A 114328-nucleotide genomic window follows, 5' to 3' on the forward strand; every position below is an offset into this window, starting at 1 on the left:
GCACCTAAGACCCGGCGCAGCCAAATATAAATAAATAAATTAAATAAAACAGTACCCTCTACATAGGGTTGTTCTGAGGCAGAGTGTTCATTGCTAGGCTCCAGGTTGGTTGACAGGAGTGTAACCGAAAGTGGGGTCCAGCTGCTTGCCGCTCAAAAGCCAATAAAGAGGCCAGGTTGGTGGAAAGGAAAGTTTGCTTTATTTTGGATGCTGGCAACCGGGGACGAGGGCGGATGCCTGTCCAAAGGCCAACCCCCCGCCCTGACAATCAGGGGGCAAGAGCTTTTATAGACAGAGGGAGGGGGCTACACGTGGAAACAGTACAGTCAGCTCCGACAGTCATCTTGAAATTGGTCATCAGTGGTCTTACCAGTGTCATCTTGATTGTTTTAGATACAGTTAATCTTCAGTTCCAGGTGCAGTTTGTTCCCATTTCTTTGAGGCCAGTTCTCGGAATTGTGGCAGCTTATGTCATGGCTACAGCCTGGTCATCATGTAGTTAACTTCATGCTATTATAGGCTGAACGTTGTTCCCCCCCAGATTCATATGTTGAAGCTCTAACTCCGCAACGTGATGGTATTTGGAGCTGAGGCCTTTGGGAGGTAATTAGGTTTAATGAAATCATGAGGGAGGGGGCCCCCATGATGGGATTAGTGCCCTTGCAAGAAGAGAAAGAGAGACCAGAGCTCTCTCTCCCTCTCTGTCCACCATGTGAGGACACCAGAGAGAAAGCAGCCATCTGCAGTCCAGGAAACCCAGGTTCCCCCACCAGGGAACCAAATGAGCCAGTGCCTTGACCTTGGACTCCCCAGAACTGTGCACAATACATTTCTGTTGTTTAAGCCACCCAGTCTATGGTATTTTGTTATGGCAACTCAAGCTGACTAAGATACATGCCTTCTGGAAGGAGTGGTCAGGGAAGGGGTCCAAGAGTGGGAAACACTTGTGCTGAGCCTACAAAGAAAGAGATGAGTCGGCCTTGACTTGGGGATGAGAGAGGACATACGCGGAGGGCACTCTGAGTCTTCACAGGTGCAGATAAGAAAGGGCACCAAGAACTGACCAATCTGGAACAGGAGAAGTTGAGAGAGGCAAGGCCAGAAAGGCAGGCTGGGATCACATCATGGTGGGGCTTGAGAACAGGCTGGGGGGTCCGGGCTGTAGCCCCTGGGTCGTGGGGAGCCATGAGGGTTTTGGCACACAGGAATCACAGGAATGAAGCAATCACATTTAAGTTATAGGCAGCTAACAGGTAGCCAGTGGAGGAAGGTAGGGGAAGGAGAGCCTGGGGTGAGGATCCAGTGAGAAAGGCTGCAGAGGTCCAAGCGAGGGATACTGGTGGCCAAGGGCAGGGGCTGTGGGGCTGCAAGTGAAGGGCTGGATTCAAATGCTGGTAGTGACCGGACAGGCAAGGGGAGGGGGAGGGAAGAGAGACACCTGGTTCTAGGTGGTAGCTGCCCCCCAGCCTGCATTTGTTGCTGCCCCTGCCAGCCCCTGCCCCACGCCAGTCAGTCTCAGCGGCCCCACTTCCTCTGGCCTTTCCCAACCCTGACTGGCTAAATAGTCCAGACCTGTGTGCTCCTCTCACCCTCCATCCTTCCCTTTGGGGACCCCAGACACTGGTCCATGGCTTCTCTCCTCGCCAAACCCCCTGCTTGCTCTTTCCTGCCCTTGAAACACCAGGGAATTGTTGCTGGTCAAGTGCCGGTCAAGGAGTGAATCACGTGTAAAGCATTTAGCACAATGCCAGGTACACAGTAAGTACTCAACAAATGTTGACTCATTTTTGTATAACAGGTCCTGTGCCAGACACCAGGGAGGACAGACACTTATACATATAAGGAGGGGCCCCTGCTTTCAGAGCTAACAGGATATTCAAAGAAATGAATTCCTTTTGATTTGGAGAAAAGGTAAAAGACATAGAAGACACTCCCACACCCTTAGGGTAACCCCATCTTGGGGGAGGTGCCCAGGGGATCAGTCTCTGCCTTTCAAAAGCTTAGAGTCTGATGTGAGAGACCCAGACCCCCGCCACCTACCCAGGGAGCTTCCAATCTGCTGGGGACGGTGGGCCTTTGCACATCGAGGGCTTTCCTCCCAGGCTGTCCTTTCCGTCTGAGCACTCACTTCACTCTCTGCGCCGAAGGAGAGTGTGTGTGTGTGTGTGTGTGTGTGTGTGTCTGCGCCGAAGGAGACTCTGTGTGTGTGTGTGTGTGTGTGTGTGTGTGTGTGTGTGTGTGTGTGTGTGTGTGTGTGTGTGTGTGTGTGTGTGGTGTCTGACTCCAGGTCACCTGCCCTTGGCCCACAAAGCCCCACACCTGTGAAGGTGGAGAGACCAGGGCTGTCTCTGCAGTAAGCATCCTGGCACACAGCTGATGCTGAACGAGTACGTGATGGCTAAGTGAATGCATGGATGGACTGGCTGATGGTGAGAGAGACAATCTGGAGACATTGGTCTGCTGGGGAAGACGGACACTGGGTCAAGCCATGTCCCTTTGACACAGAAGAAGGATGATGATAACCTCCCCAGGGCCTCCAAGAAAATCCAGGGCGCCAAGAGCAGTGGAGATTCCGGGAGCACCCCTGCCTGCCCTGCCATACATGCCCACCTACCCTCCGTGACCCACTCCAGATAATCAGCAGCAGTGCCCTCTGGGCACTGTGTTCCCAGGACTGGCTGTCTTCCCCACCTGGGCAGCATGCCCTGGAAAAACCACGACAGATATATGTCCATTACCAAACAAAAGAGCAGGAGCACGTAGCCAGAAAATCACAAAGTGTGTCCCAAAGCCCTCTGGAAGCAAGTCGGGGCCTCTCTGCCCATCCTTGGGGTGGTTCACACAGGCAGACCAAGAGCAAAGTAGGACTTCAAAACAAGTTACACAAGTCAGGGTCTGAGAGTCCAGAGGATGGAGAACTGGCTCTGCTCACTTCCTCCTAAAGAGGCTCCACCCAAGAGCCCCAAGGGCAGCCCATGGCAGTGCTGGATTCACATCTCGCCAGCTGCGTGATCTTGGATAAGACATTTGGCCTCTTTGAGCCTTAGCTTCCTCATCTATAAAATGGGTAGGATGGCAAATAGGCGAAGGGCTGTGGTGAGCATAAATATGAGCTTTCATTTGGAAGAGTTTTGTGAGGGGCACAAACAAACAAGAGGCTTAGACCCTGTGAATTGTTTTAGTGCTACTGATATTAGAGCAGAACAGCAGAGACTCAAACCAGGACCCCGAGGCCAGCGCTGTGACCCCACCAAGGAGTCCCCGGCATCTTCTCTGAGCTGGATTTTCTGAAACCAGGTCCAGCCAAGGCATAGAACAACTGTGGAGAGGAGAGAGAGAAGGGCATGTGTGTGCAAGTGTGTGCATACATCTGTCTGCCCCTGGTAGGGACGGGAGGGGATGGAGGGGAGAAAGGGAGAATCGAGAAGAAAAGAAGAAAAGCAGAAAAGCACAGGGAAGAGGAGGACTGAGGTATTCGGTTACATGATCTAAATTCTAATCAAACATCATTTAAAGCGTGTTTTATTTCAGCCTCGGGAGAGCCGGTCCCTCCTGGCTGCTCACCATGGCAACGGGCCACTCATTTCAGAAGTGTCATGCCACATTATCGTCCTGCCGCCTCACACGCTCTCGCCGCCTGACAACTTCTCTCTGCCCCTTGCGACAACCATCCCCGCTCAGCTGGTTTATTTTTGGTGTCAGCCAGCCCCCTCCCCGCCCCCTCCCCATCGTCAGCGGATTGAAAGACAACCTCGGCCCTCCAACCAGTGAGCATCGCAGCCTGCTTGGTGATAAGAGATCATTTGAGGAGATATTTCCTTACATGTGTACGAACAATTTGCTGCATTAAGACAATTCCACCTGGTGCGTGGACGGGGATGGGGGCGGGTAGCCAGTGCTCAAGCTGACAACACCCCAGGAAAGAGGAGGGAGGGGGCACCCCTGGCTTCCCGGGGCCCCTCCAAACTGGGGGCCCTAGGAGAGTCTCCTCTGGCTCCCTTCCCCAGCATCATCCAGAGACGGCAGGCCTGCCACAAACTCGCTGTGTGACCTTGTGCAGGTCACTCCCTTTCTCTGTGCTTCCCTTTCCTTATCTGTCAAAAGGTGGGGTTGGACAAGCTGGAATCGGGGATCCCTGCCCAGGACCAGGGTGGGGGCAGTAGAGGGCCAAGGACCCAGAAAGAGGACAGACCCCTGGTCTGGTCACCACTATGAAGGTAGATGACAGGAAAAGAGGTTAGCCTGGGGACATCCCTGGTGGTGAAGTGCTTAAGAATCCGCCTGCCAATGCAGGGGACACGGGTTCCATCCCTGGTCTGGGAAGACCCCACATGCCGCGGAGCAACTAAGCCCGTGCACCGCAACTACTGAGCCTGCGCTCTAGAGTCCGCGAGCCACAACTGCTGAGCCCACGTGCCACAACTACTGAAGCCCATGCACCCCAGAGCCCGTGCTCCACAAGAGAAGCCACTGCAATGAGAAGCCCGCGCACCGCAACGAAGAGTAGCCCCCGTTCGCCACAACTAGAGAAAGCCCGTGCACAGCAACGAAGACCCAACACAGCCAATAAATAAGTAAATAAATAAATAAACAAATAAATTTAAAGAAAAACAGAGGTTAGCCTGACGCAGCCCACCTCCATCCAGGTGACTGACTCAGAAATGGGGATCCTGAAGCTCCCCACTCTGGCGGAGGCTGGGGAAATTCCAGACCCAGGATCAGACCCTGTTCTGGGAAGGACCTTTCTGGGACACCCTTCCCTGCTCTCCACCTGGCCTTCTTCACAGGACAAGAGACATCTCTGAAGCCACCCACTCCCTTTCATCGCGTTCACACACACACATGCTCCCACGTGCATCTTCCCTAGATCAAGCGCCACATGGAGGTACAAGAGCAGACTCAGAAGTTGGGAGAGAGAGGTGTACCCTGAGACCCCGGGTAAGAAGACAGGACCCTGGCTCTCAGAGCCGAGCACAGAGTTAATGGGCTGACAGGCAAGGTGACCCCACCCAACACCCCCCACCCACCGAAAGCCAAGAGTAATAATAAGAGCTGCTTCTATTGAGGGCTTCCAGGAGCCAGGCCCTGTGCTGGGATGACAAGGGTTTGGAGCCCCCTCTCCATACGCCGTGCCCCCCTGCCCCAGCCCTATAGGGGTAGGAAGCAGGCCTGGGAGACAGTGTCAGCCCAGGGGAGACTGTGCCTCTGTTTACTCATCTGTCAGATGGGGTTAATAGAGTTCCTACAGAATACGGTGGCTGTCAGGATTAAGAGAAGGCTTAGCACAGTTCGGGGCACCTGGTCAGTGTTTAATAAATGACAGCTATTAGAAGTTGTCATAGTTAACTGGGGTCTGAGGAACTACGGCTCTCTGATAATGGGCCTCCCTTCCCCACCACCTGAACCTGTGTGCACCTGGGTCCCGTGGCTGGTTTTGCTCCCACCCGGGCCCCGTCCTAGGGAGGACGGACTCCCTGGAATGTCTACACCTGCCCCCTGGCCCCATGGAATTTGTCTACTTGGTTTCTTTGGCCCCTCCAGGAGTAATTCAGACCATGAAAGGTGATCTCTCTCCCACCCCAGGCCCCATCCAGGGTAGCTTCCTCTGGAACCTCAGGACCCACAGCCCCACACATACACACAGAGTGACGCTCTTCCGTCTGCCTTTGCCTCCTGTCTGCCCAAGGTTGAGGGAAACTGTCCGCTGAGAACTCAGACCTCCACTTACCGCACCTGACTACCCTCTGCCCTGACCTGGGGTCCGACCCAGACTCCTTAGGAGAACTGGCGCTAGGAAAAACACACTAGGGAGGTAAATGCCAGCCTCCTTTCCCATTGAGCTCTGGGTGGGCCCCCCTAGGCCTCTGCAATCCCCTCCCCAGTGACGTAGAGAGGCAGTGGACAGCAGGGAGAAGAATCTCTCTAGGGTCAACGGGACTCAGGTCCAATCCCAGCTCCACTACCTCTAGCTCTCAGCAGTGGAGTTTTAGATCAGGGGCTTAGCCTCAGTGTTCTTATCTATAAAATGGGGGTAACAATACATACTTCACGGGGTTGCTGGCATGATTAAAAGTAGAGTGAACACTTAGTAGGCATCCAGTAAAAAGCAGCTATGATGAATACAAGTGACCAAAGCCGCCCCAAGTGGAGCCAGGGAGCTGTTTGCTTCCCACCCTCTGGAGGCCTCCCTGACCCTGTGCCCTAGGCTTACTCTTCCCTCTCTGTGGCTCAAGCCTGGGCAGTGATGGGCTGGGGGCGATCTGCAATGTTATGCCCCCACTCAAGCAAGGCACACATGCCCCAGCCTGGCCCTCTTTCTTTTTCCCTCTTTTTCTCAGCAAAATAACAAAATGAATCAAATTACTCATCTCAACATTCCACTTACATGTGCTTGACTCAGAACCGGGAGGGTTCAAGGGGCTCAGTCCTGTGGGAGCGATGCAGGGGTCTCCGGGAAGGAAGATTTGCCCAGAGGGAGGGGTAGCGTGGTCAGGATGAAGGGTTATCTCATCACACCCACATTTCTGTATTTTTGGAATATGAAGAGCCTGTATTATTTTCATGTATTATCTTCAAAGCAGCAGGAGGTGGCTGGATGCCAACATTTCATGCACCCACAAGCTCCGCTCCCCACCCCTACCCGGACCCCAGAGCTCCTGGAAGCAATGTACTAGGGCCATAGGGGGCTGAACACAGGGTGGGGAGGTGGTCCCCACAGACCTGCGGCCCTGCCTCCTCATCCCTCCCCAGCCGGGTGGTCTCCAGCAGGTCACTTAACCTCCTGAGCCTCAGTTTCCACATCTGCACTGTGGGCATAAGGCAGATCCTGCCTCAGGACCCCTGTAAGGAGTTAAGGAGATGGTGCCTCCCACACCCCCTCCTGGCAAGCAGACAGTCCCGCAGGTCCTCGGGCTTTGGGCCTTGGCCTCTCAACTTCTCTCCTGAAGCAGCTTTGGGACCGGAGACAGGGGAGCCCTCCTCCGTGGTCCCAGAGCACTTAGCTTCCCCAAATAGCAACGGGTCGGGAAAGGAGGTGCTGGGCGTCTGGCATCCCTCCTCCGGCGCCGCAGGGAGTCAGGGATTTCGGCGGGGATCTAAGGAGGTGCCGGCGACAGCTCCCCACACCCACCCCCAGGGCTCTGGGGGAAGGGGAGAGGCGGGCACCTCCCGCGCACCTTCTGACGGTGAAATGTGGCCATTTACCTTCACGCTTCAATGCCAGCCCCTAAATCACTGTCTCCGCGCCCGCGCTCAAGGTTGCTCCCGGAGACGGCCGCCAACAAAGCCGCCGCCGCCGCCTAGGACCCGGGCTCAGAGCCCCGCACAGCCAAGAAGACCAGGAAGGGACGGCTCCCGGCCTCGTCTGCTGCGCCTCCTCTGCCTTCCTGTTTCCTGCTGTCTCCGTCTCTCTCTCTCTCAATTTTTATCCCAAGGACTCATCTCCGGGACCAGGCAGCCACAGGGTCCCGGCCCAAACTCACCAAGAACCTCAAGTTCACTTTTCTATGGCAGACGGAGGGAATAAGGAACACCGGCGAGGCGTTCATTATGTAGCTACAACCTGACATTTGGGCCCCTCTGCTCCGCTCTGTGCGGGGAGTCCACAGACGGACTAGTTTCGGATGCAGGACTGCCTTGTGGGTGTCACTGACGATGCAGGGAGAAGGTGCGCAAGTGCTCAGCGGCGGCGGTAAACATGTAACCCATCTCTGTGGCTCTGTTGTGACGTGGCTTCATGAGCCCCGCTCCCTTCTTTCCCCTCCTTGATCTTTCCCTCCCGGATCTTCCTTTCCTCTACCCCGGGGATCCCCATTTGTCCATCCGTGCGAAGACAAGGGAGGGGGAGACAGGAGAGACCCCAAGTCCTGGTCACGCAGGTCATGGGGGCCCTGTTTGGAAAAGGAGGAGCTGTCGGCGCAGAGAACCAGGACGGTGGCGAGGAGGAGGTCTCCGGACCTGCCCTGCCTGAGGTGCCCCCACCTGCCAGTCACGGGAGGGGTCAGTGCAGGGGGAAATGAACACAGAGGAAGGGAGAGGAGGTGCTGACCCCGCCCTTCACCGGGCCCGCGCTTAGGCCCCGCCCCAATCCGGAAGTGAGGCGCTGGGCACTACAGGGGTCGAAGTGCTGCCCTTTTGCTCCGAGCACACTGTTTGCAGTGTCCGTTCGCTGTGCCTCGAATTTCATTCACTTGCACCCTATTTCTGCTTCCTTTGTGTGGATCGGAGAGATTGGTGTCTCCCCCATGTGACTGAGGGTTCCTCCAGGACAGAAGCTGTGCTTTCTTCATCAGACCGGAGACATCCCCCCACCGCCAAGACAGCCCCATTTGATTGGGTGCTCCCCAGAACAGGGGCCGCATCCCCCATTTGCCTGAGAGCTTCCCCTTGGCAGCGGATCTGTCCCCCCATCAGAGTGGCGGCTCCCCAGAGTAGAGGTTTCTGTCCCCCCATCAGGCTGTGTCTCTCCCCTCCAGACCAGGAGTGTGTCCTCCGCACCCCCTATCCTGCTGACCACAGCTGAGCTACTATTCAAAACCCCGGGGTCCTGCCCTGTTCTCAGGCACTATGGCTCTAGGCGTGTTCAGGTCTGGATGCAAATCCAGCTTTGTTGTGGTTTTGCTCTGTGACCTTGAACAAGTCACATGACCTCTGGAGAGACTACTGCTGCTACTCAGGGTCTTACAAGGCTTCAAGGAGACAGCATTTGGTGAAAGGGCCAAGGCCAGGGCCTGGCATACAGCAGGTGTTCAATAAATGCTGTCTCATTCCCTCATGAGGCTGAGAAGTATGTTCCAAGCCTGCTCTGCCGGCTCCGGCTGAGAGGACAGAGGGGAACCACCGTTGGAAAAGAGTGCCCACAAAACACACACACACACACACAATCCCATCAAGCAACTGGGTAGTGGCCTCCTTCGTTAGGGGCTGGGGCGGTGGCAAGGAGTTAAATGTATTAAGCAATTTACAATTAATATAGAAGTCATTCCAGAGATAGCTACTAGAAAGAGTACAACAGGGCAATTAACCCACTAATACACTAGGCTATTACATCGCTATGTCTCTTATTTTAGCCCGAGGTGATTTGAAACGCATTGGATTAAAGGATATTACAGGAGATAGCATGAAAAATAGCTTAATGTAATGAGCCATCCCGTGATGTCTGCTATTAAAGATGATTTGCAGTTGAAAACTACAACATACAGAAGTTCAGCTATTTGAGGACCGAAGGGGTGGCGGTGGGGCAGTGCTATTAACCCTTCCCTCCTTCCAGCTGCCCCTACCCCCAACAGGCCGTCTACCACCTTCATGCCAAGATTATCAAGTGCATCTGATTAGGCAACAGTGGCTTCATTGGGAGATTGGAGATTGGGGCCTGAGGTTGATAAAGAACCAATAATCTGCTAATAACCTTTAAAAAATAGATTCCCCCAGGGAGCTGTACTAATGGGCTGAGGCTGGGGAGGGAGGTTGATTGGCAACCGGGTAGCTAATGCGGAAAAGGGTGAGGGATGAGTGTGGCGAGGGGAGGCTTCCCTGGGCAGGGGGACGATCAACACGGCCCCCAGCCCTGGCTCCCCTGATTGAGAAGACAGGGAGGTGTAGGGGTTATGGACTGCTGCTTAGAAGGTGTGCCCAGGTATATGTGTGCGAATAATTACAACACACAAAACTGATTTTTTTTCTGTTTAGCTGATCTTTGTAAGATGCATCACAACTTTTAAAGGGTATTTCACATGCATGAGTTCTCTGGACTTTACAGGTACCCAGAGAGGCAGGTAGTGGGTTACCTTCAGTGTACGAAGACATGTGAATCAGAGAAAGTGAAGACATGTGAGTCAGAGAAAGCAAGTAACTTACTAAAGTAAATGCAGCCAGTTATGTAACAAAACAGGAACCAAAGAGAGGTTTTATTTCAAAGCCTGTGCTACAAGCCACGCAACTCCAGGTTATGAGTGCTCTTCCTGAGAAATCTCTGCCTGCCCCAAGGTCATGAAGGTCTTCTCTTACATTTTTTTCCCAGAAATTTTGTTGTTTCCACATATTACATTTAGGTCAGTGATCCATTTTGAGTTAACCTCTGTGTGTGGTATGAGGTAAGGGTTGATGTTAATTTTTTTTCAGTGGACTATGAGTGCATTTGCACATCCACATGTGTGGATACATGTGTCTGGAGAGGAGTACACAGCCATGTGCTGGCTGCCACACAGAGAAAGCCACTTAATCTGGGAGCACACATGTAGGGGCCATCTAAGGCAGACACACGTAGAGACACACTGAAGGTCAAGGGTACGTGGGCACAATGGGCAGGAGAAGCCAGTAAGTGCCCCGGACGGGCATGTAATGCAGGCTTGTTTGGGGGAGCATACGTGTGCGAATCACGTGAGTATGTGCTGGCATGTGTCTGTGTCCATCACTGTACGTGTGTTGGTATATGTGTCCCTGGGCATAGATCAGACTCTGTGTATGCTCACAGCTGTGGGTGTCACTCAGCATATGTGTGTGTGGTCAGCATTTGTGGGCATGTCATTGTTGTAGCTGAATCTCTGTGTGTGTGTGTGCGTGTGTGTGTGAGGTTGTTGGCATGTCTGGCACTGTGTGTCTGTGTCTGCATCTGTGTGTGCACACCATTGTGCATGTGTGTTGGTGTGTCTGTGTGTGCGTGTCACTGTGCCCATGTGTTGCTGTCTGCACCTCCCCTGGTGCTGCCACCCCCGACAGCTGTAGGGCCAGCCGGGAACAGCCCCCATGCCCCCCCTCCTTGCTGTCTTTTATCATCATTTGCCACGAAACGGAGCCCAGGAGGACGGTGATAAATAAGGGCCACTTAAAATACGAGACGATCACTCTGACTTTGGGGAATATTTCTTCTGTGGAGCAGCTGGTGCCGCCTCTGTCCTCGTGGAAAGGGGTCCCAGGGGCCGCCAGCCCCTGCCCAGCTTCCTCAGGCTCCCTCCTATCTACTCCCTCCCCCGCCTCTGCCCCAGCAGCTCTGGTCTTGGAGGGTTTGGGAAGCTTAGAAAGTGGGGTAGAGGGGGCCCACCCCAAAGGCCACTGCAGGCAAGGCAAGGTGGCCCTCAGTTTGCCCTTCTTGGGTGCTCTATGGAAGATTGGGTGTCAGACTGAGAGGGGATTGGAGGATACAGAGCCTCCACCTTGTGGGGTTCCCCTTCTAATTCCCTCTCCCTTCTAAGCTCAGGTGAGGAGACGGACAGTTGGGGTGGCTCCAGAGAACTGACACACGTGGACACACAACCCAGTCACACAATTTTCAACACCTACTATGTGCCAAGCCCTAAGACAAAGACACAGAGACACACATCCTGTGAAGAGAGAACAATGTACACACACTATACTTGCTACATAAAAACACAAGCAGAAGTGCAAAAACGCTTGCATATAAGACTTGTTCTGGGAAGAGATGAACTCTGGGAAGAGAAGGAGGAAGAGAAAGGAATTGAAGGAGCCCAGAAAAGGAAAGAAATATTTAAAAATACAAAAACATGGATGTGAAGGATGAGCACCGGTGCCTGGATAGATGGAGCCCCTAGGTGGGAGGGAGGGGTGGGGCTAGGGGTGGAGGACCGCCCCATATGGGAGTACAGGTTGTTCACTGCCCAAGGGGGCCGGCGACGGCTAAAGTCCAGCCTTCGTTCTACTTGCCAAGACACACCTGGTATGAGGCCGTGTCCACCAGGAGGAAGGAGGCCTTTGATTGTTCACAGCAAGCACCTTCCACCAGCCTTGCCCTGTACCCACAAGGCTGGGCCCTCCCGAGGGGTCACCTTTTCCTAATTCTTACAGAGGCATCTCATGGGCTAGCCAGGCCCTGAGGGAGGGGCTCTTCAACTGTGTCTAGGAGACATTATTTCCTTAAAAATGAAAAAAGAAAGGAAAAAGAGGAAGGGAAATAGAAATTGAGACAGAGGAGAAAAAGGAAGGGAAAGAGAAAGAGGGAGAGAAGGGAAGGAAAAAAGAAAGCAGAGGAAGAAGCGGGGGATCAAACCATGGAGGCTTTTCTAATCAAAGAACTTGTCACTGTCACTCTGCTAGTTGAGATGCCGGGACTGATCTGGGCCCGCCAGCAGTCAGGGTTGGGGGCGAGGGGTGAGTCAGGATTAACAGGTCACGCACACGCACACACACACACACACACACACATACACCCATCCCCTGCCCATCCTGTCTCCCTTCTCAGCCCATCCCAGGTGGCCAGGGACCTGTCATGTCTCATTTCCTTCTCCCAGAACTAGTGATGAGAGCTGGGGAGAGGTAGGGGGATCCCCCCGGAGCTGACCTTTTCACCTTCAATTTCCCTCCCAAGCTCCTCAGCCGTCGGCCACGGGCGCACTGACACCCTCATATCCATGATCCCCCAACACACACAAAGCTGTGTCAGCCCCCAACAGGGGCTGTCTGGGAGAAAGCAGGGCAGGGCAGAGCTGGCATCCTTTATCTGGGGTTTTCAACCCCCGAGCTTCCCCAGATGGGTGCTCTGGGGCCACCCACAGACCCCTCAGAGCTTCAGATCTTTGATCCCCCCCTCAACACCCCCCGACACCCCAATACCCTCCCCCCACCAGTCTTCCCAAACATTCTCCAAGTCCCTGAAACACCTTGCCGGCTTGCCCCCGCTGTGGAAGGGAAAGTGGAGGAGAGTCGACCTTTACTGAGTACCCACTGGGTGCCAGGGACCCTGAGCCCCGGCTGTATCATTTGATGCTCACAAGAGCCCTTTGAGTTTTAACTCAGAATCTCCAATTTAGAGATGGGAAAGCCTCACAGCTTCCCCAGGAAGCAGGACAAGCAACCCTGGTCTCTCGACTTAAATCCTGCTCTTTCCACTACAGCATCAAGACACTTTCCTTGAAATCTCTCTCTACCCGGTCTTCTCAGTTTGATCATTGAGGGCCTAACCTGTGCCAGGCACTGTCCTAAACAAGTTACCTCATTCAACCTCACACTCACCCCTAAGGAGGAGCTATCAGTATCCCCATTCCACAGATGAGGGAATCGAGGCTCAGAGAGGTTGAGTGACTTGCCCGAGGTTACACAGCATGGGAATGGCAGAGCCAGGACTCAAACTGGGTCTCCTGCCACCTAATGAATATGCTTTACCAAATATGATGATAACGTGTATTCTGCCACTACTGCCTGCAGCCTGGGGCCAGCAGCCGGGACTCCCAATACAGGTCCCTCCACTCCCCAGGGCCAGCAGAGAGAGATTAAAGAGTCGAGGGTGGGGTGCTCGGACCTCGGCAGACAAAGAGGAAGGAGGTATCAGGGTCGAGCACTATGCGTCCTCTATCTTCCCTGGAGCGCCGGCCCCATTGTCCCCACAAGTGCCCTCAGATTGTCAGAGCCAGAGCCTCATCTGGCCCTCAGAATATATGGCCGCAGAATAATATGACGGTTGGGGGAGGAGAGGTGGGAGGCTCGGGTGGAGGGGCACATGAAGAAGGATCCACACAGCCCCCAGAAGAAAACTTAATAGTCTGGGGGCTCCCTTGGGTCCTTCTCATTAAAAAAAAAAAAAATCTCTATTTAAATGCAAATTTGTGCTGGAGCTGGGATGGGTTGGCGGGAGGCAGAGAAGCATCCAGACGCTGAGACAGACCAGCCATTGGACCCGCTCCCCAAGCTCGCCTTGCACTCTGGGGCCCTGTGCCCAGAAGTTAGCTCCATCCCCAAAGACACCTCCCGGGGAAGCCTGCTTCAGCTTAACCCCTCACCACCTCGCTGTCTCTCTCTGTGTCTGTCTGTCTGTCTGACACACACACACACACACACACACACACACACTCCCTCTAAGCTCTGAATAGAAATGTGTCGCGCACAGGGAATTACACCCAATATCTTATAATAACCTAAAATGGAATATAATCGACAAAAAAACTGAATCCCTATGCTGGACTCCTGAAACGAACACAATATTGTGTATCAACTTCAATAAAAAAAAAAAAAAAGAAAGACGTGTCATGGGGGTGAGGGTGGCAAGCTGTCAGCCTAGATTACAGGTTTCCTCCTAAATCCAGGAATGGGGTAGGGGTCTTACACCCTTCCACCCCTCCTCCACACACTTTCCTCCAAGGAAAGAACTTCAGTGTGAAGAGAAGGAGGAGAACCTAACACAATACTCTTGTACCTAGTTTTGGCCCACTCCTCTATTTCTCCTATGGCTCCCCAAACTAGAAAGCCTTGAATCAATCTCTCTTTCTCTCTCTCTCTCTCTCTCTCTCTCTCTGTCTCACACACACACACACACACACACACACACACACACACACACACACACACACACACACACACACACACACACACAGGTTTCCGGCTAGACAATAGAAGACAAACCCAACCCTCAAATCCAATTCTTCTGGGACATGCAGACATGGGGTGGGGGATGGGGAGTTGGCAGCTGGGACCCACACCTGCCCAGCACCCACATCCTGTCCCCGTCCACCTCCCACGGAGAGGGAGATCCCTCTGTTCCCCCAGCTTCAACAAACCCCTCATCCTGAGCTCCACCCCCCACCCCCGCCGCTCCAAGCCCATTACCTCCAGGGATAATTATGTGGGTGATTCGCTGGCCATGGAGAGCTCTTCAGCGGCATTAACTCAGGATGAGGGAGGGAGAGGAGGGTTGCCCCTGGCTACCACCCTGCTCTCCCCTCTTCCTCCCCACTAACCACTGAGGGTATTAATTTAGGGGGAGATAAGGAGATGCTATGTAAATCCATCTAGAACACATATACCTGACTGCAAACTTTTTTACTTCCATTTCTGGCTTTGTCAGGGGAAACCGAGTCAAGAGCCTCGCCCTAGGCGAGGCACAGGTGTCCTTGGGGTAGAGAATCTCCAATATTCTCTACCAGCGTCGCCTCCTCCGCAGCCTCTCTCTTCCTCCTTCCTGCTTCTCCCCGTCTGCCGCCCCATCCCCTCAGCCTTTGCTCCGTTGCTGCTCCGAGTTGGCCGGGATGAGCTGTCCTTGCCATGACACTGCATGGAGATGCGCAGGGAAGAAAGGTTCAGGACTGGGGTGGGGGCACCCAGGAGACCCCTTACAGCTTCCCAGCCAGACCCAAATTTCAGGCTTATCTGGTCATGCCCTTGACAGTCAGCTATTGAGGGGAGAGCCATGGTCAGTCCACCCACTGCCTACTTTCCCGTGCTTGTGGCCCACACTGGGCTCTCCTCTGGACACCACGGGGCTCTTGATGTGGGGAGGAAAGGACTCTGGGACCAAGGGTGGTCAGAAGAAGTGTGGGTACCTTGAGTGCACGAGACAAGAGCAGGGGCTGGAGGTCAGGGATGGGGAGAGACCCCTCCTGCCTCCTTCTGAGAAAAAACCCTGAGTGAGAGATAAGCAAACAACCACGAGGAGAGGAAGACTTACAGTGAGCTAGGGCCGGTACATCTTCTACTGAGAGCAGGGCCCAGAGAGGGGAAGGAAGGAGTTGCCTTAAGTTACACAGAGTCACAGCTGGTCTCTTGACTCTGAAACCACAGGCTGACTTCAGTTTGATGGAAGGAGTTTTATATATAGTTTGCACACCCACGAGTGCCAGCTGTGCCCACCACGTGCAAAAGCCCGCATGCATTCGTTCACACAGTTGAGTTCGCGTCTGCATGGGGCGGTTTGTCTGCCTACACATTCGTGATGTTTGTGGCTGTGAGCATGTCTGCGCACGTGGGGCTGGCTCACATGCGCATGTGCGTGCACATGCCCGCGCCTGCGGGTTAAGGAGCAGCGGCTTCCCCGGTCCCACCGGCAGGGGTCCCTGTGCGCAGAGCTTCTCCCAGGGTTGTCCACGGGAGCCGGCTGGGCCTGGACAGGCCTGCCCCGACCTCTGCGGTTCAGCTGCTTCCTTCCAGAGGACCCTCCTGGAGGCCGGGCTGCTCTTCCGAGCTCATGATATGATGGTAGAAACAATTAAGTGAAAGAGATGGCTAATACCCAAAGGAAAACATTCCTAGATATGATATTACAGCCTCTACCTCAAAAATAGGACTTTACCATGAGGAAAGACAGTTTATTAGAGGACACATTTTTAAATTTAATTATATAATCTTTGGGGTTTTTCTTTAAAGTGGTATGGAGTGGGGGAGGGGCTGAGATGTTGAAATCAATTCTTTGCCTTTCCTGTGTGCACGCCGACCACCCGGACACAGCGCACGGGTGTAAGTGAGGAGGTGACTGTGGAAGTTCTGGGAACGGGGCGGACCCAAATGTATCCTAGAGCCCCCAGTAAAACACTGAGCGGGCTTCAGGAAACGCTGGGAAGTGAGGTCATAGGCCAAGTCCACCGCCACCTTGGGGGACAGCGAGAGCCCAGGCCTAACACAGGCGCTCCATCTCACTCGCCACAGGCCACGGCACACTCCTCCTGCCCTCTGCCTGACACGCACATACACACAGGTTCACACACGCACTCACACACACACAGAAACTTACTCACACCACGGAGGAAACAGGCAGGCCAGGCAGACACCCAAATCAGACCCCAACCCCTTAAATAGTCCCAGGAGAAGGAAAATAAAGCTCCTCCGCTTGACTGTCAACAGACTCATTGGCTTTGGGCAAGTTGCTAACCCCTCCCAGGCCTCAGTTTCCCCATCTCTGGGGAGGCAGTTTAGATGGTTTCTAAGAGTCTTCCCAGCTTTAACTCCCCTGCCTTAAATCACCATCCTTGGAACATGCCTCCTTCCTCCTGGGCTTTCCCAAGGGGTAAGTAGCAGGCTCTGGTGTCAGGCAGTCATCAGCTCCAATCTCCACCCACCACTTGCTCAATTTGTGACCCAAGGCAAGTGACCATGTGTCTCCATGGCACCATTCGCCCGATTGTAAAGTGGGGAGAGCAACTATGCCATAAGACGTCCGCCAAACCTTCTGCCTACGGTAAGTGTGGGACTCAGGGTCTCCGTCATGCTCATTAGTCCCCAGGGGAAACCATGAAAGGCCCATGAATGCTCCCTAGGGATGAATCCAGCAAATGCTGGCAGGAAGCAGACAAATGAACAGGGTCCCCCTCTTTGGGGACCTCATTCCCTCTTCATCCTACTGCCCAGCTGTGGCCTCTTCCACCCTCAACCCCATGACTGCTGACCTTCCCCCCCCACCCCCACCCCCCGCTTCGGCCAACCCTAACCACCCCCTCCATCGTCCATCCCCCTCCCCAGGTCCAGGGTCCTCAAGGCACAGAAACCCAGGTGCCTGTGTCTTCAGGCCAAAGGGCCGGGTGCTGCCCAGATGGGGCGGCCCCAGGCAGCAGGGCAGCTAGGACAGCAGCACATCTCCCCACTTAGGTACTAATGTAGGAAGTCCCATCAACACACAGTGAAACGGGGCGTAATTTTTGCAGAAAACAATGCAGGTGATGTATGCCCGAGACTGGCACACAATAAAACTGTAGTGGAACGCAGGAAAAATGCGCCTAGTCAATACAATAAAATCAGCACAAATACACCCGTGTAAAGCAAATAAATCTCCCAATCCAAACATTTTACAGCACGCGCACCACAAAGAGGAAGGTGGAGAAGTGTGTATGTCTGCGTGGTTCAAGTTTTTCCCAGAAATCTCTGGGGGAAATAAAACGACCAGCCCCTCCATAAAAAAAATAAATAAATAAATACACAGGACTTGGGGGCTGGTTTGCATTTCTGGCCTCAGATGACACGTCAACCGGCAAGGCGACTGGGAGATGGAGGCCCCCAAATTACCATTCATCTGGCCTTGTTGTGGAAATTTTCAAGGGATTTGCAGTAATTATATGACAAAATGCTTGCAAATCTCACTCATTGCTGAACAGAAACAGGCGGGTCAGGGATTGAACACTTTCAGCTGGGTAATTTGTAAATGTCAATCAGGCAACGGGGCACAGAGAGAGAGAGAGAGAGAGAGGAGAGAGAAAGGGGCCAGGAAAATACTGTAGCAGCCTCAGTGTAAGAGGCTTCTTCACCCTCCTGGAACCCGGGAATGGAAAGGCCCAGGCCAGAGGCAAGGCAGGAGGATTGGGGGAAGGGAACGGGGGAGGGGAGGAGGAGGAGAAAGAAGAAGATGGGAAAGGAAGGAGGAAAGCGACAGAGCTCAGAAACTGACACAAAAAAGAGGCTGGGATGAGAGGGGATGGGGGGCTGTGGATGGAGAGTGAAGCGAGTGAATCAGGAAAAACAGTTTAAATAAAACCAGGGGAGATTAAATTAACTGATACATACATTCCAAGAGGTAGGTCGCGGGAGCAGCCATAAATACCAGCTCCCTATCTCCCCTGCTCAAGACAGCGGGGAGAGCAAAATAAAATTAAAAGATATAACAATAAAAATTACAAATGCATCTTGAGGGCCCTGTACCCGAGGTCTGTAATGGAGCCCCTAGCAGGGTGAGCCTGGGGCACAGCCTTCACTCAAGCCAGGGGAACTTCAAGGTGGGAGCCGGAGGAACATTTTATTTTCTGTGTGGCTGGTCATTCTGTGTCTCTTATTTCATCTGGCACTTCAGGAGTGCCCACTGCATGCACGTTAAGGACCTGAAGGGTGGTGGTGACTGCCATGACAACGGATTTGGCACTTTATAAGGTTTTTCCTGGTCATTGCCACCCCTTGAGGGAACTGGGGTTTTATTCCACCTGTTTTACAGGTGAGGAAACTGAGGCTTGGAGAGGCTGTGATTTGGCTCAAGATGACTTGCTAGTTAATAAGCAGAGCATGGATTTGAACCCAGGCTCCCTGACTCCACACCCTTCCCACCACTGCCTTCAGGGAGCTTGTTCTGCCAGTTTTATTTGAGAAATTGAACACACTTTCTGAGCAGACACCTGTCACGCCACCACCATGCCATGTGAGTGGTAAACCTGACGGGTTGTAAACTGAACAAGATAGCATCCTCTGAAGCAGAAGTGTCCAACTCTCCAGATTCCAAGGATCTTTTTTAGCATCCCAAAGTTACTCGACACTCCACCACCCCAGGCACTCGCAAGCACACTAGTGGTTTCTACTTCTAAACATCTGTAAATTGAGAAAAGTGCCCAACGACCCAACGCTACGATAAATCCAAGCACACTTTTAAAGGAATTTAAATTTTCATCACCATATTCTTGGAAAACAATTAAAACACAGACAAGACAGAGTCGCTATTGGTGGCAATGGGAGGCACACGTGGGGGTCAGAAGAGCCCCTTGCAAGAACTACAGGGTTCCTTTCCAACCAAGGTCCACAGCCTCAAGGGTCCAGGAGCCTCTGAATGGGACGGGGCCTTTAAGCAACAGGGTCTGGAGGTTATGGGTTGGCAAGGTCAGCCCAGGAAGACTCCCTGCGCGGGGGCAGATCCTAAGAAGGGTGGGAAGGAAAGCAGTGTGGCAGCACCAAGGTGACATGGGGCAAGAGGTGGGAGGGAGGAGAGCAGGATGACCACACAACTCTGGCCCTACAGCCACCAAAGGCTGCAATTTACACTTTTGTTATGATCTCCAAATGGGGTTATGTTGACAGCCACAGGGCCACTCCAGCAGTGTTGAGAGGTGTTTCTCTTACAGCTTTAAACCGGAGTCTCGTCTGCCTGCACTGCCGGGAGTGCACCATTCACTCCTCAGAGGAGCAGCAAAGGCTCTCAGGCTCCTACCGTGTGCCAAGCACCGCTCTAGAGGCTGCAGCTACAGCAGGGAACAAAACTGGGGACAAAAAGCGTGCTGTGTGGAGCTTATCCTACATTCACAGTTTTCTCAGTCTTGAAATGATTTTGTGAGAGGCACAATTATACGCATTGTCTTTTGTGAGTTAAAAGTGTTAACTTGTGGAATGTAAATCAGATGACACTTCTTCGATCCTTTCTGGCATTTCTTCCTTTTTAAATGTATTAGAACCTCAGAAATAGAAGAGGCCAATAGGGAGAGTCTGAGCAGGGCAGGGGACTAGCACTCAAAGGCATCCATCTAACAAAGAGTAGCTGCTACCCTCCGGATGTCAGAGGTGGCCAGGGTGACACGGACACTTGGGGGAAGGCACTGGTACCCAGCAACCTCTCCACCCACAGCTGACCCACCTCTCCTTCTGCCTTCCCACCCCTTCCCTCAACCAAGATCAAGATCATGGTTCTGGAATTGAGAGCCCCTACTCTGACTGGTTCATCCTCCAGACTATTTGCTCTTCCTACCCACCACCTCCCAACAGAAAGGATTCCTGGAGACGGAAGGCATCAGGAAAATTTGCAAATAATCCACTTAGCTTTGACTGCATGGATGAGGTACTGCAAACTATAAAAGCCTTGAGTCTCTCCACCCCAGCAGCCACATATTGTGCAAACCTGAGCAAATGTTTTAATCTCATTGCGCCTCTGTTGCCTCGTCTGTAAAATGGAGATAAATACTAACAGCTGCTCTAGCAGGGCTGCTGTGAAGATTAAAGGACATAATGCATGTGCTCTGTAAATGTTAACTATTATGATTATTGTCTCCCTCTGAGGTTCTTAACAGGACATAAAATCTGGGGGCAGGAGGGAAATTGGGGGCAAAGCTAAAGAGTGTCCAAAGCTCTTGCTAGGAATCAGCAGAGAGCAGTAGAAAGAGGCCCCGATTGGGAGTAAGGAGATGTGGCTCTGCCTGTCCCCAGTTCTGTAACGGCCTCTCTCTGAGTCTCAGTTTCCCCATCCGTTCAATGAAGAGGTTGGACATCGGGGCTGGAAATGTCTCTGGCTCTAAGAATTAGTGCTGGAAAGAATGAGAGAGAGCCCAGGATAAGCCCACATCAGACGCAGTACATGACCAAAGGTGGGACGACTCTGGATGGGGCTTTGTCTCTCTGGCAGATTCTCTTGGAAATCTCAGGTCTCGGAGGAGTAAACTAAGCCAAGATGACCCCCCAGACCCGTCACCACGACCACCAGTCAGCAAAATGCTGACTGCCTGAGGGCAGCAGCGGATGGGGAGGGTGGCACCCTACCTGCTCACCTGCCATCTTGGAAGCTGGTACCTGCTCCTGTCATTAGCTCCACCCTCAGCTGGATTTAATGAATCTGAGAAAAATTATGAAGTCCCATAAAGCCACAAGTATCATAAAAAGTATAATAAAATTGAGAAAAGCTATTAAGTTATAAATACAACCAATGCATGCAACATCACTCAGTCGGGGAGGAAGTAGCTATAAAATAAAGTCATTCCACAAGTGACTAAATCTCTTAATTCACAAGGCACACGCTTCCCTTTATGGCACCCAGCTCGATCGTCCCCACCAGGAGTTTGTGTAACAGGAACTTTCCTTGGCAGAGAACGGTGAGTGGGAAAACAAAGAAAAAGAGACCGGATAACAGAATAACAGAGAGTGGGAGGGAAGGAGAGAACCGAGGCGGCCGGGAAGACCTAGGTGGAGTCCTGGGAAGTAGCAAGCCCTGCGGAGTCCGTACTGTGCGGTGCGGCCATCTCTAGATCCCAAATCCCCCACTAGAGATCAGTACTTCGCCAAGTAGCCAAGGTGAAAGAAAAGGAAAGGAAAGGAAAAGAAAAGAAACAGCACGGGAGGGAAGTTTGCAGCTGGTGTTTTGATTTGTGGGCTCCGAGGACCTCTTGATTCCGGCTGGGGGCCCCAATCCCACTCATCCTCCTGGTTCGGCGGTCCTCAGGACCAGCGCGGCACCCCGGGTCGCCCGGGACCAGTGCCCCCCCACCCCCGCCTCCCCCGGCGCATCTCCCCAAGGAGTCCCCCAGCCGAGAGCCGCCCCCGCTCTATGAATATTCATAGCTGTAATTAGAGAGCGCGCCCGGCGCCCATTATGGTTATTGTGCGTCCAATAAAAACAAACACGCTAATAAGCAGCTTTAATGCGGGGTGGGCAGCGCGAGTGGTGAGGACCCGAGCGCACCCTTCGTGGCCTGGAGTAGGAGCGGGGAGCAGGAAGAGGGCGCTGGGGGTGAGGGCAGCGACCCCCCCGAGAGGGGGCGGCAGGGGAAGGAGACGGGGAGCAAAGGAGACCGAAGGGCGAGGGGCGAGAGCCGAGGCACCCGGGCAGTGGAGCGCGCCGGTGGAGGCCGAGAGGGCGCCCTAGGGGGCGCCCCAAGGAACGTCGTCCCGGGCGGGACGCTGGCTGCTTTCACACAGCGGAGAGAATGGGACACTGACATTCGGCGAGGGAGTCTGGGCATCGAGCAGGGGCTCCTGAAACACCGGGCAGTTGGGGGTACACAGGATGTACCCCGCCCCAGGATGGGATGCGGACGCGGCGGGTACGCCCTGGGCCCGGCCTCACTGGACCCGTTGATTCCAAAAGACCTTGCTTTTTTTTTTTTTTTTTTCCTCATTTAGTCTTTTTTTCTTTGAATTTTATTTTATTTATTTTTTTATACAGCAGGTTCTTATTAGTTATCACTTTTATACATATTAGTGTATACATGTCAATCCCAATCTCCCAGTTCATCCCACCACCACTACCACCACCACCCCCACTTTCCCCCCTTGGTGTCCATCAAAAGACCTTGCATTTTTAAAGATTTTTGCGGATAGCCCAGGGCCTAAGACTCCCCAGGCCTGGTCCTCCTGGGAAGCGGGACCCACTCCTGAGAAGGGTGGGAAGGAAAGCCTGGAGCGCTCTGGGCCTTGGCCCGGACTGGGCGGTATTGGAGGTGGGCTGTGGAAGCAGTGGGGAAGAGGGGTCAGTGGGCTCCAGGAAGGGAAGGCAGCCCTGGTGAGGAGCCAGGGACAGGGCAGGATGTAGAAACGAGAGGGATCTAAAGTCGGCCGAGTCACCTACTGGGTGCCCTTAATCAGTAGAAAAGGGGCGGGGTAGAGGGTAGGGAGCCCTATTCACCGGGTGGATCCGCACCATCCAGTGATGCTCTGGGGATCCCTGAGGGCCAGCAATACAACCACTTTACCAGCCGAGAAAGTGAGAGGTTAAGGAAGGGTCCACGGTCACGCTCCCGGCAAGTAGCTTAGATGGGAAGGACGCTGAGAAGCACAAGTACTCTGACCTCTTGTGAGCCCTCGAGTCCACCATAACCTGGACATGGCACACACAGTATGTGCTGCGTTAATGTTTGTTCAAGGAATGAAAGAAGGTAGAGACTGGACGCACGGGGCTTGACGTGGGAAGATGGAGAGGGAGGGAACAATCGAGAAGAGAGATGGGGGAGGAAGCCCAGACCAGTGGTCCTCAAGTTTAGCACGATCAGATTCAAATAAGGATTTCTTATGTTCATGCACACAGAATTTTTTGAACAGAATTTTCATAGCATTATTATGATAGCCAAAAGGTGGCAACAACACAAATGTCCATCAAGTGGTGAATGGATAAACAAAATGTGGCATATCCATACAATGGAATACTATTCAGCAATAAAAGGACTGAACTGCTTTTACACTGCTACAACACGGATGAACCTTGAAAACATCATACTAAGTGAAAGAAGCCAATCACAAATGATCACATGTTATATGAGTCCATTATATGAAATGTCCGGAATAGGCAAATCTACTAGAGGCAGAAAGTAGATTAGTAGTTGCCCAGGGTTGGGGGGATAACGGAATTTGGAAGTGACAGCTAAGGGGTGCAGGGTTTCTTTCTGGGGTAATGAAAATGTTCTAAAATTGATTGTGGTGATGGTTGCATAACACTGTGAATATACTGAAAGCCATTGTACTGTACACTTTAAATGGGTAAACTGTATGGTATGTGAATTATATCTCGAGAAAGCTGTTAACAAAACAAAACATTATGCTAAGTAAAAGAAGGTAGACTCAAAAGATCATCCAGAATAAGCAAATCTATACAGCCAGAAAGTAGATTAGTAGTTGCCTAGGGCTTGGGGGTGGGGGTGGGGGGGAATTAACTGTAAACAGACATCATGGATCTTATTGGGGTGGTAGAAATGTTCTATAACTGGGTGTGGTGATGGTTGCACGACTCCATACATTTACTAAAAAAATCATTGAATAGCATGCTTTCAAAGGGTGGATTTGATGGTATGTGAATTATACCTCAATAAAGTTGTTTTTTAAAAACACAGATTGCTGAAGCCTACCCGAGAGTTTCTGATTCAGTAGTTCTGGGATGGCTGGAGAATCTGAATCTGTACTAAGTTCCTTGGCGACGCTGATGCTGCTGGTCCCGGGGACCACAGTGGGAGGACCACTGGCCTACAGGTGAAAGGCCAAAGCCAAGAAGGGGAGGGGCCTGTTAAAAAAAACCCAACAACACCACCACCTTGGGGACCACCTCTTCACGGCCATCCGTCCCCCCAGCACAACCCCAGCGGATAACCGGGAGGGGCTGTCATGGGCGGCAGGGAGCCTGCTGTTCTCCGTGCCTGACAGACGTTCCTCCGCAGCAGACAGCGGCAGAGTTAATTTCAAGGCAGCCTCTCCACCATCGGCCGAAATTGGCAGCGTAAATAGGAACCGCTGTTTATTTGCCACTTACCTCTGTCTTGTTCCGCTTAAATACTGAGGGGAAACCGGAGCCATTAGGGTCAGAAGAAAATTACAAACACGCAGCGTCGCTGTGGGTGGGTAAAAATGATATTAGAGATTGGGGGGGAGAAACAAATAAATAGAGGAAGGAAGGAGGGAGGGTGGGGAGAGGAGGGGAAGCTGCCTTGCACCAACAGAGCATGAAATAAAATAAAATTAAATAAAGATCTGTTTGGTGGGTGGGGAATCTTCGTCCCAGGAAATATGGGTGGAGTCTGGGGGAGGGGAGAATTCTGGAGTTGTGTGTAAAGCCAGACCAAGGAGACTAAATTCTGATTTCTGTTTTCTGGGCTGATTAGCCCAGTTCAGCGTAATTCTTTTTCTCTGGGTCTCCAGGAAACGGGCCCAGGGAGGGGACAAAAGCCAGAAGCAACCATCGCCTCCACCTTGGGGTAACCGCCCTCACCTCTGTGGATTCTACGCTTCCCTCCCCGGGGCTTCACAGCCTGAGGCGACCCCCTTCTCCCCCAGCGGCCCCCACCCCCCGGAGGCATTAATTGGAGGCCAGAGCAGCACCACATTTATTACCGCCCCTCCCGCTCCGCACTAAATCTTGTGGCAATGCTTCTGAAAGTCAATAAAACGAGAAGGAAGATGCGATAAAATTAAGGTGGAAAGTGTGATGGGGAGAGGAAATGGGAATCTTCTTTTTAATTTAGCTTTAATTTTAATTTTTTGTCACCTCTCCAAACAGCCTGCGTGCTGCCGAAGTGGGCTGGGGGCTGAGGGTTGGGGGAGGGGCTGGCCTGGCTTTTTAAGGCTGGGAGGAAGCTGCGTGCTAGGCTGGGTCTTGGTGGGGATGGGCTACATGTTGTAGGAGCCACAGCTGGAAGCAGGCAGGAGATGGGGTTGCGGGGAGCTCGCCAAAATCTTACCCAGGAGGCGCTCCCTTCTCTGTGCTCCCAGAGCACCCTGTCCAGACCTAAGGGCTTCCTGCAGCTGATTTTGTGCTCCCTGAGAGCAGGTCCTGGGTCTCAGTGATTTCAGTCATCCCTTTATCCGGTACCTAACACATAACAGGAGTCGTATAGTGATGGTGACGACGATGATGATGATGCTTATAGCTAAGAGTTCCTGAGCACTATGTTCCAGCATTGTTCTAAGCACAATTTACGTTTACAATTTCATCTTATTCCTCCCATCAACGTTATGAGATAGGGACCATTATAATAGCCCCATTTTACAGATAAGGAGATTGAGGACAGACAGGTGAAGCCCTTTATCCATGGTCACAAAGCGTGTTGGTAGCAGGAGTGTTATTCAGGAAACAGATGTGGATAATTCTCATTTATCAAGTGGATGAATAAATGAGTGAATGAAAATTTCAGAAAAATACTGACAAAGCCACAAGTATGGAAGTGCCAGTGGTCCTGTAGACCCCCCCACACACACTCAGCCAATGAACACTGGGTGTGCCGAGCAAGGCAGAGGCAGAGGCAGCTGGTCTCTGAGCTCTATGGAGCTGAGGCTTCTTGGGGCTCGTGGGAAAGCCCTTGAGCTCAGGTCAACACTCGCTATCATGTGGTTTCTTTCCCATTTTTAGGAAGGGTGAAATCACACTCGATCCCTCACCTCTATCAAACCAGAAGATGTTCTCTTCACAGATGTCCAACCATGAGACAGAGGGTCTATGGCTCCAGCTGTAAGCTCTTCCCAAGAACGGGGCCCTCGAGGCAGCAGCATCATTGACCCTCCTGTACCCTGGCACCAGCCAGGTGTCCAGAAGGTCCACAGCCGGACCCAGTGTAGCCTATCAGAGGAAGTTGGAGTGCAGAACTGAAGGCTCTAAGGATGCTAGAGACTGCCAGGTGCAGCTCGGCAATTTACACGTGAGGAAAGTCGGCCCCGAGGAGAGGACGGACTTCCCTCAGGTCACCCGGGTGCTCCCCTCTCTATACCCAGAGGTTTGCTCTGTGTCTTTCCATTCGATGGGAGCCCCGGGGTCAATATTCTTCCACATCCCAAGTGGGCTTGTGTCTCAGGCCTTGGTGATAGCCCTCCAGGAGGTGGGTGGAGGTAAGGGCTGTTTCCTCTACATGCAGATGGGGAAGCTGAGGCTCTGAGGGGCAAATGTCTCCAGGACCACATAATAACACTGGCATCAATACCCAATGGAGGATTCTGGCTGTTTTCTATCCTCAACTGAGTATGAAAGGAAAATATGTTTTCAGAAGATACTTTCCTCCATCAAGCTCAGGTTCTGAAGCAGCCCTGCCCCCACCTTGCCCCACTTCCCCATCCACTGGGCCCACTGAGTGACCCTGCCCCGCCCCTGTACCACCGTCCTGTAGCTCTGAAGAACCCCAGCCTCTCCAACTGGAGGAGGCTGGAAAGGATGGGCTTCTTGTCTAATGGGCTTCCCCTTGCCCAAAGTATTTTTCCCTCATGAAAAAAAGCATACTCTGAAAGACTATTTGACAGCATGGAAAGTTCAGGAGAAGTATTTGTAAGTTAAAAAAAAATCAAGTTATCAACTATTGTGCAGAGTATAATCCTATTTATGTTTTGTTTTACATGTAGCTTATGGTTAGATTTGTGCATACATAGAAAACTGGAAGGATGTACACCTAAATATGTAGTGTTTTTGTTTCCTTCCTTAATATTTCTGTATTTTCCAACTTTTCTGCTGAGAACGTGTTAAGTGCATTTTGAAATTTGCCTTATTAGCTTCAATTTTTTAAAATATTGATACCCCCTAAGCTTGCTGGCTCTGTGGTCTCATAAGCAGCAACAAAGAATAGATCACATGTGTGTGTGTGTGTGTGTGTGTGTGTGTGTGTTCGGGGGTCCCAACTCCCCCACCCTCTCCCAGTGACTGCTATTCATCATAACCAGGACAATTAACCATCCCTTATTATTCACACGTCATGATTACTAATCACCCTTATTAATATCCATGCTTTGCAAAACCAGGAGGCAGCTTGGCTCGGAGGCTAGAACTCCACGGGAGTCCAATCCGGACCCCAGGCACGTCCCCTCCTGCTCTGTGCCGTCACCTCCCCCTGAGTTGGGATGACCTGCTCCTTCCTCATCCCTCTGCAGTGACCAATGCCCTCTGCTTCCCTCCGTTGCCAGCTCATAAGAGCCGCACACCCTGGGAGGGCCACCTAAGTTCCCAAACCCATTCACCACCTGAACCACCGACCTCCCTTCCACTGGCACTGAAATAAGGGTCTCTTCCTGTAGCTGACTCCACTTTCTCATACTACCTACTTTGTTCATAAAATGTATGCTCTACGCCAAACGTGTAGACGTGTTACGGCTAAAGCCTGAACTTTATGGTTCTACCACCTACCCATGCTCAGGCTCTAAATCTCACTACCTGTTTGGGGAAATGCATTAGCAGTTCCGTGTTAACCCGGCTATTGATGACCTTGGCTATTTGGCTAACATTCAATTCCCCGGCCAATGTTTGAGGCAGATTTATTCTCCGGGTCACTTCAGCTCTTGGTTTTTGATGTGGTGGTGGCTATGTAGTGGTGAAGTAATCCAGACCGTGCCGTGTGTGCACATACGGAATTTACGCTGCACCAGTATACCGGCTCCCAAAGGGGTGGTGTAACCTCTTCTGGGTGGAGGTGAATCTAAATCCACCACAAGAGGTGCTTGGATCCTTCTCTGCATCGATCATGCTCTGAGTCAAGATACCAAGGACTGACAACGAGTGCGACCCCAGGTGCCCCACCTGAACCTAGTCATGGAACATACTGAGGATGAAGACGACAGTGCAAGTGATTTAAGCAAAATACTCACGGCAGCTGCATTTATTACAGTAAGAAATTAGACATCCCTCACATACCCAACAAACGAGGGAGTGACCAAACCAGGTGATGATCCATCAACAGGATGGGACACCATGTGGTCATGAAAATGACAAGACAGTGGGCTCTGCCACCCTGAAAATGTCTACATGAGTGGATGTTAGGTGAAAGCAGGAAATCCAGGACTGAGCCCTGCACCAGCGCAGGGGAGAACTGGGTTCAAATCCGACCTCATCGGTTAATGCTGTTCATAAGCCTCGGTTGTTCCATTTGTAAAAGGTGATCAGCGCCCCTGCTCGCGGTGTCGTGGGAGGGTTAAATCAGGTCCCAAACCTCCAGACCTTTCAGGTAACAAAAAACACCCCCGAAGGCAGTAAAAATCCAGAAAGAACTGACCAGAATGTGAATGTTTAGAAATTAAAGTTCTTGGAATTCCCTGGTGGTCCAGTGGTTAGGACTCCGCACTCTCACTGCCTAGGGCCCAGGTTCAATCCCTGGTCCCTGGCTGGGGAACTAAGATATCACAAGCCTCACAGCATAGCAAAAAAAATAAAGTTCTTTAGATCCTTTTTGGAGTAAGTCCATTTAAGAAAAAACACAGGAAAAAAAAAGAAAGAAAGAAAAAAAAGAAAAAAGACAGGACATGGTTTGGGAGGAGGGGCTCTGGAGCTCTGAAGATTCCCTGTGGGGGACTGGAGGCCCATGAAGGATAGGCTGGGTTCTGGAAGAAAGGAGGCAGAGAGAAGTGTGGGCTCCCTACCCACCCCCTGGGCCCCCAAAGAGGACCAAAGCCACACTCAGTGGCTGGGCATGAGAAATCCCAAGCTCCGTCTAAAATGAGAAGGAACAAAAAATCATCTCCACCCGGTGCAGCTCTCAGGAAGCACCAAGGAGCCTAAGGAGCCACCTGGGAGATGAGGGGGAGAGAGAGGGAGGGAGCTAGAGCCGGAAGCAGGGAGGGAAAAGGGCCCAGCGCATCCTCCGCTAGCCCGCGTCCTGCCTCCTGCCTGCTGTCCGTTAGGGACAGGCTCTGCCAGCCTGCTCCAGAACAAGAAATCAAAAAGCAGCTCTGGGCTTCCCTGGTGGCGCAGTGGTTGAGAGTCCGCCTGCCAATGCAGGGGACACGGGTTCGTGCCCCCAGTCCGGGAGGATCCCACAGGCCGCGGAGCGGCTGGGCCCGTGAGCCATGGCCGCTGAGCCTGCGCGTCCGGAGCCTGTGCTCCGCAACGGGAGAGGCCACAACAGTGAGAGGCCCACGTACCGCAAAAAAAAAAAAAAAAAAAAAAAAGCAGCTCTGCCAGCTGGCCACTGCTGTAGTGAGCCTGGTTTAAGGTAAATCACTCGACCTGAGTATTTCTGGTAGAGAAACAGGGTCCTCCCTGATGTGTATCTGCCCTGGTGGCCCAAGGAAGAAATGTGGCCCTGGCCATCTCCAATGCTAGGCTGTCCCTCCGTATTATCTGAGGACAGCTTGGGGACCACCTGTTCCTCCCCCCCATCTTCCTCCTGCACCACCTTCTTTCTTCAAGGACTGGGAATGGGGTTAAAGACACAATGTGAAGCTGAAGGAGAGGTGGACAAAGAAGGGAAACGGATGTTCTTTGGGAGACATATTCCTTCGCTGTTGTTTTTTAAGCCTCCATTCTGGAGGGAAAGGGAAAAAAAAAGAGGTGGGTCACCTTGACTGAGCAGATTCCTCAAATGCAGGCATTTGACAGAACAGTTTAGTAAGTATCCGAATAATTCAGCCTCCTAGTCTCCTCCCAAAGCATTCCACTTCTGTTTTAATAATCCAGGAACTGGGACAACGCCCTTTCAGCTTCATCTCACTAGCCCTCTGCCCTAGGAAAGCAGCCTAATTTGCAGTTGGGTGGATGTGTCCCCAGCTTTTCAACCTCTAGGCCTCTGCCCATGCTAATTCCCTCCGCCAGGCACCCCTTCCTTCTCCACCAGCTGGAGTTTCATAGCACTCCCTCCTTCACAAGGCCAGGTAAACTCCCAACCAGAAAAGCCCCTTTTTCTTCTCTGCCGTCTCAGAAAGGAAATACACTCTGGGGTTTTCTGCGGCTCACACCTGATCCCCCAACTGAATGGCATCTTGCTCATTCCCCATGATGCCTTTCACCTAATCGATCAATCAATGAGCTAAGAAAAGTAATTGGGGCAGGGGGATGGGAAGCCGTAACAATTGCCCAAACCCCAGTTAACTGACCCCATCAGCGAAGCTTGGATTCACAGTCTAAGGCATGTCACACAGGTTACCCCCTGAAAGTTGCATCTCCACCCTACGGAGTCAATGCTACTGCCATCCCACCTTGCCCAGCAGGTAAAGGATTGGAACCCGGACTGCCTGACCCCAACACCCATGTTCTTCCTACTCTACCACACTGCCTCTTACAGCTCATTTCCTGGGGGAGAGGGAGCTGCCCCCAATCCTAATTCTCTCAGATGGGAGACTCCTCTCCCAGTTCTTTGCTTCTTCGGCTCCATCCAAGCTGAACCCTGACCAACTCCAGCACTCAGCCAGCTGTTGGGCAGGCGGGGTGGGCGGGGGTTCGGGAGCCCCGAGCACTAACAGCACTAATGGAAGTGATCAGGCAGCTTCTCATCGGCACAAGGAGCTGGGAGGTGCAAACATCAAAACCCTCTGGGATAGGGCTTCCCTGGTGGCACAGTGGTTGAGAGTCCGCCTGCCGATGCAGGGGACACGGGTTCGTGCCCCGGTCCGGGAAGATCCCACATGCCGCGGAGCGGCTGGGCCCGTGAGCCATGGCCGCTAAGCCTGCACGTCCGGAGCCTGTGCTCCGCAACGGGAGAGGCCACAGCGGTGAGAGGCCCGCGTACCGCAAAAAAAAAAAAAAAAACCTCTGGGACAGATAGAGCCCCACTGTATTATTGATATGCACCCCTGGGTCATTCTATAGTTTGGCAGCAAGAATTAGGCCTGGAGTGAGAAGTTAGTGGGCAGAGGGGGAGGCTCACGCAGAAGAGGATGCTCACAGAGCAGGGAGAGGACCCCCTGACCTCGGCAGACAGGCCCGCCAGGCCCCAGCCCAGAGCTGGGGCGGGGAGAGGGGTTCATCCTAACTCAGTCTCTGGGATTTCTCTCTTGACTTCCCTAGGCCTCTGGAGAAACGCTGCAATTCTCAGCCTGGCCCTCATCTCCACATCTCCACCCACACCTCAGTCCCAGCCCCAAGGCTCCAGGAACAGATGTCCTGACACGAACTGCCAGGTACCACGCAGCCATCTGATGGCTTGCCTGAGCTCCGGTGGCCTGCAGGATAGACAGAGCACAAATGCTGGGGTCTCTGATACACCCACCCGCATACACACACACACAGTTTAAACGGACCCTTCCGGGCTTCCCTGGTGGCACAGTGGTTAAGAACCCGCCAGCCAATGCAGGGGAGACAGGTTCGAGCCCTGGTCCGGGAAGATCCCACACGCTGCGGAGGAACTAAGCCCGTGCGCCACAACTACTGAGCCTGCGCTCTAGAGCCCGCGAGCCACAACTACTGAAGCCCGCCCGCCTAGAGCCCGTGCTCCTCAGCAAGAGAAGCCACCGCAATGAGAAGCCCACGCACCACAACGAAGAGTAGCCTCTGTTCACCACAGCTAGAGAAAGCCCACGTGCAGCAACAAAGACCCAACACAGCAATAAATAAATAAACAAACAAACAAATAAATAAATAAACAAACTGACCCTTCCCCATGCATTATCTTAATTGGTTTAAACCTCACAACAGGGTCCTGGGAGGTGGGCAGAGCAGATGTTTTGAACCCATTTCTTAGATGAGGAATGTTCAGGGAAGGTAAGCAATTGAATCCAGGTCACACTCTCCAGAGCTAGTGACCATGATAATACTGACCACCCCACAGTCGTTCATATTCATTCAGTGTCCGGCCTGGTGCTCAGCTCTTTCCAGGCATTTGACGTTCACACAGTCCCATGGGGGAGATGTTATTATTGTCCCCATCTCCCCATTTCACAGATGTTAGGCATTGTGGGGAAGCCACTTGGAGCCAAGCCCCAAGCTGCCTAACTCCATGGACCCTTCCCGGGGTGGGTGCCCCGAATCCCTAGCACCTGTGACAGTGCGTGGCCCACTAAGGACCACTGAACATTTGCAGCATGTTTATTGACTGAATAAGTCTGCCCCCACTGCCCTTGCCCTTGGCTTCTCCTCCAGGACCGTTCCTGCCCTCTCTCCTGGCTCCTTGCACGGCTCCAGCCAGACTGTGACGCATCTCCCCCAGGAGGTTAGGGTCACAGAACCCACAGGCCCCCCAAGGCGGCTGGGAAGTTAATCCGCCACCTCCCTCTCCACACCTACCAGCTTTCAGGGATTTGTGGTTTGATCCAGTGGCTCCCCCTTGCCTCAGTTTCCCCACCTGTGCCAGAGCTGAGGAAAGGAGGCAGACTACCAGAAAGGAGGCCCCTTTACTGCCTTCTACCCCAAGGGGGTGCTGGGGATCCCCTTTCTCTCTAGATCCCACAGAGCCCCAGACACGCAGTGAGGGGCCTGCAAGGGGAGAGACACAGGACAGGTATGTGGAGCAGTCAGGCCCAGCTCTAACGTGTGCATTCCTAAACAGGCAAGACGCCAAAATCTGCGGGCAGGGGTCTCTCAGGGATGGTCCCCCGAGGGGTAAGGTTTGAAGGCCCCTTTGGAACACTGCCAACTCCAGCTGCCTCCAACCCCAGGCGTTAATCAACCAACATCACTGAGAATTTCCTGGGCCTTCAGACAAGGAAAGGATGCAAGATGCCACTCCTGCAAACCGACAGCCAAGAGGGACACTCACCCGGGCACACTGAGCGCCTCTGTGTGCACAGTCTCATTTAAGCTTCCTAACAACTCTGAGAATCATGCCCATTTCACAAAGAATGAAGCAGAGGTCTCAGTGGCCTGCCCCTAGTCCCATGGCTAGGACACAGCTAAACAGAGACCTTTGAATTCAAGGCCTTTGGTCTTGTGCCTGCATCTTGCCCTGGGAGCAAAGCTGTTCCCTTGCCAACATCTCTCAAGGCTTCCTTTTTTTTAAAAATGTAAAATTATTTATTTATTTATGGCTGTGTTGGGTCTTCGTTGCTGCTCACGGGCTTTCTCTAGTTGCAGAGACCAGGGGCTACTCTTCTTTGCAGTGTGTGGGCTTCTCATCGCAGTGGCTTCTCTTGCTGCAGAGCACGGGCTCTAGGCGCACAGGCTTCAGTAGTTGCAGCATGTGGGCTCAGTAGTTGTGGCGCACAGGCTTAGTTGCTCCGCGGCATATGGGATCTTCCCGGACCAGGGCTCGAACCCGTGTCCCCTGCATTGGTCGGCGGATTCTCAACCACTGCGCCACCAGGGGTGTCCCCTCAAGGGTTCCTTGCATAGAGGCTGGAGGCCTTAAACATACCGTTTCCTCCCCAGCATCTTACCTGCCCTGGGCTCCAACAGCAGGTAAGGTGGGCAAACCTCACCTCCAGGTGGGCCCTGGGTTTAGAACCCTGAGCTTTAGAGATCAATGACAGGACACCCAGCTCAGGGTCCCCCCTACTCGGCTGGGCTCCTCCGGCCTCACCCCCTGACCTCCATCCCCACACAGCACCTCTGGTCTCTCTGTCCCTCCCACTGCCACTGTTCCAGTCCGTACCACTTGGGGCCCCATGGATGACCAGGAGTCACGAGTGGGAGGGACAGTGCTCTGACCCCGAGCCTGGCTTCTGACTTCGCCAGTGCCCCTCGCCTAGCCCTAACGCCGGCGTCAGGTCCAGTGTGACCTGTTTCCCCCTCAAAGTCACTCCTGCCGGGCCCTCAGGCCACAGCACAGCCAGGAGCTCCGAGGATTGACCGATGTCAGAGCGCCACCTAGTGTGCTCGGCGGGCGCCCCGGCCTCGGCCTGGCCCTGCCCAGTCCATTCACTTTGTCTGGAGCCGGGCCTCTCACGGGGGCAGGGGTGAAGACCAGGAAGGGTCTCTAGCCTGGGACTCATTTCCCAAGGGCCTCAAATCCAGCCTGCTGACATTCTGTCCTGTGACTATTCCTCCAGTCACAGAGAGACCCCAGAATCTAGGGAGGATGGTCCCCCTCACAATTCGAAAGCTTTGCCCCATCACGGGACAGCACTGCCCACAAAGCCCTGAGCTAATAATTACTGTAAAGCTTTTTTTTTTTTTTTTTTTCCTGCGGTACGCGGGCCTCTCACTGCTGTGGCCTCTCCCGTTGCAGAGCACAGGCTCCGGATGCACAGGCTCAGCGGCCATGGCTCACGGGCCCAGCCGCTCCGCGGCATGTGGGATCTTCCCGGACCGGGGCACAAACCCGTGTCCCCTGCATCGGCAGGCGGACTCTCCACCACTGCGCCACCAGGGAAGCCCCCTGTAAAGCTTTAAGTGAGCTTTCCAATAGCCTAATCACGTGGCATTATTTTGTGTTCATTGGTGAAAAGTACTAGCCGCCATTTTGGTAACCCCTCTTTATTTTGAATAAGAGCCTCACATAATGAACAGTGTATGGAAACCGTGTTCCACCTCACCTCTCTCTCTCTCTCTCTCTCTGGCTGATAAAGTCGAACGAGCACTGAGCATGGGCAGTGAGGTCAGGCAAATCTGGATTTGAAGCCTTGCTCCATACCAGCTGTGTGACCTTGAAAAATTCACTTAAACTTTCTGAGCCTTACTCTTCTCACCTGTGAAATGGGGTTGTAATGAGCATCACGTGAGATGACAAACCTGAGGCATTCGGCAGCGTCAGCCACTTACCAGAGGCTCAATACTGGCCAGTCTCGTCTTCCTCATCTCCCACGGGGATTCACAGCACCTCGAGCTGGGTCCCCGCCATTTTCTTGGTCTCAGAGCACGTGTCACATGCATCTTGCATCTCTATTTTCTGTGGATGTGTCCATCTCTGCAGCCCGGTGGCAAGCCAATGGTGTGTATCGACCAGCAGCTGAACTGAATGTCCCCAGGCCAAATGGCCACACCTGTGAGGAGAGCCCATTCTCCAAGTCCAGGGGCAAGACCAACCCAGATTTCCAGCCCTGTCCAAACAAACATTTCCTCTCCCAGGGCCTGAGTCTTCTCCCCTGTGAAGCGGTACTGAAGCTCCTGACTTGATAGGGAATAAAGAGGACATATTTGGAGGTACTTGTAAAGCGTGTAACACCCAGCAGGCCCTCCATAAGTAGAATTTATTATGCTGATAGTTGGGAGGCCCGGTTGGTGTCCAAAGCTACGTCGAAGGAAAACAGGAAGAGCAGTGTCATCTCAATTCTGCAACAGAGACATCGGGGCAAGGAGGCTGAGGGCAAGCTAGGGAGGGTGAGAGATGCTTAAAACAGGAAAAATTAAAACCAAGTCAGGGTCTGGGCCAACAACTTATCTACAAATAAGGCGTCCCACAGGCCGGGGGTAGCTGGGTCTGGGAGGCCTCTCTTTCCCCCAGGCTGGGAATGGGGAATGGGCCAAAGCAGGGTGGGGGACAAGGGGGCAAACAGCCTCTTTATTAACACAATTATTTTATTTGCTGAAAGGTAATCATCCTAAGTGAGGTCAACGGCGGCTGGCCCGAGTTGCCATGGCAACGGAGCCCTATCACTTCCAGCAGCTGCAAGGGCTGGAGGTTCCTGAGGAAGGATCCCCCCAGACCTCTCTTCTCCCCCCAGAGAAGGGCTGAACGAGACCTGCAGGTGTTTGCTCTTTCCCCTCCCAGCTCCAGTGACAAACCAAGAGTCCCCGGGAGAACGTCCCAGCGCAGGTTCGCGGGGGATCCATCCTAGGGGAGAGGGGCCTCTGCGCCCATCATCTCTTTGCATCTCGAAGCATCGCCTGACCATTTCACAGATCGCTGTGGATCAGAGAGGCTAGTGACTTGTCCAAAGACACACAGCACTTGAGGATTTGGGGGCTGGAGTCAGAAGACTGAGACACCATTTGCAGTTGCCTCAGAGACAGGGGCTGTGACATTGACAGGGAGGGATTGGACCAGAGTCTTGAATGATCGGAAAAACTGGTGTGGAGGAAAAGTTGCTAACCTAGAAATCGAAGACTCCTGGGTTTGAGCCCCAGTTCCTCCCTCACAGGTCACGTTACCCTCAGCAAATTTGCTCTGAGCCTCGGTTTATCCAATGCGTTCTGCATCTGTGACTTGTCAGACTCTGAAAGACTAAGCAATGACCAAGACATGTTTCCCCATCTGTAAAATGGGCCAACAAAGGCCTGCCCTGGGGACCCAGGACGTCAGTGGTGCCTGGTAGGCTTGCCCCAGCGTGCAAACACATTAAGAAGCTTGTTCTGTCATTTTCATCCAACTCTCAAAGGGTGTTAGCTCTGCAGAGAAGGGCACAAAACACGTCCTGCCCCCAAATCCTCCAGCCCTGAAGTCCAGGAGACAGCACAGCAGAGGTAGGCCCAAGGAGGGGTACAGCCAGGGCGGGTCGGGGGGCGCGGGGCGGCAGGGGGCGGGTCCATTTGGCTTGTGCCCACGGCGTCTATTGCCCCCTGGTGGAGGAGTCTGACACAGCTACAAGGGACAACTGCGACCAGAAGGGATTCAGATGGGGGTGGGGAAGGGACACACAGGTTCAAAGGGAGCATGCGGGCAGGATCCGTGGGGGCCTGGGGCAGTGAGACTTGAGCTGGGTCTCCCAGAAGGTGGACACGGGGATGGGAGCAGGAAGGAAGACATTTCAGGTAGTGGAAACCGCCCGCAGTAAAAGCCTTCAGACTGTCAGGTGCCACGGGGGTTGGGGAAGAGGGTTTGGGTAGGGGAAAGGGGTGGAGCAAAGGGACTTCAAGGGGCCCAAGAGGACGTCAGAACCAGACTGGGGCAGATTGTGGATAGCTTTGACCTTGAGGCTGGGAAGTCTGCACTTCCTCCTGGAGGCAAGGAGGCGCCACTGAAGGTTCCAGAGCCAGGACGGGAAAGATCTGATTTGCGTTTCAGGCTTATCGTTTGGGGAGGAAGTGGAGGCACGAAGGCTATGGGAGCCACCTGCTTCCATGAACAAAAGTCAACACCTCGTGGCCTGACTGGAGACCTTACAAGCCCTTTTCTAACCACTGCACACAGGCCTCAAGCTGCGTGGGTTCCCTGCCTGGAGGCAGGTGCCGGGGAGGGTGAGGCTCCAGGATCTGCTTCCCACTCTGGCCTCCTTCAGTCGGGGCCCCAACATGGACTGAAGAGGTATGTAAGTCCCCTGAAAGATGAAATGGGGGGGTCGGAAGGGGGGCAGCGAGGGAGCCCCCTTTACTGAGGGTGTGCTCATCTCCTCACCTGTTACCCCAGGTCCTCGTGACCGTGGGGCAAGTGCCCTGAAGTAATTATCTCTGTTCCAGAGAAGGAAACCAAGACCTGTCCTAGTTAGGAACAGCCCAGGACCCCCAGGGCCGGGACACAAGCCCAGGTGGGTCTGACCTCAAAGCTCCTCGGACCACAAGCAGGAAGAGAAACCAAGGCCTCAAGGAAGCAAGGCCCCCTCCTCCCGGATGGAGGACCTCTCTGGACCAGCTACCACGGGGAGGCATCCTCAAGACCCCTGTCCCCCTCCTGCCCCACCCCCCCCTCAGTCTCTCCACCAGCCACGTCAGGATCCCAGCCTCCCACGGACACACGCTCACACACACTCATGCTGAGTTCTGGCGTATCGAAGACATTCACAGAAAATGTCACAGTTCACCCAACTTCCCAGTTCAGATGCGCCAACCTCATCTGAGGCTACCGATCGGAGTCCCTGTCCTGTGCCAGATGACATTGAGTAAAGGGAGGAAATAGCAGAGGGGCCGCCCAGGATGGGGTCCATGCCCCAGCAGCCCTGGGGGACCCCGAGTGGGGGACCTGGCAGACAGGAGAACTTCTGAGGAAAGGGTGGGCCCCTGAAGGGAGACAAGGACAGCAGGTCTCAGAGAGGCATCTGGGCAGGAAACAGACTCAGAAGCAGGATGAGAAGCAGAGAGGAAGCAGACAATTCTAATTCATAGCTGAGCCTGGCAGCAATGCCCAGGGCGCTGGCCACACTCCAGCCGGGTAAGAGCACCAGCTCGGGCCTAAAGTTTAATCAGTGGATCTAAGCCTTGGCCACAATCAGCAGCAAGGAAGGTTAGCAGAGGGAAGGAGGAGGGTGCACATGGAATCTATCTGGGGGGAAGTGGGTTCAGCACCCCTTCCCACTCCCTCAGTCTCAACAAGCCTCAAGTGAGACACCACGAAGAACTTACCAACCAGTGAGACCCCAGGATGCCTGAGCAGGGGAGGCTCAAAGCGTTCAGGTCATCCTTAGCTGAGGAGAGAGGTCTCAGCAGAGGAGCTCCAGTGCCCCCACTGTCCCCTTCAGGCCAGGCTGTTCCAGGGGTGAAGACCACATTCCCGCCCCCCAGGTGCTCTGGAGAGAGGGTGGAAAGTAGGAGGCGACAAAGGGAACCAGCTGCCCCGCATAACTTATTAGCATCTAGGTGAGATTAATCAAGCCCAGAAACCTCGAGCACACCCCTAATTAGTTGCTGCTGATAACTGTATTTGTCATGCTCTCCAATTATTCCACTGTAAATTTCAGAGTTTAATTGCACCTTGTTCTTCATGGAAGTGTCACTGTTTGCACATGCTCCCCTAATTCTTTAGCAAATTTGACAAAATTCAGCATTAAATATAGATTATCTTTAGATTTCCATAATTAACACAACCAAACTGTCTTGGGCCTAAATATTTCTCCCAGCACCATAAATCTGGCCTGTCCCCGGAACCCGGAGGGCTGCTCCCAGCTCTCCCGGCAGAGGCCGTGGTGCGAACACACATGCACATCCGCGAATTCACATGACATGCCTGTGCAGGCCTGGGGCAGATGTGTTGGGTGAGGCTTCATTGAGGGCACACACCCAGGGCCCGTTCCACCCTCAAAAGTGTAGGAGGCCCCATCGAGGCTGCTCGCTGGGGCATCTCAGCTATGTCCCAGGGCTTGGAAGGCCAGTCCAGCACCACGGCTGACCTCTGCCCCTGGCAGGTGGGCTAGAGGCCAACGGCCCAGCCTACAGTCAGGCCATAAACCACTTCACCCCATGAAGGCCAAAGGGCCCCTGGGTGACCTTTATCCCCATTGAGGCCATCCTTGATGTTGGATGTTGCGCTAGGAACATGGCCCCGGCAGACAGGAATGTCCTCTGTGCCCACCCTCTCCCTGGCACCCTCCCTGCCCAACCTCTCCTAATCCACTCTCTCCAGACTCACCAGGTGAATATATGTCCATTCGACTCTAAACATTTACCTGGGGCTCTGAGTTCAGGGGGAAGGGAGGGGAGGGAGGAATTCATGCACCGCCCCCTAACATCAGGCTGTGAATCTTTTCTACCCGCCCCCCAAACCGCAAATTAACACCCCAACAAAGCCAGCAAGGTGTCCCATTTCCAAGATGACAAAGGGGCAGCAGGGGTAGGTAGGAGAGGGCAGGAAGCCTATGCCCTCTCCAGAGCCCTCCCAGCCCTTGGCCCCTTGGAGGATCCAGATCCATATCCTGGGTTTACCCCAAGTCAAGTCCCTTCCCCAGGCTGCCTGGTTCGTGGGCAGCAGAGCCTCAGGGGTTCAACTGCCAGCCAAGCGTCATATCCCCTGCTGCAGTCATGCACACACACACGCACACACACACACATTTAGATATATACACAGATACAGAGACAAGTGGACACAAAGATGCACAGAGACACACCACCGACACCCAGGGACACACACAGACATGCAAAATCACACACTGACACACAAAGACAGGCATACACAAACAGAAACACACACCAGCCTTGTAGGAAGATGGGGACAGCCAGACAGAGAAATACTCTCTCCCCAGAAATCAGTGGCATATCCAGAACCTTGCTGTGCTGAAGGGCAAGAGCAGGCTGGGGGCTCTGGCAGACAGCTCTCCAGTCCTCTCACCCTCTTCAGAATGCTCAAAGTGTACTAGCAGCAAATTTGCAGGAAAATCAATGGCCTTTAATGAGATTTGATTTTTTTGCCCCAATGGCGGGTGCTGGGCTGGGGGTTACTGGGTGGGGGATCTCTGGGTGCAACATACAAGGAGATGGGCCCAGGCACAGCTTGCAGGGCTGGGAGGGACTGGGCAACCAGCACTGAGGAGGCTCCAGGGCCAGTAGCCATCAGGACAGGCATTGACAGAGGACCAACAGAGGGGAGATGAGGCTGCCATCCAGCCCCACCCAACCAGGCCGAGAGGGCCCCTGGGCCAGCTTGGGCGTCTTCAATGGCCAGGCTGGGTTCTGGATCTGGATCCAGGAGTCTGGATTCCCAGCCTCAGAAGGAATGAGGGACCGAGGTCCACCCAGGTCAGAGGGGTTGGCCAAGGCCAAAAACAGTGGGAAGCAGCACCGGAGAGTGGTGGTTGTACAGCTCACTCAAGGTCATTGGCTTTGGAGGGTGGAGAAAGGCAATTATTGAGCACTAGCCAGCCTCCAGGCACTTGTTATCGTCATTCTGCAGAAAACCCTGCAAGAGAGGCAACGGCCCCTTGCTCAGCTGAGGAAAGTGAGGATCAGAGAAGTTAAAGAAATTGCCCACAGCCACCCAGGCTGCAAGTGCCCAAGGCAGCACCTGACCAAGGTCTGCCAGGCCCTGAAGTCTGTGTTCCCTCAATTCATCCTGCTCGCAAGCAGCACCTCGCAGGCGATGAAGGTGCCACATCTTCACCTCTCTTCTCCTCTTCCAGCCCAGGGCTCCAAGATCCTGGGGCCATCCAGGTCAGAGCTTGGGTTCAGGCTCCAGGGTGACGGCAACTCAGGGAATCTCCTCCACAGCTCAACCCCAAATTACAAGACTTCCCCAGACACAGAAGAGAGGACACTTGTCAGGTGGAATCCTGTCTACCCCACCCCACAGGCTGAAGTTCCCTCCTTCCTTACTGAGTCATAGAAGGGATCAGAGGCCATCAACCCAAACTTAACATCATGTGCCTGAAGCCCCTGTGCCACATCCCGCCTGAGTGGTCATCTGAATGCTTGCACTCCTCCAGTGACAGGGAGCTCACTACCTCCAAAGTACCCCATTCAACCTCTGGAATCCTGTTAGACTGAGCTGCTACCTGACTCCCTGAGCCTCCTACTGGGCCCAATCCTGCCCTCTGGGTCATCGCTCTGCTCAATGAAAGCGCTTCTGTAATTTGAATACCACGGCCACTGCTCCTACCACTACCACCCACGTGCTTCCGCTCTCCTGGCTAAACACTTCCTCATTCCCTCAACTGTTGCAAACTGTCCTTCCCCATTCCCTCCCACCCACCCAACCAAAGGTGTCAGCAGAATTGTTGACTGCAGAGAGGAGTGGCAATGGATTCTTGGATATGACACCAAAAGCACAGGCAATAAAAGAAAAAACAGATGAATGAGACTACATCAAAATTTAAAACTTCTATAACAAACTAGTGATATTGCATAAAAGAGGCAGACTCAGATATAGAGAACAAACTAGTGGTTACCAGTGGGGGGAGAGAGCAGTCTAGGAATGGGGGAGAGGGAGGTACAAACTACTGGGTGTAAAATAGGCTCAAGGATGTATTGTACAACACAGGGAATATAGCCACTATTTTGTAATACTCTAAAAGGAAAGTAATCTTTAAAAATTGTATAAAAATAACATTAAAAAATTTTTAATGTAAAACTTCTGTGCATCAGAGGACACATTCAATAGAGTGAAAAGCAACCTACAGAATGGGAGAAAATAATTGCAAATCACTATCTGATGAAGGATTAATATTCAAAATATATGAAGAACTACAACTCAACAACAACATCAACAAAAAAATAACACAGTTAAAAATTGGGCAAAGGACTTGAATAAACATTTCCCCAAAGATGATTTACAAATGATAACAAGCATATGAAAAGATGCTCAGGGACTTACCTGGCAGTCCAGTGGTTAAGACTCTGTGCTTCCAATGCAGGGGGCGTGGGTTCGATCCCTGGTCAGGGAACTAAGATCTCACATGCCGCCTGGTGTGGCCAAAAAAAAAAAAAAAAGACACTCAACATCACTAATCATTAGGGAAACACAAATCAAACCCACAGTGGGATATCACCTCACACCCATCAGAATGGCTACTATCAAAAACAAACAAACAAACAAACAGAAAATAACAAGTGTTGGTGAGGATCTGGAGAAACTGGAACCCTCATGCACTGTCGGGGATTGTAAAATGGTGCGGTCACTGTGGAAAACAGTATGACGGTTTCTCAAAAAATTAAAAACAGAACTACCATATAATCGAGCAATCACACTTCTAGGGGTATATCCATAAGAATTAAAAACAGAACCTCAAAGAGATTTGCACACTCGTCGTGTTCATGGCAGCACTATTCAGCAATAGCCAAGAGATGGAAGCAAACCAAGTGTCTATCAACCGATGAATGGATAAACAAAAGGTGGTATATACATACTATGGAATATTATTCAGCCTTTAAAAAGGAAGGAAATCCTATCACATGCTACATGGATGAACCTTGAAGACATTATGCTAAATGAAATAAGCCAGTCATAAAAAAAATACTATATGATTCCACATATGTGAGTAAAGTTGTCAAATTCACAGAAACAGAAAATAGAATGGTGGTGGGGAGAGGAATGGGGAGTTGTTGTTTAATGGGTGTAGAGTTTCAATTCCGTGAGACGGAAAGATCCGCAGATCTGTTGCACAACAATGTGAATATACTTAACTACTGAACTGTACACTTAAAAATGGTTAAGGTGGTAGGCAAAAAAGAAGGAAAAAGCAAAGATTTTGGAATTAGACAAAACTGGGTGTGAGTCCCAGCTCTGCCGTTTCCTAGCTGCATGACCCGGGGCAAGTTGCCAAATGTCTCTGAGCCTCAGTCTCCCCAACTCAACAAGGACTGAGAGATTCTTACTGAGAGGGGTGCTGTGATCATTATCTCATTGACAAAGCCAGGGAAGGACCTCGAACATGGTCACTGTTGGAGGGATAAATTAGGAGGATGGGATTAACATATACACACTACTATATATAAACTAGATAACCAACAAGGACTACTGTATAGCACAGGGAACTATACTCAATATTTTGTAATAACTTATAAGGGAAAAGAATATATATCTACACACACATATATATGTATCACTGAACCACTGCGCTGTATACCTGAAACTAACACAATGTTGTAAACCAAGTATACTTCAGTTAAAAACCAAAACAGGGCTTCCCTGGTGGCGCAGTGGTTGAGAGTCCGCCTGCCGATGCAGGGGACACGGGTTCGTGCCCCGGTCCGAGAGGATCCCACATGCCGCGGAGCGGCTGGGCCCGTGAGCCATGGCCGCTGAGCCTGCGCATCCGGAGCCTGTGCTCCGCAACGGGAGAGGCCGCAGGGGTGAGAGGCCCGCGTACCGCAAAAAAAAAAAACAAAACCCGAAACATAAACAAAAAAAGACCAAAAAAAAAAACCCCAAACAAACAAACAAAACCTCCGGGCACGGCTGGAGCATCAGAACCATATTCTAGAGGCTACCCTTGTGTGGGAGCTGCTCAGGCCTCTCAGATTGGAGCTGGGGCAGCTGACAGCCCTGGACTGACTGTCCACCCCCCGCCATGCATGCGCCTACCCACCCCACCCCCCATTCTCCCTCCCACCCATCTCCTCCTGCTCTCCTTATTCCTCACTCCACCACCAACCTCCTTGGGAGCCTAGAGCACACCGAGCCTGCCCCCACCAGAGGGTCTCTGCTCGTACTTGGTGTTTCCACTGCCCAGAACGCTCTCAGAGGGCTCACCCCTCCTCTTTCTTCAGGTCTTTGCATAAAGGTCACCTTTTCAAGGGGGCCTATCCCTACCTACACTACTCAAAATGGAGCCTTCCCCCAAACTGCACTTCCATCCCCCTTTCCCTGCTCTATTTCTTGCATGACACACTATATAATTTCACTTATTGATTGTTGCCGACTCACACTCACTGCTGTATCCCCAGCTGGCATGTAGTAGATGCTCAATAAATACTTGTTAAACGACAGCATGAGCTACGCCTTGGCTGTCTGTCCTCAGAGGCCCTCTGGCCCGCCCTCTGTTCCCATCCTAGCGGCAGGGTCTGCAGCTTTAAGGACTCCCACTCCCAGGTCCTGGCAGGAGAGGTGGGAGTCCTTCTTGCCTTGCAGCCCCAGGTTCTCCAACGGCCCCTCCATCAGCCTGGGCACCGATCCTGTCCGTCAATGTTGGCCTCCGGCAGCCACACTTGGATGCCCACCCCAATCGATAACTAGCGGCGGCCATCGATCTGCCCTACGGGGTAGAGCCAGAGGAGAGGGAAAGACAGGGACATACAGGATGTGGAGACACAGCCCCAGAGAGGGAGCAGCAACAGGGACCCCCAGTGACAGGCAGACAGGATGGAGATCATCAGAAAACAGAGGCAGAGCTGAGAAGGGGAGGAAGAACCAGACCCTGGGCTAAGAAGGGTCAAGAGGCCGACACAGAGGGAGGCCCCCAAGAGAGACAGAAGAGCGGGGCAAGGAAGAGTTCTGAAGGCCTACCGTGTGCCCAGGGCATTTTCTCTCAAGCCCCAGCACAACCCTGGGAGAAAGCCCGTTTGGGCACCATTTTACAGGGAGGAAACTAAGCTGAGAGGTTCAGAAACTCAGCTAAGGCCTGAGCCTTTAGATGTGGGAGCGGAGCCAGGATTTAAACCCAAGTCTGGGTGTCTCTAGGACACATGCCACCCACAGCAGCCCTGAGCTGTCACTCTGGCCTCCCAGCCTGAGCATAACACCCACAACTGAGCCGGGAGCTGGTGGAGGTGCTCCCGCACTGGGATGACCCACTTAGAGGTTGTTGAGATGGTTGGGAAGAGGTGGAGTGGGGAGACAGGGTGGGGTGCTGCATGGGGGAGGGGCCTGGTGTTCGGGTGAGGGAGGGTGGCTGTGTGCAGATGTGGCTTGGCCTCCTGAGCAGCAGCCTCCTGGCGGACGCTTGGGCTGCAGGTCCTCTCCTGCCAACCCCAGCTCCCCACCCCCCTCCCTTCCCTCCTTCCCTCCCTCCCAAACCCTTCGGACTGCCGCACCAGGACCTGGGGCCCGTCACTCAACCCCTCAGGGTCTATTTCCTGTCTATAAACCAAAGGTAGTAACAGTGCCCACCCCGAAGCATCGTAAGGATGAAAGGAGATGAGGCATGTAAAACCGCTAGCGCATGACACATACATCATAAACATTCGTCCCATCACCACCATCATCATCATCATCATCATGATCATCATCATCACCCTGCTGCCGGCACACCGCTTGCGGGTCCCGTACTCACCATGGCAAGACTGTCGTGTACGTGTATTGGTCTCAGGGCTCTGACTTAAACAAGATCCAGCCCCTGGCAGTGTCTGCCCTGCAGCTAGTACCCCCATCTACAGGAGGGGCATCTGTGCAAGGCCTGGATGCAGATGGGTCTCAGCGGGGCTGAGGGCTGAGGGGTTCTGCAGAGCATCCCCTCAGCCCTCGATTAGCTTCTTTGTTTCAGAGAATCAAGAGCAGCTGTGGCTGGAGGACCATTTGCATCTTGCCTCCTCTGAAAGGTGAAAGGTCAGGGCCAGCTGGAAACATGCTGAGAGGTTTGCGCCCCCACCCCACCACAGAGAAGAGGACGGGGAGGCAATTAGTCTCCCATCTCAGGACCTATTTGCTTGTTCATTCATGGTTTTTAAACCCCCAGTATGTGCCTGACCCTGTGCTGGGACCCGGGAATACAAAAGGAGTAAAGCTAACTCCTGCCGCATAGTCTAAAGGAGGGGAGTGGGTGTTCCTAGGCAGTGGGAGGGGCTTAGTGTCTGCAGAGGCCTGTGGGGACCAAGGGACGGGGAGGCCTGTAAGGCTGCTTGCAAGAAGGGACCAAGCCCGCTGTCTTACTGTCTCCCTCGTTTGCTGACTTGTGTCTCATTTTCTTCTTTCTGAAGGAAACTGTTCAGCCCACGGACGTTTTTTTGAGGTGACAGATAAACCACAAAAGGTACCACTTTTTAGAGTCTCCCTTCTGACACCCACAAACCTCAGCAAAAAGCAGGGTGTCTGAGGCGGACCAGGTGGCAGGAGAACGCGGAAGGGGCCAAGTTCAGCCAGACTGCTGAGTTTGGGGGCGGGGTGTGGGAAGCCCGGGCCCAGCTCCTCCTCCCGGCCCGCCGCAGCTGGTGAAGGGTGTCCTCTGAAATGGAATATTGTGACAGAGAGGGCACGCAGGGGGCAAAGGACAGGCATTTCCATAAGAATCCTTCTTGGAGCGTAGTGGAGGGGAACCTTGTTTAGAAGCAGCCTTCCCGGAGCCCGAGGTATAAACCTCCCAGTCCCAATTCAGTGACCAGCCCCACTCCCTTTCCCAGTCTGGGCAGGAAACTGGGACAATTAACTGGGGCAAAGTTCACGCCCTTTCCTGCTTCTTTGACCCTAATGGTCCTCAGGGCTCTGGCCCTGTTCCCCTACCCCAGTTGGCTAAAGAAAGTCCTGCGGTTTAAAACGATAATTCTGAGAGCAGCGGTTGTTCCCTGTAAAATAACAACAACGGCGGTAGAGAGTTTAGCGATTTACCAGGCTGTGAGTATCGTGTCCCCATTTTACAGAACTGAATAAATGTCCTAGAGGACGGCGACTTGCCTTAGGTCATCCAGCTAGGAAGAGGTGGGTCAGGATGAGAACCCAAGATCAAGCTGTGTTCACACCGAGTCACGGGAGATTCGAGATTCGAAAGGAAGGAAGCAGCGGCCAGGCTGGGATGCAGTGGGGATGAGAGGTTGATGGGGGAGGGGAGAGGAAGGGCAGCCTCAGGCGCTCCACCCCCTGACCAGGCCCCCAGGACCTTGGGGGGAGGGGACAGTGACAGCCTCCCAGCCAGTGGACACCTCTCTCCCACATAAAACTCTCTGTATGTGGGTCTGAACACAGACCCAGGAGTGGAGAGCAGGGAGCTCTAGGAGGCACCTCCCCCAGCAGGATGAGCTGAAGACCACCAGGGAGGTGTTAATGAAACAGAGAAGCTGCGAATAGACCCCGGAGTGATTCCAATCTGACACCTCCACCCAGCCCCCACCAGTAATGAGCTGGGACCTGCCCTTCTCCCCAGAGAGGGGGACTCCTTGGGCATCTCTGTAGCTTCTGATGCCTCCTTTGATCATCATCATCATTATTCTTATCACTGTCATTACTTTCACTGACATAAAAAAGCTCACATTTATTGAGCACCTACTGTGTCGCCGGCACGGTGCTAAGTCCTTTTTATACATCCAATCGTTAATGCTCACAACGACCTCTATGATAGGTACTGTTCCTATCTCCATTTCACAGATGAAGAAACTGCGGTTCAGTCAGGTTAAGTGATTGGCCTGAGGCAGACCCAATATTTGGACCCAGGACTGTCTGATTCAGAAGTGTGTGTGTGTTTTTTTCTTTTTTTAAATTGATGTAGAGTTGATTTACGATGTTGTGTTAATTTCAGCTGTACAGCAAATTCTTCCCCATATTCTTTTCCATTATGGATTATCCCAGGACACTGAATATAGGTCCCTGAGAAGTGTGTTCCTAATGCTTTCGCCACTGGGCCTCTGACTAGACCCACACAGTCCTCAGCAGGAAGGTGGGAGGGGTGTCTGGGGAGAGGCTGGGGAGCCCAAACCTTGGGGCACTGGGGACGGGCCCACACCTCCACGAAGGGAGGTGTGTGTGTGTGGCCCCGGGGCTAGAGCCGGCCTGGTGAGTAAAGGCAACACCGTGTGTCCTGGAAGTTCCAGAACTGGGAAGAAAGAAGAGCAGGATCCCAGGCCTCCCAGCCTCCGGTCTCCCTGGGTGCTCTCGCTGGGTCTCCTTTCCAACTGTGTGCAGTAAGAGTTGGGCCAGGGGGCTCTGAGGAAGGACCTCCATCTCTGCTCACTGCCTGGGGAAGGGGATGGAGAGGAGTGTTGGCTGGGGGGCCTGAAGTAGTGGGCTGGGGGTGCTAGGAAGACCCCTGCCTCCCGGCGCAGGAGGAAGGGGCTGAGCAGCTCTGAGAGTAGAGTCCCATGTTTGTAAACATCATTAATCAGGGATTAGCAGATGGGCATGCTAACTGCACCTGTGGAAGCCAGAGACCTCAAGGTTGATTACATTTACAAACTGTGGGGCTCCCTGGCGCCTGGCCCTGCAGGAGTGGGGAGGGGGTCGAGTTCAGGACCCCAGCCTGGGGGTGGGTGCTGGCAATTAACCTCCTGCCAAAAAAAGAAAAAGATGCCAGCCCTGGAGGGGGCAGGGGTGCTGGCCACAATTGAGCTGCTCTGGGAACACCAACCTTCTGAGACCTGTCCCCTCTTGGCTGGGGGACCCTGACAAAGGAGGGTCCTGCAAATGTCATTTCAACCCCCGCCCCTCCCCCAACTCCCTCTGTTCTTGGCGGTAAACCATTGTATTGTATATTGCAGCTGAAAGGGACCCTAGAGCCTATGGGGAAATTGAGGCCAGGTTGGTAGGAGGGCAGAGCCCAGTGCCCTGACCTCTAGGTTGGCCCCCAGGCGCTGTGAGAACACCTTGAAGTCTGAGGGCATGGGGCTGAGGGCTTTACGTGCACAATCTCATAATGATCCATACCACGATCCTCCAAGGTGGACACTACTGTCCCCATTTACAGATGAGGAAAACCAAGGCTTGGAAAAGTTAAAGGACATGTCCACATTTACACCACTAGCAAGTGTCAGGCTTGGAACTCAAAGCAAACACTGCTGAACAGCCAAGGTCATGTTCTCAGCCACCACTGTGCTCTCCTCTGGCTGCATCCCGACCTTGCCACCCTTCATACCCACGGCCACAGCCACCCCAGCTCCTGGGCTTTTAACCGCGCTTGCTGAGCTGAGCAGCCTCTATGAAGCCAGCACCCGAGGCCACGTGCAAAGAGAATCAGGCCTCATCCTTGGCCTTGGGGCCTCAGGTGCATTTTCTTCGTCTTGGGAGTGCCTGGTTTGCATGACATAACTACACACCTATGTGTACCTGGCAGGTAATTATGGCCTCAGTTCCCTTTGGTCCAAGTGAACCTGTCTTCCCAGAGGACAGCCAGCCTGCTGCCCAGCGGGTGAAGCAGGGAGGAGCCTCCTGGGCCTGGCTGTCTGCCCAGGGGAGTGGCCCTCTAGGTGGCCCAGACCACTGGGAATCAGAAAGCTGATGAACAGCAGGCCCAAGGCAGGTTAGATAGGGTTCCAGACACCACGGAGGAGTCCGTGGGAAGGAGGGGGCTCTGGACCCAAAGGACACCAAACCCCAACTTCTAGGTTCCATGCTGGGTTTAGTTCTAGAGAGCAGAACTAAATTCTGTACCTGCACAGGCAGTGGAGCACCAGGACACCTCAGTTTGTTGTCATCAGGTCTATTAGTCTGGGTTCTCCAGAGAAACAGAACCAATAGGAGATATATATATATATATATATATATATATATATATATATATATACACACATCCACGTACAGATACACACTATGTATGTTATAAGGAATTGGGTCATGTGATTATAGAGGCTGACAAGCCCCAAGTTCTGCAGGGTGGGGCTAGACACCCAGGAGAGCTGATGATGTAGTCCCCATCTGAAGGCCAGCCAGCTTGAGGCCCAGGAAGAGGCCATGTTTCAGTTCCAAAAAGCAGGGAGAATCCTCTTACTTGCAGAAGGGTCAGCCTTTTTGTTCTATTTGGGTCTTCAACTGATTGGGTAAGGCCCATCACACTGGGGAGGGCAATCTGCTCTACTCAGTCTACCAATTTAAATGCTAATCTCATCCAAACACACCATCACAGAACCACCGAGAATAGTGTTTGACCAAATATCCAGTCACCCCATGGCCCAGTCAGGTTGACACATAAACTGAACCCTCACATCCAGGTTTGTATTATCATGTGCCAGTCCTGGGGTGCACAGCCCTGTAGTTTACAGAATACTTTTTATTTTTACAACCTCCCTATTGGGGATGGGGTAGCTGGAGCAGGTAGTGATGGCACTATCCCCATTTTACAGATGAGGAGACCAAGACACCATCCAGATAGGAAGCCACAGAGTCAGGGCTGGATCCAGCATCTTCTGAAGAACCTTGGGGACAGGTGAAAGGTTGCTTGGCCCAAACTTTTCAGGCATGCACTCAAAAGCATAGGTGTGAACGATTTGGAAACAGCTGGACACCTGCGGGTGGTTTGAGAGCCAGTGATTCTCGAACTGGTTGCACGCTGGCATCAGCTGGGGAACTCTTAAGAAATGCTGGTGCCTGGCACCTTCCCCAGAGATGCCGATCCAATCAGCCTGGTGCCTCTGGGCACCTGGGCTATTAAAGTGATGCCCCCACCCACCCACTCCCTGATCCCAGGACACTAAGGCACAGCCACAGGTAAAAACCACACCAGGCTCTTGGTCAAGAGTGCAGCAGGGATATGGGAGGTGGTGCAGCACCCCCAAGATGGACACGTGCCAGCAGAGGTCAGAGCCTGTGTGGCAGTCAGGGACAGAGCTCAAGGGGGGACCCGGGCAATGGAGATCTATGGCGTTTATGAAGGGATTTCTTCCTCCTTCTTGAGAGGAATAACTTTGAATTTAAAGCCATCTTAGGCATTTTTAAAACAAATTCAAATGTCTTTCTAAACTGGCATCACCATTAGAATTCCAAGATAAATCCATTCCACAGAGAAAAGGGCAGTACTACTTACCAAGCACCTATGATGTGTAAGGCACTGAGTTCCTATCACCCTCTATGTCCTCCCGGCCACCCAAGGAGGTATGATTATCCCCCTTTGACTGAGAAGGGGGCCGAGGTGCAGGTGGGTAAGGAAATGGCCAAGGTCACACAGCATCGGGATCCACACCTAGGGCTGCTGTCCTCCAGATCCATGCTCCAGAGCACTGGTTCTCAACTAGGAGCGATTCTGTCCCCCAGGGGACACGTGGCAGTGTCTGGAGACATTTTTGGTTGTCACAACTAGGGGGAGAAGGGTGCTACCAGCAACTGGGCCTCTGGGCAGAGGTCAGAGATGCTGCTAAACGTCCTACAATGCACAGGACAGGCCTTCGCAAGTTACCCAGCCCAGAATGTCAGTATTGCTGAGGCTGAGAAAACTAGTGGTTCCCAGTCTGGGCTGCACATGAAACCCATCTGGGAAGCTTTAAAAATTCAGATGTTCATGTTGCACACTGACCAATTACATCAGGCTGGGAGGGGTGGGTCCCCAGTGTCACTTGTTTTTTAAAGCTTGCCAGGTGGTTCCAGTGTGCAGCCAACACTGCTCTACGTTACTTATCCTAGTGACCTCTGTTCCACTTGTGGGACCCTGGGGCAGGAGTACCAAAGTTGTCCGGGTTGTACAATAAACAGCAATGCTGTGAGGTCCTCACCACCTCCCAGACTCAAAGGCCAAGGCTCTGGTTCAGCGGGTCCCTCCACAGAGGCAGACTGACTGGTGACTCACCCATGGGGGTTATTGGTGGGCCAGTCGGGTGGGAGGTATTTGCTGATCGTTCCCCTGCCTCTGGGTGGGGAGGGAGGGCCACAGCCAGGAATCTCCCCAGGTGGCTGTGAAAGCGTCCCGAAGACTATGGACCAAAGAGCGAGGCTGCCACCTAATGGAGAAATCAGATATAATGGCTCACTGGTTGAGGGCCTGCTGGATACTAGGTGATGTTTTACTGGATTCTCACAACAGCCCTGTGATAGAGGTGGAGACAAGGGCCCCGAGACACAAAAAGATGAAGCCACGATGAAGCCACGTGCGCAAGGCCCCAGTAGGGCAGCGTTTGAGCCTGGATTAGCACCTGTCTGGCCCACAAGAGAGCCCCGGGCTTCCCTCTACATTCTCACGCTGGTCCCAGAGGAAGAGGACCCCTGGACTGGGCCGCTTGATTCCCTTCTGATGTCTGAACTTCCCCTTGACTTCCAGGCAGGGCCTGGAAAGAAAGAGACCCTCTGTCCTAGCACAGCCTGGAAATTAACAAGCTGCCATCTCCCATTGCAAGTCCAAAGCCAAAACGGGAAACAACTTCCTCTGGTCTCCACCACAAAGCTCCCAGCCCCGGGAGAGCGGTTTATCAACATGGGTGCACGTACTCAGGCAAGAAGGCAAGAGACCCCGGCACACTCAAGCGTGTGGATGTGTGTGCCCCCACAGCACACACACACCTCGGACGGTCCAAGGCAGCCCCCGTCTTGCCTCTCCTTTTCTCATCACGAGGACAGTCCTGGGTGCTGAGCCACTCTGGGCACTTCAGACGAGGCCGAGGGATCTTGGGGGTCTTGAAGAGGTTGCTCTCTCTTCCCTTCCACTGGGAAACCCTTCCTCTGGCTGCAAATGGAGTGAAGAAGAATTCCTGCACAGACAGAAGGACAAGGATGGAGAAGCGGAGGGACCACGTGCCAGGCACTCCCTCACTTCGTCCTCAAGAGGATGTAGGTATTTTCCTCATTTGGCACATAAAGCAGCAGAGACACACAAAGACTGAGAAACTTGTTTAGGATGAACCAGCTGTACATGTGTGATTAAAGGGAGAGAAGTAAGGGGAGTGGAGACTCACCTGCAGCCACGGAGACATTTAAGGATTCGAGTCCAGGAGGCAGCTGCCGGCCGGGCCGGATGTTAAGCAGAAGCTGGCAGGAGGCCTGCACCTCCCGGGACAGACCAGAGCCCTCGTTCCCTGCAGGGTACGGGGGCCAGAGGGTTAGGGAGGCCCCAGCTGTTCACACAGGCACTCAGAAAATGCATGTCTGAGCACAGAAAAGCAGGGGCATCTACCTACCCAGCACTAGAAGAGTAGGCCGGTCCCAGAGGAACTCCAAGCAATTAGTGATGGGGATCTCAGAAGACAGGGAGATCTCAGGCCCCGGGCAGCCCACCGTGCCAGCCACGAGCCAGCCCTGCCGGGCTTTGGCCTGAAACAGGGAAGAAGAAATCATGCTCTAGCTCACCAAACCTCCATCAGAGCCCCGGCCTTGCCCATATATTCATTCCCTCGTTGAGCCACCAGATTCAGTCAATAGTTATTAAGCACCTAGAATGGGCAGGTTCTGTTCTAGGCACTCGCATAAGGCAATGAACAAAACAGGCCCAAATCCCAGCCTCGTAGAAGGGTGGTCAGGGAAGGCCTCACTGAAGTGACATTTGAATGCAGACCTGAAGGAGGTGAGGGAGCACCATGTAGACATCTGGGGGAGGAACATTCTAGAAAGAGATCAGTAAGTGCAAAGGCCCAGAGGCGGGTGCTTACCTGGCATGCATGAGGAAGAGCAGAACAAGGTGGCCAGTGGAAAGGTAGCCACTGAGACAGGAGAGGAAACAAAGGGCCACGTGAGGTAGGACCTCAAAAGCCACTGGAAGGCCTTTGGCTTTTACTCTGAGACATGTAAAGGCTTTGAAAGGTTTTTGAGCAGAGAACTAGTAACATGGTCTGACTTATGTCTCTACAGAATCACTCTGCCTATGTTGAGAGCCACTAGCAGAAACAAGCAGACCAGTTAGGTTTCTGCAATGATACAGGCTAGAGATGATGGTGGCTTGGACCAGAGTGGTAACAGTGGAGATGGTGAGAAATGGTGAGAATGTGGAAATAACATCAAGGTAAAAACAAAAGGATATGCCAACAGGTAGGACATGGTGACAGTAGGAAGAATCAAGGAGGGTGCCAAGGTACTGGGGCCTAAACGACTGAAGGCATGGAGGAGTTGCCATCAATTGAGCTGGGCAAGTCTGCAAAAGGAACAGGAACAACATTTGGAAATCTTGTTTGAAATGACCATAAGACACAAAAAAAGAGCTGTTGAGCAGGCAACTACATATGTAAATCTGAGGTTCAGGAGCAAGATCCAGGAGGGATACAAGTTTGGGAGGCATTCGAATATAGATGGCATTTAAAGCCATCAGATTGGATGCGACCAACAAGAAATGAATATATACAGAAAAGAGATCCAAGGTCTGTGACTTGGGAGCCCTGGGAGAGGATGGTCAGGGAAGCTGCTAAATACAGGGCAGTACTGCCCCCTTGTGTCCAGCAAGGGAAGCACAGCTGAAGAAAAATGTGTATGGACCAGAAAAGGGGTTTTATTAATACTTAGGTTTGCCCCTTTCTTCTTAGATATCGAAGTGGTTTTTTTGGTGGTGGTGGTGGTTTTGAGGGTTTCTTTTGTTGCTTTGTTTCTTCGCTTGTGGGAGGGACGAGGGGAAAGGCATGGACTAGTCCCTGTTCAGGTTGCCTTTCAAGCCGCGCCCCTCCTGGAGGAACCAGGAGCCACCTGTTCCTCACAGCTGAGCATTTACTGAATACCTGCTTACTGGGCAGTGAGGCACTGCGTAAACCCGCAGGAGGAGCAAAGAGGTACGCCTCGGAAGGGAGTGCGGTAGAAGTCCCTAACATCAGATTCTGCTCCGTGCGTGTGTGTTTTCCTTTTTTTTTGGCCGCGCCGCGGGGCATGTGGGATCTTAGTCCCCGACCGCGGATGGAACCCGCGCCCCCTGAATTTGAAGCGCGGAGTCTTAACCACTGGACTGCCAGGGAAGTCCCACCATGTGTGGTTTTTAAAACTCCGGATCCTTCTCTTCCTAAAGGGATTTAGAAGGATGTAGGAAGCGATACCAACACGCCCCCTTCTCTCCCTTTCGTCCATCAGCTGCTAGCTGGGGGCCCTTGGAGAGACTTAACTTGGCTCATTTCTTCTCCTTTACTGACACCCCGCCCCCCCTCCTTCTCCGCGCCATTACCTGTAAAAAACCGGCCAGGTCATCAGTGGAGAACACGTCCATCACCTCCATAGCCCCGGCGCTGGCCTTGCTGACTACAGGACTGAGCGGGCAGCTGAAAGGTTTCCCCATGCCACCGTATGAGGCTGGGTAATCTCAAGCCCGGTGCCGTGCCCTCCCGCCAGCCCCCAAGAGTTAGGGGTGAGAATTTTGGCATTGGGGAGGCCTGGCTGAGGGACCACCCAAGGGTCAAGGTGCTTAGGAACTCGGCTGCGCCTCCAAATTGGGGCACACGGGGAATAAGGGGAGGCCATGCCTGTTTCTCCGGCTGGTGATGACTTTATCCACTCCGAGAAAGTGAGCGGAGCGCAGCACGGCCCCAAGATTCCGGGGATCCTGTAGCCCCTCGAGGACGAGCCACAGCTGCTGGGGGTCGTCTCCTGGCCGAGCCTCCCCGGCCTCAGCCCAGGGCCGGGGCCGCAGCGGGCTCACTTCCATGCAGACGCCCTGGTGGACCTGGTAGCGGCACAGGACGTCCAGCTTCCGCCGTCTGGGCCGCAGAACCGGGATGTCCCGCGCCTCAGCCGCGCGCAGCAGCTCGGCCCGCTCCCCCTGCAGCCTGGACCTACCGGCCTGGAGCAGGAGCCGGGCCACGCGGCGGCGGGCGGCCCGCAGAGCCAAGAGACACGGGGACAGGCCAAACAGAACCTCCAGCCCCCCGGCCGGCCGCGGAGTCGGCGCCAGGTCATCCAGGAGCAGGCGGCTTAGCTCCTCCCCGCCGGGCCGCTCCCCACGCCCCGCCGCTTGGGAGAAAGGACGCGTGAGGAGGCGACCGCAGCAATGCCAGGTCGCGCCCCCGACGGCCGAAAGCAGTGCCATGGTCGATGCCCCAGCTGCGTCCTCAGGAGTGGTCAACCCCGCCGGGGCCCGCTCCCAGGCCCCGAAAGCGGGTGAACGGGACCCGAAGGCTGCTCCCGGCCCACCCCCTCAGATACAGGAAAGGCCAGCATTCCCAGTCGGCTGCTGGGCAGAACCCGGCCGAGGAACCTAGACAGGCCCCTCCTGGCCCCCACGTGAACCACTCCGCTTCCGCGTTCGGACGGCCCCGCCCCCGGCCTGGAGCCGCACGGCGCATGCCCACAGCGCCCCCTGCAGGGCCGGCTGAGCGACGACCTCCACCGCCCAGTCACTGGCCCGAGGGGTGCTCGCCGCTGAGCTGACCCTACCGTGGGCTGCGTCCTGCACCCTACAAGGTCCCAGGAGGCTGGAGGAGCTCATTCACCCTAGTACCAGCAAAGGACACTTTAAGGGGATGTGTTGGCTTCCCTATTCAACCTGGTTAGTCGTGGTGACTCCCTCCCCGCATCCCGTCCTCCACCAGGCGCTGGTGACTTTCCTCAGAAGATTCTCCTACAACCAGCCCCTCCTCTACACCTCCATTGCCTGTCAAACCATCGGCACCAGTCAGCAGGACCCCACCAATAACTTCCTGTGCCGTGGCGCTGATTCTCTAAGTGACAGCTCTGTGCCTGACCGGCACCTGCTGACAAACCAACCGATGCCCTTGGCCCACAGGTAATGGCCAGACTCCTTGCTCAGCACTCAGACCCCCGGGGGATCCAGGCAAGGAGCTACCTTTTCAGCCCTACCTCACTCCTGCACTAAGTTCTGTGCTGTTCCCACAATACTGCGTGCTCTCCCGGGCCTCCCGGCCTTGCAAGCCCTGTTGTCTTCTTTTCTGGCAGGCAAACTCCTACCCATTTTCAAGACCCAGCCCAAAGGTAATCCACACTCCAGGAGCGATGCCCCCAATCCACCCACCTTCCCACTCTCCTGGAAGAAACTCCGAGACACAACCATTCCTGATCACAGGAAGGGGGAAGACCTGAAAGACACTTCTGAAGCCAAGGTAGGTTGTCGCAGTTTTTCTTTTTTAATGATCACAGTGAAACCCACATGGGAGGCAGGCCCTGGTACTCTGCTGCCATAGAGTGGAGTGAGGACCCCACCGGGGGCTGAGAAGCCACAGTGGGGCTGGAGAACTGGGACGGGGAATAGATGGGGTGGGGGTGGGATGCAGGGAAAGGAGGAAGCCCAGAGCCCCGAAAGCCATTCAGATGGAAGGTGAGGGCTTTCCTCTGCTGCCCATCCTGAAGGGACGGGGGTGGGGTGCAAGAAGATAGGGGAAAGCCCCACTTTTGGCCACAGCCCCTTTCCCAGGTCAAAGGGAAGAGACCAAGGACAGCAAACAAAGGCCAAGGAGCCCAAGACGGAGACCAAGAATGAATCAGCAGGGAAAACAATCAGGGACACCACCTCCTCTCCCCTGCCCATTTTTCAAATTCGGTGGAAACAATTTGACAAGATTATATGAAACCTCAAACAAGTTTTCTAGCCCCTGCTGGGGGTGGGGAAAGGAAGTGGAATCCAAGGGTCCAGAAATCAACACCCCAAATCCAGAGGCAGGTGCCAAGCCTTGAGGGGCAGGGAGGGAAGGAGGAGCTCCCCACAGGAAACTAGGTCACCTGCTCCGTGGGCCTCATCTGGATGTCTCCGATCTGCGGAAGGCACAAGGCTTGAGGCAGCCAGGACACTCTCCCCACCCCCTTAAAGCCTCCCTGCTCTTCTCTGGGGACGGTTGGGCTCCTCCAGGGGATGGACATCCAAGGCCAGACTCACCTGGACGTGTGGCGGGGTGCTGAGGACATAGATGACAGCCTTGGCCACATCCTCAGGTTTGAGACACTGAGAGCACCAGGGGAAAGGGGTGAGATGAGGGCAGGATGGATCCAAGTCCCCTCCCACCACTGAGGTCCTCTCCAGCACCTCCATTCCCACCGCCACCCTGCAGGAGGGGTGACAGGCTGGCTAGAAGGGCAAAGTCTAAAGGCCAGGGTTCCCTCTGCCTTCATTTAGGAAGTGAATGGCTTCACTGGGCCCCACCTCCATGTGTTCATAGGTGGCAGCTGCCTTCTCAGGGTCGTTGTCATGGAGTTTGAAGGCGAATTGTGTCTCCACCACTCCTGGAGAGATGCACTGGGCCAACAGAGACAGCCTGCTCAGGAGCTGAGCCCCAGTCAGAGGCCAGGCCTTGGGGAGGTTGCAGAGAAAGGATGGAAGCCAAAGGGCCCCAGCTTCACAGTGATGGCCGCCCGATGTCCAGCAGCCACCTCCTCCCTCCAAAGCTGCCATTGGGGATTATCCGAGTGACTGCTATCAGCTACAGAGCCAGTACTATAAGCCAGGGCAGTTTTACAAAGTGGTGTCCCTTAAAACCTCATAACATGACAGGTATTATCATCTCCATTTTACAGATGAGAAGACTGAGGCTTGGAGAGGTTGAGCGAGTCACCCAAGGTCATACAGCCTTCAAGGGAAGAGCCCAGAGTCCCACTTTCCAGCCGTGGTTTCCCACAATCCCTTGCTTTCCCTTAGTCTCACCCCACCACGTTCCCTTCAGGTCACCCGCCTCCCACCTCAAAGTCCGAGAAATGCGGGAACTCAGGTACTGAGCAGGGCCATGCAAGTAGCAGCAGAGCCCAGTAGATGTGGGCCCAGTACAGACTCGGGAGCTCTAAGCAGCACAGCCAGGACATGGGCCCCCGGGCCGCGAGTGTGTGGGGTGAGCAGGCCTGTGCCTCCCAACCCCCACCAGGGCCAGGCCACCCCTCACCGTGGCTCGGATGTGGGTCTGGGCCTCCCGAAGCTCTTGCCTCAGCCCCTCTGTCAGCGCAGTGACGGCGTACTTGGTAGCACTGTAGAAATGGGCCACAGACTGGGGTGGCACTTGGTGGCCAGACATGCTGGGTGGAGGGAGGGAAGGGGAAAGGAGAGATTGAAGCAGTGCCCCCTGCTGTACCAGCCAACCCCACCCCCTGGACGCCTTCTAAACGGGACCTCCAGAGGCCATCCTCATGGCCACTGGCCCAGCTTCTGTAATTCAAGCAGCTCCTGTGAGCCCCACTCTTCCTAGAAGTCCTCCCTACGCCGACCCCAGCATTCACTCTCCAGTCCACGCAGGTTGTCAAAACTCTCTCGATTTCATCTGTGTGTTCGCTGATGTGGTTCTATTGGGAGATCTGTGGGACAGAGGGGACTCCCCAGTGACAGAGACTGTGCAGTCTTTGTGCCACGAGGTGAGGTTCATGCTGCGGCCTGAGGAATGGAGAACCTCAGTCCCAGGAGAGCCCCCAGGCTTCAGCTGCAATGGGGCTGAGCTACCCCTTTCAGCCAACTAGGGGCTGGCATTTGACACATACTATTCTTCCCCTCACCACAGTCGTGCCATTTGGTTATTAACTGGGTATTAAATCCCTGTTTTACCACCCAGGAAACTGAGGTCCAAAGAGGTCAAATGAGCCGCAGCCCATCACCCAGCTGGGAGGGCGCGTGGTGATCTGAACTCCGGCCCTCGGCCACCGGCCTCACCTGTTGATGTTAATGATGTGCCCGTCATCCACCTTCCGCTCCCTCATGGACTGGTAGGCCTCCCGTGTGCAGATGCTCAGGGCCAGCACGTTCACCTGCAGGCCAGAGGGGCAGTGGGGTGTCTCCAGCTTGGGCCCATCTGAGCAGGTGATGGAGCCACAGAGCACCCTGGGGTGGCGTGGGGGGCGTGTGGCATCCAAAACAGAGTCCAGATCCTACCAGAGACCCATGAAGGGGACAGGTCACCTGGCTTTAGGTTCCTCCCCCTCAAGCCTCCAGCCCCAGCTGACAGCAGAGGAAGCACCTCTCCCTGGACGATGCCCCCCAAACGCACCCACAACCCAGGAACCCTCCTTGTCTTGGCCGCCTCCTGTGCAAACAGCAGGACCTCTACCTTAGGGAATCATCTCCTTTCTTCTCCAAACGCCCTACTCTTCTCTGGGACAGAGTCACTGGCTCGCCTCTCTCCTAAACAGCCTAAAATCCTTCCAAAAAAGACTTTAAAAATCTCTCCTCAGGGGCTTCCCTGGTGGCGCAGTGGTTGAGAGTCCGCCTGCCGATGCAGGGGACACGGGTTCGTGCCCCGGTCCGGGAAGATCCCACATGCCGCAGAGCGGCTGGGCCCGTGAGCCATGGCCGCTGAGCCTGCGCATCCGGAGCCTGTGCTCCACAACGGGAGAGGCCACAACAGTGAGAGGCCCGTGTACCGAAAAAAAAAAAAAAAAAAAAAATCTCTCCCCAGGACAGATCGTAGCCTCTCCCCACCTTACCCACTGCTCTCTGTGCCTTTCCTGTCCCTCCCTTGAGACCACAGTGGACAGGAGAAGGCCTGATCCTCCTTCATCCTGCGCCTTCCTTTAACCTCTCTTCCATCTGTAAGACTAGGCACAGAGACTCTTCAGAGGGTGGGGTAACTTGTCACAGGATGGCAAGGGACGTCCCAAGGGCATGGGGGCTTCCTGCCTTCCTTGGCCCCCTCCCACTCCTGCTCCTCTGGCAGAGGTGACCCCAGATCCCCGCCCTTCCTGGAACAGAGGCCTGAAGAGGTGTTGCTGCTCTAAAGCTCCTGCCCAGCCCCACCCCTTTAGCCTCACCCACGAGGACAAGCAGCGATAAAGCTTTCAGCAGGTCTTCGCTCGCTCTCTCCTCTGGGGAAGAGAGGAGACCAGCCGGGAGATTAGATGTTTCTCTTTATCGGGTGTCAGAGCCAGGCATCAGGACAAATACTCTCGGTGTAAACCTGCCCCAGCATTCACGGCAAGACATAAGAGGTTTCCAGCCCTGCTTCTGGTCCTCTTAACAATGTGGGTTTCTGAGGCAGAGAACTGAGCTCCTGAGGACGGATGGATGGAGTAAGAGAAACAGATCCCCTTGGGCCAGGGGAGTGGATTCTCCTAGGTATAGGGGCCAGGGGTTCCCTGTGTGTCTAATGATGTGGTTCTATTGGGAGATGCCTCATAAGACGATCCTAAGAGAATTACATAGTGTTCAAGCTGAAAGGGGTCTTAGGGATTTAATATATGTGCCTCACTTTACAGATGGGTAAGCTGAGGCCCAGGTTTAAAGACTCCCTTACTGCAGGTGACGACCACAACCCGGATCTCCCAGAAGGCTCTCTGAGGGCAAAGGCAGTGCTTCATTTCCCGTTTATTGTTTCAACTTTCATCGCATATTTCTGGGCCCAAGCACCTGTTAGGCGCTAAATCTATTGTGCGCACATGTGAAAAGGACTGTGAGGGGAAAGAAGCATCCCATTTACACATGCTTTCAACTTCTCAGAATATTTTCATACCCCAATATTGCCTCACAATACAGTCTAGAAGTTGAAAACCCATGTCCTGAAGGCTGTGTTTGGTCCACACATGGTTTTGAAACATTTTAAAATTCACTTCCAATATGTATTGGAAGGTTTCATATATTCAAAAAATATCTGTGGAGTGTTTGCAGGCTGAGGCTATGACAGAGAGTAAAACAGACAAAACTCCTTGCCCTCCTGGAGCTGAGGTTTTGGTGAACGGGAGGGGTGAGGTTCCACATGAAAATCTAGGTCCTCTCTGCTCTCAGGTCATAGGATCTGCCCGCACTGCCCAGACTGCAGCGCAGCCACCCCCAGACATCCATGTGCTTTCTCATATGACCCACCTCCCTCCTTTATGTACTAACCCAGCCCCAGGGGACACTGGAGTTTGTGACCCCAGATATTGATGGTCTAGGTGTGTTTCATCCCAATTAAATGTGACAAGACTGAAGCTCAGACAGCGTAACTACCTGCCTGAAGCCACATAGTTACTGGCGGGGCTGAGTGAGATCATCTTCTTCATCTCCTCTCTCTCGGTCCCTATTCTTCCTGTAAGACCATGGTCCCAAGCACTCAGCACAGTGCTGACACTTGGGGACGTTCAGACAGCCGTTCTTTCTCCTATCCATATCTCTTCCAATAGAAGGAAATCAGCCTAGACTTGAAGAACTGCCCCCAGGGGCTCAAAGGAAAGAAGAATGTAAAAGATACGGCCATTCATCCACTCTCTCTCCTTCCGGGGAGGAGAAGCAGGGGACAGTGCCCCAGGTAGGAAACTGAAGGCCCCTCTCAGTAGATGTCTATCCCCAGCAGCACCCTGGCTCCTGGCTCTCCGCTCTTCTCCCAGCCTCTCCCCCATCCCTGTCACCCCCAGCCACAGGCCTGCAGCCCTTACATTGAACATGTCCTTCCAACCGCTGGTGCTGCCTGAGAGCAGGGTGTCAGGCCGGGCCAAGCCGGCGTTGTTGATACAGATGTCCACGCCGCTGTGCTGAGAGCGGACCGCCGAGAACATGGAGAGGATGTCCTCCTCATTTGACAGGTCACATCTGTAGGGCATCAAAGTCCCGGGGTAGCCTGCACTCTTACATTCGGCAGCCAGTTCCTATGAAACCCAACAGGGGTCTAACTGAGGTGAGCCGCTCACTCCACGCCTCCCCACCCAGAGATAACCTCCCACCGGTGTCACTGCTCACAGAACCCTCGCCTTTGGCAGCCACCTTGCAGCCACAGAGATGTTGGGACTGCCTATCCCCAAAGCGTGTCCTCTTTGGTCAGAGTCCCGGGGTTGGGGGGGTGGGTGGTGAGAGCCGGGAGGGAGGGGGAGGCTGAGATCATCCATGGAGGAACCTGAGGGATAAACTCGAGTCTTCAGGTCTAAAAGGGGAGGAGGGCTGGGGCTGTGAGCGTGTCAGAGAAGGGGCCCAGGGACCCTGGGAGTGGAGTGATATCTCTTTTCTGACTCTCTCCCCAAAGGAACACACCTCCGCTCATAGGGGAGATGCAAGCCTCCCCCAACCCCCTGCTGCTTCTGCTGGTGCCAAGAGTCACTGAGCTGGTTACACCAGGGCCTCGATTCTCTCCTCTCCCATCACTCCATCCAGTCCCTCCCGGCAGGGCTTATATCTAAACTATCGCCCTCCCTCCACAAACTGCAGCCAGTTGGCTCAGGGTCCTCACACGTACTTTTCAGCTGAGCCCAACTGCCAGTCTCCCCTCACTCCGCCTATAGCAAGGGTCAGAAAGTCAGGACGGATTCTTTCTCTCTGACCCACAGTGCACCACCCTCCACCCCAAAGTTTCTCTGGGTACTGTGAGCCAAGGCAGGTGGCAGGTGACATTGGGTGCCCCTGTGCATCGCCAGGGTCCTCAAGACACTGAGGATTCCTGAGAGAGAAAGATCTGAGAAAGACGGGCCATTGAGAGATGGCTATGAGGGAAGCTGCCATTCAGAATCAGGGAGAAAACAAGCTACGTGGTAGCCTTGGAGGCCAGTGACCGACCGGGCACCTGAGCCTCGTGAAGGTGACTACGTACATGTGTGGGAGGGAGAGGGTTGGCGGGTGCAGGGTGCCCTAGAGGAAGGCCGGCTTGGCCAGCTGCCCGGGAACACCTTCCTTCCCCCAGACCAAGCGGAGAGTAAAGGGCCGGGTCAGGTGACCTAGGAAATTCTTTTCTGCTTTAACTTTCCAAGAGTTTAAGAGGTACAGTCCTCAGGGACCCAGAAGTCCCCTTTCACCTACTCACGACCACCTCAGGAAATAGGGCTTCTGATTGTAGGAGGCCAGAACTCAAATTTTGTTTTCGTATCGATGAATGAGTGAATCAACCAATCCATAAAAGCAGACTGTGGACAAAGAAGCCTGGAATTCTCCCCTCCCCTGGCATGCAACTTCTCCCTTCCTCCTCCAGACTCAAAGCCCTGCAGCAAAGCCAGAATGGAGGGGCTCCCTGTCACCGCCTTCTGTGCCCTACCTGTCCTCATCTACCCTCGTGACCAGCCTGGGGATCTCCTTTGGGCTCAGGGACCCCTTTCCTGGCTGGTTTGGGGTCGGGAGGTGGTAGGAAGAGAAGGCAAGAGTGGCTTTAGAATTAGGGAATCAAGTGGTCTAATCCCTGGTCTGATCCTCTAGGCTCCAAAGTGCAGGCTGGGCCCTGAGCGCCTCAGGATAGGAGAAAGGGAGGGGGAGAGTGGGGCAACAGTATAGCCAGGTGACCTTGGGACTATCTAGGAGGCTATAAAGTGCACCTTTGGTCAGCGGCAGGGCGCCGGGGCGGGGTGGGGGGGACACCGTCCTCCTTCCGGTACACCTTCCCGCTGTGCCCCCACCCAAGGCCTCCTCACCCTCTCCCAGCCCAGGGACTTTGAGCAAGAGTGGAGATAAAGCTAAGCACTAGCCCAATCCCTGAGAGGGGTCTTGCCAGGGGCAAATCCAAAGTGATCCTATGACGGAAATTTCTTGTATTCTTCCTCCCTGCTCACAACTCTTGGGGCTCCCAACCCACGTTAAGAGAAAAACCAGGAGGTTCAGTTCCAAAATGCTTTGTCCCCCAGGGCTCACATGTTCAATGCCCTATTTCACCTAGTCAGTCCCACCTGGGACAGTGAGATTGAAGAAACGTCTACCTATATATCCCATTCGTCCCTTACGTCCATCGGTAGGAGCTAACCCTCACATTTCGGGGGAAGATGAAGCTGAGCCTCTTCAGAAAAGTTCCACTCCCACCCCAACCCCATTCGCAGTCCTGGGTGAAAATGATCATGATCAAAACCTCACTGCTTGGCTTTGTGGGCTAGGTCTGGGGACCAGAGGAAGCAATCCAGTAGCCAACTTAGCCACTGAGGCAGGAAACTTTCTTTCCTTCTCCCTGGCTTAGCCCCTGATCTCTGGCTTCTCCCTTCCTCAGCCAACCCGGGCATGCAGGTCGGGGAGAAGGAGAAAGATGCCAGTGAGTCAGAGAGTTGGTATACTGGAGGAGAGGCCGTCAGGAGAAAAGGGTCCTTAAAAGACTGGACTTTGAAAAGCGAAGGTGGAGTCCTGCCCTGAGGGGTCCAAAAGCAGCCTCCCCTCCACCTAGGCATCCGTTTCTCTTGCCCCTGAGCCTGCTGCAAGTGACCCTGGGGTGGCGGGCAAGTGAGGGCAGCGTGACAGCTTGGCTCCGACCACTCCCCATCCCCCACCTGGACCCTAGCCCGGCAGAAACGACGTCACCCAGAGCGACCCGTTCCCCAGCAGGGCATTACCTCGATGTTGCCCACGGTGCGGGCACAACCCACCACCTTCAGTCCCTGCTGGACCAGGGCTCGGGCCACGGCCGCGCCGACGCCCCCCGAAGCTCCCGTCACCAGTGCCAGCCGGTCACGCCACCGCTCCATGCCGGCCCTGGCCAGGGTCCCGAGCCGCCCGCCCACCTCGCTTGGGGAGACAAGCACTTGGATCGCAGAGCTCCGCCCCGGGTCGTAGGGGCCCGGCCCCTCTCTTGTCACCACCGCGGCAACCGCCGCCGACCAGCCCCAGTCAGAGCTGCGCCTGGACCTGCCTCCGCCCCCGGCTCCACCCTCCGCTGCTCCGCAAATGGCCACATCCCGCCGGAGAACCAACAGCGGCCTGGCCACCCCGCCCCCTGCGCCTGCAGCGAGGGCACGGCCCCGCCCAGTCTGCGCCGGGAGGAAACCGCTCCTCGTGGGACAGGGCCGGAGGGCGCTGGGAGTTCGCGGTCCTGCTTTCCTGGTGAGCTCCTACCCTCCGGGGAGGAAAACGAAGTTTGGCGGGGGCTTGCACCAGGCCCGAGAACGCACGTACTCCTGCTTCCTGCTCGGTCTGCCTTCCCTGTTCCTGACCCCTAAGGCCAGGAAGAGAAATTAAGGGCACTTAAGGTGACTCCAACGCCTTCCTAAACCAGCCGGTGGCTGATGGGAAGGATTCAGCTCAGAAAGGGCTGTGAGTGTCTCAGCTATCAACGCTGGGTGACCTTGGGAGGGGCTTTCAACCCTACCTGATCCCTTGGCCTTACTCACCAAGGAGAACTGATGGTTGAAAATGCAAAGACCCCCAAGTACACGTGTACTGGGGGGGGGTTGTGTCCCCTAATGGCCTACAGTCTACAACTTTCCTTAAGCCCTCCCACTCCCACTGGAGCAAATGTTATCAAGGTGTATGTAAGAGAGTAAAGCAATAGCTAACATTTATTGAGCGCTTACTGTGTGACAGGCACTTTTATAAGCACTTTAAACATATTAATATGGGGCTTCCCTGGTGGCGCAGTGGTTGAGAGTCCGCCTGCCGATGCAGGGGACACGGGTTCGTGCCCCGGTCCAGGAAGATCCCACATGCCGCGGAGCGGCTGGACCCGTGAGCCATGGCCGCTGGGCCTGCGTGTCCAGAGCCTGTGCTCCGCAACGGGAGAGGCCACAACAGTGAGAGGCCCGCGTACCGCAAGAAAAAAAAAATATATATATATATATATTAATATGCCCAAGAGCCATATGAGATAGTATCTATTAACACTTTCGTTTTATAGACTATACTGAGACAGATGTGAAGCCTGGCTTGGATGGCAAGCAGTCCAGTATTAGGCCAGGGGATGCGCTCCTAAACTGCCTGCACTCCATTCTCCTTCGTCTCTTCTTAGGTTGTTGGTTCTGTCCAAAGTAGAACTCACTTTTCTGACCACTAAGGATATTCCATCAAAGCATGAAAACTGCCTCACTTCTGCATTCTTTATATAGCATCCTTCCAAAGAGAAAACATCTCTGCATAACTACTGGAATCCTGCTACTGCAAGCAACGGAATAAGCAGTGAATGTGGCTGGTTTATTCATTCAACAAGCACTCCTGTGTCTGGCCCCAGGGGCAAAGATGAAAACAAAATAAAACCAGCCCTTGCTTAATTTAGGGATCTCAAGAGAACCTGACTGGGACAGGTGGTGGAGAGGGGTTTGGGCTCAGAGCCAAGGGCTGTGGGAGACCCTTAGTCATTTTTTATGGATTCCAGGATGAAAGCAAACAAGAGTCAGAAAGGAATGACTCCCTTTACCTCCGCCCCAATCCCTATACAACACTTTGATTTGAAAAGACAACTCAGGGGTGGATCCAAAAAAATGCCACCAACTACAAAAGTTAAATCTCACTAAGCTTCTGCTGTTGCCCATTTGAAATCTGATTAGAAGTCTGATTAAGTGGTAGAAAGCCTATAAAATTCACTCCATCCCCACCGCACAGAGGTACTGACCGTCCCACTATTTGCTGCCCACCAAGTATTATCAACCTGTAGACACAAAACTCTAAGCACATGAGTTTACTGAATTACTGACTCAACCTTTTAAATGGCAGCCAAATGCTACTCCTAGGGGAATCTCTCCTTCTTCAGTACTCACAGACAGCTTGTGAAAGCAGTAAACTGTAATGCCATAGTGACCTTATTGTTGGAAACCAGATAAGGAACAGGCACTTACACAGACTGCAGTGTGGTTAGCTCTCAGTGCAGCCTTCTGCTCCCAGTTCTCTACATGCTGAGTAATTACTTACCAGCAAACCTTTGGTTGAAATTCTGCCAAGTTTTGTTCTCATTCTTCTAGTTCAATAGGAACCTCTGAATTTAAGGTGCTCTGTGTTATGTATCAGGGAACTTTATTAGTAACAGCAATTAAAAGTCTCATGAGGAATAAGATGCTAGCCAGTATTTAAAGGTATCGCAGCAAACTTATTCTTTCAAAACAGAAGACTGGAAACTGCTTTCCTCGGTTGTCAGCTCTGATGAAGGGAAGAATTTGTCTTCAGCAATCTGCATCTCTCTCCTCGTTTGCTCCTCATCCTCTCTAACATCAACACTGGCCAAGTACCAAGACCACAGGTGGCAAATTAAAATACTGCCACACATTAAGCAGAAACATGTACACCAAATTTTACTATGCGTATTAATAAATATTCTTTATTTTAAATTTTGCACATTGCGCTTTAACATTACATCCAAACATTTCGCAAGTGGATGTCTACTTTGTAAAACCATATATTCAGCTCATTGTCATTTCTGTACAGAAGTATAAGTACAACATTACTTTTTGCCACTAAGTTGCTTTTTAGTAAGTCTCACAGGAAGAGAAACATTTAATGAAAAGGGATGGCTTAAATCATACGGCAGGCCTGCGCAGCCACACAACTAAAGACACAAGCCTGAGGAAAGAACAAACTAAGGAGGTTACCTCCACCGTCTCCCAAAACAAGAAAGAATCACATTGATTTAAGATAAAATTTTGCCATAAGTCACTAAATTAAGAGTTTTTTTTTGAAAGAGAAGGCGCAGTAGTCATCTTGAGTGTTTCATTGAAAGACAGAGCTATTTTATTTATTTAATTTGCTCCAGCCGTTGTCAACCAGCCACTACAAATGGGGCTCTTGTGATCATTTAAGCGGCAGTATTTATTAAATTTCTCCTTCAGATGCTGTCGGTATTGTTCTCTATTGCTGTAGAAAGACTGGTTATTAGCCATAAATGACTGTATTTCATCTTGTGAGATAAAGATTTCCTCATCTGAAGTACATTCAGACTCATCCTGCAAATCAAAGCAGTAGTAAAGACTATGACTTAAATTAAGAATGCAAAATGCTATGGTGATGGAGGACAGGGAAAAATGAAAGCAGTCTAACCTTTAGTTTAATTGGAATGTTTACAGGATAAGCATAACGTCATTCTGTCTTAGAAAGTACTAAGTAAGAATAAAAGGCAACTCAACTTGGTTTAAAACTCTGGATCTGTAATTTGTCCTAGAAGCCTACAAGCAGACTCCCAACACACTTCAGCCTTCAAAAGTGATTAGGGATGGTTACAAATAGCTACCAAATTTTAAATAACCTGACTTATCTGGGGCTGGTTCTATGTTGAAACTTTTATCTCTACACATTAAGTAAAATATAACCTTTTTTAAACTTACGAAATACACAGCATCACCATTAAACTTTACAACCATATGAAAAAGAAAAAAGCTAATATTCTAAAGGATTTGGTTCCCTTGGGATCCCATAATGACGAGAGAAAAGATACCACCCTTCTCCTTCTTGGCCCCTCCTCCAAGTCCCACACAAACTATGCACCGGGTCACTTGGAATCAGGTATAATTCATCTAAAGTATCAAGAATTGGAGTCAGTAATAAAAGATTTTCCAAGTTCGGTTATATGCTTTTATCCTACATGACACCTAAAGGAAGTAACCTGGAAAGTGGGCTCTAGTTCAGATTCTATATTCTTTCCTGGTCTGGAAGGGTGGCTACCATAAATTGCCACTCAGAAAGGCAGTTTGCTTATAATAACGCTCGTCAAGGAGTCAGACTCCTGGACATAATGCTAACTCTGTCCCCGTCTCCCAGCTAATCTTCTCTACCTTTGAGACAAGGGAAGACGAGGAAATGTGCTCCAGAGTAGTTAAGTGGAAGAGCAGGAATGAAGTCACCAAAAAATAATGAAATACTGCCCTTAACTGCTTAAAAGCCTCCTCCCATTCCCAACGTTAAACCCTCAAATACGTTCCCTCCCACATCTACCCCGTGAACAATCAGTTATCCACAGAAAGATAATCATGGCTTACTTACAAGGAGTTCAACTAAGCTCTTGGCACCTTTTCCGGAATCAGGACCAAATGACGTTTCTGTATGTTCTGCAAACTGTGGTACATTTTTCCTATGCTCAAACCAAGGCAGTGGCTGCCCACCCTTTTCAGAGCTGCAACAGCTTTCAGGATGTGTATCTTTGGTCTTGTCACGGTGAAACACTGTGTGCACGGTATTTCCTGAGGCCTCTCGATTACCTGGATCTGTAATACAGCTTCCAAGCTTTTGGATCTGAAACCACAGCAAAAGGATTTCTCAGGTAAAAAGGCAGGGAATAATAGCAATGACTATTTTTTAAAGAAAAAAAATGCCCTGAGAGTGTGTTAAGATTTTAGCAGGAATACTGAATAACAGCAACAGCTGGCAGTTGCTAGGCATTTACTGCACCCCAAACACTATGCTAACCCACCAATATAATTTCATCTTCACAGAACCTAATCTGACAGGGACTGTTATTGACATTTCACAGACGGGAAAACAGATCAAGCAAACTGCTCAAGATTACAGAGCTAAAAGATTAAAAACTATTATGAAAAGAATGAATTGGATTTATGACTCACATCGACTGTTGGACAAATGACCACGTCAGACACACACATGCATATAAATTCACAAGATGAGCAACCAATGGAACTGCATAGGTACTCATTCTCAAAAAAAAAAAAAAAAAAAAAAAACCTAGCAGCTAAGCTGCACACTTGCCACTCCAAGGAAAAGAACAAAGATTCCAAGTTATGACACTTACATGTTCATCACATTTCAACATCTTGCTTTTCTTTTTCTTCTTTTTATTTTTTCCTTTGGTGGTGTTCTCTTCAGAATTTGCCCAACATTCAACACAACTATCGCCATCATCCTCTTTATCTTCACAGTGATGAACACAGGAGTCATCACCTGCAGAAATCAGTCATCTCTTATTTGGGTGTTTAAATCAGCCATGTAGCAGAAATAACTGGGAAGCTTAATCTGAACCTACCGTGTTCGTCATGATTACAAATGCCTTCAGTGCAGGCAACGTCCGAACCCTCCCGAGAACCAGTTTCACTCCCTTCCATGCTAGATGAATATCCACAATCACTACCATTACAGTGTGGCGATAAGCCTGAGAATAAATCAAGTGAGAGTTACAATTAACATGCCAATAAATATGTTACGACATAGAATGAACCAACTGGGAACCACAGAAAAATTTCAAAATTGATGGCTTACTGAAAGTAAAAAGTGCATTAAATAATGGAAATATGATTGGAGCTTTACAATTTTTGATTTTGTTATTATTTAACAAATCAAACACCATAAAGAAAAAGGAAATACTAAGTGTCTGACTAAATTTTATGATATTCTTAGGGCTGTAAAGCAGTTCCTAAATTCTAGGTTACAGGATCTCTAAAAGTTCTTATATTTAAAAAAAAAAAAAAAAAAAAAAAAGAATAAACTTAAGAGTTAATTTTTTAAAACTATTTACTTACCTTTCTTTATTTTAGGAGACCCCAAAAGATTGCCACTGCTAGGACAGGTACATGATGTATTTTCATTGGTAACAATTACTTCTACACAACTATTACCATCTTCAGTGCTGCCACAGGCTTTGCAGCTGTTTTCTATGAAGTCTGTTTCCTTTAAGGATCAATATTAAGAGATAGTAAAAAGCTTTACCTCCATAATGGCTATATTTTAATTTCCTTAACCTAAGATAGGAGTTACAAGGTTAAAAATTGACAAAAATTATTCTCATGAAAAATCACTAATTCATTTCAAGACCAAGAACCAACAAAAGTAAGTTAAGGCTTAATGGTATCAGGGAAGTCTAGGAGAGCTATTCTCAAAGTGCAATCTGCTGACCCCAGGGGTTCCCTAGGTCAAAACCATTTTCATCATGACACTGAGATGTGATTTGCCGTTTTCATTGTCTTGACACTTACACTGATAATATAAAAGCAATGGTGGGAAAAGTTTCTTTAGCACAAACCAAGGCAGAGGCAACCAAAGCGTGTACTAACAGTCACCGTATTCTTCACTTGTCAAGCACTCTCATCAGGAAATAAATAGATAAAACGATATTTCACTTATGAATGTCTTTGATGAAGCAGTAAAAATACGAATTTTATTAAATACGAACTCATGGCGTAGAGGTCTTTTTATTACTCTGTGATAAATGGGAAGAATGCTTAAAGCACTTTTGATGCATACCAATGTATAACGGTTGTCTCAAGTAAAAGTACTTGTGCAACTGTTTAAGTTGCAAGCTAAACTAGCTGCTTTTTCCTGGAACATCAATTTCACTTGAAAGAAAGAATAAGAGACAAATTATGGTTATTCAGACTTGGATATTTAAAAGACATCTCCTCAAAAAGGAATGAAGTCAGCCTATCTCTTCAAGGAAAAAAATGGACAGTCATTGATAAAATTCAAACTACAATCAGAATTTTGAAAACTTGCATACACAAGCACAATGAGCTTGAAGCTTCCCAATACTTAAAAGACCTTTCTGATGAGATGAGTAGTGGTTTTAACATGATTATATGATATTATATAATGAATGTCAGTATCTGGAAAGATCTGCAAAACTCAGTGAACCATTTTCTTTCAAATGACCAATGCATGATGTTACAGAATCATGCATAAATAAAATCTATTCAAAGTGCCAAGACAGACCAATGGGTTTTAATTTAAAAGTATGAAAAGGTCACTGATAAGGGGTCAGGTTCCACATTGTAACTAATCTTTAAGAAACTACCACCACCTGTCAAGTTATAATGCCAAAGAAGAATATCCACAACTATCTGAAAAGATTTATATTAAAATACTCCTCCCTTTTCCTACTATATATATCTGGGTGAAGTCAGACTTTCTTCACATGCTCTAACCAAGCAACGTATGCTAACAGACTGAGTGAGAATTTACCTGATTCCTTTTAAGCCAAATATTAAAGAGATTTGCAAAAATATAAATTAATGCCACCCTTCTCAATTTTTTCTAGTTATTTTTCAAAAACTGTTACTCATTTTAACATACAGTGGGCTTATTATTTTTAAAAGAATAATAAATAACTTTAAATTTGTCCATTTTAATTTCTAATACAGTAAATGCTGATAAGTATAATCCACATAAACAAAAGCTCACTGGCCTCCCTAATTTTTTAAGAACGCAAGGAAGGGAATTCCCTGGCGGTCCAGTGGTTGGGACTCCACACTTCCGATGCAGGGGGCATGGGTTCGATCCCTGGTAGGGGAATTAGGATCCCGCATGCTGCGTGGTACGGCCAAAAAAAACAAAAACAAAACAAAACAGAAAAATGCAAAGGCGTCCTGAGACTGAAAGTTGAGAACTGCTCTAGGTCATGCATGGAGTTAACTTTTCACATTTGGACTATGATCTAGCAGAATACTAAGGTCATGTAATAAGTTAACTAGCCGACATTGTCTCTAGAAAACAAACACACGACATTAAAGATTTTGGCTTATACAGATTAGAGTAAGAAAAAAAGCCAATAAAGAAGCCAAAGGAGCCACATTCTGGGAAAGCACAGAAAAAGTGCTGAAATCTAGAAAAAAGCTATATATTTATGAGTCAATATCAAGAAATACTACCTTCTCTTGGCTTACTTCCTTCTCATCTGCTGTTTGTAAGGGAGCAGGAATGTCACAGACGCATTTATTTTTTCGTCTGTTCTTCCGCTTTTGGCGCTTCTTTTCTTGCTTGAGTTCTCTTACTCGTTCCTCCTCTGAAAATTCTTCACAAAGTTGTTCCAATCGACTGATACCCTGTACTTTTTCCACAGTCATCTATTATAAAACAAAGCTGAGACTGAATACTGGCCCAAACTTCCCTTTATTTTCCATGGAAATTCTCACTTGTTAATTTTAAGTGATATCACACACACAGAAACTGGTGTGTCATGCTGCAATTTTGTCAGGTTAGTCTTCTCACTGTATGAAGAAATGGATGAATATTTACTTTGCTGTGTTTTGTCAGGCAGTCCCCACAAAGAATTTTAAATTTTAATACCTTAAATGATGACAGTCTTAAAATCTACTCGGGAAATGAATATACAACTAATTCCTACGGGAAAGGTAGACTTACACATACTCCAATTTCAAACCAGAAATATTCTAGTTTCAAATTTCAGAATTTTAACACAGCAAAGTAAATATTCATCTATTTCTTCATACAATGAGAAGACTAACCTGATTAAATGATCTAGTTTCTGAAGACACAAACATTCAAAGAGAAAAGGAATAAGAAATCTGTTCAGCAAAAAACTAGCACAAACCTCCTCAGACTCCCCAGAACAGTGTTTAAAGTTCGTGGATGGGCTTTTGAAGAAAGGGTTTATAGCTTTCGTACCATTTTCAAAAAGGACTGGTGACCAGTTAAAGAGTTACAACCATGCCCTAGAATATAACAAAATATTCACTAGCCCAAAATTTATGTTCTACAGAGTCTAACTGAAAATAATGTTACCAAATGACAAGCATGAAACCCAATACCAGCATTATAAAGAGCCTTCAGTGTGCTTCTAAAAAGTAGCTCTTATATCATGGCATTCAGACACCATTTACTCCATATGATTGGAAAGAAGCAGGCAAACTGGGACTCATTAAATGTTTCTAATTTTGATGCTTATTTTTGGGTTGCTTTTAACTTGTCAACAGTTATGTTTCATAGCAGCTTCTCATTAAATAATCATCAATTTCAGTTTTCTACTTTCAGAATGTCTAAAAATCAAGGCTGGCAGAGTAACGGGATTAAAAAACAAAGAAAAAAATCCATAAACAACTTCTAAATTTCAGTTCCCCAGCAAACTCCTCTCCTAACCCCCCAAAAGCCATGACCAGTAGATCACAGCTAAGGTAAGGTAAGAGTGGTGATTAACATTAAGATTCAGTCCAATAACTTAACTAAGCAATCTGGACACGGAAGCAGTCCACTGTTGTTACCTCAAAACTCTTGCGTAAAGCATCAACACCAAGATAGAAAAGCATCTGCCACGTCTGTTCTTCTGCCCGTAGTTTTTGCCAGATTCGATGCAGTCTTTCATAAAGATGAATTCCCAAGCAGGTCAGAACTTCTTCTTGAGCTATATCTATTGTCTTAGCATGCCTTTCTCTTCTCCTATAAAGGAGAATAAATCACACATATTTCCTAATACCCTTAAGCTGAAACAGTAAAAGATGGGTAACACCTGTGCAAGTTCAGGTTTTAAACACAGTCTGCATGCCTAGTAACAAACTAATAACAAGACAGTTATACATTCAAACTCAATGTATATATAAATACACGAGCACACATGTATAAAACCAATGAGAAATACACATGCAGGTAGAACTCAGCCTTAGTATTGCTAAACATAAGGTAATTCAGGAACTGGCCCTAAAGAGATGTTTTTTCGGAGCACAGAGAAGTCATCATATGTTAAGTGTCCAGCTCAAGTAGGCATGACAGTTCACCTTCCAATTACAGCAAATGCTGTTTGGTTTTTGTTCTTTTTTTTGAGGAGAAAGACAATACCACCAAAGTGATTCAATCATGGGCAAAAGCCCTCTAGGCCAGTCTTCAGTAGAAGTGTTCATGAACTTCAGTGATAAAAGAAGTGTTTGTATTCTGAATGCCTAGCAGAAAGTAGGCACTCAAATGAGCGTTGATACACAAAACACAAGGGGAGGTGGGTTCAATTTATTGTGAACAACTTTTTTGATTTTCTTTTTACAACAAAGCCAGAGATAAAATTTTAGCTTCCTATATAATTTAGTAGTAATATACACAGTTCATGAATTACATTCAATAAAGTATTTCTTAACCCCCTGCTGCAAAGACCTCACTTCCTATGCAAAAACCATCATTATAAACAAAATTTAAACATGGAAACGCATAGATGGAGGAGGAAAAAAATCCCTTCTAATCATTTTCAAATGAAAATGATAAGCTATAATAATGAAAGCCAAAAAAAGCCTGCCCACTTCAAGCAACAAGGAGCAGACAACTGATCGACATTTTCTCCCTTTTTTTTACTCAGTCAACTAAATGCATATTTTAAAGAAAGCAAAATCTTTACAGGCACACTTTAATTTATACATATATCATATGTACTGAGGCAGACGGATAAAATGAAGCAAAGCGCTAGATAGCCCATTCTAGCAAATTACATACTCATACCCTCCTGCGAACTCTGGCTCAGCACGACCCAAAAGATGTGCAATGAAGTCTGTCTCACAGCAAACATGTATGTGTCGCTCATGTGGACAGCACCGCAAGCCTTCATAAAGTGCAGCACAGTAGCCCTTCTCTTTGCTGCAATCAAGTTCACCAATAAGGATATTGTATGCTCGGAGGACTTTATTTTTGCAATCAGTGCAAAATCTGTTGAAAAGAAAAACCTCAAAATTAAGAACTGGCTGTGTAATTATTTCATGAGGTATATAAAAGTGTACTAGACAATGACACTCCCCTCCCATACAGAGCATTAAAAAAGGCCTCCATACACACATTGAAAACATACACATATAAGGTAAATACACATTTAGGGATTACATGGGTATAGCTAGATCTCCATTTGCAAATGCTTTTTAAACTAGAGAAACACATGGGCCTAGAAGAATGAGGCAGATAAATACCTGTTAGCGCATAAAATACATGGCCAGAAAATATTAGTTGTCAAGGACTAGCATATCTTCACTTCAAGAGCTATTTGTGCAGGTCAGAAAATAAAACAAAAGAGGCTACCAACCAATGACTCTAGGATTCCTCTCCTTTCAGCCTCTGAAGATAGTTGGTATCTTCAGCCAGTAAACCTTGATTCAAATTTTTACATTTTAATACATCACTAGCTAAGTATGTGGGGTGGGACGGGCAAGAAGAATGGGAAAGTGGTACGTGTAATTTTTCCTTTATTGGTAATTTCCAAAATTTCAAATTCTTTCCTCCAAAAGAAAATGCATATTTCTCAACGCTCAGTCATAATATGGACAACATATATGTAGAAATGTGGTTTAAACTTGACTGTACACAATGTGGTAAAAGTACAGAAGAGCGGGCTTCCCTGGTGGCGCAGTGGTTGAGAGTCCGCCTGCCGATGCAGGGGACACAGGTTCGTGCCCTGGTCCGGGAAGATCCCACATGCCGCGGCGCGGCTGGGCCCGTGAGCCATGGCTGCTGAGCCTGCGCGTCCGGAGCCTGTGCTCCGCGACGGGAGAGGCCACAACAGTGAGAGGCCCGCATACGGCCAAAAAAAAAAAAAGTACAGAAGAGCATGTGAATGTAGAAGGATGCAGAAAAGTTTTCTTTTAGAAACCATCTTTTAAAAATAGAACTTTAGGGCCTCCCTGGTGGCGCAGTGGTTGAGAGTCCGCCTGCCGATGCAGGGGATACGGGTTCGTGCCCCGGTCTGGGAGGATCCCATGTGCCGCGGAGCGGCTGGGCCCGTGAGCCATGGCCGCTGAGCCTGCGCGTCCGGAGCCTGTGCTCCGCAACGGGAGAGGCCACGACAGTGAGAGGCCCGCGTACCACAAAAAAAAAAAAAAAAAAAAAAAAAAAAAAATAGAACTTTATAAACAATTGAAAATAACTCACAAATAATAGAATTATGACTACAACCAAGCAATTTACAGAGAAGTAACTTAAGGTGGTGGGCAATATATTCCACTATAAATAGCATCAATAGTAATCAAAGAAATGCAAATAAAATCAACAGTAACATATCATATACATATAATTCACTATTCAATCAGAAAGAAAAAAGAATAAAGCCTGGTTTCTTTATTTTTGAATTCCTGAAATAAGGAAGAATTCGGTCTGGCGAAAAAGCCAGGCTCACAATGTTCATAACTCTGAGAAGATCAGCTGTGGTGGAATGAGGAAATTTTGCTCTCTTTGATTTAGATTCATCTACCCAGATGAGCTCGTCTATTCCCATAGCTTCAGTCAACATGTCTGACTCTCGACTCTAGTTGAGCTCTGCTCAAGTCTCTGTCCTTGCCTGAGGGCCAGACCCATACAGAAAAAATGGGTGGCAACACAGATGTCCAAAAGGCAACACATTAAATTTGTTGTCCAAGACCAAGGGCAACACGGTTCCCTTATGTTCCCTTCCATCTGTGTTAAGAAATCACCATTCAATACGGGGATATATGTATACGTACAGCTGATTCACTTTGTTATAAAGCGGAAACTAACAAACACACCATTGTAAAGCAATTATACTCCAATAAAGATGTTAAAAAATAAAGAAATAAAATGAAATAAAGAAATCACCGTTCACACAGTCACCCAGGATAAAACCTCAGTTAATTCCAACTCCTCCTTAGGTCCTGCTTTTAGGGGTGGAGCCAATTGGTATCAATTCTTTCTAAAATTCTCTTGAAGGTCAATTCTTTTCAATTGCCTAGACAATTTTTAAAAATGCTTCTTAACAGGTTTCCCTGCTTCCACTCTTACTAGCTCTAATGCATCTCTCATACCAAAATAATTTTTTTAAACAAATCTCATTACCTCACTCTCAGCTTAAAAAACTCCCCACTGTCTATGAATAAAGTTCAAACCCATTAAGGCCCTCAGTGACTTCTCTTACCCAATCTACTATTTCCAGCCTTATTTCCCAAGATTCACCCCTCCCTTCATGGTCCCTGTACTCTACCCCATCCCCCCATACACACCAGATATATAATGGACTACTTTTTTTTTTAATTGAAGTATAGTTGACTTACAATGTTGTGTTAGCTTCTGGTGTACAGCAAAGTGATTCAGATATATAAATATATATATTCTTTTTCATATTCTTTTCCATTATGGTTTATTACAGAATATTGAATATTGTTCCCTGTGCTAGACAGTAGGACCCTTTGCTTATCTATTTTATATATAGTAGTTTGTATCTGCTAACCCCAAACTCCTAATTTATCCCTCCTCTATTCCCTTCACCCTTTGGTAACCATAAATTTGTCTACGTCTGTGAGCCTGTTTCTGTTTTCTACATCTGTGAGCCTGTTTCTGTTCTGTCAATGTTTCATTGTATCATATTTTAGATTCCACATACAAGTGATATCATACGGTATTTGTCTTTCTGATTTACTTCACTTAGTATGATAATCTCTAGGTCCATCCATGTTGCTGCAAATGGCATTATTTCATTCTTTTCTATGGCTGAGTAGTAGTCCACTGTGTGCGTGCGTGCGTGTGTGGGTGTGTGTGCGTGCACGCACATAGGAAAGTTGAATTCTAGTTATGGGAATTGCAGAAGGCTTCTTTAAGGATGGACGTGAAATGAAATGAATATATGTTAAAACAGAAGCTCTAAGCCCATTTTGTAAACAGAGGCAATAATGTTGACAAGTAAAGTTAAATCATTATGTTTCACTAATGCTTAAAAAATAGACACAGAAGTACCCAAAAATTAACTCAAAATGGGTTAAAGACCTAAACATTAAGACCTGAAACTCTAAAAACCCTAGAAGAAAACATAATAATGGAATAGATGATGATTTCTTGGATACGGCATCAAAAGCACAGGGAACAAAAGAAAAAATAGACAAATGAGACTATATCAAACTTAAAAACTTCTGTGTAGCAAAGGAAACAATGAACAGAGTGAAGGACAACCTATGGAATGGAGAAAATATTTACAAACCATATACTGGATAAGGGGTTAACATCTAGAATAAATAAAGAACTCTTACAACTCAGTAACAAAACAAACAAAAAACGAACCTGATTAAAAAATGGACAAAGGACATGAATAGACATTTCTCCAAAGAAGATATACAAATAACTAATAAGCATATGACAAAATGCTCAACATCACTAATCATCAGGGAAATGCAAATCAAAACCACACAATATCACCTCAAACCCACTGTATGGCCACTATCAAAAAATTAGAAAATAACAAGTGTTGGCAAGGATCTGGAGAAACTGGAACCCTTGTACACTGTTGATGGGATTGTAAAATGGTGCTGCCAGCATGGAAAATATTATATTGGGTTGGCCAAAAAGTTCGTTTGGGTTTTTCCGTGACATTGTACAGAAAAACCAGAACGAACTTTTTGGCCAATCCAATAGTACAGCATTTCTTCAAAAAATTAAACACAGAACTATCATATAATCCAGCAATCCCAGTTCTGGGAATATATACAAAAGAATTAAAAACAGGATCTCGAAGAGCTTTTTGCACACACTCATGTTCACTGCAGCATTGTTCACAATAGCCAAGATGTGGGAACAACCTAAATGTCCACTGATAGGTGAATGTGGTGTATACATACAATGGAACATTATTCATCCTCAAAAAAGAAGAAAATTCTGTCATCTGTTACAACATGGATGAACCTTATGGACATTATGCTAAGTGAAATAAGTCAGACACAAAAAGACAAATACTGCATGATTCCACTCATACAAATACTGCATGATTCCATACTCATCTAAAGTAACTGAACTGAAAGTAACAAAAAACAGAATGGTGGCTTGCAGTGGGTGCGGGGAGGGGTAAATGGGGAGTTATTGTTCAATGGATGTGGTACAGCTTCAGTCATCCTACATGAAAAAATTCTAGAGATCCACTGTACAACAATGAGCAAACAGTTAACAATACTGTACTGAACACTTAAAAACTGTTAAGAGGGCAAGTATAAGTTATGTTTTTTTATCACAATTTAAAAAAATCTTCCCCTTGGTGGGAGAAATGGTCACGGACACAGAAATAAAAATACTTCCACGTTTTCAAGCTATAATGGTTAAGTTTAGGCTTTTTGAGGAAATAAATGGTTAAATGTCATACAGTGCCAACAATGAAACTTGAAATATTTTCCCCATATCTTACTGCTTTAAATCCTCAGTCTAATATGTTTGTACGTAATCGTAAGTAACATAAGCATAAGTAAACAGCAATTTAAAAATTTATATGTAAGCCACAAGAATGAAAGTGATTTTTCCTGTTTTCAAAAGTAACCTTGCACACAAATTTAAAAAAAAAACATTTTCTTAATTCAGAGGTTTCAGTTTCCTAACACCTCATTTCTAATAATGTACTATCATAATGTTTAACTGGCTAAATAGTGTTCTAAAATCTTTATTATAAAGTGCTCAGAAAAGTCCCCTAAATAAAGAAGAAGTGCCAAGAAGGTCCATTATTCAGACGTTTAGAAATCATTTTCAACTGACTGTACCTCAAAAACTCAACCTGTACCTAAAACAACTAGATTCACAAGATTAACAAGGACTTGCAAATCTGGCAGGCAAAGGTTCACTGATGTGTTTACTGTGTGCCAGATACTGTTCTAAGTAAGTCTTATTATGTATCGTCAATCCTCACGACAAATTTAATCTTATAATAAATCCTATTAAGACCATTTCTACCATTATTTTTATCTTAAAGAAGAAAAACACTGAGGCACAGAAAAGTAACTTGTACAAAGTTATAATCAGTAGAACCCAGATTCAATGCAATCTCCCTTAATTGCTCTCTTAATTGTACTTCTCCCCTCATCCTTAACGTATTTATAAAATGGACTCCACCTTTCTTATAAATTACTGCCCCCTAAACACAGGAAACATCTAAAACCAATATAGGAAATTCCAAAACATTAGCTATAGTAACTAGTAATTTATCACCCAAAAAAGCTATCTTTTGGGGACCAATTCATATTGAATACAAGGATCAATTCATATTGAAAGAGAAAGGAATCTATAACAGACCTATACATTTATGTTTTACGGTTAAAAATCCCCCTCCCAAACTCCAAATAATTGACATATTCTCTACTCTCTTGGGTATAATCAACGAAGGCAAAAAACAAGGAAGTCTGTAATTCTAAAAAAAAAAAAACACTTAATAAACTTAGTATGCAGGTAAAGCCATTAGCTCATTGCCATACAAACATCAATCTTGATAATGCGTTTTTATTATTTACGTGTTTTCTAGAAGTATCCCCAAAGTAACTGTGTATATCTCTCCCAAAGTCAAAGAACACACAACCACAAATCCAACATGTGACAAATTTATATGAAAACAGTACAACTCCCCCGCAAGAACGCCATCTCTAGATGGCTCCTTTACCAGTTTCCTCTCCTATTGCACTCTCCCTCCCTAGGAATTTCCAAATGTTAATGACACTTAGAAAATTCCTTTGTAAAGTAGTATTCTAAAAAGAAAAATCTGAAGTTACTTTTATAGTACAGGAAGGACATGAATTCCAACTCTATTTTTAGGTCTTGACAATTAAAGAAAAAATAATTCAAAATATTACTAAGTAAAAGCTGCTATTTTAACGTTAATTTCGAAAAATGACATCAGGAAATGCTTCTGTCATAAAAACAAGGAGTACTAGAATTTCCACAGTGATTACGTACACTTTACTTGATTTACAGTTATTTTGCGTTTCTTGGAAGGCTGGCCTGGAACCAACAGGTAGAAATTACAAAAAATGGAAATGCTGGCCTAACACAAGATGGCCAACACTGAGAGTCGTCCTATAAAGGAACTGCCTACTCTAACATTAAACTCCGCCTCATGTCAGGTATTAACGGGAAGGCTGGAGTACTATTATGTGAAGAAGGTCAGTGACAGGTCAGTCTGGAAGACTGACAGCTAAGGCACCTTCCAACTACACCATGATGGTCTTTGGACTTACCTGTGTTTTCGCAGATACGTTTCTAGTGTTTCTAAAAGACAACTAGAGTCAATTAAAACTACTTCATCCCTGCATTCTTGGGACATTAGTTCCCATACGTCCATCCAACAACCTCTGCAGAAAGAAACAAATCTTAGTGAGAAGAAGGAATATACAAGGGTAAAACATTTAAAAAAGGTGAGTAAAGGATTGCTTGATTTTACCTGGCTGTCCCCTGGAAAGGTCCATAATGGAAAATGATCCTACACTTGCTGTCCTTCCTGTGGTCTTCACTACTTCTCTTATCTGTACTTAACTTCTCTGAACTGACACTGCTACTGCTCCCTTCACTGTAGTACAGTACAGTACAAAGCTTAGTGACACTGAGATAATCTGAAGGAATAATGTCTATAGTCTAAATTAAAATCATGAACTCTTTAATACATTAAGGTATTAATAGGATAAGTTTGCAAATTTGTATATAATTACATATTTAGCCATATTAAAATGTTACTTAGACAGGTGCTCATATCTTTATACAAAAACTTCTGCTCAACTCTTAAGTTTACCTGATATAATTTAACAACATTTACACTTATCAAGATAGTAACTGGTTAACATACTAAGCATTTTATGAGCGAATTTACTTGGAATGTTTTAAAGTCAAAAGGGCTGAAAAAAAAAGATAAAATATTTTCACCTATAAACATGGATCAATCTTCCACAAATGGAAAATACTAACAAGTGTTGATCTACTTAATGTGATTTTATAGCTAGCCCATGGCAACAAAATTCTTATCTACCTTCACATTTACAAGTAACTGGGAAAGTCACAGATTTATCTAATTATAGTAAATAAATTTTTATATTTACTAAAATAAAGATAGCATACTAAGATGAACACTTTACACAGCCTAAATTAGTAGTACTATACAAATAATTTTTTAAAAACGTACTAAAAACTTGCCAGACTCTCCCTCCCCCATAGGTTTCAATGTGGCGCTGGTCATGCATTTTGCTTTGTTGCAGATGTGCATTCCAAGAGAAATATGTTTCTATATTCCATTCAATGATAGTCTTCTTGATTTGTCATGATTCTGAACAACTGGCTCCTGCCTGTTCTTCTGCAGGGTCTCACTACAGTCCTAGAAATTCATTACCTAGGATGCTTGAGATGGAAAAACTTCTGAATCTTTATTTAACCTACTCTATGTAGCTAAATAAGTATTTCTCAACCCCCTGCCCACCCTATAAGGTCATACGTACAATCCAGCTCCCTACTCCCATCTCACAAGGGCTCAGGCCAAGGATCAACGTTCCTTATTTTTGAAACAAAAACCTCAACTCCTGCTCTGCCTTGCATGTTACATCCTTCTATTCTCATCTCCCAAATTTGCAATTTTCTATGCCTGAGTGATCCATAATCTAAAACGAGTAACTCTCTAACTCAAGTTCTCATTATTGAGGAAAAGGTTCATGAAATCAGAGCTGGGGAATGATTATTATACCACCAGAATGTGAAAGCATTATTCTAAAAAAAGGCTTGAAAACAAATTCTACAGCTCAAATCAAGATTTCATCCATAATCTCTCCAGACCAAATGTCTTTGTATCACTCCTTCCTTTCAAGGTCAACCTCTCTAAGAAAGGAAGTCTTTTCACTTCCTTGTTCTACACCTTCCACTCACAGTTTAACCCATTACGACCTTGCATTGCATGCACTTTTCTACCCATGCTGATCTAGACTGTTTCCATTCAACCACAGATCTGCTCATCAAGGTCACCAATTATCTCAGTGTTGCTATATCCAACAGACACTTCTGGGTCCTTGATAATTCAGCAACCTTCAACACAGCTTACCAACCACCGCCCACCCCCTGCCGCCCCACACTCTTTTCCCTTGGCTTCCTCCTACCTCTCTGGCGATTCTTTCTCGAGTTTCTTTAGGCTTATTCTTTCTACCATTAAACTGAATTCCTCAGCATGCTTTTCTACTACTCTTCTCTTCCTCTAGGTGATCTTATACAGTTGAACAACATGAGGCTGAATGGCGCAGGTCCACTTATGCACGGATTTTTTTCAGTAGTAAATACCACAGTACTACACAATTTGCAGTTCGTGGAATCTGAGGATACGAAGGAACCATGTACACAAAGGGCCAACTAGCAGTTACACTCAAATTTTCCATTGCATGGAGGGTCGGTGCTCCTAACCCCTGCACTGTTCGAGTCAACTGTAGGGGCTTCCCTGGTGGTCCAGTGGTTAAGAATCTGCTTTCCAATGCAGGGGATGCAGGTTCGATACCTGGTCGGAGAACTAAGATTCCCACATGCCGCAAGGCAACTAAGCCCGTGCACCACGACTACTGAGCCCAGGAGCTCTGAAGCCTGCGTAGTACAACGAAGATCCCACATGCCCCAACGAAGATCCCACGTGCCGCGACCAAGACCCGACGCAGCCAAATAAATAAATTAATTATTTTTTTTAAAAAAAGAGTCAACTGTATATCGTTCATCAGCTACAGGCCTACAACTCTGGCCTAGACCTTTCTCTCAGACCTCGCACTTACTCCCAGACAATAACTTGGGTTTACTTGCATGAATGTGAGAATACTCTCAAGAAGACTGAACTAGATTGTTACTACTGATTAGGCTAAAAGCTAATTAACTGTATTACACTTTCCCCTGAAGAAAATCTAAAGAGAGAAAGGGGAGAACAACACAGGGAAAATATAAAAAGAAAAGTCATAGTAGCATAGAATGGCAGTGACCATCCAAAGTGGAGGAGAAGTCTTGGCTAAGCAGACTATACTCTCTGGCCTGCTATCCACATGGCATGTGGGAATAACTGAAGCTACCTTAGGAGGTGTTGCTTAACTAACTCCACTCACACTGACTGCATAACTCAGCAAACAACCTTCCAAAACATTTGTCTTCCCATGTGGTGGGGCTAGAGCTGAAGCAGGATGTGAAGTCTGTGGAGGTTTGTTTTTTGTTTTTAAGCTGAAATATAGGAAAACGTAGCTGTATGTCAATTTAATAAAAGTAGATAATTGATGAAGCAAAGTCAGGGAGAAAAAGAGAAGAGCTGGAATCCGGAGCAAAAGTGGAAGGACTGGTCTTTGAAGGAAGGTGGCAATGAGCACAGATGTTTAAGATGTTGAGGTAGCTGTTGCTTTTCAGCTCCTCAATGAAGAATATTCATAACAAAAACACAGAAGGCAGCCTTTGTATTATATCATACGACTCTGTGGCTTTAGTCAACAGGTTATTCAGAAAAGGTTACTGTCTAATGAGAAAATTCGAATGGCTTCTGCATTCAGAAAGTCTTTAAAGATATTGGTAAATCAGGTATATGAAATAATTATCCTTAGATAAGCCCTTTAGGTTGTGTAGCGCTTTACTGGGTTCAGAGCTCTCACACTTAGAAATCATATAATGTGTGGTTCTTGTTTAGATCTTGATTCTAACAAATCAGTGTAAGAAGATACTTTTAGAGAGAGTTGGGGAAATCTGAATATGAACTGGGTATTAGATTATTATAGTTAGAAGTTTTGTTAGGTGTTACAATGGCACTGTCATGAAAGAAAATATCACTGTATTTAGAGATGAATGTGGAAATATGTAGTAGTAAAATAACATGATGCCTGCAACTTGCTTTAAAATACTTCAGCAGGGGAGAGGGTGTGGAGAAAAGGGAACACTCTTGCACTGCTGGTGGGAATGTGAATTGGTACAGCCACTATGGAGAACAGTATGGAGGTTCCTTAAAAAACTAAAAATAGAACTACCATATGACCCAGCAATCCCACTACTAGGCATATACCCTGAGAAAACCATAATTCAAAAAGAGACATGTACCAAAATGTTCATTGCAGCTCTATTCACAATAGCCCAGAGCTGGAAACAACCTAAGTGTCCATCATCGGATGAATGGATAAAGAAGATGTGGCACATATATACAATGGAATATTACTCAGCCATAAAAAGAAACGAAACTGAGCTATTTGTAATGAGGTGGATAGACCTAGAGTCTGTCATACAGAGTGAAGTAAGTCAGAAAGAGAAAGACAAATACCGTATGCTAACACATATATATGGAATTAAAAAAAAAAAAAAAAGTCATGAAGAACCTAGGGGTAAAACGGGAATAAAGACACAGACCTACTTGAGAATGGACTTGAGGATATGGGGAAGGGGAAGGGTAAGCTGTGACAAAGGGAAAGAGAGGCATGGACATATATACACTACCAAACGTAAGGTAGATAGATAGTGGGAAGCAGCCGCAGAGCACAGGGAGATCAGCTCGGTGCTTTGTGACCGCCTGGAGGGGTGGGATGGGGAGGGTGGGAGGGAGGGAGATGCATGAGGGAGGGGATGTGGGAACAGATGTATATGTATGACTGATTCACTTTGTTATAAAGCAGAAACTAATAAAAAAATAAATTAAAAAAAAAAAAAAAATACTTCAGCAGGGCTTCCCTGGTGGCGCAGTGGTTGAGAGTTCGCCTGCCGATGCAGGGGACGCGGGTTCGTGCCCCGGTCCGGGAAGATCCCACGTGCCGTGGAGCGGCTGGGCCCGTGAGCCATGGCCGCTGAGCCTGCGCGTCCGGAGCCTGTGCTCCGCAACGGGAGAGGCCACGGCAGTGAGAGGCCCGCATACCGAGGAGGAAAAAAAAAACTTCAGCAAAGGAAAAGGTGAACAAATGAAATAAATGTGCCGAATCTTGATAACTACTGAGTCTGGGTGAAGGTATTTGGGGGTAAGAGGGTCCTTGTATAGTGTCTCTACTTTTCTATGTGTTTGACAGTTTTCATAACAAAAGTTTTAAAACTTTTTTGTTCCTGAGTATAGGAAAAAAAAAAAAAAGGATTATTAACTATTAACACACCACCCCCTGGTCATCTAGGTCTTTTTACCAGAGTGGAAAATGTCAATTTAACAATGGTGTCAACACTACTGAGATATCCAAAAAAACTAATTTTAAAAATTAATTCAGGAGTCTAGTTGTACATCATCCCATTCTCCCCCCAGACAGAAGTTCCTTCTTAGAAACTCCCTCCGAATTCCACTGCTTCTCCTCACCAACCCCAACCCCAAGCAATTTTGAAGGGGCAACTGTGACACTGTGCTAGGAGATGGGGGCAGAAGCAGCCTTGGACACTGTAGCTCCTAACCAAGAAGAAAACTGCAAGTTAGTTACATAAATTCACATTGCTATAACTGATTCAAGATGTTTCTTTAAATCCTTGATAAATTATTAGGGAGGCCTAGAGACAAGGAAGACAAGAAAAATAATTTATACATTATGACTAGTACATAGATTAAAAAAAACGATACCACGACTTTGAAAAATTTAATATTGGCTACATAAATTTCCACAAAGATCTCAACCTCCTTTCTCTGAAACATATTTAATACAAGGAAAAAAAAAAAAACCTTAAAAAAAAAATCAAACCTATATAGTCCCAATGCAAAAAGGCTTACAGAACCAGAAGACATTTATTTTGACCAATTATATGGTTTTTATGACACAGTGTAAACAATTAATGAAATAAAACTAGCAGGGTTTCTTTTCTTTTTACCAAATGTGATCAACATTTATAATCTTAACACTGACAAAGCATCCTGATAATCAATTCTACTTACCCCAAAGGTTTTGGTTTGTGCGTATCTAAGGAGTGCAACTGACATCTCTTGTTCTTTTTACTTTTTGGAATAGCATCTATCATGTCATTTAGTTTGGACCTAATTAAAAATAAACCATTAAAGGTTTGATTAATATTAACTTTTCTTTAGAATTTTCAAAATCTCTACGCCTTTTAGTGAGAAGTATATTTAAAGTATTAGACATATCACTTACTTTGAAAATTTCTCATCAAACTCTAACCCAAGAGTCAGTACATTTATATTCCCTTTCCATTCCCAGCCTATCGAAACACTGAAGACCTGCCCTATTCAACATACTCTTGCCCCTAGACTACATGTGTCTCATTCTGTATCTGCATTGTATCTAGCAGTGTGCCTGGCACTCAAATATTTTATGACTGATTGCTACCTGACTCTCAGCCATACTCCCTTGTCCAAACATTAGATATCTAAACATACACTATCCTTGGGAATTCCCTGGCGGTCCAGTGGTTAGGACTCCGTGCTCTCACTGCTGAGAGCCGGGGTTCAATCCCTGGTCGGGGAACTATTATAAAATCCCACAAGCCACGTAGTGTGGCCAAAAAAAAAAAAAAGGAAACAATAGAAGATAAAATAAAATAAATATACACTATCCTTGATGAGGAGCCTTCAACAGAAATTTTATGCAAATATAGAAATGCATAAGGCTAACTATCCAAACCCTGCATCCATCCAATCAGCAAAGCTTGTCAACTCTAACTTTTAAATATATTCAGAATCAAATCACTTCTCATCACCTCCACCATTACCACCCTTGTCCAACTCGCCTCTCTAGCTTAGTCAACTGCAACAGCTGGCCTCCCAAATGGTCTCTTTGCTTCTACCGTTTGCCTTTACACACCATGTTTCACTTAGCAGCTGGAGTCATCTTTTCAAAACAAAAATCACTTTATGTTATTTCTCTATTCAAAAACCCTCCAAGGCTTCTTTTCTCAGGCAGAGTAAAAATCCAAAGTCTCTACCACCACCTCTAAGTAGGTTTGGTCTTCAGACCTCTTCTCTTTTCCTATTTACACTTACCCTTTGGTGATCACCTCTCATCTCATGGGTTTAAATATACATATAAATTCTAGATATACGTTGATGACACACATTTATATCTCTAGGCCAGAACTCTCTGAACTCTACCTGGACGCCCAACTGCTATCTCAAATTAACACACCCAAAAGTGAGTTCTGCAACAGTGCTCCTCCCTCCTCCAGGCCTCCCCACCTCAGGAAATGGAAACCATCTGTCCCGCTCCTTAGACCCCAAATCTGGGAAGCATCCTTGATGCCCTCCTCCATGTCCAATCTACCCCAAAATCCTGTTGGCTCATCCCTCAAACTATACCCGGGATCCAACCATTCCTCGTTATCTCCGTGGCCACTATACGGGTCCCTATTATTTCTTGCATGGACTATTACACAAGCCCGTTTCTCCCCCTTTCCATGACCCTTCTACTTATGCCCAACACAGAGGTGACAGTAAGCAAAACTTCAAGGGAGACCATGTATTCCTCTGCTCAAAACCTTCCCAAATCTTCCCACCTCCGAGTTCAAAAAAACAAAAGACCTCGAGATGGCACTCCATAACTAGGCCTTTCAGTACTCCTGTGACCTCATCTTTGAGTACCATTCCCTTCATTCATCTGGCTCCAGCCACAATGGCTCCCTGGCTGTTCTTCAAACATCCCAGGAAAACTCCAACCTCTGAACCTTCACACTTGCTGCTCCTTCTTTGCCCTCCCCCAGATATCTACATGGTTCCCTCACTCACTTCGTTCAAGTCTATATTCAATGCCATTTTATCAGAGAGGCCTTCCCTGACCGCTCTCCATATGAATTCTACCCACTCATTGTCTATCTCCCTTACTGGTTTGTCTTTGTAACTTAACATCCTTGACAATTTATGTATTTGTTTACTGCCTGCCTCTCCCCACATGAGAAAAGAAACTTTACAGTCACTGGCACATAGAAGTTACTCAATAAAAGTGTTGAATCTGGACTCAAGCTTTGCCCCAACCAAATTTAGAAAAAAAGCTGCCACTGTCACCAAGTTTAAAAATTTAACAAACTCATTGTTTCCTAATTGATGATACTCACCCATGTACATAAAATAATGTATAAAGCTTCTTTGCATCAGTCATGCAGCTTCGAGTTACAGATAGGACTCCCTTGGGCCCCACTGTCAGGGGTTCAAGGGCAGGATTTCCAGACTCTACAAGCTGGGAAAAGAGGCGTTCCACACTTCGACGACAACCAACACATGGGACAAGCTGAGAAAGTGCGCTCAAGACTTCACGTGATGTCACCACCATGGCAATACTTAGATCTTGCTGCTTAAGCATACTATGTCGCTGAGAGAAGAGGGAAAGAAAAATAGAGTTCGTAAGAAAGACATGAAATGACTCTTTCACCACTCTTTCTGGTTCCTATCCTTGTGCAGTGAGTACAGCCTGGGCAGGGCTTGCCATCTCATCTGCAACTGAGCCAGTAAGGCAAGGCCGTCAGCCTTGTCCATGCTGTACTGAGTTTGCTCCACAAATCCCCCTGTTCTAGAATCTAGGGTATAAAAAACTCCACTTAGGATGCCAGGGCTACGCAGTATGTGACCCAGCATAGCAAAAAGAAGCCCTGCATGTGGAAATTTAGTGCCTGTCAAATGTGCATTAAGCTTAGTACTCTCACTTAAAATAAAAAATTTCAGAAAGGAAAGAAAGAAAAGAGAAAAGAGAAAAGAATAAAGATACAAAGCAGCTTTACCATGTCTTTTTCTCCATCTTTAGCAACACACTACGTTTAGCTACACAAGTCAAGTTAGGATAGTGATCATGTAGAGCAGCCATTCTCAACCTGCAGGTATGCGCAGGTGTGCCATGGATTAGTGGGAGAGAACAAGGCCTATCTTACCTATGTAGGAGCCTGCAGTGAGTAACTAAAATGCTGGTGCATATGAATGTTATCTGTTGGTTATGACAAGGAAGAGAAATGACTGAGAACCATGGCTGTAGAGAAATGGGCAAAACTCATAAATATCTTCTACTTAGATGGAGTTATAATTATACTACAAGTAATACCTCCAGTTTACCAAAAAAAAAAAAACAGATGAGAAAGTAAGATAACTCCCAAAAAGGATATTCTCACATTTACTATTAACCTTTAATTCAAAGTTTTCTCCAAAAGTTTAAATAGAATTTTGAAATAAAGTAACCATTTATCTTCCTTTATCTTGATCGTATATAGTGTATTTACAAAGTATCACACTGTTTAAGAATTAAATAAGACTGGGAGTTTTGGCTTAGTAGATGCAAACTATTACATTTAAAATGGATAAACAACAAGGTCCTACTGTATAGCACACGGAACTATATCCAATCTCCTGGGATAAACCATAATGCAAAAGAATATAAAGAACATATATATGTGTAGAACTGAGTCACTGTGCTGTACAGCAGAAATTAGCACAACATTGTAAATCAACTATACTTCAATAAAAAATTAAATTAAATTAAAAAACAATTAAATAAAAATCAGAAAATTCACTATACAAGATTAATTTTTTTTACTGAACAAAACAATTACTACAGAAAAAAACGAAGTTCTCAATGAAAAGTTGTCTGCCCTACCTTCTAAAAACAGGGAAATTAAACTTAAACTGGTGAAATTAAAGCCTTACAGACATGTAAAATGATAACACACCACCACCAAATCTTTCACATCACAGGTATGTAAATATACCTGGAACAATAGTAAAAGAAAGTAACTTCAATGCAATCTTAAGACCTAAAGGGTCCTAGGTAAAAGAAAATTAATACTTACAGGTAAAATTTTAAATGACTCTTTAAAACACACATACATACATACACACACATGTGCACATGCACACACACACATTTAAAACATTAATTTTTAAAACTATTACCTGAATGAACTGCTTTAGTTGTGCACCATTATTTTGATGCCCATCGAGATTTAACACATTGTCAGGAAATTCCATCACCATCTGAATATGCAAAAGAATAAAAATCAATTACTTTATCCTCTTTGAGCACATGATACAGACTATTTTACAGTCTCCTAGGATAGAAACAGACCCCTAAAGCCCGATTTGCTCCCTCCCACCTCCATCAAAAAGTTAAAAAAAAAAAAAAAAAAAAATCCAAGTTACAGTTTCTAAAGCTAGAAATGGTACAGTCATTAGAAGCAAGGGCACTGAAGTCAGGCAGACTTGAATTCAAATCCCAGCTCTATCACTTACAATTTATGTCATAATTCTGGGCAAGTTATTTAACCTGTCTGAATTTCAGCTTCCTCATTTGTAAAATGAGATTAAACAATAATTTTTCATCTCTCTCATCAAATGGGTTGTGAGGATTAAATTATATTTTAAAATGTTTGTTGCAGTGGCTAATAATAGCATTTAATAAGTGAAATAACCTGATATCTTACATTAAATATCCTGATATTTTCAGTTATTCCTCAACTACAGAATATAATAAACCTTACCATGTAAATGACTATATATATAATGACTTCACTATACACACACACACACACACACACACACTCAGAATAATACCCAGCACATAGTAAATGTTTGCTCTAATCATGAACAGAAAAAAAATACACTGAGATATTTATTCGGTTATCAAAATTCACTACCAGAGGAAGAGGGATACATAAAGCTTAAGGATGTCTCAGGATGTCAGATAATGGGAATTAGTAATCAGCACATTTCACTGATTTGTGACACCACCGAAGTACCTTAGTTATGTACCACTAGGAAAGAGCCATTATAACTGGAAGATGTCACCAAACGAAAGAAGCATACCAATTTCAGAGATGTTAAATGTGAAAAAAAAGTATGCCTTCAAAACAATGAAATAAAGTAACACATTTGTATCTTAATTAAAACATTGTTAAACATATCAAACATACTGTGCTAGAACAAACTTCTATTTCCAGATGACAAGGGCCACAAACTCCTACACACCCAAAGAGTGAAGTCAGGATAAAGAGACCATTTGAGGCAAAACCAAAAAACTAAAAAACCCCACCCACCTGAATGGGATCTTAAAAAGATTCCTCCCTTCACCAACCAGCACCACAAAGACCTGCTTCTTTAATCAAGTGACCATTCTTTCCCCTCCACATTAGAAATGAGAGCCTAAAAACATGCTTCTTCTAGCAGTAAAGTGAGGACTAAACAACTAAGGCAAATGTAAGCAACAGATATAAGACCTTTTCTTTATTAAGAAGGGTCTACTGGATTATGTGAACTAGAAAGACAAGTGGATACTAAGGATGGACAATGATGCAAACACCGATTCAACAATCCAGAGGACTTCAGTGTATTTCACACTCAAAAACTGCATGTACAATATGATTCAAATTTTTATGTGTATATTTTCTTACAGAAAAAGAAAATACGTAATATACTAGATGTGGCTATCTCTACGCAGTGAAAAGATATATGACTTTTTTCTTTACATGTTCCTATCTTTCCCAAATGTATTATAATACACATATTACCACTTATTACCAGGGAAAGAGCTACTGTTCCTTGTTTCCAATTCTATATTCATTATACCATGTTCAGAGACATGTTTCCATTTCAATAGCTTTTACTATTCTGGAAGTTTCTTCTTCCATACACACAGACTACATGTCCTTATCTCACAAATTTAGGGTCAATTATCCAGTTTTCAGGTTAATCAACTTCTCTCCAGTTTTCCCTCTCAGAGTTGTCTTATCTCCAAAGAGTGGTGGTGGTAATAATAAAGACATTTAATGTAGCTTTATGCATACTAGCCATTGTTCTAAACACTGTCATATATTAACTTTGCCAACAGTACAAAGTAAAACTGGTCATCTAGTCATCTAAATAATCCCGGTATTAGAAATCCTGACCCATGAAGACTGAAAAAAGAACAGTGCAATTAAGCCACATGATGTTTTCTGGAATCACCACACATGGTTTAAAACACAAAGAAATTAACTGTCAAGTCATAAAAAAGGTATAGGATAAACTTTTAAAGCCACATAGCTCAACAGAACACTGCAAGTCACTCCACATCTACCATTTAAGCAAATAATACCTTGATTTGCATTTCCACTTGCTTTATACAAATATACACCATTTCACCACATATTAATTGCCACCATAAAAAGAACTGAGACAATTACCTGTACTACTTTAAGATCAAAGCTACTCATTTTACCAAGTCAAGGTCTCTCCAGTCCAGGTCATAGGTGAAATCCTAAACTGACTCTGTGTAAGTGAATTATTTTTATTCTGATCAACTATATTTTATTGTTGTTTTTTTTTTTTTTGCGGTACGCGGGCCTCTCACTGTTGTGGCCTCTCCCGTTGCGGAGCACAGGCTCCGGAGGCGCAGGCTCAGCGGCCATGGCTCACGGGCCCGGCCGCTCCGCGGCATGTGGGATCTTCCCGGACCGGGGCACGAACCCGTGTTCCCTGCATCGGCAGGCGGACTCTCAACCACTGCGCCACCAGGGAAGCCCTATTTTATTGTTTTAATAATTAAAGCAGGGGCTTCCCTGGTGGCGCAGTGGTTAAGAATGTGCCTGCCAATGCAAGGGACACGGGTTCGAGCCCTGGTCTGGGAAGATCCCACATGCCGCGGAGCAACTAAGCCAGTGCACCACAACTACTGAGCCTGAGCTCTAGAGCCCGCGAGCGACAACTACTGAGCCCGCGTGCCACAACTACTGAAGCCTGCGCGCCTAGAGCCCGTGCTGCGCAACAAAGAGAAGCCACCGCAATGAGAAGCCCGCGCACTGCAACGAAGAGTAGCCCCTGCTCACTGCAACTAGAGAAAGCCTGCGCACAGCAACGAAGACCCAACACAATCAAAAATAAATAAATAAATAAATTTATAGGGAAAAAAAATTAAAGCAGTGGTCAAAGAATACACCTAACATATTGAGACCTACCAGCTGACCTTTAAAATATATATGTATATAAAATTTAATGGATAATACCTACTTTAGGAATCCTCTTTAAAAAGTCTATAAACAGGGTTAAAATTTAAAAAAAACCAAAATCCCTCATTTCCAACCATTTCATTTTCACCTAACTAGTACAGATAAATGTCAAGATCAGGTCTATTACTGCATCTTTCCTGGGTTTCACTGGCTTGGATAATACTAAATTTTCTCTTGTACATACTCAATACCACCGGGTTAGAAACTTTGCACTCACACTAAGTAATTACTGTCGTTGCCTTTCACTTAGGACAATGGCTTTTTACCTTGCTGTTTACTGGCCAATCACTATATGCTCTTCAATGATGACACCACAATAAGAAAAAGGGAAAAAAGAAAAAGAGGTAGAGGATAGCAGCACTATATTTCCCCATTCTTTAAAACCACTTCCTTGACTTAGTCTTCAGATTCTAGGTTACCTAAGGGAAGACAGTCATGTAAAGTATTTCAGGTGTGGTCTCACAGAGGAATCATTAGTGTTTGGCTTCATGATGAGGTTGCCTATCCCTAGCAAGCCAAAGATAGAACAAGTCATTGTCGTGCAATTACTGCTTTATAAAGTGTATTGAATCCATTACCCACTTTCACTCGTAAGTATCTGTCCTGCTTTCTCCTGGCCACAAATAATCTGTTCTTAGCACATTCTCACAAGCTCTAACCCAACAATACTAAGCTTGTATTTATTAAAAATCATTGTCCCTTTAGTTTCACTTTTTTACTTCCTTATCCTCACAGTCACCTGCAACATCTATCACCTTCAGTAAATTAGTTAAATATTTAATCAAGAGTTGAAAGCAAACAATAAATGCTAAACTTCTAACTGATGCTAAATACCTAATCCCCAAAAGGATATTCTACATTTTAAAATCTTTTTTAAGTCTCAATCAAAAACCCTTATCAGAGTTTCTAGTCCCTTTTAGATTGGTGTGAATTTGAAGGGTAAACTGTGTTCCAGAAATATTGTAGCAATCTGACAGTATGCATCAAGAATTTTATAAAAGGTCTTTATCCTTTGATACAGTAATTTTCCTCCAAAACCCTGAAAAAAATTGTTAATGCAAAGATTTATGCATTATTTATATTCTTAGAGTATTATTCATAGTAAAAACTAGAACCACCTCTATGTCCAACAAAGGGAGAATGATTACATTATGGAATGTCACACAACAAAATATTACATGGCCACTAAAGCTGCTTAAGAATGACAAGAGAAAATGTTCTCAATATTACATTTAGTGAGAAAAAAGCAAGATATAAAGTGTTACAGAAAATGATACATCTCAACTCTGCATCTGTGTGTGTCTATGATGGGAACTACACCAAATGCTGCTATATTCTTAGCTATCTCTTGGAAGTAGGGTTAAGGATAATTTGTTTTGCAATTATTTTTCAAGATTATTTTATAAGGAGTATATATTTTGACTATTAATTCCTTTAAAAATACTTTAAAAATCTTAATTCTTCAAAGATGTCTTTAAAATAAAATCTGTATTCTGTCCATCTGCTATTCTATAATTCTAATAACACTGAAAAGCATTTTGGCTACACAGCATACCACTTTCCTGAATATTCCACCAGTTTACTTATTTGAGATTTTCTGAAATACACCTACATCAGCACTGTACTCAAGTATTCAAACCCACTAAACTGCCATTATGAGTCTTTTAAATGTGGCTACAACATACCACATAAAAGAGGAGGCTACTTCCTCACATACAAGCTTGTTAATTTCATTTTACAACTCCAACTTAAAATCGCCCAGTTTACCTAAGGCTAGAGGTTTCAGCTTCTGTTACTAAAACGATAAATATTTGTAACTGATTGTAAACATTACAACTAGACTTAACATCTAGAAGCTAACAAGATTCTAAGACTACTTGAAATAATGATCACACAATGTTTCCTCAGTGTATTACCTATGGACCCTAGGAACAAAGACCAAACCAAAAGTTAACTTCAGGGTGACAATGCCATCAAACTAACAATGGACCCGTGCATAACCCTCTGCTGCAGGCTTCTCCCCTCCCTCTTCCCCAACAGGTGTTTGCTCTACATTATTCCTTTAAGTAGTGTTTGGTAGAATGGTTCTGAAACTTGTTTCCCTAAATATGATGCATTCTTGACAAGATTTTTCACTAACCAGCATTCAATGACTGTGCATAAGTTCCATAACAAAGCAATAAATAGTCTCACTCATTCCCTAGTGATAAAAACCCTTCCACAGTAAAGAAAAACTGCACCTTTTCCTAAATAAAATGCTATTTTAAGATATTTAAGTTGAGTAAGCCTAAATTTTATTTGCCTGGGTCACAAGTCCACAATACAATAAAAACGAAACTCAACCAACAGGTCAGTCCAATCCCAACTTCTCTAGAGAAATAAGTACAATAACAAATCACAGGGCAGCTTACCTCTTTTTCTTTGGAAAATTTTGGAAATTCATCATTGTGTAGAGAATAGAGTATAAACCCCCCAAAGCTGATTATTTTAAAGCACTACATGATGGATGTATCAATGCTACATTCACATTACAGGTGATTATGTGAGCATAAGGAGAATCAGTGTCTTTTAAATTTTTGTAAATACTCAAACTTATGTTTGATTTCCCCTGTTTTGATAGTATACACTCAATAGTAATCTTATGTCCAAACACACAGAACTTTTCTTTTTTTTTAACTTCAAAGGCTTTCTGGGACAATAAACATAAAAGGTCGATACCAAACTATGTGCTCTAGAAAAGTGTCTGTGTTGGAGGGAGAGAGAAGAAAGAAAATATCAACACATGAACTCATATTAGTTTTCAAACTGAGAAATGCATCATTTAATTTGATCAGTGTTAGTTTTTTAAAAAACTACTTAAAATACAAGTCCATTATACTTTTAATGCAAAAAGTGCAGAAATCATAACCAAGGCATACAAGTACACTTTCTAATTCATCAACACAAATTCTATTTACCTTATATCAGCCCAAATCATTCTACCTTTTTCCATGAAAAAAAAATGCACTTGGATAATTATAGATACTTTCACTTAAAAAGTTCTAACAAATTAAGTCATTCAATAGCTCTTCTAATCCTTTTAAAGGTACTGCAGCTCAATCAAGTCTTAACTGAGACTGGCAAACAGAAAGGCATAGACTGGCATCTCTACAATGACTTGCAATTTATACAAAATTTGAAAAAAGTTCAGTAGATATTTGCAAAAAAGAAATTCAGGAACAAAACAGATCAACTGCCTTTGAAAAGGAAAAAAGCCAAAGGTGTTACGATGAAGACACTTAACACCTTATCAAAGCAGGCAAATGTATACTCCAAAGCTTCAGCATCATCAAAACGCAGATTTCAAGATATTCAGAAAAGGTTCATTTCATTTCTTAAGAAATTGTGGCAAGCAACTGCACTCATTTCCTGTTCAGATTCAATTCAAATTTCTACCATTTCCTTTTAAAGGAAATACGACAGCAACACAGGGCAGAGGGTCTGTAATGCTGTACCACGCTAAAAAGGAAAACTACTCAGAACTGGGTTTTGACATTCAAGATGAGCAATCAGCTTTTTACAGTGCTCTTACACATTCAATCACTTTGCTTCCTTAGAAAAGGCTACCTGTAAAGAATAACTAATGACAAGAAAGCCCATTTTGAAGAGTCATGGCCTAGCAATACAATCATTTCGAACAGTTTTAATGTACGGGCATATTGAGACTATAACGAAATCAGATCATTTTAGTGGAATCTTTACTGTGCAAGAGCATGTCACTCTGCCCTCAGTAATTAGGCTTATGAAGAGCTGTAGTATTAAGATAGAAAATAGACAGGTAGCAGTGCAGCTGCGACATTTCCAGATAATTAAGCCTCCCCGAGGGTAGGTGGTTTCTGTAAGGGATAGGCCCTTGACGCCCAATATCCTTCAACCCGGCTCCGAGGCGCGTGCTTTGGCAAAAGCACCCTCTGCTAAAGGGAAAGGCTGAAGCTACAGGGTTGAAAAAAGAAGGGAGAGCTGGGGAGAGGGGCTCAAAGTGCGTACGGATCGCTAGCCTGGGGCCCCGCAAAGGTTAGCGAGCCACCCACTGCAAAGGCGAGTTTGCGGGGCCTGCCGGAGAGAAGGCCTCGCCTAGGAGTTGCAACACTCTTTCTCCAGTGCGCAGCGCTCGGCCTGGGGGAGGGGGAGGAGGGGAAACAGCTGCCAGGGGAGCGGCGAGCCTGGCCCGGCCCGGCCCGCTCACCGTGAGGGTGTCGTCTATGTAGAGGGGAATCTGCCTCCTCTCGAAGGGGAACTCCTCCTCCCCGTCCCTGCACACTGCCACCAGTCGCGCCATCGTCCCCGACGCTGCCGTTGCCACCGTCACCACCTCCTCCCAGCTGCTGCCGCCGCCGCCGCTCCTGCCGCTGCCGCCTCCTCCCAGCTCCTGCCTGCAAGAGCCAAACCCCGCGAGCGTAAGCACCCGCCGCCGCGCAGCACATTCGCCACGGGGGGGGAGGGAGAGGAGCAGGAGAGACGGGAGATCTGAGCTGCGTTTCCCATCACCCGATTCCACACGCGCTCAGCCAATCAGCGCCGAGCAACGCCGGGACCCGCCCCCTCGCACCGCTCTCCCTCCCCACCCCGCACCCCCACCCCGCACCCCCACCCCACCGGCCTCCAGTCAGGGTCCAAAGGAGAGGCGAAGGGGACCCGCCGGCCCCGGGGCTTCCCTAGGCCGTCAGCGGAGTCCCGGCTTTAGGACTCCAACCCCGGCCTCCGCTCCACTGCCCGCAGCCCGCTGCTCGGGGGCCCTCAGCCTCCAGCTGACCCCTTCTCCCCCTTTAAGAGCGCGCCCCGCCCAGTGAGTCCCCTGGGCGGCAGTTGCCCAGCGCGACCCCGCCCCTGGGAGGGGTCGACCCCGCCTCAGCTCTGCAGAGTCCGAGGTGAAAGGCTCAGACCCTTTTCCTATCCCTTCTCAGAGGAGCCTCGCGGTTCTGACCTTCACCGTTTTCGTGGTCACCTCGGCTCCCCGTTACCGGCTGACAAGGCCCGCGTCAGGGCCGGCCTGGGCGGGAGCGCGGCTCCAAATGCCGTTTCCTCTCCAGGCTCAGTCAGCCGCTGGCGCCACGGGGAGTGGGAGAGGGAAGGCGGAGGACATGGAGAAGGAAGGCGGGGGACATGGGGAGGGAGGGTGAGGCCGGTAGGGACTGAGAGCGCCGGGCGGGGGCCCCGCCTCCTCTCGCGAGACTCCAGACCCACGCTCCTGAGTCGCTTTTTTCGAAGCCGTAGCGGAGGGGGTGGGGTGGTGCTCCCGTGCTCCCGTGCTCCCCCGGCTGTCTCCAACGCGTGACCGGCACCCTCCACTGAGTCTAGCTACTCAAATAAATACGAAATAGGGCTGCTGTGAGGGATGAGTAGGCCTAAACTCAGTCCTCCGCTGCGCGAGCCTGGAAACCGCTCTCCCGAGGGCCGAGGGGCGAAGGGAGCGGAGCCGAGGTGACCCAGGGCCGATCCGAGGGTCGGGGCCCAGTGAGGACTTGGGTAAGTGGGCAGGAGCTGAGGCTTTCCAAATCAGTGAGAGCAAAAGGTGGGAGTGAGGGAGTGGAGACGTGCATCTGGGGGCTAAGGGACAAACTCTGGGTCCTTGACGCCGCTTGCCCTGACCCCCTGATCTACCAGGAGCCCCCCGCATTACTGCTTCCCAGACTCAAGTCGCGATCCCGCCGAGGGCGCAGAAAATATTTAAGTGCTGACAGCTTTTTGTTGTCGTTGTTACACTAGAGACAAATAGAAGACTATGTGGAGAGTGGCTTGTGTATGCGTCCTGGGCAGAGAAACTTCTTGGACTGGGTTAATATTAACTTGGAGGCTCAGAAAGGACAGCGATTCCCTTGGGCAAAGTGCTGGTGCTGGCCAAAGGCCCTTCCCTCTGACCCTCTCCTGAGCAGCAGAGCTGCTGTCAAGACACTGCGTGCCATCATGTACTCGGTTCCTACCCTGAAGGCTTTGGAGGCCAGTATAGTTGTTGGAAAGTATTGTGCCTATGAAAGTCTTCACGATGTTAAGGATCAATACATTGGCTGCTCTTAAAACTAACTAATCCTGGTAGAATAGGCTAGAGCTGTGATACTGATCTTTAAAAAGTTGGTCACCACATGAAACCGTAGAGATTCGCAACAAAAAACCCCATAGTGCACGCAACCCCTTAGCCATGTTGACTTACGACATTGCGTGGTCACTGTTAGGTTAGGTGACCATAAACTGGAAGAACCATGGTTCAGTCCCAAAGGTGTGATTATCCAGTAAGTATTTATGTCTTTGGCCATGTTAGGAGAGCAGAACAGTGTATGGTCCCTAGCTCAAATTCAATAGGTATATAGGATGTGCATGTAGGTTCTGACAAGTTAGACTACATAGCCAAAACCTGCACATTTTTAGAGAATCTTGTTTTATGTAAAACCCTCCTAAGGAAAAAGAATACTGTGGCTTTTAAGATCTGTAGGTGCTCCTCTAAAGACTATGTCGGTTAATGTGCCTACTTTATACCTTTTAAACTTACTTCGGATGACGGTTGGTAACGGACATTGAAAATGACAAGTTCAATATATAGGTGCTAACTTTAATAACCTTCATTACTGAGTACACACTGGGTACTAGCAAAGAAAGAGTATTCACCCTGGGGGTTTAAATCTAAGTTAGAAAAGGCATTAAAGCCCAGATATAAAACATAACAAAACGAGGAGACCACAACAGTCTCTTTTCATCTGAGATTACTTTCCCTGATTTGGATTTGTCTTTTAGATCCACTGAGCACACTGCTTAGTATCTTTGGACAATGTTTCACATACTATAGGTACTTAATAAGTACTTATTGTAAGGTTAAAAAGCTAATTTTGCTTGATAAATTGCTCTTTCTCAAGGAGGTAGCCTGGGCGCTACAAATGTGATAAAACCAACATTTGAGGGGAAAATGCTTAGAAAATTATTTCCCTGTAAAACAATTTTTAGACGTTTTAACTGTGTATCTTCATTTTAGAGCAGGCACTCTTTTTCGCTATTGGTCTATCTTCAACTAAGCAAATATAATATTTAGTGCTGCAGCAAATATTTCATGATTAAGTATCTGCCTCAGAGAGCTTACCTTTAATTAACAAAATAAATGATTGCATAAAAAAGCCAGGGGCTTCCCTGGTGGCGCAGTGGTTGAGAGTCCGCCTGCCGATGCAGGGGACGCGGGTTCGTGCCCCGGTCCGGGAAGATCCCACATGCCGCGGAGCGGCTGGGCCCATGAGCCATGGCCGCTGAGCCTGCGTGTCCAGAGCCTGTGCTCCGCAACGGGAGAGGCCACAACAGTGAGAGGCCCGCGTACCGCAAAAAAAAAAGAAAAAAAAAGCCAGTTGTTGAATTTCGACATTGGCAATGTGAAGGGCAAGGCTAAAGAATTTTAAAGGCCAAGAAAGAGCGGGCAGTCAACACCAGAAGACATTTTGCTGGTACCTCACAGAGAACAGTTGGTGTGATGGAGATGTGGTAAATTATCAGCAAAATACCATTCTTTTTCTTCTCTGGGAGGTCCACAATGTGTGAGAAGCCAAGCACAAAACTCAGACATAAATGAGATATGACTAGTCTCCAAGCTACCTGGGTTTAAAAGAAAAGAATATTGATTTGTTCCTTATACGCCTATCTTCATAGACCATACACAAATTCCTAGGGAGCAAAGCATGTTTTTGTATAATTTATACAACCTATTGGACAAGGTGCTCAATAAAAATTGTCATTTTCTGAACACAAAGCTATTAATATATATGTGGTAGACATCCCCAGTTTCTAATTGTGTAAAATTAAAGGCATGAGAATGAGTCACTTTCTGAAGGTCATAGGATAAGGTCCTAGACTAGATTATATTCTTCCTTTCTTCTCTTTCCCCCTCGCTTCTCTGTCCTCAAAATTGACAGTTGAAAATTCATTAGAATACATACTGTTGTTTTCACTGTAATAACCACATTGTTTTATGTGGTAGCAAAATCAACAGCAGGATGTTATTTAAATTGCCACAGCTGTCCAGATCTGAGTATCTGTGAATTGGGTTTTCTTTTTCATGACCTGACAGTGGGAAGTTGTGTTCTATCTGTCAAAAACAGAGGTACATTTTCCCCACTAAAAAAATTTTAAAGGAAAAATAAGATCCACAAGTTAAAATGTAAGCTCCTTGAGGGCTGGGTCTTATTTTCTTTTGTTTCCCCCGGGACCTATATCTGACATACTGGAACTCAGTAAATCTTTATTGAATGATCTCTTTCTCTTCTATAAACTAAAATCAAGTCAGAATGGTCTTTTTTTTCTTATTAATTTCTGTTTTTATTAATGCAATTTCATTAGCTTTCTCTTACATGACTTTCCTAACTGGAGGTGGAATAAACACACAGTACATTTCATTCTTAGTTGTGATTCAATGTCTGTAACTGGGAGACAAACTTACTGAGAGATATTTAAGACCCAGGACAAGAAGCAGCAGACCAATTAGACACATGCTCGTTAAGTCATCAAATACTTTAAATTACTATTTTTTTAATGAGCGGACAATATGGTTAGAGCCTCTCAGCCTCCTATGAATGCTCTGAAAAGGTAAGTTGTAGGATATTAGCACTGTGACATAGCAGGAAAACCAATCACCTTTCCTAGTCATGTTTAATTTACATACTATAATCTTATTGGTTAAATTTCAAGTTTTTTTTTCAGTCTTTATTGAATTTGTTACAATATTGCTTCTGTTTTACATTTTTGTTCTTTTGGCCCTGAGGCATGTGGGATCCTAACTCCCCGACCAGGGATTGAACCCACACCCACTGCATTGAAAGTCGAAGCCTTAACCACCCAACCGCCAGGGAAGTCCCTCAAGTCTTCCTTTTTTTTTTTTTTTTTTTTTTTTGCAGCACGCGGGCCTCTCCCGTTGCGGAGCGCAGGCTCAGCGGCCATGGCTCATGGGCCCAGCCGCTCCGCGGCATGTGGGATCCTCCCAGACCGGGGCACGAACCCGTGTCCCCCGCATCGGCAGGCGGACTCTCAACCACTGCACCACCAGGGAAGCCCCAAGTCTTCCTTTTTAACTGAAAATAAAATCTGACTTTTGTTTTTATAGCTATATAACTATTCAGTAGACTGATTTTCTTAGGGGGAAACTTCTTTCAATAATAGATTACCTCCACATATAACTGACTGTAGTTAGCAAGGATAAAATGCCACATAAATACCAAATTAGCCATCAATATAACAAATTGAAGTAAACTAATTAGTATAATAGTCATATTTGCTGTTTACCCCCTCCCTTACCAGCATATGCCCCTCAACTCCGCAGACACACAAACACTAACTCCTCATCCCATCCATCAGCTCTAGCTCAAAAAATACCATCTGTGGGGAAAACTTTCTTGACTCTACTGTAAAGTCAATTCTTGATTTGACACTCTTGGCAACCTATACTTCATGACTTAACACAGTTTATAACAGTTGTTTAATGTGTTTCCCCCATTAGATTGCAGGCTCCAAGATATCAGGAAATTTTTGCTTATCATCCCTAGCAGAGAGAGTAGGCTAAAACAATGAATAGTTTTGCCTTGAGACAATAGCTTTGTCTCAAGGCAAAACTATTGTCTCATTAATTATTAAGTATATAAACCACAACAAATAATTCCGTCTATTCTATGGAGCATTTAACTGTTTTCTGACTTTATAAGTATTTGATTTTAAACATTTGCTTTCTTATACTGAGGTTTCTTAAAAAGACTAAAATTGAGTAGTGTTGACAGTTCCACAACTGAGATATTTTAATGTAAATGTTATAAAATACATACAATATAAAATACAGAATAATAGGTGATATAAGATGGAAAGTAGGGGCTTCCCTGGTGGCGCAGTGGTTAGGAATGTGCCTGCCAATTCAGGGGACACGAGTTCAAGCCCTGGTCCAGGAAGATCCCACATGCTGCGGAGCAACTAAGCCCGTGCGCCACAACTACCGAGCCAGCACTCTAGAGCCTGCGTGCCACAACTACTGAGCCCGTGAGCCACAACTACTGAAGCCTGTGCGCCTAGAGCCCATGCTCCGCAACAAGGGAAGCCACCGCAACGAGAAGCCTGCACACCACAATGAAGAGTAGCCCCCGCTCACTGCAACTAGAGAAAGCCCGCGTGCAGCAATGAAGACCCAACACAGCCAAAAATAAAATAAATAAATTTATATTAAAAAAAAAAAGATGGGCTTCGCTGGTGGCGCGGTAGTTGGGAGTCTGCCTGCCGATGCGGGGGGCGCAGGTTCACGCCCCGGTCTGGGAGGAGCCCGCGTGCCACGGAGCGGCTGGGTCCGTGAGCCGTGGCTGCTGGGCCTGCGCGTCCGGAGCCTGTGCTCTGCAACGGGAGAGGCCGCAGCAGTGAGAGGCCCGCGTACTGAGGAAAAAAAAAAAAAAAAAAAAGATGGAAAGTAGAAATCCTCCTCCTCACCCTCCAATCTTCCAGTATGACAACTGTAAACACAACAGTTTCTTTAAAATACTGAAATTTATAAATATTCTAACAAGTCAAAAGGCTTTGTTTCTTCTGTATTGGTTTGTTTTACATGGTGTTGAGATACATTTAAAATATTAAGCATCACTACTGTTAGAGTAGGAATGAAAATTTTATAATAAAATACACTTAACACTGAGTTGCCAAAAGCCCATTTTATATTTATTCTTCCTCATTAAAATAATATTGCTCAAAACATATACTACCTGTACTGATCACCAAAATTTTACCGTCTTATCTTGCAAGTGCAGCACATATATAACTAAGCAGTTGGTAAACATGTAGAGATTGAGTACAAATAAGGCCCACAAGGTACTGCTGTGTAATGTATCTACCAACAGGTTGACTAGGCCAGTTGTTACATTTGACAGCAAAAAAAAAATTAACTGGTTTCTGTTCATTGCTGTGATTAAACAAAGAGTGGGTTCCTTTCTTTCAGCTTCAGAGACTAGAGATTCTGAATGCTTTCTATTTGCAGCAGGTGACTGGATGAGTTTCCAAGAACATGGTACTGTTGCCCCTTTAATTAGAAATTTGGCAAAATTCAAAATTATATCACCCAGTAATAAACTACTAAGAAGGATCAGGCAAGAAGCAACTATCCAAATACAAAAGGCTAAATTGGCCATTCTTCGAGATGCTACTTCTACATTTACCTGAACTATGTAAAGAGATATGAAGAAGCCAATAGCTGTCAATAGAATACAACATGCTACTTTTATCCAGTCTTTGATATGTGATCTTTTTTTAAGTACGTATGATCCTGTTTGAACACCAGCCATGTGTATTGCCACATACCCCAAGGTAGAGATTATTCCTTCTCGGTTGGCATTTAATAAACCAACCCTTGTGCCACTGCCATCACTGCCATACAAAATTAACCTTTTCAGTGGGCTAAAATCAAGGGCTAGCTGGTAGAATACAGTAATGCTGATAGCCACAATCCAGGATTTATTTAGGGGAAAAATAATCAAAAGCAGTGATGTTATCAATTTCACAACCATTAAGGTAAAGAAAAAATTCCAGTGAACTCCATACTCAGTTAAATGTTCCTGATAGCCTATGGATTTTATAATGACTAATCGTCCCACTCCTAGGAAGACTAATGGCCAAACAGAGTACAATGACTTTGTAAGATAACAAAGTCTGGACCCTTTTGTATATTTTCTCCTAACCTCTGGACAAACCATTGCAGTCCCAAAAATAAAGCCTCCTACTCCAAAATCCATTGCTCCTGTCCCATAGAGCTCGGTTTTGGCAAATCTTCTGGGAAAAAGAGGGAAGTCCACAGCCAAAATGGCAACAGCAGTAAATGCACAGTTAATTACACGGAAACAGGAGATGGCTGGAATGTATTCCGATTCTATACTGATTTTCAAGAATTTTTCAAGGATTTTCCTGACAGGCATTCTGGCATAGCAAGTTCTCCTGCAGTATGTTTCATAGAGCAGCCCTGCCCCAAAGATAATTACAATGAGATACTCAAGGAGGACAAATGAAGCGAAAATGGTCAAAGTGGTCACCACGGGAACTATTAGGAAAGCAAAGTCAATGAGGAATCGAGTTCTCCAGGTATGTGAAGAACAACCTAAGTGCTGGGAGAGAATGATCAGGAGCCCTCTACACAGAATACAGAGTGCAGGTAAGCACAAGCCCTCGGTGATTTCCAGCACGCTCGTTCCATTGTGGTTACTGACAAAAGCTTCCTTCATCTGCTTTTGAGACATTTTTTCTTCTTCCTGTGAAAACAAGAGCAAAGGGATGGGGCTAATCTGGCAGTCCAGTAGTTAAGACTCTTTGCTTCCACTGCAGGGGGCACGGGTTCGATCCCTGGTAGGAGAACTAAGATGCATTTGTGGAAAGCAACGTTCCTGTGGAACTGGCATATATATGTACATGACTTGGTAATTTGCATAAATATGCACCTGACTTGATTTTACTCTTATTCCTGAGTTTCGGAGCAGAACCTAGGACCTGCGATTCCCCTTACAAGGATTGCTGGAAGAAGCCTAACACTAGTATATGAGGATAAGGATGTCATACTAACAGTATGAAATTACTGGTTAAAATGCTTTAGCTATTCTCAGTATAAGGCAGACTCACAAAGAAAGTGAATTTGAGATACAAAACCTGAGAGTGGACTCACGGTAGGATAGAAATTCCTACTACAAAGCATGTAAAGGTCATGAAGATAATATAATGAAAATTGAACACACCTCACTAATGATTTAGAGTCAAATCTGAGACGGGAGGAGAAGAGGGACAGGGAAGGAGAAGGTATTTCAGTACACTTCGGAGTTGGGGGCCTTGGTTTCTGTCCTGAGCCTCTCTGAACCTCCTGCCTCTAGTACAAAATGCGAATCCTCCAGTGATCTCCTGAGCCCCAGGCTACTCCTTACCTCATTTACAGGTTAAGGTGTAGGTAGGTACAATGGATGCTGATCATGGAGGAGCAGTTGGGGCCGTAAAGTACACACTAGTGTTAATTGTTTTAAAGGGATATAAAACACCTCTCTGCCACATATCCATGTCTGAAAAGTGGCACCTGGGAAGAACACATTTGTTGGCCAAACAAGAACCATATTGAATAAAAGAATGCATGCATGCGTGATGGCCTATCTGGGCCCAGCAGCATTACCTCCCGAGAACAAATCGATCCGAACCTGCAGGCCTTTAAAAATAAAAGAGCCCTTTTCCCGACAGACACGCGGCCGTTATACCTCACGTGTTCCTGGTGGTCTCTGCGCCCAGAGGTAAAGGGTCCCGTAAGAGAGCCGGGGCCGTAAGGGCGGGACACGCGCGAACCAGCCGCTTCCGCCTCCCGAACAGCGCTTCCGGCCGACGCCGGGCGGCCTGCGCTTCTGGGCCGGCCCCCCGCGCGCGCGGCCCCGCCCACGAGGGTGCTCGTTTCCCACGCCCCGCAGGCTCCCCACGCGCGTCCTTCCCTGTCAAGGGCTTGCCTAGCCCAGGTGCTCTCGGGCCTTGGCCTCGGGCAGGTCGGTCAGAGGAGCTCGGGCGGGAAAGGCGCTTCCCGCACCTCACCACTGGCCCTCAGACCCCACGGCAAGGCCTCGTCAGTGGGGGGTGGGGGTGGCCAGGGCGCCTGGTCTCCCTACGGAGAGACCCACAGCCCCGTGAGGGCCCGGAGGCCCTGAAGCCCTCCCTCCCTTCTCCCCCGCATCTCACCCCAGGCTCTCAGAATATTTTGTCCCGGAGCGAGCAACTCCGGAGGCCGGCGCCCCGGACGAGCCACGTGCGCCCCGCGCCGCGAGTGCGCGCCCCGCCCCGAGGGAGGAGCGTGCTGGCTCCCAGTCGCTTGGCCCCAGCTGCAGCCCGCGGCTGCGACCCGGCGTTCCCAGCTTTCCCTCCTCTCCGGCTGGTTCCTGCCCCCGCCTCCGCCCTCCCCTCCCCGGGCTCTTCCCGCCGCCTCACCCGGCCCGCCCGTCTGCCTTTCCAGTCTGGCCGGCGCGGGCCGCACGCTCGGCGGCTCAGGTCGTGGGACCGGTGAGTGCCACCCCCAGCCGAGTCCGAAGCCCTTTGCGTGCCCGAAGGGACAGGGGAGGCCGGTGGGCCCCCGCGGCGCTGGGGAAGAAGGGGGCGTCTCTCCCTCCCCTTTCCAAAGCGCCGTTTCCCTTCCCTTTGCCCTTTTCTTTTTGACCCTCTCGTATCCCAGGAGGAGGTAGCCCAGCTCTTTGCCTTTTTCCAGGACAAGGACCTTTCATAGTCACTCACCACCGAGCCGGCAGGGGGCGGCCCGGGGTGGGGGAAAGGTCCCGCTCCACTCCTCTCCTTGCCTAGGGACCTGGGAGGGGGCGGCTGGCCCCGGGAGGCGTCGGGGCAGCCGCGCCCTTGGCTGGGGTCACGTCCACCTTCCCAGGAAGGACATACTGTCCCCGTGCCAGGTGCTTCCGGAGCGGCATCCCAGCCCTGGGCCCGGCGGGCACCTCGCGGGGACAAGGAGTGCCCGTTCCCGCCGGGAACCTGGGGGCGGGGCTCCCAGGACCCTCACCCTGCTCTTCTCGTCTGCCCTCCCACTGTCGTCTGAGCCGAGGAAGAACCGGAGGCTGGAGGGGAGGTGGGAGGGGGAGAGCTGTTGCTCAGGTTGCCACCTGCCCTGACTAGAGGTTTTCACCTATTCATTACCGTCTCCCTCCGGCCCACAGTGGTCACTCCCTTACCAGAAATTCTTGGCTGGTAATCGCGAAGCCGACAGGGAGCAAGAGCTGGGAGAACTGGAGAAAACCGCTCTAATCTGACTTGATTCTGGCAAGAAGTGGACCCTACATCGTAATAACCAGCATTTGCAAAGCGGTCTCCGAGGTACTATCCCATTTGATCCTTAACTCAGCATTGTGAGGTCTGGGTATTAGTAGTCCTTCACGCAAATGAGGGAACGGAATAAGGCTTAGAGGGGTCTTGTGAACTGCTTTTGAGGGGTTGTGGGCTTTGGATTCTAACCCTACAACCTGTTGTGTTCCCCTCTGATCCTCTCTCTTAAGATGAGCTTCTAGTTGAGGGAACTTTGTTGGCCTTGAGTCTCTGGAACCCGCTGCATGGCTGTCCCCTGGATGGGGTACAGTCAGTGTCCAGGGTGAACGTGTCCACCACACGTGTCCTGATGCCCTCCTCTGCCTGAATTGTCGTTTTCCAGTTTCCATGGCAGCCCCTATCCCTGAGGTCTTTCAAAGGCTGGATGTATTCAGGGCCTCAGGAAAGTCTCCACCAAGGTCAATTCATTACTGACACCCCTCATTCTCATCCTCATCCTTCCTTGCTGGGGAGGTGTGAAGCCTGGGAAATTCCAAGTCTGGGAGTCACTTACAGTTTTTCAGAGATTGGCCTAAGCCCAGCTTCACAGCACCGCCTCTCTCGGACGGGTTCCCCTCCTCTGAAATCTTCACCTTCTTAAAGTTGACACTGAGCTGTTCCACCTGATTACTGCTCCCAAATGGATCATCCATCCTTAGTACTAACCGTATTTCCCCTCTGAATGAATATTCAGATTTGTACTTTGTAGGGTGCTTTCACCTGGTGGCTCTTCACAGCCACTCCTTGTGAAGTAGACAAGCTGAGGAATGAAGGTGGGTGGGGAAGGTGTGATGGCTTACCGTGAAGGACTGAGCCGTGGCTTCCGTCCCACACGGCAACTTTCCTGGAACATCAGAAGTTGGCTCCAGCCTCCCTGCCCCGCTGCCTACTGACTGTACTGAGATAGGACATTTCTGCATGCTGGAGAGGCTAGGGCACGAGGCATCTCTGTCTCCCGGGGTCCTCATCCTGCGTGGCACGCTGACCCAGAAGATTTGCATTCCCGCCTCAAACCCCACAGTAAAACTGGCCCTGAAGGAGCCCAGGGCGCCTCTGGAGGCTCCTGTAAGTTTCCCCTGCTCCCTCCTCGGCAGGGGGCGGGACAGACTCTCCCTCTCTGCCCAGGCTCACCCTGGTTCTCATTTTGGTTTTCCTGCTTGGTGTGAGGAGCAGGAGTGAGTCACCCTGGAGAAGCCCTCACCTGTGTGTGCCCCTTGTCTTCTCTCTCATGCCACAGGCTCTAGGGTGATTCGTCTCAGAGGTTCCTCCAGAACTGAGCCCTTTGCAGGACTCATGCCCCAGCCTGTGCCCCCATGACCAGGTGGATAGCACTGCTTGTGCCTGCGACCCAGAACCCTGGCTGACCACATTGAAGCAGGATGCTCCAGCAGGTAAACCCTCACCCTTCCATAACCCTGGCCCTCAAGCACCTGAGGCACCTCCGCGTCTTTCATTTACCTGAATGAAGCTTCCACTGCTCTGACCTGGAAGGAAGGGAAAGACCCCTTAAAGGTCTTTCTTCTTTTCTGTCTTCAGAGTGTCATTCCAGTGCCTTTCACCTGTCTCCAAGAAGCTCCTCCTGATACCTAATTTGAATCTCCCCTGTTGTGGTGTTTAGCTCTTTTCCCTGGGATGGGTAAGATGGGCTGGGTGAGGGAATCCTTAGGGCATTTTGGTGACCTTACAAGCCTGAACCAGTGAGGAAGTCCTGAGAGATGTCCCTCGCAGCCTGAGTTATTAAGGCAAGTGGAAGGCTGTGGCCTCCAAGAGGAGGTGTTCCTTGAAGCTGAGCCTTAAAGAACAAGTAGGAATTGGGACCTCCCTGGCAGTCCAGTGGTTAAGACTCCGCCCTTCCACTGCAGGGGGCACGGGTTCAATCCCTGGTTGGGGAACTAAGGTCCTGCGTGACATGCAGTGTGGCAAAAAAAAAAAAAAAAAAAAGTAGGAATTAGCCAGGTGGAGAAGGAAAATAAGCAGTCCAGGCCAAGAGGTCAGCCTGTGCGAAAATGTGAGTGAAGATGACCTATGTGGAAATATACAAGAATTCTGAGGAATGGATCATGGGGTCCACGGTGGGTTGCTGTAGGGACTTGAAACCTGCCCTTACTTCAGGCCTCTGCCTCTGAAAGGCGCCTCTGGCCCCAGTCCTGCCCTTCACTGTGGAGCCCTGTCTCATCCCCGTATCATCCTTCACGTGCACCTCTTGGTCCAAAGACAATACCAGTAGATATTTGCTGAATTTTTATTTACTGAGTGTTGCCACTGGCCTGAGGCAGATGATTCCTGCCCTTTAGGAGATCACGGTCTAGTGGAGTCCTAGGCAGGTAGGGCAGGATAACCGAGAGTGAGGTCAGCCAGCCTCAAGGGAGTCATGGTAGACTCTGCTGCTTGACCTTCTCCCAGCCTTTTGGCTGATGAAACAGGCTTGAAGGCTGGAGAGAAGCAGGCAGGACAGTCATCTGCTCTGGGCTTTTTTTATTGTCCATTTTTGACTTATTTCTTATTTAAAAAGCAGTAACATTTATCGTAACTGTACTAGCAGCTGCTCTGTGTTGAGCCCTTGCTATGTAGTAGGCACTGTACTAAGCATTTTACACATATAGTTTTGTTTAGTCCTTGAGAAAGATACCATATTATATATATAGTGTATTATATCCCCATTTTGGAGATAAGGCTCAGAGCAGTTAAGTGACTTATTCAAGGTCAAGTTCATTATAAGCAATGTGGGAAATATAGATAAGCAAAAAGAACATTAAAGTTACCCATAATTGTACTGCCCAGAGATAACCAACATTTCAGAGAATGTCCTAGATTTTTTTCCCTAAATATGAATTTTTAAAATATTTAAAGGTATCATTCTCTTTGTAATCTGCTTTATTCCATTGTAAGGATGTACTATAATTTAAGCTACTATTTGGACATTTGGGTTATTTTCAATTGTTTTGCAATTGTAAATGTTTCTATATATACTGAACATTTTTATGACCTTTACATAGGATCATGTTCTAGAAGAAGAATTGCAGGCTTAAGGGACATACGTAGTTTTAAGGCCTTTAATATATTATTGCCTAATTAGAAGGACTGCTTTTAACAAAATTATATTATAATAGCTAACTTTTGGTGGAAGAGACCAGATCCCTTTTCTAAATACTTTATGTGCTTGTTAGCATCTATGAGGTAGATGCTACCACCATTCCCATTTTACAGATGAGGAAAATTGAGGCACAAAGAGATTAAGAAACTTACACAAGATTATACAACTAGGAAGTGGTAGAATCAGGATTCAAACCCAGGCAATCTAGCTTTCAAGTCCAAGTCAAGGACCATGATACTCAACTGCCTCTCTGGTAGGATAAGAGCTGTTCATAAATTATGGATGGGGGACTTCCCCGGTGGCACAGTGGTTAAGAATCCACCTGCCAATGCAGGGGCATGGGTTCGATCCCTGGTCCAGGAAGATCCCACATGCCGTGGAGCAACTAAGCCCGTGCGCCACAACTACTGAGCCCGCGTCCTGCAACTACTGAAGCCCACGTGCCTAGAGCCCGTTCTCCGCAACAAGAGAAGCCACCGCAGTGAGACGCCTGTGCATCACAACAAAGAGTAGCCCCCACTCACCGCAACTAGAGAAAGGCCACGCGCAGCAACAAAGGCCCAGCACAGCCAAAAAAAAAAAGTATGGATGGGTTTGTGGGTGATTTTCTTTTTTCCCCTAGAGCAGAGGGATTCGCGTGGAACCAGTCATGCTCTGACCTTGGCAGTTATCCTGGAGGCCAAGAGCCTGCTTTGTACATGCATCATCGTGGGCCCAAGTTCAGAGAACAGGCAACATCTTTGGAAAGAAACTTATTACTGGGCCTCTCAAATGACACTTGCCTCCTTGGCTTGAGGGTTTGAACTCTAAGGTTAAGTAGTCTCATTAGAAACCCACACATGTTATATCACGGACCCCTTCCTCCAAAAGCAGATTTCAGCCAAGTTACTGTCTTCTTTTATTACCCACACCATCTTTCCTGCAGCCCCCAGGGAGAAAAGAGGAGCGATGGGATCACAGGAGGAAAACGGGGAGAGGAAACATGTGGAAAGTGTTGGCATTGAGGATGGGCAAGGGAGAGGGAGAAAGGGCCACTTCCCCTTGGTGCTCGTTCTTGACCTCATCTGACTTCTGAGCCAGGCGTCTTCTCAAGTAGACCAGGGCAGCAGGAGCTAATTAATTAACCAGGCTAAATTTAAGCCCCCAGAGGCGGGTGATGAAGGCATGGGGCTACCTCATAGCTGATTTTTCATCTCAGGCTGAATGGTCTCTTTCAACAAAGGTCCAAACCATGGTTCTTTTCCTTTGCAGTTCTCCTGTAGCAGCCCCCCCGCCTCGGGCCCCACCCCTGCCAGCCTAGTAATGCTGGTAGTTGGCCCGGCTAGAAGCTGGAACTCATGGCAGAGGAGAGGGGGTAGCATTTATTGATTTACTGAGTACACGTTACGTGCCGGGTACTTGACTAAGTGCTTTGTGTATGTCTTCTTATTTTTCTTCCAACTAGCCCAGTGAGTTGATTTTATTTTTCCTAATTTACAAATAAAGAAGCTGTGGCTCAGAGAGGTGAAGTAACTTACCGAGTCTCACAGGCCTAGTAAGCGGCAGAGCTGAAGTTTGAACAACCAGGCTACGATACTAGAGGCCTGTTCGCTTTCTACTATACAGGCCCCCGCCCTTATGTAGCTGCCAGCTGGTCTGAGTCCCAGCTCTCCTGGCCCTGTTACTCCCTCCCAGGTTAATGGCCACAGTTCAGGCTCTGAAGCCCATAGCGGAAAATCCCTCAGAGAAGACCTGCAGGAGTTCCTGGGCGGGGAGGCCCCGCTGCACCAGCTGGATGACCTCACCAAGGTGAATCCTGTGACGCTGGAGACAGGTATGGACCCTCCCGTCTCCTCGAGTGTGCCGTCTCCAGTGGGTGGAGGTGTGATGAGGGTATTCAGCACTGCTGCCCCTGGCCAGACTAAGGCAGGC

General features: G+C 48.6%; 4 protein-coding genes across 7 annotated transcripts; all 4 read right to left on the reverse strand.

Annotated features, from left to right (window-relative positions):
- Nucleotides 1–52200: 52200 nt before the first annotated feature.
- On the reverse strand, nucleotides 52201–55755 carry MRM1 (mitochondrial rRNA methyltransferase 1; the record flags this gene model as incomplete). The annotated part of the gene is made up of 5 exons (XM_079726106.1): nucleotides 52201–52516; nucleotides 52721–52840; nucleotides 52943–53075; nucleotides 54898–54991; nucleotides 55193–55755. The coding sequence occupies 5 exons, from the start codon at nucleotides 55753–55755 to the stop codon at nucleotides 52374–52376; spliced, it is 1053 nt and encodes a 350-aa protein (XP_079582232.1). The 3' UTR covers nucleotides 52201–52373.
- A 1637-nt stretch (nucleotides 55756–57392) lies between these two features.
- On the reverse strand, nucleotides 57393–65015 carry DHRS11 (dehydrogenase/reductase 11; the record flags this gene model as incomplete). Its single annotated transcript, XM_079726435.1, has 7 exons — nucleotides 64848–65015; nucleotides 61998–62207; nucleotides 59305–59399; nucleotides 58550–58679; nucleotides 57820–57912; nucleotides 57556–57621; nucleotides 57393–57434 (listed from the first exon to the last, which is right to left on the reverse strand). The coding sequence occupies exons 1-7, from the start codon at nucleotides 64977–64979 to the stop codon at nucleotides 57393–57395; spliced, it is 768 nt and encodes a 255-aa protein (XP_079582561.1). The 5' UTR covers nucleotides 64980–65015.
- A 2507-nt stretch (nucleotides 65016–67522) lies between these two features.
- On the reverse strand, nucleotides 67523–98821 carry GGNBP2 (gametogenetin binding protein 2; the record flags this gene model as incomplete). Of its 4 annotated transcripts, none has more annotated exons than XM_079725369.1 (14): nucleotides 67523–68156; nucleotides 69190–69438; nucleotides 69953–70101; nucleotides 70184–70309; nucleotides 70677–70824; nucleotides 72798–72992; nucleotides 74148–74322; nucleotides 75358–75567; nucleotides 81831–81944; nucleotides 82034–82159; nucleotides 87458–87556; nucleotides 89584–89837; nucleotides 91403–91483; nucleotides 98714–98821. In XM_079725369.1, the coding sequence occupies 14 exons, from the start codon at nucleotides 98804–98806 to the stop codon at nucleotides 67953–67955; spliced, it is 2223 nt and encodes a 740-aa protein (XP_079581495.1). In that variant the 3' UTR covers nucleotides 67523–67952. The 4 variants fall into 4 exon arrangements, with proteins under 4 accessions (XP_079581495.1, XP_079581492.1, XP_079581494.1 ...); XM_079725366.1 differs by having other exon boundaries at nucleotides 75364–75567; nucleotides 98714–98806; XM_079725368.1 differs by lacking the exon at nucleotides 82034–82159 and having other exon boundaries at nucleotides 75364–75567; nucleotides 98714–98806.
- Nucleotides 98822–104903: 6082 nt separating this feature from the next.
- PIGW (phosphatidylinositol glycan anchor biosynthesis class W) lies at nucleotides 104904–108270 on the reverse strand. The gene is made up of 2 exons (XM_079725792.1): nucleotides 108202–108270; nucleotides 104904–106754 (listed from the first exon to the last, which is right to left on the reverse strand). Exon 2 carries the CDS (start codon nucleotides 106740–106742, stop codon nucleotides 105231–105233), a length of 1512 nt encoding a protein of 503 aa, XP_079581918.1. The 5' UTR covers nucleotides 106743–106754; nucleotides 108202–108270; the 3' UTR covers nucleotides 104904–105230.
- Nucleotides 108271–114328: the final 6058 nt, after the last annotated feature.

The sequence above is a fragment of the Hyperoodon ampullatus genome, assembly GCF_949752795.1.
Source record: "Hyperoodon ampullatus genome assembly, chromosome: 19".
In the NCBI taxonomy this organism is placed as follows: Eukaryota; Metazoa; Chordata; class Mammalia; order Artiodactyla; family Ziphiidae; genus Hyperoodon; species Hyperoodon ampullatus.

What these genes read in the sequence shown, in the direction of transcription:
- PIGW (XM_079725792.1), bottom strand. Translation starts at nt 106,742, where the DNA reads ATGTCTCAAAAGCAGATGAAGGAAGCTTTTGTCAGTAACCACAATGGA.